Genomic DNA, 121,896 nt, shown 5'->3' on the forward strand with positions numbered 1-121,896 from the left:
AGGTTGACACTAATTTCCACCATCCCCCTTGGGATGTAACATTGTTTTTGTTTTATTATCTCAGCTGAGTTTGGGGAGCAGTTTTAGAAGCCTCTACTTGGGTGTAATTATCCTTATCCCATAGACCAAGAACTCAAAGTGGAGCTTGTGCTAATTATTTAGTATGTTATTCTCAATTATACTGTCAGGGACTGAGGAAAATAACTGCTGGATAGATCTGAAGAAATAATGGACCCATCACAAGCCAGATGTTTTTCAGGACTCAATTAATTACCTGACCCCCATGTGCCCTCACTCTAATAGAAGGACCATAATAGGGCTTCAAGCTTCTGGGTATCGCTGTCAGTTCAGACTGTGTCCAACAGTTCTTGAAATATTGGCTATTCCCCTTTCTGTAACTTATAGTACTGAAGTGACCGGCTCATCCCAACTTGCTCAGGACTTTTCCCAATTAAAAAAAAAAAATGTTCAATGTCCCAAGAACCCCCTGAATTCTGGGAAATCTGTGATTGTTAGCCACTCTAACAGTCACCCAAGTAAACAATTTGGGGGCAATAGTGGGGAAATCATTACTGAGCATATTTTCTGTGCTATTGCAATTTCCTTCCTATCAGGGACTTGGCCCCTTCAGTAGAGGGGATCTGCGTCTGAAAACAACCTCAGATCCAGAAACTTGGCACTAGATTGTAACTTTTAATTAAGGCAATTGCCCTTGGCCTCCTGGTCATCTGTTCTTCATTTCTTATGATACTGCAAGCTGATTAGGATACCTTTGTTGGATTCCCATCTATTTTGCCCCTAGTGACAAAACAGACATTTAATCTGACTAACCATCTCCAACTATTGTATCAGGCCTCCTGGCTGCTACTTTGATGCTACCAGTTATTACGATATTTTTATCCACCTGGATTTTGGCAGTTAAGTGCTACCACCTGGCCTTTATTTGGGTCCAATCATCCCCATTGCTATAAGTGATCCCAATAGTAGGAGCCTATCCTATCATCAGCCTTGGATTATAGAAGAGAACCACCACTGAACTCTTAGTGATTCTAGTGCCCCACACCAACACATTATTTATGGCTTTGGTAAATAATGTATTGCCTTCCCATAGAACATAACCATCTGGTAGGGCTCCTAGACTTACAAAGTATATTCATTCCAGCATGCTGGCTTCCATGGGTTTTTTAATCCCCTATTCTATTGTCTACTATGGCATTCTGGCATATCAACTTCAATTAGCTTTAGCCATTGCTTTTTCTAGGCCTCTAGGAGTCATCTCAGTAGTGAGTATGCACCATCAGCTGGAGTCCTCACCAAACTGTTCAATCCAATATCAGTAGAAAGCTCCTAAGTAAATAAGCTCTCTTGACCAATCTTATTGTCTAGTCCCCTTAATTAAGCACTCTTAGAATTCAGACCCACAGTTTCTCCTCCAGCACCTGGCAATACACAATGGCTAAATTTTTTTTCTTCTTTAGGTTATTAGGTATAATTAACACCAGTGTATCACTGGCTGAGTTATGCTATGACTTAACCCTAATTATATACCCTAACGGCCATAACAGAAGGTAAAGGCAAATCCTGAAAGGCAGGAGGCACATGATATTTCTTGGGGAGAGAACTCTGCTTTGCCTTCAAGCAAGGAGGGGTGGGGCAGGCTAGCCCTCAAGACAAAGGAAGGAAGGGTGGCTCACTTCTGCATTGCAGAGTTCAGAAGAGTCTGGAGGTTCAAAATGTTCAGGATCATCCACCCAGATGTTCTCTTTCCAAATGTCAAGATCCCATTTTATCCCAACCAGGCCCTGATCTTATAACCAACCTGCCTTGATTGGGCATTTAATCTTATCTGAAGCTCTACCACTCCATTAACTCCTGGTCTTCAGCTTCTTCTGCCTTCCTGCTGCAGGAGACTGTTTTTGTAAGCTATCAGGAAGGTTACTGCGTTGACTTTCATGCTTGGTGATCAATTGCCCACACCTTTCCATGATCTTTTTCTAGGGTATCAATGGGCTTAACAATAGCCATTCATTCCCATTATTTTTAAAGTTTGTTTCCCAGTTCTTCTCAGAGGTCTGAATCTTTACACAAGCTAATGCATACTCCCCTCCCCCAGTGGTATACATCATAATTCACCAATGGAGAGAGTTTTAATAACTGGACATCCACCTTATGTCTGGACATGTCTGTGTTCCCCTTACCAATGACAGGGTCCTCATCGCCAGCTGGGCTGAAAGTGATCTTACTCCCAACCCTCATCTTATCTTCTGTTTTCAGACACCTCCCATTACCAACTGGCATAAGTTATTTCTTCCAAAAACAGATGCTTAAATAGAATTTGATGTACAAGCTATTTATTAAGCATTAACACCTGTGGGAAGGAAGCACCTGATTCTGTTTTTATTTAAAACATTGTTGTTTTGTTCATCATCTTTTCTCACCCTAGTCCCTTCCCTGGGGAAAGAAAACCAGATTTGTTGGAGAAAGAAGTAGAACTGTAAAGCCTTGGTCATACTCCTGCCACAATCAATCATGAGATGTTGCCATAGCAGGAAGGGTGTGCTCTTGGCCTAGGTAATGCTCTGCAGCTGAGGCAGGTTCAAGAGATGCTGACAGCTGCAGGCTGTCTTCTAACTGCAATCCCAGCAGCCCAGGCAACAAGTCCTTCCGGGAAGGCCGATTTGTGCGCAGTGCATCTCCTGTTTACTGTAAGTATAGATGAAGAAATTACTGAATTAAAGAAACATTTAGAGGTTGTTGGCAAGGGAAAGGAGGAAAAAGAAGTCTAAAATAATTCTTTTTGTGGTAGATATTACCTATGCTCATCAATATCTGGTTCCTTTCTGGGCCTTTGGGAAATCACACTCCCCAGCCCCATTGTAGTCAGGTAGAGCTCTGGGACTAGCTCAGGACGAATGAAATGTGAGAAAAGCTGAAGTACACCACTGCCAGCCAGAGACAGTGAAAAGTTCCCTCACCATCCAGTCTCTCTTCCCCAGCTACGGTATTTGGGAAGCCACATATTCCAGGTGGTACAGCAACAAAAGAGTGGATCCTCCAGCAGCCTGCGTCCTTGAGGTAAGCACTTAAATGTAAGTTTGGAGCGCAGAAGAGGTCTGGGTTGAGATTTTAAATTTAGGCGTTATAGGCATGTAGACGAAAAGTGTAAATTGTGTGATATCTAGTGTGTCAGGATCAGCTATCAGCTAAGGAGTGAATACAGAGTAAACAGAGGGCATTGGACAGAGCTCTAGAGAGCTCCAACATTTAAAACTCAGGAGAAGGGCTTCCCTGGTGGCGCAGTGGTTGAGAGTCCATCTCCCGATGCAGGTGACGCGGGTTCATGCCCCGGTCTGGGAAGATACCACATGCCGCGGAGCGGCTGGGCCCGTGAGCCACGGCCGCTGAGCCTGTGCGTCCGGAGCCTGTGCTCCGTAACGGGAGAGGCCACAACAGTGAGAGGCCAGCGTACCACAAAAAAAAAAAAAAAGAAGACTGTAGCAAAGGAGGCTGAGAAAGAGTGAGAAATACTCTAATCTGGAATCTAATATAACTATTCTACTATTTTCATAACACTTTTGAAGGCTATATGACATTACTTAATCTCTCCTCCCTTAAAATATAAGGTACTTAGGGGCAAAGGCCTGGTTTTTCTCGCTGTTAACATGCTCAACATACAGTGCTTGACATACATGGATATCCTATAATATTTGAATTGTAAAGAAAAATGGCCAGATAAGAAGTGGAGGGGAAAGTAAAAATATGTGGTATTAGAAAACCAAAGAAAGAAAGTGTAGTCAGCTAGCAGGGACTGGTCAATAAGAACAGCACTGAGGGATGCAGTTTTGCTTTAGCCATTAGGAGGGCATTCCTGATCCTGGCTAGGAGACTTTTAGTGGAGTAGTGGGAGCAAAGTCCAGGCTGGGTTGGGGTGAAGACAGAGTGGCAGGTGTGGACACAGAAACAGGATGTATAGATAACTATCATTATGAATAAAGGGATAAAAGTAACTGGAAGAGGGTGTTTGTTTCAGGGTTTTTTTTAAACCTAAGACTCAAACGTTTGAGTCACTGAAGATACAGCTGGTGATAATTGATACTAACGAGGATCTAGAGCACAGGTGCTGGGGTATCCTATGGTAGGATGCAGGGATGTATCCCCTATAACAGAAGGAAGATGGGGGCAGGGGGAGGGTATTACAGATGTAGGCATGTTTGGATATTTGCTGGCAGGAGGTGGTAAAGCTGTAATCTAGGTCAATAAAGAATGAAGAGGTTCACAGTCATCGAAAAAGATTAAAGAACCTTTTACTTTCCTCAGAGAAATAGAAAGTGAACTGACTACTGACCCATGACAGAAATTCACGCGATTTTAAAGTCCTTTTAAGTTTGTTGCCTATGAATTTATATAGTTACCAATCTGACTTCCTTGGAAGATTTTTAGCTGCCGAAACAATCTTTGTGCAAGCACAGAGAAGTTGAAGAGTTGGAGTCACTCACAGTTGCAGTTTTGGTAGGCAGTTGGAATTAAAGGAAAATGGACAAGAAAGTTTGGGGCCTCAACAAGGGAGTGATTGAAAAGAGACTCAAAATCTAAACTGGATTAGAAGAGAACCCAGAAGAAGGCTGACCCATAGGTAAAATAAACGAGCAAATGAATCAGAGGACAAAGGTTGGTCAAAAAAGAGTGCTTAGGGCTTCCCTGGTGGCGCAGTGGTTGAGAGTCAGCCTGCCGATGCAGGGGACGCGGGTTCGTGTCCCGGTCTGGGAGGATCCCACATGCCGCGGAGTGGCTGGCCCGTGACCCATGGCTGCTGAGCCTGCGCGTCCGGACCCTGTGCTCCGCAACGGGAGAGGCCACAGCAGTGAGAGGCCCGCATAGCGCAAAAAAAAAAAAAAAAAAAAAAAAGAGTGCTTAGGCAGGCAAGCTGCAAAAATAGGAAGTTTGGATCAGAGAAGGTAATGCCTGAAGAAGAGGTTTCAGAGGTGGGGCAGGTTTGAGTGAGGTCCCAGGTGTGGCCATGGGTTGGGGGAGATAACAGAGAGAGGGCTGCAGGGGTGAAAACACAAAGGAAACTGAGCAGCAATGGCGATAACTGGGTCAGCCTCTTGGACATTACATCCTTCTTGATAACAGGAGTTAGGGAGGAAAGAAAGTTTGTAAACACGTTGCCAAAAATCCTCAGTGATGGAATGTCTATAATGTCTACAGATGAGGGGATATAAAGGGAGAGTAAAAAATGGTAAACCCGTCAAAGGAACTGGCTTTTTTCTTTTTTTTTTTTTTTTTTGCGGTACGCGGGCCTCTCACTGTTGTGGCCCCTCCCGTTGCGGAGCACAGGCTCCGGACGCGCAGGCTCAGCGGCCAGGGCTCACGGGCCCAGCCACTCCGCGGCATGTGGGATCTTCCCGGACTGGGGCACGAACCCGTGTCCCCTGCATCGGCAGGCGGACTCTCAACCACTGAGCCACCAGGGGAGCCCGGAACTGGCATTTTTATAAGAATGTCTGGAGCTGTGATCTGAAATAAGAGGAAAGAAGGTGGGACTTGAGAAGTGACGGAGAAATGGGAATTTGAGGCAGAGAGAACAGGTCATTTCAAAGATTATTAAGAGTTTTAGCCCCTGCTGGGTTGTGGCTAGGTGGAGAGATCCACAGGTGGATGTGAGCTTTAGCACTGTATGCTCCTGACCCTCAGTCTGATGGCAGCAAATATGAGGCCCAATCATGTTGCCAAGTGTTACAGCAGAAAAACATATAGAGAGGCAGCAGGAGCCTAAGTGAACAGGAGGCTGGTGGTCAGTGGGGCTGAGCAACGGTAAAAAGGTCCAAGAGGGGATCACAGTAGGAGACTTGGGTGAAAGAAGACTGGAGGCCAGCGGCTGGCTCAGACCCTTTTCTGTGGTCTCCTGATTTCCCTTAGCCTTTCGCCAGTCACAATGTTTAAGAGCTGAAAGAATTTTTGGAAATCCTGTTTTCTTTATGGGGAAAATGAAGTTTAAAGGGCTTTAATATTTTACCCAAGATAAGTAGCCAAAACTATACCCCCAAAATCCACATTTCCTTGCTCCTAGTTTGACGTTCTCTCTCTCAACTTTTTCCTTCTCCCTCTTTCAATCTCTCTCAGCTTTAAATTGAGGGAGTGTTGTATTATCCCATTTTAAACTAATCTTTCTTATTATGGCTAGATAATGTTTTCTGGAGTTTGTAAAGGCAAAATTTTGCTCTTAACAGTGGTGTGTAGTTAACTTTTATAGAGTCAGTTTTATAGTGAATAAATACTTTCATTATCATGATTAGTAACTACATATATATATATACATATATATGCTTGTACATATGGTAATAAATATTTTATTCAAATAAGCCATTATAATGAAATATTCAGTGACATGATTGCAGGAACATTTCAAAAAAGCAATTAGTGGATTCAAAACTGAGGGAAATGCTTTTTTCTAAGTGATGACTACTGTGAAACAAGTTCTTTTAATGTGCTCTTTAAAGAAGATGACCAATTTCTTTTAAGTTAAAATGTCATTATTATTGGGTGAGTGACTGATCTCCCTGGAGTAGAGGAAGCATTTTCAAATTTGAGTAGAAAACACTGATTCATCTAAAAGACAATTTGGCCTACCACAGAGGTTTAAATCACTGAAAAGGCTCTCGTGTTTAAAAGCTGGATTTCAGTTTCTAAATAAATTATACTGTTTTGCGGCCATCTGTTTCATAATTAAAATACATTTCCAAAATGTATGCTTGTTCAAACATTAAAATCCTCAGAATAAGGATTAGAAGATGTAATACTAAGGATGAAATTGTGCTTCAGATACAACTTTAATTTAGTAGTTATGTACTAGTATATTATTCTTATAGTATAAAGGAGCAAGATAAGAAAGAAAATGTCAATTTTTTAAAGTAGTTGCTTTTATTTGAAAAATGTCAACCATGGACTAGAGGTATGTTTCAATGATATTTCAGTAATATCTGAGTAAAACAATCAAAGTATACTAATAAAAATTCCTCTCTCCAAAAAAATACTACTATATGAGTTATAAATTTAGGAGAAACATGTTCAAGCTAGAAATAATAACATATGTTCCTTTTATACCTTATAAAAACACTAGACTATAATAATTTTCCAAAAATTTACATGCCTGTCACTGGTTAATTAAAACAGAAATAATTTGCTTATTAGTTTTTTCTCATTATGAATAATTAATAACTTTAAAATGCTAAAATTCTAAATGTTCATTACAGAAGAAAAATAGAATAAGAATCTAATAGTCAAAGTTTTCAAACACAAAATTTCAAAAATCAGTTATTTTGAACAAAAGATTATTAAAATGACTAGATGCTGCTTATTTCAATTTGTAGTACTAATTATATAATTACTTTAAAATAAAATAATAAAACCATTATAAATATGACACAGATTTTGAAAATAAAATATGGAAGCAGCACTAATTTGTATACTTTTGTTTATAAGAAAACTTTCAAAAAATGTAATTTAAAAAATCCCAGTTCCTGATTTTACTGTACACTGTAGACTGCTAAGGGATTGTGCGTAAAAAAAAACAAAAAAAAAGAATATGATCATGATAATTCTCAAATGTAATATTTTTAACCTTCCATTGATTATTTTGACAATAGGGAGTTTTAAAATGTATTATTTTTTTGAAATATAGTCGATTGATTTACAATATTATATCAGTTTCAGATGTACAACAAAGTGATTCAATATTTTTATAGATTATAAACCTTTTAAAGTTATTATAAAATATTGGCTATGTTCCCTGTGCTATACAATATGTCCTTGTAGCTTATTTATTTTATACATAGTAATTTGTACTTCTTAATCCTCTGCCCTTATCATGCCTGTCCCCCGCTTTCCTCTCCCCACTGGTAACTACTAGTTTATTCTCTATATCTGTGAGTTTTTTTCTGTTTTGTTATATTCATTCGTTTTGTTTTTTAGATTCCACATATAAGTGATAACATACAGTATTTTTTTGGTCTTTCTCTGTCTGACATATTTCACTAAGTGCAATACCCTCCAGGTATTATGTGGACGGCCACATTGTTGCAAATGGCAAAATTTCATTCTTTTTTATGGCTAAGTTGTATTCTATTGTGTACGTGTGTTATGTGCCATGTGGTATGTGTATCTTTATCCATTTATCTGTTGGACACTGAGGTTGTTTCCATATCTTAGCTTGGATATTGTAAATAATACTGCTACGAATATTGAGATGTATGTATCTTTTCAAATTAGCGTTTTCATTTTATTCAGGTGTATATCCAGGAGTGAAATCCAGGAGTGAAACAAAAACAAACCTATTTTTAGGTTTCTGAGGAATATCCGTAATGTTTTCTACACTGGCTGTACCAATTTATATTCCCACCAACAGTGTACTAGGGTTCCCTTTTCTCCACATCCTTGCCAACATTCATTATTTGTGTTCCTCTTGATGATAGCCGTTCTGATAAGTGTGAAGTGATATCTCATTGTGGTTTGATTTGAATTTCTCTGATGGTTAGCAGTGTTGAGCATTTTTCATGTGCCTTTTAGCCATCTATATGTCTTCTTTGGAAAAATGTCTAGTCAGGTCTCCTGCCCATTTTTTGATTGTTTGTTTATTTGATATTGGGTTGTGTGAGTTGTTTATATATCAAGGATATTAACACTATTTAGTTATATCATTTGCAAATCTTTTCTCCCATTCAGTAGGTTATCTTTTCATTTTGTTGATGGTTCCCTTTGCCATGCAGGCTTTTTTCAAAATTTTTATTGAAATATAGTTGATTTACAATGTTATATTAATTTCAAGTGTACAGTAAAGTGATCCAGTTATACAAATATATATTAATATATACTTTTTTACATTCTCTTTCATTATAGTTTGTTACAAGGTATTGAATATAGTTCCCTGTGCTATACAGTAGGTCCTTTGTTGATTATCCATTTTATAGATAGTGTGTATATTTTAATCCCAAACTCCTAATTTAACACCCCATTTTTGTAACCATAAGTTTTCTATGTCTGTGAGTTCTTCACAACTATATGATTTATAATCTATCATTTTATAATCTGACCTTAAACTACTTGTTCTGCCTACATTCCCATCACTCATTTTCTCAATCAGCCTTTATTCCACTCCTGTTTAGCATCTTATTATTTCCAAATATTCGTTGTTCATGTTTTAGCATGTGCTACTCTCCAGGGTTTTCACTGCCCCTTTTGTTTTGTGTGTATATTTTAATCCCAAACTCCTAATTTAACACTTTCTACCTCCCCTTTGGTAACCACAGTTTGTTTCTGTCTGTGAGTCTATTTTTTTTTTTTTGTAAATAAGTTCATTTGTATCCTTTTTTTAGATTCCACATATAAGTGATATCATATGATATTTGTTTTTCTCTGTCTGGCTTACTTCACTTAGTGTGATAATCTCTAGGTCCATCTGTGTTGCTGCAAATGGCATAATTTCATTCCTTTTTATGGCTGAGTAATATTCCACTGTATATATATATACCACATCTCCTTTATCCGTTCATCTGTCAATGAACACTTATGTTGCTTCTGTGTCTTGCCTATTGTAAATAGTGTTGCTATGAACATTGGGGTGCATGTATCTTTTCAAATTATGGTTTCCTCCTGATATATGCCCAGGAGTGGGATTGCTAGATCATATGGTAGCTCTATTTTGACTTTTTTAAGGAACATCCATACGGTGGATGTTCCTTTTTTAAGGAACATCCATAGTGGCTGCACCAATGTACATTCCCACCAAGAGTGTAGGGGGGTTCCTTTTTCTCTGCACCCTCTCCAGCACCTACTGTTTGTAGACTTTTTGATGATGGCCATCCTGTCTGGTGTAAGGTGATACCTCATTATAGTTTTTTGCTTTGTTTTGTTTTAATTTTTACTTATTTTTGTCTGTGTTGGGTCTTCATTGCTGCACGCAGCCTTTCTCTAGTTGCGGCGAGCAAGGGCTACTCTTCATTGCCATGTGCAGGCTTCTCATTGCAGTGGTTTCTCTTGTTGCAGAGCATGGGCTCTAGGCATGCAAGCTTCAGTAGTTGTGGCTCATGGGCTCTAGAGTTCAGGCTCAGTAGTTGTGGCACACAGACCTAGTTGCTCTGCAACATGTGGGGTCTTCCCAGACCAGGGATCGAACCCATGTTCCCTGCCTTGGCAGGCAGATTCCTATCCACTGCGCCACCAGGGAAGCCCCTCATTATAGTTTTGATTTGCGTTTCTCTAATAATTAATGATGATTAGCATATTTTCATGTGCTTTTGGCCATCTGTATGTCTTCTTTGGAGAAATGTCTTTTTAGATCTTCTCCCCAGTTTTTGACTGGGTTGTTTTTTCTTTTTTATATTGAGCTGTATGAGCTGTTTGCATATTTTGGAGATCAATCCCTTGTTAGTTGCATTGTTTGCAAATATTTTCTCCCATTCTGTAGGGTGTCTTTTTGTTTATGGTTCCCTTTACTGTGCAAAAGCTTTTAAGTTTAATTAGATCCCATTTGTTTATTTTTGCTTTTGTTTCCTTTGCCTCAGGATACAGGGCCAAAAAAAAAATTGCTGCAATTTATGTCAAAGAGTGTTCTGCCTATGTTTTCTTCTAGGAGTTTTATGGTTTCCGATCTTATGTTTAGGCTTTTAATCCATTTTGAGTTTATTTTTGTACATGATTGAGCAAATATTCTAACTTCATTCTTTTACATGCAGCTTTCCAGTTTTCCCAGCACCATTTGTTGAAGAGACTGTCTTTGCTCCATTGTATATTCTTGATTCCTTTTTCATAGATTAATTCACCATAGGTACCTGGGGTTATTTCTGAGATGTATTTTCTGTTCCACTGATCTATGTGTCTGTTTTTGTGCCAGTACCATGCTGATTTGATTACTGTAGCTTTGTAGTATAGTCTGAAGTCAGGGAGCATGATACCTCCAGCTTTGTTCTTTTTTCTCAAGATTGCTTTGGCAATTTGGGGTATTTTGTGGTTTCATATAAATTTTAGAATTGTTTGTTCTATTTCTTGTTAAAAATGTCTTGGGTATTTTGATAGGGATTGCATTACATCTGTAGATTGCTTTGGGTAGTATGGACATTTTAGCAATGTTAATTCTTCAAATCCATAAACACAGGATATCTTTTCATTTCTTTGTATCATCTTCAATTTCCTTCACCAGTGTTTTATAGTTTTCAGAATATAAGCCCTTCACCTCCTTGATTAAGTTTATTACCAGATATTTTATTCTTTTTGATGCAATTTTAAACAGGATTGTTTTCTTGTTTTCTCTTTCTGATATTTCATTATTAGTGTATAGAAAAGCAACACATTTCTGTATATTAATTTTGTATCCTGAAACTTTACTGAGTTCATTTATTAATTCTAATAGTTTTGAGGTGGAGACTTCAGAGTTTTCTATATATAGTATCATGTCATCGGCAAATAGTGACAATTTTACTTCTTCCCTTCCAATTTAGATGCCTTTTATTTCTTTTTCTTTCTGATTGCTGTGACTAGGACTTCCGATATTATGTTAAATAGAAGTGGTGAGAGTGGGCATCCTTGCTTTTTCCTGATTTAAGAGGAAAAGCTTTCAGCTTTTTACCATTGAGTATGATGTTAGCTGTGAGTTTGCCATACATGGTCTTTATCATGTTGAGATATGTTCCCTCTATACCCACTTTGATGAGAGTTTTTATCATGAATGGATGTTGAATTTTGTCAACAGCTTTTTCTTCATCTATTGAGGGGATCATGTGATCTTCATCATTCCTTTTGTTAATGCAGTGTATCACATTGATTGATTTAAGTATACTGAACTATCCTTGCATCCCTGAGATAAATCCCGCTTGAATATAGTGTATGATCCTTTTTATATATTGTTGAATTAGGCTTACTAATATTTTGTTGAGGATTTTTTGCATCTAAATTCATCAGAGATATTGGCCTATAATTCTTTTTTGTAGTGTCTTTGTCTAGTTTTGGTAACAGGGTAATTGTGGCCTCATAGAATGAATTTGGGAGTCTTCCCTCCTCTTCAGTTGTTTAGAATAGTATGAGAAGGGTAAGTATAAGCTCTTCTTTATATGTTTTGCAGAATTCACCTGTGAATCCATCCAGTCCAGGCCTTTTGTTTACTGGGAAATTTTTTATTACTAATTCAATTTCACTACTAGTGATTGGTCTGCTCATATTATCTGTTTCTTCCTGATTCATTCTTGAAAGGTTGTATATTCTAGAAACTTCTCCATGTCTTCTAGTCTGTCCAGTTTGTTGGCATATAACTGTTTGTTTTATTCTCTTATGATTCTTTTATCTCTGTGATATAAGTTGTTATTTCTCCTCCTTCATTTCTTATTTTGGGCCTCTCTTTTCTTCTTGATGATCCTGGTTAAAGGCTTGTTTTGTTTATCTTTTCAAAAATCAGCTCTTGGTTTCATTGATCTTTTCTATTGTTGGTTTTTTTTTGGGGGGTACCTATTTTGTTCATTTCCTCTTTAATCTTTATCATTTCCTTCCTTCTGCTGACTTTGGGCTTTGTTTATTCTTTTTCTAATTCCTTTAGATTATATGTTAGGTTGTTTATTTGACGTTTTTCTTGTTTCTTGAGAAAGGCCTGTATCATTGTAAACTTCCCTCTTAGGACTGATTTTTTTCACATACCATAGATTTTGGAAAGTTGTGTTTTTATTTTCATTGTCTCAAGTTATTTTTTGATTTCTTTTTAGTGGCATATTTTTAGTTTTTTAGTGGCATATTGTTTAGTCTCAACATGTTTGTGTTTTTCCCACTTTTTTTCCTGTAATTGATTTCTAGTTTCATACCATTGTGGGTTAAAAAAAACGCTTGATATAATTTCTATCCTCTTAAATTTATTGAGACTTGTTTTGTGGCCTAGCATGTGATCTATCCTGCAGAATGTTCCATGTGCACTTGAAAAGAGTGTGTGTTCTGTTGTTTTGGGGTGGAATGTCATGTAGATATCTTTAAGTCCAACTGGTTTAATGTGTCATTTAAGACTACTGTTTCCTTGAATGTAAATTGATGCAGCCACTATGGAGAACAGTATGGAAGTTCCTTAAAAAAACTAAAAATAGAATTACCATATGATCCAGCAATCCCACTACTGGGCATATATCCAGAGAAAGCCATAATTCAGAAAGACACACGCACTCCAATATTCATTGCAGCACTATTTATAATAGCTAGGTCATGGAAACCATCTAAATGCCCATTGACAGAGGAATGGATAAAGAAGATGTGGTACATATATACAACGGAATATTACTCAGCCATAAAAAGGAACAAAACTGGGTCATTTGTAGAGACGTGGATGGACCTAGAGACTGTCATACAGAGTGAAGTAAGTCAGAAAGAGAAAAATGAATATCATATATTAATGCATATATGTGGAATCTAGAAAAATGGTACAGATGAACTTGTTTGCAAGCCAGAAATAGAGACACAAATGTAGAGAACAAACATATGGACACTAAGGGGGAAAAGCGGGGGGGGGTGTGTGGTGGGATGAATTGGGAGATTGGGATTGACATATATACACTAATAAGTATAAAATAGATAACTAATAAGAACCTGCTGTATAAAAAATTAAATTAAAAAAAAAGACTACTGTTTCCTTGTTGATTTTCTGGCTGGATGATCTGTCCATTGATGTCAGTGGGATGTTAAAGTTTCCTATATTGTTATATTATTGTCAGTTTCTCCCTTTATGTCTGTTAATATTTGCTTTATATATTTAAGTGCTCCTGTATTAGGTGCATATATATTAACGAGTGTTATATCCTTTTCTTGTTTTGATCACTTTATCATTGCAGAGTGCCCTTCTTTGTCTTTTTGTATAGCCTTTGTTTTAAAGTATGTTTTGTCTAATATGAATATTGCTATCCCTGCTTTCTTGTTGTTTTCATTTGCATAAAATATTTTTCCATCCCCTCACTTTCGTGTGTCTTTCTCTCTGAAATGAATCTCTTGTAAGCAGTATATAGGGTCTTGTTTTTTTTGTCTAATCAGCTACCCTATGTCTTTTGATTGAAGCATTTAGTCCATTGACATTTAAGGTAATTACTGATAGCTTTATACTTACTGCCATTTTGTTACTCGTTCTCTTGTTTTTGTAATTCTTCTCTGTTCTTTCCTTCTTCTTTCAGTTTCTTCCCTTGTGGTTTGATTGTTTTCTTTAGTGGTATGCTTCTGTTCCTTTCTCTCTAGTTTTTGTATATCTATTTTAAGTTTTTGATGTGGTTAACGTGGGGTTTATATACTTTGACATAAGACTATATTTGTGGGCTTCCCTGGTGGCGCAGTACTTGAGAGTCCGTCTGCCGATGCAGGGGACACGGGTTCGTGCCCTGGTCCGGGAAGATTCCACATGCGGCGGAGCGGCTGGGCCCGTGAGCCATGGCCGCTGAGCCTGCGCATCCAGAGCCTGTGCTCTGCAACGGGAGAGGCCACGACAGTGAGAGGCCCGCATACTGCAAAAAAAAATTTGTTTTAAACTGGTAGTCATTTAACTTCAAGCATATTCTAAAAGATCTACATGTTTTTACTCCCTTTCCCCACGTTTTGTGGTTTTTATGTCATATTTTACATCTTCATCTTTGTCCCTTCACTGTTTATTGTAGTTATAGTTGATTTTCAATTTTTTTGTCTTTTAATCCTTATTTAAGTAGTTGATCACAGCCTTTGCTGTATATTTGCCTTTTCTAGAGGGATTTTTACCCCTTATATAGATTCTTACTTCTTGTTGTAGCCTTTTCTTTTCCACTTAGATAAAACCCTTTAACCTTTCTTTTAGGGTCTGTTTTCTATTGATGAACTCTTAGTTTTCTCTTGTCTGAGAAGTTTTTTATCTCTCCTTCAATTCTGAATGATAATCTTGCCAGGTGAGTATTCTAGGTTGTAATTTTTTCACTTTAAATATATCATACCACTCCCTTCTGGCCTTCAAAATTTCTGCAGAAAATCAGCCGATACCTTCTTGGGGTTCCCTTGTATGTGACTCATTGTATTTCTCTTGCTGCCTTTACAATTGTCTCTTTAACTTAGCCATTTTAATTATGAAAGGTCTTGGTATGGGTTTCTTTGGGTTCATCTTGTTTGGGTCTCTCTCTGCTTCCTGTACCTGGATATCTGTTTCCTTCTTCAGGTTCAGGAATGTTTCAATCATAATTTTATCATATATATTTTCAACCCCTTTCTCTCTCTCTTCTCCTGGAACTCTTGTAATGCAAGTGTTGGTATGCTTGATATCCCTTGAACTGTTCTCATTTTTTAAAATTTGTTTTACCTTTTGCTATTCTGACTGGGTGATTTCCACTATTCTATCTTCCAGATCACTTATGTGCTTTTTTGTATCACCTAGTCTGCTGTTTATTCCTTCTGGTGTGTTTTTCATTTTGGTCATTGTATTCTTCAGCTCTGACTGATTCTTTTTCATATTTTCTAGTTCCTTATTAAAATTCTCACTGTATTTACCTATTCTTTTCCCTGGTTCAGTTAGCATTCTTATTACTAATGCTTTGAACTCTTTATCTGGTAAATTATCTCTGTTTCATTAGTTGTTTTTCAGGGTTTTTTTTTTCTTTTTCTTTTATTTGAAACAAACTCCTTTGTCTTCTCATTTTGTTCCACCTTCTCTTTCTCCATGAGATTAGGTGAAACAGTTACCTATCCCAGTCTCAAAAGGATGTCCTTGTGTGGGTACATCCCTATACAGTCTGAAAGTGCCCAGTGTCTTTGGTGGGAGAGCTGGATCTGAAGTGAGCAAGAGACATGTCTTCCCCCAGGGTGTGCTAGTGGCTATCACCTTGCTGGGAAGTGGGGCTGGAGATGGAGAGGCTAGAGCTAGAACCAGGTGTGAGTCAGGACTTCTCCTAGGCTTAGTGGCTGACACCATCCTACTGGGGACAAGGTCAGGTCCCAAGGTGCTGAAGCAGAAGCCCTGAGGGTCAGGGGCTGGCTCTGTTCCCTCTGTGTGCTCTCCCCCATCCCAGCATTGGCACCTTTGCCCCAGAAGAGAGCAACATCTGGAGAAAGAGGGGCTGGATTGGGCACCCAGTGCATGCTACTGCACATGCTGGGGTGGTCCCAGCACACCAGTCAGAATTCCAGACTGCTCCTGATCTGCTGCCTCCTAGCATGCCAGCAGTGGCCACCCCTGCCTCCTTCAGATGTACTGCCAGGTCCTAGACAGCACTATCCCTCACAACTGAGCACTCTCATCAGCAGTGACAACCTTCACCCTAGTGGGGAGCTGCATCATGGAGCAGGAGGGGCAAGACTGAGCACTTGACATGGGCAAGAGCATGCGTTGGGCTATCACAGGAAACTGGCCAGAGTCCCAGGCACTCTCAACCTGCTTCCTCCACCTTGTTTTGGGAAAAAGCAACCATGTGTATGCTCTTTATGAATGAAGTTCATGTTGCTCAAGCACCCCTGACAATCCCACTAGTTGTCAAACTAGCCAAGGGGACTAGTTTCCTAGTGTTGAATCCCAGGGCTTGGGTACCCCATATGTGTTTCAAACTGCTCACTCCCCAGGGAGGATATCTGAACCTGTGTAATCCCCCATTTCTGTGTCCCCTCCTAGAGGTGCATATCCCTACATGATCACTTCTCTTCCCTTCCTACCTGACTCCAAGTAGATATTTCTTTACAGCTTTCTTTGTATAAGAGTCTTTCTCCCAGTTTCCAGTTTGCTTTCAGTAAGAATTGCTACATATGTAGATATATTTTTGATGTGGTCATGGGGGAAGGTAAGCTAAGCATCCTCCTATTCTGCCATCTTAATCTCCTCCCCTAAAATATATGTTGTATATATACAACACTGAATAAAAGTGTTGAGTGTTATATGTTGTAACCAGTGTAAATTCACTCATATTACCTCTAGAAAATCAGTATTTTATCTGATGTTTAAAGCATTTTAAAAAATTAAATCTGAAATGCATCATATCTGCATGTATTCTCTAACTATCCAAATGCCTTCAGTATATTTGAAGGATGGTATAAAAATGACAGTACCTGATTTCCTAGAAGCCAGGGAGTCCTGGACTTTAATGAGAGAGTATTACATAATTTAATGGGAAAGAATGTTGTCTAGAGAAAAATATAACCAAAGGAATATGCAAGAACATATCTTTAATATTCTGTATGAGAATTTAGCTATACAATTCCTAGTAGTTCTCCACATAATTCACTAAAGACTAACTTTCTTATTTTTTCAGCTTTATTGAGATATAATTAACAAGTAAAATTGTAAGATATTTAAAGTGTACATCATATGTTTGTCAATGTATATGTATTGACAGATATATATATATTGTGAAAGGATTCCTCCCATCTAGTAATACATACATATATATGTATGTGTACATATATATATACACTTATGTGTATTTACATATACACATACATATATAAACATTTAAGTTCTACTCTCTTAGCAAATTTCAATTATATGCTACAGAGTTATCAACTATAGTCACCATAACATGTTATTTTTGAGGAACCTCCAAACTGTTTCCATAGGGACTGCACCCATTTAATCCGAAAACAGTGCACAAGGGTTCCCTTTCTGCCACAACCTTGCTAACACTTGTTCTCTTTTTGGTGATAGCCATTCTAATAGGTGTGAGGTGATCTCTCATTATGACATTGATTTGCATTTTCCCTGATGATTATTGATGTTGAGTCCCTTTTCATGTACCTATTGCCCATCTGTATGTATTCTTTGGAAAAATGTCTATTCAGATTCTCTGCCCATTTTTTAATCATATATTTTGTTTTGCTCTTGAGTTTTGTGAGTTCTTTATATATGTTGAATATTAACCCCTTATCAGATATATGATTTGCAAATATTTTCTCCCCTTTAATAGGTTGCCTTTTCATTTTATTGCTGGTTTCCTTTGGTGTGCAGAAGCATTTAGTTTGATGTAATCCCACTTGTTTATTTTTGCTTTTGTTGTCTTGTCTTTGGTATCAAATGCAAAAAACTCATTACCAAGATCAATGTCAAGGAGCTTACCACCTATGGTTTCTTCTAGACATTTTATGGATTCAGGTCTTAGATTCAGGACTTTAGTCTATTTTTGAGTTGATTTTTGTGTATGGTGAAATATGGTGTAACATAGTGGTCGAGTTTCATTCTTTTTCCCAACACCACTGATTGGAGACACTGTTATTTCCCCATTGTGTATCCTTGCCTCCTTTGTCATAAATTAATTGACAATATATGAGTAGGTTTATTTCTGGGCTCTCTGTTCTGTTCCACTTATCTATGTGTCTCTTTGTGTGCCAATAACAAACTGTTTTGATTGCTATAGCTTTGTAATATACTTTGAAGTAAGGAAGTGTGATGCTCCATATTTGTTGTTCTTTCTCAATATTGCTTTGGCTCTTCAGGGTTCTTACTGGTTTTATACAAGTTTTACAGTTATTAGTTTTATTTCTGTGGAAAAAAATGCCGTTTAATTTTTATAGGGATTGCATTGATTCTGTAGAATATTTTGGGTAGTATGGACATTTTAACAATATCCTTCCAATCCATTTGCTTTATCTTCAGTTTCTTTCATCAGTGTCTTATAGTTTTCAACATACAGGCCTTTCACCTCCTTGGTTAAATTCATTCCTAGGTATTTTATTCATTTTGATGCAATTGTAAATGGGATTGTTTTCTTAATTTCTTCTGACAGATTGTTATTAGTGTATAGAAATGCAACTGATTTTTGTATATTGATTTTGTATCCTACAACTTTACTCAATTTGGTTATTAGTTCTAACAGTTTTCTGGTGGAGTCCTTAGAGTGTTTATACATAATATCATTTCATTTGCAAACTATGACAGTTTTGTTGCTTCCTTTCTGAGTTTGATGCCTTTTATTTCTTGCTTAATTGCTCTGGCTAGAACTTATAATACTGTACTGAATAAAAGTGTTGAGAGTGGGCATCCTTGTCTTGTTCCTGATCTTGGAGGAAAAACTTTCAGCTTTGCATCAATGAGTACGATGGTAGTTGTGGGCTTGTCACATATGGACTTTATGTTGAGGTATGTTGCCTATGTATCCACTTTGTTGAGAGTTTTAATTGTAAAGAATGTTGAATCTGATCAAAAGGTTTTTCTGTGTCTATTGAGATGATCATATGATTTTTATCCTTCATTTTATTAATGTGATGCATCACATTGATTTTGTGGCTATTGAACCAATCTTGCACCCCTGGAATAAATCCACTTGATTATGGTATATCATCCTTCTAATGTATTGTTGAATTCAGTTTCTTAATATTTGGTTGAGGAATTTGTATGCCTTTTGTCCAGTTTTATTGAGATATAATTGACATACAACACTGTATAAGTTTAAGGTGTACAGCATAATGATTTGACTTACATACATGGTGAAATGATTGCCACAATAAATTTTGATAACATTCATCATCTCAGATACAATAAAGGAAAGAAAAAGAAAAAATATTTTGTGCCTTGTGATGACAACTCAGAATTTACTCTCTTAACATTTTTCATATATACCATACAACAGGGTTAACTTTAGTCATCATGTTGTACATTATATCTCTAGTACTTTTTAATCTTATAACTGGAAATTTGTACCCTTTGACACCTTTCATCCAGTTTCCCCTCCTCTCACCTCTGGTAACCACAAGTCAGATCTCTTTTTATGAGTTTTGTTTTTGTTTTTGTTTGATTATACACATAAGTGAGATGACACAGTATTTGTTTTTCTCTTTTAGACTTGTTTCATTTGGCATAATGCCCTCTATGTCCATCCATGCTGTCACAAATTGCAGGATTTTCTCTTTTATTCATGTTGGATTAATATTCTGTCATATATATATATATATATATATATATATATATATATGTCTCACAATCTCTTCATTCATTTGTCAAAACACTTTGGATGGTTTCATGTCTTGAAAATTGGAAATAATTTTCCTATAAACATGGAGGTGCAGATATCTCTTCAACATAGTGTTTTTCTTTCCTTTCAATATATTTGCAGAAATAGAATTGCTCAATCATCTGGTAGTTCTATTTTTAGTGTTTTAAGTAGCGTCCATGCTGTTTTCTATATTGGCTGGGATTAGCCACTTTACAATCCCTCCAACAGGCATAAGGGTTCCCTTTCTTCCCCATCCCCACCAGCTATGTTATCTCTTGTTTGTTTGATGTTATCCATTCTAGCAGGTATGAGGTGATATCTCACTGTAGTTTTGATTTGCATTTCCCTAATTTTCAGTAATGTTGAGCATCTTTTCATGTACCTGTTGGCCATTCATATATCTTATTTGGAAAAATATCAATTCATGTCCTTTGCCCATTTTAAAATTGGATTATTTGGGGGGGCTTTGCTATTGAGTTATATAAGTTCTTTTTATATTTTGGATATTAAGCCCTTATCAGATATAGGCATACCCCAGAGATATTGCAGATTTGGTTCCAGACCACTGCAATAAGGCAAATGTCACAATAAAGCAAATCACACAATTTTTTTCGTTTCCCAATACATATAAAAGTTATGATTATGATCCAGTAATCCCACTCCTGGGCATATACCTGGAGAAGAACATGGTTCAAAAGGATACATGTCCCCCAATATTCACTGCAGCACTATTTACAATAGCCAAAACATGGAAGCAACCTAAATGTCCATCGACAAAGGAATAAATAAATAAGATGTGGTACATATATACAATGGAATGTTACTCAGCCATAAAAAAGAATGAAATAATGCCATTTGCAGCAGCATGAATGGAATTATCATACTAAGTGAAGTGAGTCAGACAGAAAAAGACAAATATCATATGATATCACTCACATGAGGAATCTAATTTTTTAAAAAATGATACAAATGAACTTATTTACAAAAGAGGAAGCAGACTTACAGATATTGAAAACAAACTTATGGTTACCAAAAGGGAAATGTGTGGGGTAAGTGTGACTCAGGAGCTTAGGATGAACATACTCACACTACTATGTATATGATAGATAACAAACAAGGATCTACTGTACACCACAGGGAACTCTACTCAATATTCTGTGACAACCTATATGAGAAAAGAATCTGAAAAAGAATGGATATATGTATATGTATAATTGAATCACTTTGCTGTACACCTAAAATTAACACAACATTGTAGATCAACTATAGTCCAATAAAATTTTTTTAAGTTATGTTTACACTATATTGTAGTCTATTAAGTGTACAATACCATAATGTCTAAAAAAACTATATACCTTAATTTAAAGATATCTTGCTAAAAAGTACTAATCATCATGTTAGAATACAGGGTTGCCACATACCTTCAACTTGTAAAAAAATCCGTATCTCCTAAGCCTAACAATGTGGAGTGCAATACAATAAGATATGTATGTACATGGGTTGCAAATATTTTCTCGCATTCCATAGGATGTCTTTTTCATTTTGCTGATTGTTTCTTTTGCAGTACAGAGGCTGTTTGATGTATTTCCAGTTCTTCATTTTTTATTTTGTTACTTGTGCTTTATATGTTATGTCTAAATTATCATTGCCAAAACTAATGTCAAGGAGCTTTTCTTCTTTTATTTTTTTCTTTTTCCTTCTTTTCTACATTTTCTTCTAGGACCTTCATGGTTTTTCATCTAACATTTAAGACTATAATCCATTTTGAATTAATTTTTGTAAATGGTGTACAATAGGGGTCTGTTCTATTTCTTACATGTGAATATCCAGATTTCCCAGCACCACCTATTGAAGAGACTTCTACTGAGTATTCTTGGTTCCCCTGTCAAATATTAGTTGACCATATATACATGGTCAACTAATATTGACTAATATTATTTCTGTGCTCTTAATTCTATTTAATTGGTCTATGTATCTGGTTTTGTACCATTACCATATTGTTTTAAAAACTGTTTAAAACTTGTTTAAAAACTATGTTATAAAACTGTAGTTTTATAATATAGTTGGAAATAAGGAAGCATGATGCCTCCAGCTTTGTCTTTTCTTAGTATTGCTTTGGCTATTCAGGGACTTTTGTGATTCCATACAAGTATTAGAATTGTTTGTTCTATTTCTGTGAAAAAAATATTGGAATCTTCACAGGGATTGTGTTGAATATATAGATGGCTTTGTGTAGTATGAACATTTTAACAATATTAATTCTTCCAATCCATGAACATGGGGTAAATTTTCGTTAATTTTTGTCTTCTTTGATTTCTTTCATCAATGTCTTGTAGTTCTCAGTGTAAAGTTTTCACATTCTTGGTTAAATTTATTCCTAAGTATTTTATTATTTTTGATGCTCTTTTAAATGAGATCATTTTCTTTATTTTTTATCAGATTATGTATTATTATTGTATAGAAATGCTAATGGTTTGTTTTGCTAATACTGTATCCAACAACTTTACTGAAATCACTGGGTGGATATAATACTTTTTCTGTGGAGTCCTTAGAATTTTCTCTAATAAAAATCATGTTGTCTGCACATAGACACAATTTTACTTTTTTCTTTCAAATTCTGACCTTTTAAAATTTCTTACCTGATTACTCTGGCAAGGGCTTCTACTACTATGTTGAATAGGGGAGAGTAGGCACCCATGTCTTGTTCCTGATCTTTGCAGAAAGGCTTTCCGACTTTCACCACTAAATATGTTAGCTGTTGGCTTGTCGCATGTGGCTTTTGTTATGTTGAGGTACATTTCTTCTATACATAATTTTTAAGAGTTTTTACATTAACTGATCTTGAATTTTGTCAAATTTTTCTTCTGCATCTATTGAGATGATTATATATTTTTTTCATTCATTTCGTTAATGTGATATCACATTGATTTTGTGAATGTTGAATCATCCTTACATTCCAGGGATAAATCCCACTTGATCATGGTGAATGATCTTTTAAATGTGTTGCTAAATTTGGTTTGCTAGTATTTTATTGACAATTTCGCATCTATATCCATCAGGGATACTGGTCTGTAGTTTTCTTTTCTGGTAGTGTCTTTGTCTACTTTTGGTATCAGCTTGCCTTGTAAAATCAGTTTTGGTGTATTCCTTCCTCTTGGTGTTTTTCTATGTCTATGAGTCTGTTTCTGTTTTGTAATTAGATTCGTTTGTATCATTTGTTTTAGACACCACATATAAGCAATATCATATGATTTTTGTCTTTCTCTATCTGACTTACTTCACTTAGTATGATCATCTCTAGGTCCATCCATATTGCTACAAATGGCATTATTTCATTTTTTTTAATGGCTGAGTAATATTCCATTGCATGTATATGTATGTATGTGTGTGTGTATATATATATGTAAATATATATATATATATATATATATATATACCACATCTTCTTTATCCATTCCTCTGTTAGTGGGCATTTAGGTTGCTCCCATGTCTTGGCTATTATAAATAGTGCTGCAGTGAACATTAAGGTGTATGTTTCCTTTCTTTTTTAAAAAAAAATTTATTTATTTGGCTGTGCTGGGTCTTAGTTGCGGCATGCAGGATCTTTACTTTTGGCATGGAGGATCTTTTCTTGCAGCATGCAGGATCTTTAGTTGTGGTGTGCGGTCTCTTTTAGTTGTGACATGCGGGATCTAGTTCCCTGACCACAGATTGAACCTCGGCCCCCTGCATTGGGAGCACAAAGTCCTAACCAGTGGACCACAAGAGAAGACCCACATGTATCCTTTCAAACCATGTTCTCCTCTGGATATATGTCCAGGAGTGGGATTGCTGGATTATACGATAGCTCTGTTTTTAGTTTCTTAAGGAACACCCATACTGTTCTCCATAGTGGCTGTACTAATTTACATTCCCACCAACAGTGTAGGAGGGTTCCTTTTTCTCCACACCCTCTCCAGCATTTATTATTTGTAGACTTTTTGATGTTGGCCATTCTGACCAGAATGAGGTGATACTTCATTGTAGTTTTGATTTGCATTTCTCTAATAATTAGTGATGTTGAGCATCTTTTTATGTGTCTGTTAGCCATCTGTATGTCTTCTGTAGAGAAATGTCTATTTAGGTCTTCTGCCCATTTTCTGATTGGGTTGTTTGTTTTTTTAATATTGAGCCACAAGAGCTGTTTGTAAATTTTGGAGACTAATCCCTTGTCAGTCACATCATTTGCAAATATTTTCTCCCATTCTGTGGGTTGTCTTTTTGTTTTGTTTGTGCTTTCTTTTGATGTGCAAAAGCTTTTAAGTTTAATTAGGTCCCATTTGTATATTTTTATTTCAATTAATCTAGGAGACGGCTCAGAAAAGATATTGATGTGATTTACGTCAAAGAGTGTTCTGCCTATGTTTTCCTCTAAGAGTTTTATAGTATCCAGTCTTACATCTAGGTCTTTAATCCATTTTGAGTTTATTTTTGTGTATAGTGTTAAAGAATGTTCTATTTGGTTTTTTACATGTAGCTGTCCAGTTTTCCCAACACCATTTATTAAAAGAGGCTATCTTTCCTCCATTGTATAGTCTTGCCTCCTTTGTCATAGATTAATTGACCATAGGTGACTGGGTTTATTTCTGGGCATTCTATCCCGTTCCATTGATCTGTATTTCTGTTTTTGTGCAGTACCATACTGTTTTGATGATTGTAGCTTTGTAGTATAGTCTAAAGTCAGGGAGCCTGATTCCTCCAGCTCTGTCTTTCTTTCTCAAGATTCATTTGGCTATTTGGGGTCTTCTGTGCCTCCATACAAAGTTTAAGATTTTTGTTCTAGTTGTGTGAAAAATGCCATTGGCAATTTGATAGGGACTGCATTGAATCTCTAGATTTCCTTGGGTAGTACAGTCATTTTCACAATATTGATTCTTCCAATACAAGAACATGGTATATCTTTCCATCTGTTTGCAGCATCTTGGATTTCTTTTATCAGCATCCTATAGTTTTCAGAGTACAGGTCTTTTACCTCCTTAGGTAGGTTTATTCCTAGGTATTTTATTCTTTTTTATGTGATGGTAAATAGGATTTTGTTTTCTTTAATTCCTCTTTCTGATCTTTCATTGTTAGTGTGTAGAAATGCAACAGATTTCTGTGTATTAATTTTGTATCATGCAACTTTTCTGAATTCACTGATGAGCTCTAGTAGTTTTCTGGTAGCATCTTTAGGATTTTCTATGTATAGTATCATGTCATCTGCAAACAGTGACAGTTTTACATCTTCCTTTCCAATTTAGATTACTTTTATTTCTTTTTCTTCTCTGATTGCCGTGGCTAGACTTCCAAAACTGTTGAATAAAAGTGGCAAGAGTGGACATCCTTATCTTGTTCCTGATCATAGAGGAAATGCTTTCAGCTTTTCACTGCTGAGTATGATGTTAGCTGTGGATTTATCATATATGGCCTGTATTATGTTGAGATATGTTCCCTCTATGCCCAAATTCTGGAGAATTTTTACCATAAATGGTGTTGAACTTTGTCAGAAGCTTTTTCTGCATCTATTGATCTGATCATATGGTTTTTATTCTTCAATTTGTTGATGTGGTGTGTCACACTGATTGCTTTGCAGATATTGCAAAATCCTTGCATCCCTGAGATAAATCCCACTTGATCATGGAGTATGATCCTTTTAACATATTGTTGGATTTGGATTGCTAGTATTTTGTTGAGGATTTTTATATCTACGTTTATCAGTGATATTGGCCTATAATTTTCTTTTTTTGTGGTATCTTTGTCTGGTTTTTGTATCAAGATGATGGTGGCCTCATAGAATGAGTTTGGGAGTATTCCTTCCTCTGAAATTTTTTGGAATAATTTCAGAAAGAAAGGTGTTAACTCGTCTCTAAATGTTTGATAGAATTTACCTATGAAGCCATCTGGTCCTGGACTTTTGTCTGTTTGGAGTTTTTTATCACAGTTTCATTTTCAGTACTTGTGATTGGTCTGTTCATATTTTCAATTTCTTCCTGGTTCAGCCTTGGAAGGTTATATACCCTTCTAAGAATTTGTCCATTTCTTCCAGATAGTCCATTTTATTGGCATGTAGTTACGTGTAGTATTCTCTCATGATCCTTTGTATTTCTGTGGTGTCAGTTGTAACTTCTTTTTCATTTCCAATCTTATTGATTTGAGCTCTCTTACTTTTTTTCCTTGATGAGTCTGGCTAAAGGTTTATCAATTTTGTTTATCTTTTCAACGAACCAGGTTTTAGTTTCATTGATCTTTGCTACTGTTTTATTTGTCTCTATTTCATTTATTTCTGCTCTGATCTTTATGACTTCTTTCCTTCTATAATACTAACTTTGGGTTTTGTTTGTTCTTCCTCTAGTTGCTTTAGGTGTAAGGTTAGGTTGTTTGTATGTGATTTTTCTTGTTTCCTGAGATAAGATTGTATTCCTAAAAACTTTCCACTTCAAACTGCTTTTGCCATGTCCCATAAGTTTCAGATTGTCATGCTTTCATTTTCATTTGTCTCTAGGTATTTTTTGATTTCCTCTTTGACTTCTTCAGTGATCCATTGGTTTTTTAGTAGCATATTGTTTAGTTTCCACATGTTTGGTTTTTTTAGTTTTTTTCTTATAGCTGATTTCTAATATCGTAGTGTTGTAGCAGGAAAAGATCCTTGATATTTCAGTTTTTTAAAATGTACCGAGGCTTGCTTTGAGGCCTGGCAAGTGCTCAATAGTGGAGAATGTTCCATGTGCACTTGAGAAGAATGTTTTTTTGGATGGAATACTCTATAAATATCAATTAAGTTGATCTGGTCCAATTTGTTATTTAAGGCCTGTGTTTCCTTAGTGATTTTCTACCTGGTTCATCTGTCCATTGATTAAAGTGTGGTGTTAAAGTCCCCCACTATTATTGTGTTACGGTCTATGTCTCCTTTTATGGCTGCTAGTATTTGTCTTATATATTGCGGTGCTCCTATGTTGGGTGCATATATATTTACACTTGTTATATCTTCTTGGATTGATTCCTTGATCATTATGTTGTGTCCTTCTTTGTCTCTTGTAACAGTCTTTATTTTAAAGTCCACTTTGTCTGGTATGAGTATTACTATTCCAGCTTTCTTTTGATTTCCATTTGCATGGGATACCTTTTTCCATCCCCTCACTTTCAGTCTGGATGTGTCCCTAGATCTGAAGTGGGTCTCTTGTAGACAGCGTATATATGGGCCTTGTTTTTGTATCCATTCAGCCAGTCTATGTATTTTGGTTGGAGCATTTAATCCATTTACATTTAAGGTAATTATCGATATGTATGTTCCTATTACCATTTTCTAAATTGTTTTGGATTGTTTTTTGTAGGTCTTTTTTCTTCCCTTCCTCTTTTGTTCTCTTCTCTTGTGACTTGATAACTAACATTAGTGTTGTGTTTGGATTCCTTTTTCTTTTTGTGTGTGAATATTTATTGTAGATTTTCAGTTTGTGGTTACCATGAGGTTTTGATATAGCAGTCTGTATATAAACAAGATTATTTTAAGTTGCTGGTCTTTTAATTTCAAATGAATTTCCAGTATCCTGAATTTGTGCTCTCCTCGCAGTTGCTGGTTTTGATTTATTTTTGTGAAGATGATTTCCTACCTTTACTTTATGTTTGCCTTTACCAGTGAGCTTTTCCATTCATAATTTTCTTGTTTCTAGTTCTGGCCTTTCCTTTTCCACTTGAAGTTGCTTTAGTGTTGTTGCAAAGCTGGTCTGGTGGTGCTCAATTCTCTTAGCTTTTGCTTGTCTGTAATGCTTTTGATTTCTCTGCTGAATCTGAATGAGAGCCTTGCTGAGTAGAGTATTCTTGGTTGTAGGTTCTTCCCTTTCATCACTTTAAATATATTGTGCCACTCCCTTCTGGCCTACAGAGTTTCTGCTGAGAAATCAGCTGATAACATTATGTGAGTTCCCTTGTATGTTACTTGTTGCTTTTCCTTTGTTGCTTTTAATATATTTTCTTTGTCTTTAATTTTTGTCAGTTTGTTTACTATGTGTCTTGCTGTGTTCCTCCATGTGTTATCCTGTATGGGACTCTGCTCTTCCTGGACTTCAGTGACTGTTTCCTTTCCCATGTTAGAGAAGTTTTCAGCTATTATCTCTTCAAATATTTTCTCAGGTCCTTTCTCTCTCTCTTGTCCTTCTGGAACCCCTATAATGTAAATATTGGTGCATTTAATGTTGTCCCAAAAGTCCCTTAGACCAGCAGCCCCTAACCTTTTTGGCACCAGGGGCTGGATTCGTGGAAGACAATTTTTCCATGGACCAGAGCAAGAGGAATGGTTTTGAGATGATTCAAGTGCATTACATTTATTGTGTACTTTATTTCTATTATTACTACATTGTAATATATAATGAAATAATTATACAACTCACAATAATGCAGAATCAGTGGGAGCCCTGAGCTTGTTTTCACTTTCCACTCACTGATAGGGTTTTTATGTGAGTCTGCAAGCAATTGATTTATTATGGTCACTATGCAGTCAAACCTCTCTGCTAATGATAATCTGTATGTGCAGCCACTCCCCAGCACCAGCATCACTGCCTCAGCTCCACCTCAGATCATCAGGCATTAGATTCTCATAAGGAGCATGCAACCTAGATCCCCTGCATGCACTGTTTACAGTAGGGTTTGTGCTTCTATGATAATCTAATGCCACCACTGATCTGACAGGAGGTGGAGCTCAGGCGGTAACACGAGTGACGGGGAGAGGCTGTAAATACAGATGAAACTCACTCACTCACCCGCTGCTCACCTCCTGTTTTGCAGGCTGGTTCCAAACAGGCCATGGACTAGTACTGGTCCGTGGCCCAGGGGTTGGGGACCCCTACCTTAGACTGTCTTCATTTCTTTTCATTCTTTATTCTGTTCCATGACAGTGACTTCCACAATTCTTTCAGCTCATTTATCCATTCTTCTGCCTCAGTTACTCTGCTATTGATTTCTTCTAGTATATTCTTCATTTCAGTTACTGTATTGTTCATCTCTGTTAGTTTTTTCTTTAGTTCTTCTAGGTCTTTTTAAAATATTTCTTGCATCTTCTCAATCTGTGCCTCCATTCTTTTTCCAAGATCTTGCATCATCTTCACTATCATTACTCTGAATTATTTTTCTGATAGATTGCCTATCTCCACTTCATTTAGTTGTTCTTCTCAGGCTTTATCTTGTTTCTTCATCTGGGACCTATTCCTCTGCCATCTCATTTTGTCTTTCTGTGATTGCAGCTTGCATTCAGTAGACTGCAGGATTGTATTCTTCTTGCTTCTGCTGTCTGCCCTCTGGTAGATGAGGCTGTCTAAGAGGCTTGTGTAGGCTTCCTGGTTGAAGACTTCCTCCCCACTGGTGGGTGTGGCTGGGTCTTGTCCCTTTGGTGGGCAGGGCCATGCTCAGGAAGACTTTAAGGAGCCTGTCTGATGATGGGTGGGGCTGTGTTCTCACCCTGTTGGTTGTTTTGCTTGAGGCACCCCAGCACTGGACCCTACAGGCTGTTGGGTGAAGCTAGGTCTTGGGAAGAAAATGGCAGCCTCCGGAGGGCTCATGCCAATGAGTACTCACCAGAACTGCCATTGCCAGTATCTTTGTCCCCACAATGAGCCACAGTCACCCCCCACCTCCACAGAAGACCCTTCAATACTAGGAGGTGGGTCTGGCTCAGTCTCTTATGAGGTCACTGCTTTTTTCCCTGGGTCTTGGTGTGCATGGGACCTTGTGTGCACCCTCCAAGAGTGGAGTTTCTGTTGCCCCCAGTCCTATGGAATTCTTGCAGTCAAACCCAGCTGGCCTTCAAAGCCAGCTTCTCTGGGGTCTCTTACTCCTGTTGCCAGAACCCCAGTCTGGGAAGCCTGATGTGGGGCTTAAGACTTTCACTCCTATGGGAGAACTTCTGTGGTATAAATATTTTCCAGTTTGTGGGTTGCCCACCCAGTGGGTATGGGATTTGATTTTATCATGATTGTGCCCCTCATACCATCTCAATGTGGCTTCTTCTTTGTCTTTGCATGTAGGGTATCTTTTTTGGTAGGTTCCAGCATTTTGTTGTTATTGTTGTTGATGGTTGTTCAGCAGTTAGTTGTGATCTTGGTATTTTTGTAAGAAGGGGTGATCTCACGTCCTTCTACTCCACCATCTTGCTGGTCACTGTAGCACCTCTTCTTTATCCATTATGTGTTGATGTATATTTAGGTTGTTTCCATGTCTTGGCTATTGTAAATAGTGCTTCTATGAACATAAGGGTGCATGTATCTTTTTGAGTTACAGTTTGGTCCAGGTCTATGCCCATGAATGGGATTGCTCTATTTTAGTTTTCTGAGGAATCTCCAAACTGTTTTTCATAGTGGCTGTACCAACTTACGTTCTCCACACCCTCTCCAGCATTTGTTATTTGTAGACGCTTAATGATAGCCATTCTGACCAGTGTGAGGTGGTATCTCATTGTAGTTTTGATTGCATTTCTCTAATAATTAGTGATGTTGAGCATATTTTCATGTACCTACTGGCCCTCTGTATGTCTTCTTTGGGGAAATGTGTCTTTAGGTCCTCTGCCCATTTTTCGATTGGGTTTTGTTTTTTTGTTGTTGAGTTGTATGAGCTGTTTGTATATTTTGGAGATTAATCCTCATTGGCCGCATCATTTGCAAATATTTTCTCCCATCCCATAGGTTTTTGGTTTTTTTAATTGTTTCTTTTGCTGTGCAAAACTTGTAAGTTTTATTAGGTCCCATTTGTTTGTTTTGGTTTTATTTATATTGCTTTGGGAGCAATTCCTAAGAAAACATTCATACAATTTATGTCAGAGAATATTTTCCTATGCTCTCTTCTAGGAGTTTTATGGTGTCATGTTCTACGTTTAAGTCTTTAAACCATTTTGAATTTATTTTTGTGCATGGTGTGAGGGTGTGTTCTAACTTCATTGGTTTACATGCAGCTGTCCAACTTTCCCAGCACCACTTGCTGAAGATAATGTCTTTTTTCCATTTTATATTTTTGCTTCCTTTGTCAAAGATTAATTTACTCTAAGTGTGTGGGTTTATTTCTGGGTTCTCTATTGTGTTTCATTGATCCTATGTCTGTTTTTGTACCAGTACCACACTGTTTTGATTACTGTAGCTTTGCAGTATTGTCTGAAGTCTGGGAGATATATGCCTCCTGCTTTGTTGTTGTTGTTTTCTCTCAGGATTGTTTTGGCAATTCTGGGTCTTTTATGGTTCCATAAGAATTGGGGGATTATTTGTTTTAGTTCTGTGGAAAATGTCATGGGTAATTTGATAGGGATCACATTAACTCTACAGATTGCTTTGGATAATATTGCCATTTTAACAATATTAATTCTTCTAGTCCCAAGAGCGTGGGATATCTTTCCATTTCTTTGCACCTTTTTAAATTTCCTTCATTAATATTTTACAGTTCTCAGCATATAAGTCTTACCTCCTTGGTCAGGTTTATTTCTAGTTTTTTGTGTTGTTTTTGGTGCAGTTTTAAAAGGTGTTGTCTTTTTACATTGCCTTTCTGATATTTCATTGTTAGTGTAAAGAAATGCAACTGATTTCTGAATATTAATCTTCTATCCTGCTACTTTGCTGAATTCATTTATCAGCTCTAGTAGTTTTTGTGTGGAACCCTTAGGCTTTTCTATATATAGTATCATGTCATTGGCATATAATGAAAATTTTACCTCTTCTCTTCCAATTTGGATATCTTTTGTTTCTTTTTCTTGTCTGATTGCTGTGTCTAGGACTTCCAATACTATGTTAAATAGAAATGGTGAGTGTGGGCATCCTTGTCCTGTTCCAGATTTTAGTGGGAAGGCTTTCAGCCTTTCACCATTGAGTATTATATTGGCTGTGGGTTTGTCATAAATGGCTTTTATTATGTTGAGATATGTTCCCTGTATACCCACTATGGTTAAGAGTTTTTACCATAAATGCATGTTGAATGTTGTCACATGTTTTTTCTGCATCTATTGAGGTGATCATGTGGTTTTTGACTTTTCTTTTTTAATGTGGTGTATTACATTGATTGATTTGCTTTTTTTTTTTTTTTTTTGCGGTATGTGGGCCTCTCACTGTTGTGGCCTCTCCCGTTGTGGAGCACAGGCTCCAGATGCGCAGGCTCAGCGGCCATGGCTCACGGGCCCAGCTGCTCCACAGCATGTGGGATTTTCCCGGACCAGGGCACGAACCCGTGTCCCCTGCATTGGCAGGCAGACTCTCAACCACTGCGCCAACAAGGAAGGCCCTGATTTGCATATTTTGAACCATCCTTGTGAACTTAGGATGAATCCCACTTGGTGTATGATCCTTTTTATGTGCTGTTGGATTCAGCTGGCTAATATTTTGTTGAGAATTTTTGCATCTATATTCATAAAAGATAATGGCCTGTAATTTCCTTTTTTAGTGGTATCTTTGTCTGGTTTTTGTATCAGGGTGATACTGGCTTCATAAAATGTCTTTGGGTGTGTTCCCACCTCTTCAGCCTTTTGGAAGAGTTTCAGAAGGATTGGTGTACATTCTTCTTTGTAGGTTTTGTAGAATTAGACTGTGAAGACATCTTGTCCTGGACTTTTGTTTGTAAGGAGTTTTTTTGTTTGTTTATTACAGATTCTGTTTCACTTCTACTGATTGGTGTGTTCAAATTATCTATTTCTTTTTTATTCCGTTTTGGTGGGCCGTATATTACTAGGAAGTTGTCCATTTCTTCCAGGTTGTCAAGTTTGTTGGCGCATAATTGTTCATAGTATTCTCTTATGGTCTTGTATTTCTGTGGTATCAGTTGAGATTTTTCCTTTATTTTTTTAATTTGGATTCTCTCTCTTTTCTTCTTGGTGAGCCTGACCAGAGTTTTGTCAATTTGTTTACCCTTTCAAAGAACCAGCTCTTTGATTTTTTTCTATTTTTTTTACTCTCTATTTTATTTATTTCCTCTCTGATCTTACTTCTTTCCTTCTGCTGAATTTAGGTTTTATTTGTTCTTCTTCTTCTAATTCTTTAAGGCAGTAGGTCAGGTAGTTAATTTGAGATTTTTCTTCTTTTTGAGGAAGGCCTGTATCGCTATTAACTTCCCTGTACAAACTGCTTTTGCTGCATCCCATAGATTATGTACGGTTGTGTTTTCATTGTCATTTGTCTGAAGGTATTATTTAATTTCCTTTTTGATTTCCTCCTTGAACCATTGGTTTCCTTTTTTTTTAAATCTTTATTGGAGTCTAATTACTTCACAATGGTGTGTTAGTTTCTGCTTTATAACAAAGTAAATCAGTTATACATATACATATGTTCCCATATCTCTTCCCTCTTGCATCTCCCTCCCTCCCACCCTCCCTATCCCACCACTCTAGGTGGTCACAAAGCACCGAGCTGATCTACCTGTGCCATGTGGCTGCTTCCCACTAGCTATCTATTTTACGTTTGGTAGTGTATATATGTCCATGCCACTCTCTCACTTTGTCACAGCTTACCCTTCCCCCTCCCCATATCCTCAAGTCCATTCTTTAGTAGGTATGTGTCTTTATTTCCATCTTGCTCCTCGGCTCTTCATGACTTTTTTTTTTCCCCTTAGATTCCTTATATATGAGTTAGCATATGGTACTTATTTTTATCTTTCTGACTTACTTCACTCTGTATGACAAACTCTAGGTCCATCCACCTAACTACAAATAACTCAATTTCGTTTCTTTTTATGGCTGAGTAATATTCCATTGTACATATGTGCCACATATTCTTTATCCATTCATCTGATGATGGACACTTACGTTACTTCCATCTCCTGGCTATTGTAAATAGAGCTGCGATGAACATTTTGGTACATGACTCTTTTTGAATTATGATTTTCTCAGGGTATATGCCCAGTAGTGGGATTGCTGTGTCATATGGTCATTCTATTTATAGTTTTTTAAGGAACCTCCATACTGTTCTCCATAGTGGCTGTATCAATTTACATTCCCACCAACAGTGCAAGAGTGTTCACTTTTCTCCACACCCTGACCAGCATTTATTGTTTCTAGATTTTTTGATGATGGCCATTCTGACCGGTGTGAGATGAAATCTCATTGTACTTTTGATTTGCATTTCTCTAATGATTAATGATGTTGAGAATTCTTTCATGTGTTTGTTGGCATTCTGTATATCTTCTTTGGAGAAATGTCTATTTAGGTCTTTTGCCCATCTTTGGATGGGGTTGTTTGTTTTTTGTTATTGAGCTGCATGAGCTGCTTGAAAATTTTGGAGATTAATCCTTTGTCAGTTCCTTCATTTGCAAATATTTTCTCCCATTCTGAGGGTTGTCTTTTGGTCTTGTTTATGGTTTCCTTTCTTGTGCAAAAGGTTTTAAGTTTCATTAGGTCCCATTTGTTTATTTTTGGTTTTATTTCCATTTCTCTAGGAGGTTGGTCAAAAAGGATCTTGCTGAGATTTATGTCTCAGATTGTTCTACCTATGTTTTCCTCTAAGAGTTTTATAGTTTCTGGCCTTGCATTTAGGTCTTTAATTCATTTTGAGTTTATTTTTGTGTATGGTGTTAGGGAGTGTTCAAATCTCATACGTTTATGTGTACCTGTCCAGTTTTCCAGCACCACTTATTGAAGAGGCTGTCTTTTCTCCACTTATATTCTTGCCTCCTTTATCAAAGATAAGGTGACCATATGTGTGTGGGTTTCTCTCTGGGCTTTCTATCCTGTTCCATTGGTCTACATTTCTGTTTTTGTGCCAGTACCATACTGTCTCAATTACTGTAGCTTTGTAGTATAGTCTGAAGTCAGGGAGCCTGATTCCTCCAGCTCCATTTTTTGTTCTCAAGATTGCTTTGGCTATTCGTGGTCTTTTGTGTTTCCATACAAATTGTGCAATTTTTTGTTCTATTTTTGTGAAAAATGCCAAAGATAGTTTGATAGGGATTGCATTGAATCTGTAGATTGCTTTGGGTAGTAGAGTCATTTTCACAATGTTGATTCTTCCCATCCAAGAACATGGTATATCTCTCCATCTATTTGTGTCATCTTTAATTTCTTTCATCAGTGTCTTATAATTTTCTGCATACAGGTCTTTTGTCTCCTTAGGTAGGTTTTTTCCTAGGTATTTTATTCTTTTTGTTGCAGTGGTAAATGGGAGTGTTTTCTTAATTTCATTTTCAGATTTTTCATCATTAGTTTATAGGAATGCAGGAAATTTCTGTGCATTAATTTTATATCCTGCTACTTTACTAAATTCATTGATTAGCTCTAGTAATTTTCTGGCAGCATCTTTGGGGTTCTCTGTGTATAGTATCATGTCATCTGCAAACAGTGACAGCTTTACTTCTTCTTTTCCAATTTGTATTCCTTTTATTTCTTTTTCTTCTCTGATTGCTGTGGCTAAAACTTCCAAAACTATGTTGAATAAGAGGGGTGAGAGTGGACAGCCTTGTCTTCTTCCTGATCTTAGAGGAAATGGTTTCAATTTTTCACCATTGAGGACGATGTTGGCTGTGGGTTTGTTATATATGGCCTTTATTATGTTGAGGAAACTTCCCTCTATGCCTACTTTCTGGAGAGTTTTTATCATAAATGGGTGTTGAATTCTGTCGAAAGCTTTCTCTAGATCTATTGAGATGATCATATGGTTTTTCTCCTTCAATTTCTTAATATAGTGGATCACATTGATTGATTTCCATATATTGAAGAATCCTTGCATTCCTAGAATAAAACTCACTTGATCATGGTGTGTGATCCTTTTAATGTGCTGTTGGACTCTGTTTGCTGGTATTTTGTTGAGGATTTTTGCATCTATGTTCATCAGTGTTATTGGCCTATAGTTTTCTTTCTTTGTGACATCCTTGTCTGGTTTTGGTATCAGGGTGATGGTGGCCTCGTAGAATGAGTTTGGGAGTGTTCCTCCCTCTGCTATATTTTGGAAGAGTTTTAGAAGGATAGGTGTTAGCTCTTCTCTAAATGTTTGATAGAATTCGCCTGTGAAGCCATCTGGTCCTGGGCTTTTGTTTGTTGGAAGATTTTTAATCAGAATCTCAATTTCAGTGCTTGTGATTGGCCTGTTCATATTTTCTATTTCTTCTTGGTTCAATCTTGGCAGGTAGTGCATTTCTAAGAATTTGTCCATTTCTTCCAGGTTGTCCATTTTATTGGCATAGAGTTGCTTGTAGTAATCTCTCATGACCCTTTGTATTTCTGCAGTGTCAGTAGTTACTTCTCCTTTTTTATTTCTAATTCTATTGATTTGAGTCTTCTCCTTTTGTTTCTTGATGAATCTGGCTAATTGTTTATCAATATTGTTTATCTTCTCAAAGAACCAGGTTTTAGTTTTATTGATCTTTGCTATTGTTTCTTTCATTTCTTTTTCATTTATTTCTGACCTGATCTTTGTGGTTTCTTTCCTTCTGCTAACTTTGGGTTTTTTTTGTTCTTCTTTCTGTACTTGCTTTAGGTGCAAGGTTCAGTTGTTTATTTGAGATGTTTCTTGTTTCTTAAGGTAGGATTGTATTGCTATAAACTTGCCTCTTAGAAGTGCTTTTTCTGCATCCCATAGGTTTTGGGTCGTTGTGTCTCCGTTGTTATTTGTTTCTAGATATTTTTTGATTTCCTCTTTGATTTCTTCAGTGATCACTTCGTTATCAAGTATTGTATTACTTAGCCTCTATGTGTTTGTATTTCTTACAGATCTTTTCCTGTAATTGATATCTACTCGCATAGCATTGTGGTCAGAAAAGATACTTGATACGATTTCAATTTTCTTAAATTTACCAGGGCTTGATTTGTGAACCAAGATATGATCCATCCTGGAGAATGTTCCATGAGCACTTGAGAAAAATGTGTATTCTGTTGTTTTTGGATGGAATGTCCTATAAATACAGTTAAGTCCATCTTGTTTAATGTATCGTTGAAAGCTTGTGTTTCCTTATTTATTTTCATTTTGGATGATCTGTCCTTTGATGAAAGTGGGATGTTAAAGTCCCCTACTATGAATGTGTTACTGTTGATTTCCCCTTTTATGGCTGTTAGTATTTGCCTTATGTATTGAGGAGCTCCTATGTTGGGTGCATAAATATTTACAATTGTTATATCTTCTTCTTGGATCGATCCCTTGATCATTATGTAGTGTCCTTCTTTGTCTCTTGTAATAGTCTTTATTTTAAAGTCTATTTTGTCTGATATGAGAATTGCTACTCCAGCTTTCTTTAGATTTCCATTTGCATGGAATATCTTTTTCCATCCCCTCACTTTCAGTCTGTACGTGTACCTACGTCTGAAGTGGGTCTCTTGTAGACAGCATATATATGCGTCTTGTTTTTGTATCCACTCAGCCAGTCTGTGTCTTTTGGTGGGAGCATTTAATCCATCTACAATTAAGGTAATTATTGATATGTATGTTCCTATTCCCATTTTCTTAATTGTTTTGGGTTTGTTATTGTAGGTCTTTTCCTTCTCTTGTGTTTCTTGCCTAGAGAAGTTCCTTTAGCATTTGTTGTAAAGCTGGTTTGGTGGTGCTGAACTCTCTCAGCTTTTGCTTGTCTGTAAAGGTTTTGATTTCTCCATCAAATGTGAATGAGATCCTTGCTGGGTAGAGTAATCTTGGTTGTAGGTTTTTCTCCTTCATCACTTTAAATATGTCCTGCCAGTCCCTTCTGGCTTGCAGAGTTTCTATTGAAAGATCAGCTGTTAACCTTATGGGGATTCCCTTGTGTGTTATTTGTTGTTTTTCCCTTGCTGCTTTTAATATGTTTTCTTTGTTTTTAAGTTTTGACAGTTTGATTAATATGTGTCTTGGCATGTTCCTCCTTGGATTTATCCTGTATGCGACTCTCTGTGCTTCCTGGACTTGATTAACTATTTCCTTGCCCATATTAGGGAAGTTTTCAACTATAATGTCTTCAAATATTTTCTCAGTCCATTTCTTTTTCTCTTCTTATTCTGGAACCCCTATAATTCGAATGTTGTTGTGTTTCATGTTTTCCCAGAGGTCTCTGAGACTGTCCTCAGTTCTTTTCATTCTTTTTTCTTCATTCTGCTCTGCAGTAGTTATTTCCACTATTTTATCTTCCAGGTCACTTATCCATTCTTCTGCCTCAGTTATTCTGCTATTGATCCCTTCTAGAGTATTTTTAATTTCATATATTGTGTTGTTCATCATTGCTTGTTTCCTCTTTAGTTCTTCTAGGACGTTGTTAAATGTTTCTTGAATTTTCTCTATTCTATTTCCAAGATTTTGGATCATCTTTACTATAATTATTCTGAATTCTTTTTCAGGTAGGCTGCCTATTTCCTCTTCATTTGTTAGGTCTGGTGGGTTTTTATCTTGCTCCTTCATCTGCTGTGTGTTTTTCTGTCTTCTCATTTTGCTTATCTTACTGTGTTTGGGGTGTCCTTTTTGCAGGCTGTAGGTTCGTAGTTCCTGTTGTTTTTGGTGTCTGTACCCAGTGGCTAAAGTTAGTTCAGTTGGTTGTGTAGGCTTCCTGATGGAGGGGACTAGTGCCTGTGTTCTGGTGGATAAGGCTGGATCTTGTCTTTCTGGTGGGCAGGTCCACGTCTGGTGGTGTGTTTTGGGGTGTCTGTGAACTTATGATTTTAGGCAACCTGTCTGCTAATGGGTGGGGTTGTGTTCCTGTCTTGCTAGTTGTTTGGCATAGGGTGTCCAGCACTGTAGCTTGCTGGTCATTGTGTGAAGCTGGGTGTTGGTTTTGAGATGGAGGTCTCAGGGAGATTTTCGCCATTTGGTGGAGCTGGGAGGTCTCTTGTCGACCAGTGTCCTGAAGTTGGCTCTCTCACCTCAGAGGCACAGCACTGACTCCTGGCTGCAGCACCAAGAGCCTTTCATCCACACGGCTCAGAATAAAAGGGAGAAAAAGTAGAAAGAAAGAAAGAGCATAAAATAAAATAAGATAAAATAAAATAAAGATATTAAAATAAAAAATAATTTTAAAAAATTTATTTTAAGTAAAACAAAACAAAAAAAAAAAACGGACAGACAGAACCCTAGGACAAATGGTGAAAGCAAAGCTATACAGACAAAATCTCACACAGAAGCATACACATACGCACTCACATAAAGAGGAAAAGGGGGAAAAATAATATATTTTGCTCTCCTCCTTCTCAGTTTGGGATGGTTCATTGTCTATTCAGGTATTCCACAGATGCAGGGTATATCAAGTTGATTGTGGAGATTTAATCCGCTGCTCCTGAGGCTGCTGGGAGAGATTTCCCTTTCTCTTCTTTGTTCGCACAGCTCCCGGGGTTCAGCTTTGGATTTGGTCCCGCCTCTGCGTGTAGGTCGCCGGAGGGCGTCTGTTCTTCGCTCATACAGGACGGAGTTAAAGGAGCCGCTGATTCGGGGGCTCTGGCTCACTCAGGCCAGGGGAGGGAGGGGCACAGAGTGCAGGGCGAGCCTGCGGCGGCAGAGGCCAGCGTGACGTTGCAGCAGCCTGAGGCACGCCGTGCATTCTCCCAGGGAAGTTGTCCCTGGATCACGGGACCCTGGCAGTGGCGGGCTGCACAAGCTCCCCGGAAGGGAGTTGTGGATAGTGACCTGTGCTCACACACAGGCTTCTTGGTGGCGGCAGCTGCGGCCTTAGCGTCTCATGCCCGTCTCTGGGGTCGGCGCTGTTAGCTGCAGCTCTCACCCATCTCTGGAGCTCCTTTAAGCAGCGATCTTAAACCCCTCTCCTCGCGCACCAGGGAACAAAGAGGGAAGAAGAAGTCTCTTGCCTCTTCGGCAGGTCCAGACTTTTCCCCGGACTCCCTCCCGGCTAGCTGTGGCGCACTAGCCCCCTTCAGGCTGTGTTCACGCCACCAGCCCCAGTCCTCTCCCTGCAATGCGATCGAAGCCCGAGCCTCAGCTCCCAGCCCCGCCCGGCCCGGCGGGTAAGCAGACAAGCCTCTCGGGCTGGTGAGTGCTGGTCGGCACTGATCCTCTGTGCGGCAATCTCTCCTCTTTGCCCTCCCCACCCCTGTTGCTGTGCTGTCCTCCGTGGGTCTGAAACTCCCCCCCTCCGCCACCCGTAGTCTCCCCCTGCGAAGGGGCTTCCTAGTGTGTGGAAACCTTTCCTCCTTCACAGCTCCCTCCCACTGGTGCAGGTCCTGTCCCTATTCTTTTGTCTCTGTTTATTCATTTTTCTTTTGCCCTACCCAGGTACGTGGGGAGTTTCTTGCCTTTTGGGAGGTCTGAGGTCTTCTGCCAGCGTTCAGTGGGTATTTTGTACAAGTTGTTCCACGTGTAGATGTATTTCTGATGTATCTGTGGGGAGGAAGGTGAGCTCTGCATCTTACTCTTCCACCATCTGCTCCCTCTCCCATCCCCATTGGTTTCTTAGTAGCATGTTGTTTAGCCTCCATGTAATCGTTTTTTCTCATTTCTTTTCCTGTGGTTGATTTCTAGTTTCATGCCGTTGTGGTCAGAGAAGTTGTTTAAAATAATTTTATACTCTTAAATGTGTTGAGGTTAGTCTTGTGCCCTAGTATGTGGTCAATCCTAGAGAATGTTCCATGTGCACTTGAAAAGAATGTGTATTCTGTGGTTTGTTTCAATGTAATGTTGTGAAAATATCCATTAAGTATAACTGTTCTATTGTATCATTTAGGATCTCTGTTGCCTTATTGATTTTCCATCTAGAAGATCTTTCCATTGATGTGAGTGGGGTGTTAGTCCCCTACTGTTATTGTATTCCCATCAATTTCTCCCTTTTTGTCTGTTAGTATTTGTTTTATGTATTTGGGTGCTCCTCTATTAGATTCATATATGTTGACAAGTGTAAAATCCTCTTATTGATCCTTTTATCATTATATAGTGTCTTTCTTTATTTTTCTTTATGGCCTTTGTTTTAAAGTCTATTTTGTTTTAAAGTCTATTTTGTCTGTTATGAGTATTGCAACTCCCACTTTATTTTCATATCCATTTGCATGAAATATCTTTCTCCATCCCTCATGTCCAATCTATGTGTGTCCTTTGCCCTAAGATGCGTCTCCTGTGGGCAGCATATTGCAGCCTCTTTTGGCTGTGCCACATGGTTTGTGGGATCTTATTTCACTGACCAGGGAGTGAACCCATGCCCACTGCAGTGGAAGCGCAGTCATAACCACTGGACTGCCATGGAATTCCGCACTCTATGTCTTTTGATTGAAGCATTCAGTCCATTGACATTTAAGGTAATTATTGATACATATTTATTTATTGCCATTTCAAACCTTTTTTTCCAGTAGATTCTATGTTTATTCTTTGTTTCTTTTTCTTTGTTTCTTTTTGTGGTTTGATGATTTCCTTTTATGCTTGTGTTCTCTTATTTTTGGTTTTTGTGAATCTATTGCATGTTTTTGACTTGTGGTTGCCCTGTTTTTCAAGTATGTTAACCCCTTCCTATATCTCCTTGCTTTAGACTGATAGTCATATAGGCTCAAACACATTCTTATAAGTAAGAATCTATATTTTCATACTCTCCTTCCCCACAGTTCATGATTTTGATGTCATTTTTTACTTCTTTATATTAATTCTTTTGCTGTTCCTTGTGATTATCATCGCTTTCACAAATGGTTTTTTTTTTTTTTTTTTTCTGATCTATATACGGGCTTATTCAAGTGATTTACTTTCCAACTGTGATTTCCTCCTTCCTGTATCTTCTTCTTTTCTATTTAAAGAAGACATTTCAATATTTCAACACTAAACCTATTAGGATAGGTTTAGTATTGTATTTTTTTAGTTTTTGCTTGCCAGAGAAATTCTTTATTTCTCCTCCTATTCTATTCTAAATGATAATCTTGCTGGGTAGAGTATTCTAAGCTGAAGATTTTTCCCTTTCAAGACTTAGAATATATTTTGCCATTCCCTTCTGGCCTGCAGAGCTTCCGTAGAGAAATCAGCTGATAACCTTATGGGGGTTCCCTTGTAATTAACTCTTTGTTTTTCTCTTGCTGCCTTTAGAGTCATTTATCCTTAACTTTTGCCTTTTTTTTTTTTTTTTAATTTTATTTATTTATTTATTTATTTATGGCTGTGTTGGGTCTTCATTTCTGTGCGAGGGCTTTCTCTAGTTGTGGCAAGCGGGGGCCACTCTTCATCGCGGTGCGTGGGCCTCTTACTATCGCGGGCTCTCTTGTTGCAGAGCACAGGCTCCAGACGCGCAAGCTCAGTAATTATGGCTCACGGGGCTTAGTTGCTCCGCGGCATGTGGGATCCTCCCAGACCAGGGCTCGAACCCGTGTCCCCTGCATTGGCAGGCAGACTCCCAACCACTGCGCCACCAGGGAAGCCCTGCCATTTTTATTATATGTCTAGGTGTAGGTCTTTTTGGGTTCATCTTGATTGGGACTCTCTGTGCTTCCTGTATCTGGATATCTGTTTCCTTCTTTAAGTTTGGGTAGTTTTCAGCCAAAATTTCATCAAATACATTTAAAATCCCCTTTTCTCTTTCTTCTCCTTCTGGAATCCCTGTTATGCATAGATTGGCATGCTTTATGTTATCCCATAGGTCTCATATTGCTTTCTTTTTTTTTTTTTATTTGGCTTTCTATCTGCTGTTTTGATTGGGTAATTATTCTGTCTTACAGATCACTTATTTCTTCTGCATTATTCATTATGCTATTCATTGCCTTTAGCTCGGCTTTCATCTCAGCAAATGAATTTTCTAATTTTTCGTGGCTCCTCCTTTTAGTTTCTAGTTCCTTTTTACATTTCTGTTGATAGCCTTTCTTAATTTCTTCAGTATTTTCATTACCTCCTTTTTGAAATCAGTGTCTGTTAGATTGAAGAGGTCTGTTTCACCGTTTGTTCCTCCAGGGGAATTTTCTTGGTCTTTCATCTGGGAGTGGTTCCTCTGCTTCTTCATTCTGCTTATATTTCTTTTACTCTGTGAGCTTAGGAGAGACAATTATCTACTATAGTCTTGTGGGGCTATTTATATGTGGGAGCGTCCCCGCCTAGCTTGTGTGGGTTTAATATTTTTTTCACATGAGGGCTGTTTTTGGTTCGGATGCTGGCTGTCTCTTTCCTTAGCATGTGCTGGCCATTATTCCCTTGATAGGGGCTGTGCAGGTGAGTGGCCTGTGCCTGCCCCTGGGAAGGTGGGGGCAGCAAGTGACACCTACTCGCAGGACCCTTGGCAGTGACAGCAGTCTGCACCCACCTCTGGAGTCTGAGATGGCAGCGGTGTCTTGCACGCACCCCTGGAGCTTGTGTAGGCAGTGCCCTCCTGCCTGAGAGTGCACACACACAGAAAAAGAAACTCTTATGGTGGTCCCACCCCTCTCCTTGCACACCCTCCTCTCCTTGCCTCTCTGGCGGGCCCAGGCTTCTTCCCATACACCCTTGGTTGGGGCGCACCATACCCCAGGCCCCTCAGGCTGTCTCCACACAGCCAACCCCAGTCCTTTCCCCAGGTCTGACCTCCACAGCCAGAGCTTCAACACCCAGCCCCCACCCACCACAGTAGATGAGCAAGCATCTCAGGCCCGGGAGTACCAGGCGGTGACACAGACTGTCTCTGCAAGTCTCTCTCCCCTTTGCCTTCTGCAAACTGGTTGTTGCACCCTCCTCTGAAGCTCCAAAGCTCCCCCTCTGTCCTGGCTGACCTCCCCACCAGTGAGGCAACTTCTCAGTGTGCAGAAACCTTTCCTCTTTCACAGCTCCCTTCCAGGGATGCAGGTCCCATCACAATTCCTTTCGTTTTTTTTTTTTCTTTTTTCTTTTGTGCTACCCAGTTTCATGAAGATTTTCTTGCCCTTTTGGAAGTCTGAGGTCTTTTGCCAGCATTCAGTAGATGTTCTGTGAGAATTGTTCCACATGTAGGTGTATTTTTGATGTATTTGTGGGAGAAGGTGAGCTCCATGTCCCACTCCTCTGCCATCTTGATCTGATCCAAAAAAGAAATAATTCTTATTCCCACCTGGTGGCATCACAATGCCATCTCCCACAGTACTTTTCCCCCACTTGCACTAGGACAGGACAGCAATCCAATCATAGAAAGAGATGTCTGTGTCCCCTTATTGTAGATACCCCCAAACTTCACTGGTGGTCCTCTTGTCCCCCCACTGAAACTTCTGGGAGGAGTACCAGTAAAATGCTCCTTTCACCACTACAGGGGGTGAGGTGAGGGGTAGCTCCCTTCAATGACAACCTCTCCCCAGAAAGGGCACTTCTCTGCTTCCCCATCTTCCTCTTGCATTAATGAAATGGGGTGGGGGGTGAAGTTAGCACCAATTCTGCAAAAAAGCTGCTCTCAACAGACACTTTGAAGAGACGGTTGACCTGATAACTGAGGGTTCTCTGGACTGAAAACACACGTGTTTTATTCTTCTTCTATGGACTTCATTCTTCAGGCTACCAGGAAAGCTCCTACTCAATGTTTTGGTCCATTTTTTACAAGTTTTAGAATACATTAAAAATATCAGTGAAGAGATCAAGAAAAAGTTTTCTAGAAACAATCTGTTTCTGAAGGAAACTGTATAATTAAATACTTCTAGTTTGTATAACATATATTTCAGATTAATAAAAATGTAGGAGAAAACTACTAGGGTGAGGATGTTTAGAAATAACTCAGGTTCTTTGATTCATGAATCACTGAATAATGGGTCCATAAAAACCCTCTTTTTTATGCCTCTTTGATGGTTGTTGCTAAATCATTCTAGATAGCTGAGCAGTTATTGAGTTATATGAGACAATATGAAGTATGGGAGGCAGGATATGCATGAGAGCTGTACCCCAATTTATCAAATTCCCTAAATAATTTGAGTGGTTCTCTTCTTTCCCCAATTCCTAATGGTCCTAAGTGAAAAAGCACAATAGTGGCTGTAAGAAGAACTCTGGCATCTGGAGGCTACACTCTGATAATTAGCTATCAGTGATATAGGTGTTAGTGTGCAGTGATAATCAGCTCTTAATTGGAGATAGTCCTATGGGTTAAAAAGGATTGAATCACAAAAGTGACCCCTTGTAATTTGTAAATTCATCAAACGTAGTGCCATAGGTCAATAACTAATATTTGCCAGGTCTGTGCTTTTCCTTTGTACCACGTTCAGTCTTACAATATTACTGTCCTGAACATTGTCAGAGCCACGTAACATGAGGAAACTGAAGTTTACTAGAAATGTGAAGTGTCATGGCTTGAACCCAGATCTCCTAACGTTTGCTCCATTACTTGTAAAATATTTATTGAAAATCTACATTGTGAAAATGCAAGATAGGAAAAAAGAACAAATTTAGTAATGAAGAAATTGACTTATTTGCCACTTATTTTTAAATAAGATTCTACTTACAAAAATTAAAATTATATTCAGCTTGAGATGTAAAGTGAAAGTCGTATCTATGAAATATAAGAGGAGATGCTGAAGTCACTGTCTTTTTTACTTTCAACTTAAATATATACACATCAGTTTGTTTGTAAAACCAATATTCTTAAATAGAATTGATATTTTACTTATATTTTTAAGTTATTTTTTACATAAATAATTTAATGACATCAGTGGGAGTCTTTTCTCACCATACATACTCTTTCTTGACCATCTCACCTTCGCCTGTAGCTTCAAACAACCATCTGAAATTCTCCAAATCTCTACTGCCTGCATATCTAACATCTGATGTGACCCTAATAGCTAACCCAAGATGGATTCAAAGGTGCACAGGAAATCTCTTAGATACCACACTGATCCTTTTAACTTAGAGTATCCAAAAGAAAATGACAGATCTCCTCTCAAGCCTTCCTGCAGTCACCTAGTTACCCAAATAATCAGTAACAAACACCAAATTAAAAAATTAATAATAAGAATATATGTAAAAGTACATGTTAATAATTAAACATTTCTGTATTTAATGGACACAAGTCTTTCAGAAGTTATCTAAGTTAGAACTCAGGGTTTCAAGATAGTATTTATTTCAGAATGCTGGATATTAGAGATAAATTTAAGCTGAATAAATTTACTTTAAAAATATTTTCTACATAAAACAAAAAAAATCTTTATTTTCCAGACTGAAATATGGGGATATATAAAATAAAAATTATTTTGAAAAAATATATATCTACTGCACGTTACTTAATAGCTACAATTCTACTTTTCAGTACAGTATTTAGGAAATGTTCTTAACCAAGGTGTTCAAGTGTAATAAGGCCAGAGACTCCTGGGAATGTAATTATCAGGTTTGTTTTGAATTAGAATGTCTGCAGTTAGCCTAGTGTTTTAATAAGGTCTATAGGGATTAGAACCAGTCAACATATGAATTATGAAACTTCTAGTCAACCTGAAGAATATAAGTAGAAAAAAATAGACTAAATCATTTGGGAAACTGGAGTATCCCTACCGGACTGTGGAATATTATTTACAATTGTAACAAGTGTAGGTTTGAAAATGAGGAAATATAGAGTTCAACCAAGAAAAGTTTTGCCACCAAAGGTTAAAAAAATACCATATGCTTCTTCTCAACACGTGAACTTTCCCAACAGAAACAGGCAGATATTCATCTACTATAGCAAACACAAAGTGGAGAAAAGTTTTACTGCAGTGTTTTGACAAACACCACAGGTAATTTTAAAATGTGATCTTTAATCTTAGCTATCTTAGGAAGAAAGTATTTATCAAGAAAAATAGTTATTTTTCCCTTAAGAAATTTTTCATATATATCTAATGAAAATGTTTCTCCATCATTTGTAATTGAGTTAACTTTTGGTATTTAGTATTATAAATTGTAATTGTCTAGAAATCAATTTTTCTTTTTTTTAAAAAAATTTTATTTATTTTTGGCTGCATTGGGTCTTCATTGCTGCACGTGGGCTTTCTCTAGTTGCAGCAAGCAGGGGCTACTCTTCGTTGCAATGTGGGCTTCTCATTGTGGTGGCTTCTCTTGTTGCAGAGCATGGGCTCTAGGCACATGGGCTTCAGTAGTTGCAGCACACGGGCTCAGTAGTTGTGGCTCATGGGCTTAGTAGTTGTGGCTCGTGGGCTCTAGAGCTCCGCCTCAGTAGTTGTGGTGCACGGGCTTAGTTGCTCCATGGCATGTGGGATCTTCCCGGACCAGGGATGGAACCCGTGTCCCCTGCACTGGCAGGTGGATTCTTAACCACTGTGCCACGAGGGAAGTCCTAGAAATCAATTTTTCTCTAGTCAAACTGAAAATGTTTTTATAACGAAAAAATACTAAGTCAATGGTGAGAAGTGCACAGTCCCAAATTAGAGGCCCAAAATAAAGGAAAAAGATAAGAAAACAAGTCAAAGGAAAAATATTTATTTCTTCATATAAATTTATTTTTGGCTGCGTTGGATCTTCATTGCTGCATGTGGGCTTTCTCTAGTTGCGGCGAGCAGGGGCTACTCTTCGTAGTGGAGCACGGGCTCTAGGCACATGGGCTTCAGTAGTTGTGGCTCGCGGGCTCTAGAGTGCAGGCTCAGTAGTTGTGGCACATGGGCTTAGTTGCTCCGCGGCATGTGGGATCTTCCCGGATCAGGGCTCGAACCTGTGTCCCCTGCATTGGCAGGCGGATTCTTAACTACTGCGCCACCAGGGAAGCCCAAAAATTATCTATTTTGATGGAGAAAACATATCCAAATCTAAGACAATAGGGCTGATTTTGCAAAAGAAATTAACGCAATTTATTTAGAGAGAGCTTACTGTTGGAATTAAGCTATCTCACTGTAGCTTATGATAAAGAAATCCACCTATAAAAAGGCCAAAAGATGATTTTATGAAGTCTAGATAAAGCAACAGTACCATATAGTTTAACATTTTTCCAGCATGTAGTTCAAAGGAAGGGTCCCTGATTAGCTGTCACAATTATCAAGAACTGATGAGTGAAGACTTTTGATAAACTTTTAAAAATACCTACTAACTCCATTCACTTTTTTTCCTGTAGTTCCTACATATCCGTCTTCCCATATTAATTTCCCTTGAGAATGTGATGAACAGTTCATGAACTTCAGTCTTTTTGGAAGCTAAATTTCTGATTGTGGTTTATGAAATCTCTTTTCTGTTACAACCAATTCCATGTGAGGTTGGGTCCTGCATGACTCTTCCGGGGGCTGCATCATTTCTATTAAGACTCCACACTCTCCTAGATGGAGACCAGGCCCTGACAAAGGTGGCCATAGCCTGGCTTGCACCTGGGGATCCAAGCGGAAGTGTCTATTTCAACACCAGTGTTGAGGGTCATAATCTCCACTGTGTTTGTGAGTAGATTCAGAGCCCAATTCCCATTAGAACTGACCACAGGTATTTCTAGTACCATATTTATTTAAGTTGTACAAAATGTCTAAAAACATGAAGTCAGGATAATCATTCTAAAAGATATTCTAAAGCCCCAAAATACAGACTGCATGAACTTGGGCATTGTTCAATTAACTGAGCAGAAGGGGTCTTGAAGGAGATCCAGCTCTCTAAGTGTAAACAGCCTTTGTGTCATCATTTAGTCTTTGGTTTAAAGTCAAAAGAAATTTTTTTGCAGGGGCTGTGGGAGGGTGTATTATAGCATTTCTCCTTTAGAATATAAAACTGCAACTACCTAAATATCTATCAGATTATCTTGAAAAGTATTCTCATTGAATGGAAAAATAATGTCTATACTCAGCTTTAGTAGTAAAAATGTGAACCTTGGAGAACGTGAAATACAAAGAGAAATCAAGTTCATTATATAAACAAAGGGTATTCAAATATGTTTATTTTACTGTAGGGAGTGTAATAAAGAAAAAATAATTGAATATCCACTATATTAAACAACAGTTTAGGGAGGAATGTTTCATAGTTTACCCAAAATAAAACAATGCATCAAGTACATTTTTAGATTTATTTTATTATCTTTACTGAACTATGTTTAACATTTTTCAAATCTTCAGATTGTTAACAGTTTTCAGCAGTAAATATCCTAGTAATGGCACTAAGTACACTGAAATGTGAGATTCCTCTGATGAAAGAATACAAAAGATAGAAACACTTGGAAACAAGAGAGCAAAATGTCAACTCTAGGTCTGAGATGGAAATTAACATAGTCAAATTCTTTACAACTCTAGTACATGGAGAAATGAGTACTTCATTCCCTATAAATGAATATGTAACTTGGAGCTTCACCTTCCTGGGAAGTTTTGAGGGACGAAATTTGACCCACAGACCCCTAAAACTCTATACTATGTATTGATACCAGAGGATTCAAACACATAGAAAGTGATCTGAAAATGACTGCCAAAGCAAAGAAGTGCTTTTATTCCTCAATACTGGTGACCTTCGTGGTATACTGTGTATTATAAAAGGGCATAATCCCTATACAACTGCATAAATGTCATAAAAATGGATTTTATAAATTCAAGATAATATGTATTCAAAAATACATATAGCTGGTGCTTTAGTAAACGAACCCATCAGTTAATTAAGGGATAATTTTGCCTTTAAGATATATCCAAAGTATATATAAAGGATCCACAGATGTTAACAATTTGTGACCAAAATTCTCAAGGTTTTCATTTGCAAAAAACTTAGTTTTCAATTTAAAAATTTTAAGAAAGTTGTGAATATTGCAGGTTTATTATCACTTGGGTTAAGAAAAAGTAGATGGCTTCAGCTTTTTAACAGGAAATTCGTGAACTACTCACAAATGAGAAGTTACACATTTTGTTTGGATCATTAGAAAAGATAAATTGCCTATACTTCCCAATTGAGAACAGAATGTGCAGTGTATAAAAAAATAAGACTTTATTCTGAAACCAAAAAAAGTATTTCTAGAAAAGCCCTTGGGGATACATCTTCTCATTTCCTTTATACAAGAATGAGTAAGTGGCATACCTGAATGGTATACCCTTATATCAATGTGTGTATTCCATTACCAAGATAAGAGATTAAACATTTTTTTTTTTTTTTTTTTTTTGTGGTACTCGGGCCTCTCACTGCTGTGGCCTCTCCCGTTGCGGAGCGCAGGCTCCGGATGCGCAGACTCAGCGGCCATGGCTCACGGGCCCAGCCGCTCCGCAACATGTGGGATCTTCCCGGACCGGGGCACGAACCCGCGTCCCCTGCATCGGCAGGCGGACTCTCAACCACTGCGCCACCAGGGAAGCCCCTAAACATTTTTAACGGTGGGGAAAATATACACTTAAAATATTGAAGTGCAATATATTACTATATAGTTTCTAACTTCATTCCAACATAAACAATGTATCAATATAAACTGGATTCAAACAATAATTAAACACACAAAGAGATGTCACTTGCATGCAAAATTCATTGTTCCAACGTGAAACACGAGGTCTATATTTTTAATTAATAAAACGGCACATCTGTTTAATTTGGCTAACAGAAAGAAAATGCACATTTAAGAAAGATGTTATCATATCCTTCTAATAAAGCAAATCTATATCAAAGGCACTTCAGCAGAGCACTAACTCCTTAACCTTTTCCAAATCGTTTTCATTTATGCCGCTTTTACTACATCTTTCTGTGTAAACCAATAAAAAGCCGCTTCTAATTTTGGACCTTATCACTCCCCCCCCCCCAAAAAAAGTAAATCTAGGTATTATCCAAAACATTTATCTCTTTCATGGATTGGGGTAGAATATAGCAAACTTTTGCCTAGGTCTTAAATTCTTCGGGTTAATACAGAAAGGTAGGAGTGTCATCTGACATGTTAGATGCTTCAGAAGTGGTTGCAGGAAAAAACTGGCTGAAGTCTACTGTCTTGGGGAAAAAGCTGTTGCCTTTTGTTGTATATCTATATAATTTGACTCAAGCTAATGTGGCTAATTTTAGTTCTTTCAACTTGTTTATGTGCCTTGGGTCTCTATGTTGCTTCCAAGTTAATTAGTAGGGCATGAGAAATAAAGCAATTTAGTTTCATTTTTTCCCCAGGGGAAAGGGAAAGCTGCTTCAGACATCTGTCTTTATGGAAATTAAGAAAAAATGGGTGAGCTGATTTTAATTAACAAAGAGCTTCATTTTTAGGACATATGAATGATAATTTGGAGTTGAAAACACATAATTAAAAACAGCTGTTGAATGTGTTCACACTGAATTCTTTGCTATGATGAAAAGAATATGAATATATGACTTCCAAACTTGGAAAAGATGTTATATAACTTAAAGCATTTAAGTGATTTAAGAAAAATCTTTTACTTTTCCCATGAAATTGAAACTGTTTTTCCCAAACATTTTTTATGAATGTCAACTGAAAAAAAAGATCTGGATCTACACCTAGTATCATGAAGGTATTTTTGAGTCTCAGGGAAATGGCGTTTTTTTTTTTCTGCTTGACATTTCAGAAAATATTGAAATATTTACTTCCTTTAGCTCCACATATTTTAATTTTGAGTGTTCATAAGAAACTTTCAATTCATTGATTTTTTAAATCAAGTTTAATAGTGTTTAAGTGACTAAATTTTTTTAAATAGAAGAAATACCTTAAAACTGATTTTAGCCTACATGTATCAGTGAGTCAAACTAAAAACTGGGGAGGGGGAGGAATGTTTGGGTTTCTTTTTTTTTTAGATTGGTAAAAAGTTTTCCTTGACAGCTAAGCTCACTTCACTTTTGGTGATGGGGAAGGGGGTAAGACATTTTTAAATAAAAATTCAGTATCAGGGCATTCATTTCTCAGATTTCTGAATAAACTAACACCTTTTTATTCTGTGACGTTGTATCCAAAAACAACCAAAGAGCTGGCATTTCCCTCTCTAACAACCAAGTAGCTTCTTGCCCATCTTATGTGAGTATGGAATTTACTTTTGGGTTGATAACAATACACATGCTGTTTAAAAAAGAAAGAAAATGAGGTTTGGCCTTTGAACTCTAGAATAACATCAATCCAGAATATTTATCAAGTTATTTTCAAGTATAGGCAGTGGAAAACATGATAGTAACATTTCACAAGAATATGATACCTGAAGAATACAGTTTCATTTCTAAACATTTCACAGGGGTAGTCATCAAAGCAGAAGCAACATTTTTTAGTAGTACACTTTTCACTGTTATTCTTCAGAGTCAGGACTCAACTTGCTGACTGAGCAACATTTCTGGATAACTAACATCTTGAAGCTATTTTACATTTTGAACTCTTGGATACTTCAAATTCATCACCCAAAAATAAATGAAAAGAATAGGCCAGAAAAAGCATTCCTTGGTATCTTTCTTTCTCTCACTACTGAATTACCATTTTACTATTTACTCTGCTTGAGACATGTCCAGGGACCATGAGATTGCTCAGTCTCAACTTCTGCAGAAGTTCATACGGCAGTTTACAACAACAAGCAAGACTAAACAGCACGAGACAGCAGAGACACGACCACTCTTGGTGTTAATTGATGGGAATCAGTGGGCGTTCCTCTCGCTTCTTCCAGATATTAGTCTTGCTATCTTTTTTGACGAGTGGTGGTCTTCCCCTTTTTTTAGTGGGGGATATATTGGCTTCAAAATCTTCAACGGTGCTTTTTCTTCCTGGGGACTCTTCCCCAGGGTGCTCCATGATAGCTCCACTCCCTCCATCTAGGAAGTGCCTTAAAGCTGGGTCCTCAGGGGAGCAGACAGTGGTTCCACTCTCACTACTGCTCAGGTCTAAATCTTCTAAGTAAAGGATCTTAGGCTGATGCATACTTTTGATGAACGTTTTTTCCCTCTCCAGTTTTCTACTTGAGTGGTGCTCATTCATGTCTACCCCAGAGTCCAGACTCGTGTCGTTGCTCTGGGCTCTCTTGCCCTTTTTCAGGTCTATGAAGGAGTGCCTCACTTGTGCGACTGGCTTTCCATCAAGAGACACAAACCAGGCTCTGGGATGGGGGGAGGGCTTTCCTTTGGACAGTTCTAGGAGGGTCTGTTCTGAAATTCCTTGAAGCTCTGATGAAAAGGGAGTCATTACAACAGCTTCATTTAGTGTTCCAGGAACAGAAACAGATTCTAGTAGGCTGTTTGAATACCGGCTCCAATCTGAAGTTTGGGATGGCAAGCTCTGTTGACCTTCGAGTGGGATATTCTCTTCCCTGGCATCTGGAGGCTGTACATGAGAATGCATTGGCATTTTGGGCAATGTCTGTGTAAAGTTCTCTCTATTTACTGGTTCCATCAATTGGCCATAGACTAACTGTCCCTTTCTTGGCAAAGTAGCTGACTTAGCAGTATGTAACTGCTCTGGAGTGGAGAAGAGGTCAGATGTCTGAAGGATGGCAATGGGCTGGCTGTAGATATGCATAAGCTGTTCTGGAATGTGAGAATGCCCATACACATCTTCACTACCTGTGAGATACCTCTTTTCCTCTTGAGCATCACCTAGAGATGAAGATATATTGTTGTTAATATGTTTAGGTTGTTTGGACCCTACACTGGGCTCCAAAGACTGAGCTGGGTTTCTTGAGTAATTATTTTGATTGACTGACAGAAATGAAACATCTTCATTGTAGATTTTTAAACTGTCCCGAGTTTTTACCATGGAAACTCTTTCTTCTGCTTCTACCTTTGATGGTTCCTTTTTCTGAGGGTTGTACGAGGAGCTTTTGGCACTGAATAACTGTGACTTGTCCTCGGTTTTTAATGCAACTTTGACTGAACTGATGTGATTTATGTGAGTTGTTGAAGTTGTCTGGTCTCTCTTGAGGACCTCAAGTTTAGTGATATTTCTTTCTCTTTTCTGTGGAGTACCACACTTATCCCTAGAGTAGAAGAGAAGGCAAAAAAATGTTTAAAACTTATCTAGAAGGTTTCATTTTAAAAAATCATCTCATAATATGTTTATTAATATATGCAATGCTACTCTAGGAATATATCCATTTTTATTTTAATCTACATATTTTAAAGATCAAACCATTGATTTCTACTAACATTGTAATACACAGACATGATACTATAACCTGATAGTCTCTGTGTTCATACACATTAATATTGTTCTTACCTGCAATAACAAAGAAGTACAGCAAAAAATCCAATGACAATGACTATTGTTCCTCCTAATATGGCTGAAAGAAACACTGTGTGGTAGGCAGTTATGTCCTTTGAATCTCCATTTATACCTGACCCTAAATGGTTCAAAATAAACAAAGAGAAAGTATATTATTTTAGGTCAAATTTTCAATGTCCTATCTTGGGCAAGGCAGACTAAATATGTGTATACACAGTTGTATTTATTTGCTCCCCTCCCATGGCAGGCTTCCCTGTGGGTGGACATTACTTTCCCTACCCACTTTGGGCTTAATCAATTGACTTGCTCTGCCCAGTGAAACGTGAGCATCTTAAATGAGGCCGCCTGAATGGCCTGTCCTCTTGCTAAGGTCCTCTACTATGTGAATAGTATATCCCAAAGTTTTGCTATTCCTTCAACCTAGGTTCTGGAACGAGAAAAAAATGTTGAGCTGAACCAAGCCAAGCCCAACAGTCATGAAGTGAAAGCAACAAACAAGTGTTTGCTATCGTTAGCTGCTGAGATAACAGGTTTGTTTGTTACTGATGGCTGAGTATTGCAGAAAGTGGCAGCGAGATGCTGAACTGCTGCTATGACAAAACCTAAAATGTGTGACACTGGCTTCCAAGCCAGGCAGTGAGGAAACTGTTGCAGGAGGCAATAAAAATGGTGGCCCAAGCCATGTGGTAGCAAAATATTTGCTGGCATAAACTGGGAGAAAATATTTCTAATGACAGCTTTGTGCAAAGAGGTTTTGAGATAGAATGTAGTGAGTGTTGACTATGATTAGCTGCATTTGATTGAAAAAGAAATTTTAAAGATAAATTCAAAAAGAATTTGCCAAAGTAAGCAGGGATGAAAAGGACCAAAGAGAATGCAAAAACTGGGGGACCTGAAGAATTAAAAGTTGCAACTTTTAATTGCAGGCTGGACTCCAGAACAAGATGATGCTATGATCCCAGCAAGCTAAGCCCAGCAGCGGCACAGGTGAGCCATTATTCTTCTTCATGAGCACGTATAGACAATGAGCACATGTATACAGTGCTGTTGTAATTAGCTTAACTGCAGTAAAAGCAGACTAAGCACTGGGATGATCAGTGCAGGCTATGAATATTCTGCATGAAAATAAATGCAACTTATCTATCTTGAGGTAATGTTTCAACGTCACTAAGACCTAATTTTGCTCAAAAATGTATGTAACAACAACTCTACTGATCAGTGTCAACTGGATTTTAATATGTATTCAAGGTGATGAGACATCCGATTTTCTGGTCATCTTGACCATGAGAAGATGTCCAGCATGAAGCTTTCAGCTTCACCAAGGACATTGGAAAGACTAAGGATCACGAGGCCTTTAGATCCTTTAACTTTTGCATCATCTAAGTTGATTAAAGTAATAGTAATATTAAAGGATTTGGAGAAGCAGTGTTGTGGTTATGCATTCAGACTTTAGAGCCAGAATGCCTGAACTGGAATCCTGGCCTCACCCTTTCTTCCTGTGAGGTATTGGGCAGGCTTCATTTACTTGTGTCTCAGTCCATAACTGTCATACCTCACCCATGTGGGTTGTTACGAAGATTAAATGGGTCAATATGTATAAATATTTACAACAGCGCTTAGCACATGATAAGCACTCAGTAAGTGTTAGCTATATTATACCACTGTTGTTAAATGAAACATCAAGGTTATAGAACAGGCACTTCAGTATTGGCCATGCTTTCCTATATGGTAATTGATAATAAAATGTTTATCATATTGAATAGGCAACCAAGCACAGCATCGCACAATATGAAATTTCTTCAAACAGAAAAGAGATAAGAGTAACAATTCTACCTACAGATTCTTATTCAGGATCCAGAGCTGCAACAGAGTAAAGTTCGGCTATTAACTGGGTGAAATTCAACTTCTTCTCCAAAAGAATATTGAATATATATTTCCACAATAGAGTAATGCTAACAATTTTCACTCCACAGAATTCCAACAGAACTCACTTTTGGAATTAAGAGGCTGACATTGTTGCATCTGTCCCAAATCTTATAGGTATGACAATAGCAAAAAAGCATACATCTGCATGTGTGTGTGGGCGCACTGGGTGTACATGCGCATGCCCAAAAGGGGTTAGAAAGGTAGAAAATTATAATATATTTTCATTCAAATATACCTGAAAATGCATGTTTAAAAAAAGTAATGGTACTTGTTTAATAAATTCTATACTCAGCCACCTACTTACCTGTAGCAATCTGTGAAAAACCAACTGATTTTAATTTCTTGCACTTAAACAGATTTCTAGAATTCCTTGAAAAAATATTAAGATTTACTTTAAAAACAGATTTAGTATATTATTAACCAAATTATAACTAAAGTAGCTCTAGCACACCAGACACTAACTGGCCCATCATAGGACCAATTTTGAGTTTACTGTAACACTCGCACCCTAAAATGTTTAGGGACATTAGTGATCCTCATATCCAACTTCCGCAATTTAGAAAAAAGAAAACTAATACTCAGATGGGTAAGTACCTATTTCAAGCTTACCCTGTTAATTACTGTCAAAGCCAGAACTACAGTCAAGTTATCAAGTTATCCATATTTCTCGTATGGATTTTTCAACACCATCACTAGAAGGTATCTAATTCAAACTGAACGGGAATCCCACACTTCTATGTTAGTACTCTGATTCACACAAAATCGTTCTTGACATATAAGCTAAAACAAAACTTCCACCTATTTTAGAAAATTATTTCAGCTTTTATAATTCATAGTCATCTTGTATAGATTGGTTGCTTCAGGTATATTTTCAGTGGAAAGCACACTTCTCTATAAAACTCAAGTGCCCCTTAGGTCATTTTTGTTAGAAATGAAAGAACTTGGATTTAGCTGAAGTATTAAATATTGTTCTTTTTCATCTTTTCATCATTTTATAGTTGCAAATCTAGAATGGGATATGGTCAGAGAGCTGGCAAGACTGCATGATATCTTGCACCATGAAAAACAAAAGTAATCACCCTCTGGTTTCTGAATAAATCTCATAAGCACTAAGTTCAAACAAAAACAGAACATCCTCTTGATCGTAATGGTTAATATTAATAGCTCATATTTCTTCTATTGAAATACAAAATTTTAGCTTCAATGAAAAAAAGTCTTGTTACCTTGCATGGTTTAAAATTCAAAGGTTGTCAAATGTAAAATGAAAATATCAAACTATTTTTAAAATTGCAGAAAAAAATCAAAGCCTAGCAAAGTTAGCAGATAAATTGCTAACAAAGTTAGCAGATAAATTGCTACAGAGAAATGTATGTAAAATATCATCCACATCCTGGATCACGGTGTGCACTGGGACTATTCCTGAACAGCATGAAATAGCCAGGTTGCAGCTGCCTTTCAGCTGGGAACCAAGACACTAGATAAACCAAAAGAATTTTCTCTGACACATGATTAAAGATGAAGGAATGACATATGCATTTGCCTTTCACACTTTCCCTAAACTTTACTAAAATGACACTGAAAGCTTTGTTTTTCTTTTTTTATATTATTTTTTTTCATCTTGATTGGAGTACACTTGCTTTACAATGCTGTGTTAGCTTCTGCTGTATAACAAAGTGAATCAGCTATATGTATCCATATATCCCCATATCACCTCCCTCTTGACCCTCCCTCCCACCCTCCCTATCCCACCCCTCTAGGTGGTCACAAAGCACCGAGCTGATCTCCCTGTGCTATGCAGCTGCTTCCCACTAGCTATCTACCTTACGTTTGGTAGTGTATATATGTCCATGCCTCTCTCTCGCTTTGTCACAGCTTACCCTCCCCGCTCCCTGTGTCCTCAAGTCCATTCTCTACGTCTGCATCTTTATTCCTGTCCTGCCCCTAGGTTCTTCAGAAACTTTTTTTTTTTTTAGATTCCATATATGTGTGTTACCATACAGTATTTGTTTTTCTCTTTCTGACTGACTTCACTCTGTATGACAGACTCTAGGTCCATCTGCCTTGCTACAAATAACTCAATTTCATTTCTTTTTATGGCTGAGTAATATTCCATTGTATATATGTGCCACATCTTCTTTATCCATTCATCTGTTGATGGACACTTAGGTTGCTTCCATGTCCTGGCTATTGTAAATAGTGCTGCAATGAACATTGTGGTACATGACTCTTTTTGAATTATGGTTTTCTCAGGGTATATGCCCAGTAGTGGTATTGCTGGGTCGTATGGTAGTTCTATTTTTAGTTTTTTAAGGAACCTCCATACTTTTCTCCATAGTGGCTGTAACAATTTACATTCCCACCAACAGTGCAAGAGGGTTCCCTTTTATCCACACCCTCTCCAGCATTTATTGTTTGTAGACTTTTTGATGATGTTTTGTTTTTATAAATAGACAAAAACCCATAGGTTAAGGCAGACTGAGATAAGAGACAAGAGCAACAAGATGCTGACTGCTGGAAAGTTGACTTAGCAGAGCTGGCAGCAGGGAAAGCCAAGAATTATACCAGTGAACACCCAGATGCCCTAGAAAGTGGTAGCAGGTCCATGATGCAACCAGTCTACACTACAGTAGGTCAGAGTATTTCTTTTAAGATGAATTAATGGATGAAACATGCAACCAGTCTACACTACAGTAGGTTAGAGTATTTCTTTTTTTAAGATGAATTAATGGATGAAACATGCAATGTTTGAGTATTTTGAGATAGAAATCCTACATCTTGAGTTGTGTTTAAGTACAAAGTAAATAGATAATTTGATACCATGTTAAATCTAGGAAAAATGAAATACTTATTTCTCCTAGAATATGAATAGGCCATTCCTAGCAGATAGCTCTTGGTCTTTGTCCACCTTCTGTGCATATGTCAGGCCACTCTCCATTTGAGCTATTTATCTCGGAAACAGTCTGGGGACACTATTATTCAACAGCCCCTCCTCCTCCCCACCGCAGCCCCACCAAGGAGAATGCTCACGACCTAAGTCTGGGCCCATCTAAATTCCACATCTCTAGAAAGATCAGGAACAGTATGAGGAAAGGACTGCAAAGGGTTAGTATCAGCTGTTATGAAGCAGCAGTCTTCCAAAGACAGTCAAGTAGGTCTGCTAACTGGGCCCTCTAGGATTCCTGCCTTTTATAATCTGCTTCTTCAGCTTTCCCTAGGATTCTGCAAACTCCCTATATCCTAACACATTTTTTTAATTATCTAAAATCTATTCCTGTTTTTTGCAACCAAAAACTCTAACTGATCTGGGTAGAATTTATTCATAAAAAGTAAACTAAGGAAATTCTTGATTTGAATACACTTCATACTTCAGATTCATCAGGTATTACAGCTACAAAGGACCTTCGAGTTCATGGAATTTAATCTTTCCTGATACACATGGAAAAAATAAAATAAAGCTGAGATCAAGAGACTAAAAGCTTTTTCCAGTGTCATACAGTAAGTGGCAATGCTCAGAATAAAATAGGAATCTCCTAATATCAATTTCAGCATGACTATTTGGACTTTTTAAAATTTACTCTTTGTTTCATTTTTACCATACCTCTAGCTCCTGGAAGTGGAGCTGCTATCCAGTAGCCCAAATGAGGTGCCTCGTATGTCCAAATTAAATGATTGTTATATTCCTTGACCATTCCCCGGCCATGATTTACCCAAGCACCTACAAAGGAAGGCAAGTAAAAAATACTAATCAATTAGTTTATATATCTTTAATGCTGATAGGAGTTTGCTGATAGTCATGTATAGAATACTTTGCAGGACTTTTTCAAAGATTATGAAAACTGTGGCAATATATTATCATGGGATAATATATATATATTACATCATAATACAGTACATATTATATTAAATAGAATAATCTGATTTGTTAAGACTAAAGGAAATAAAATCAATACTAATAAACTAAGGATATAGATCTATTTAGGGAAATCATGACTCCAAATAGTGTCTACATTGTGCATATTGAGATATGTCTTAATAAGAATGTGAGTAATTAAATCCAAATTTATCAACAGGTGGTTGTTACCTATTCTGGGATTCTGATTAAACACTTATAGTCTATGTTTTATGGCCTTATTATTTATTAAATACTGTTTTGTTCTAGTACTGCTGGCATGGCTCTTTTAGAGCTCACTTTTTAAAAACTTTTTTAAAAATGCTATTCGGATTCAATTAAATGTTATCCACAGAAAAAAGCATTCAGTAAAGCCAGTATCTTTTATGAAGTCCAGCATAACAAAGCTATTTATAAGTTTGGTGTATAGTTGTATTTGGTTTATTGGTTCCTTGTAATGATGTATATCTATAACATGTAAAACAGTGTTTTTAATAAGGTAGACAAACTTGGAATTATCAGAATAAGTCAACCTACTGCTTTTTAAATAGTCACATTAAAACTAAGCATTACGTATGTGACAAATTAATTCAAAAATTTTGCCACTGGAAGGTACATTAGAGACAAAAGCCTTTTTCAGGAGAAACAATCAGAAAGCAGAACTCAAAGAAGATATTCTTCTTTAAAGTGTCTTAAAACAATTCTCTCATTCAACAAATTAGGAAATTGAGGCCGGAATAAATTAAATGATTTGTTCAAAATCACACTGCTGGTAAATGGACCAGAATCCAGGTCTTAGAGCTCTTAATCCAATGTTTAACAGTAGTATACCACTGTGACATTGTGATTTATAATAAGAAATATATATGTGGTCTTAATCCCCAGTCCTGGCACAGAGCTCCTAAAACCTCGGAATTTCCTATGTGATAAGGTCCAAAAAGGTGGAGAGTGTCTTTTGTTGTTCATAACAAGCTGCTTTCAATGACACCTGAGTTTATGTTAATGAGGTGAATTTTGGAAAGTCCCTGTGGATAGGAGGCTGGTTGCCAGAGGAGCCAACCACGTGATCAGAGTTGGACCTTTCATCCCCACCCCTACGCACCCCTGTAGAGGAGGAAGAGGGGCTGGAGTTTGAACTCAATCACCAGTGTTCAACGATTTAATCAAGCATGTTTATATAATAAGGCCTCCATAAAAATCCCTGAACTCCAGGGTTTAGAGAGCAGAGTTGGTGAACACGTGGAGGTGCTGGGAGGGTGGAGCACCCAGAGGAGAGAGCACTGAAGCTCCAGGCCCTTTCTCCCATACCTTGCCCTGTGCATCTCCTCCATCTGGCTATTACCAAGTCGTACCCTTCTATAACAAACTGATAATCTAGTTAGTAAACTGTCTTCCTGTGAGCTGTTCTAGCAAGTTATCAAACTCGAGGAGAGGGTCATGGGAACCTCCAATTTATAGCCAGCTGGGCAGAAGCATGGGTGACAAGCTGGACTTGCAACTGGCCTCTTGAGTTGGGGGCTGCAGGACTGAGCCCTTAACCTGTAGGATCTGACACTAACTCCAGGTAGAGAGTGTCTAAATTGAATGAAATTTTAGGACACTTATTAGCTCGTGTTAAGAGTCCTGCTTGGTACAGAAAAAACACCCTCACATTTGGTGACCAGAAGTGAAGTTTTAGAAGAAGAGTTTGTCCCTTCCAACTACCATTGTTACTTATATAGTTTCCAGTTTTTCTTAAACAATAATATACCCATGTTTTTATCTTCTATAGTGAACATGTGTGTGTTTGTGCCTCACTACCTACCCTTCCAGTTACAGTGAAACCTCATTCCAAATCTCCTTTGAGGATCTACTGCTCCCTATTCTCAGTCCACATGACTACTTTAGGGCTCCAATCCCAGTTCCAACACATGACTTAAGCCTAAATAAATTTGTGCAATCTATTTGCAGACCACAAAGATTGGTTCCAAGATGGGCATGCAAACCCCATTCTACAAATGCAGTGAATCCAAGGGCTTAGGTAATAGCTACTAGGAAAAGAATTTCTCTTTCCGTTGGACTTTAACCTGGGTAGTATATAACCTGGGTAGTATAAAGTGAGAGCACCTACAGCCTTCTTGACACTCAGAAGGGAAATCCTATTCCAGAAAGGTATCAACACAGGAAACAGATGAGAAAGAAATCAAGTCCTGCAAAACTGTCTAGGTTGTGTAACATGACTTAACCCAAGACAGTTCTACCCCTGGACCCAGTTTTGGACTGATCATCTTTTCTTGTTTTTGTTTTTTGGTAAAGATTCCCACCTTATTTACATGGAAACACAAGAAAACCAAGAGAAGCAGAAGGGGAAAAAAGTGCATCCAGCTGCTATTTAGGAGGCTAAACTCAGGGAACAAAATTGGTACGAAAGATTTTTTTTTGGAAAATAATCTCTCTACTCTCTCTCCCTCTATAAATATAATACACATACATATATACACACACACATATAAAAAACAGTGTTATTTTCATGAAATTAGCATATATTTATCAATTGCTTTAGCCAAGCTTTTATATATAATTTCATATTTCCTATCAAAACAAAAATAAACTCATTTGAGCAGAAATAATTTTAAAAATTTTATTTCTGCTCAAAATATAAAAACATGGGAATATGAGTAAATAATGCTATCTTAAAATGTAACAGTGATATCCTTTTCCCACAATTGTATTGTTTTAATCAAAGTAGGGTCACTTTTCGTCATTAACAAAGTGCTTAAAATTATAATATTACTGATTTAGTACTCTACTAAAGATAAAACATTCAAATATAAATATTTTAATGTTTTAAATAATGCATATTAAAATTTAATACTGTATATAAAATATAGAAATTTTATTTGTCAATTATACCTTAATAAAGATGAAAAATTAAATAAAAATATAGAAACATATTTCTAAAATATTCAAATATTCAGAACGTTTTCACCTAGCTCACATACCTGTGTTCATATCAAATGTCCAGGCAGGTATGTGATCCCCTGCAGTTATACCATTTGTACGTAGAAGTGGGAGAGAAATTTGAATAGAGCCATCCACCTTTAATTCTTTTCCTCCAGAATATATTTTCACACATATTGCAGCAAGAGGAGTCAGTTCATTGCCTTCAAAACCTAAAAACAGAAGACAGTTCATTAAAATCATATGTAAAACACAAACTGTAGTTATGTATTAACAACAGACTAATATGGGCCTAAAATATCTAGTTCCTCTATTTCACCGAGGGTTATCCATTTTAATATCAAATAGATACTGGATTCTACTTAAGGATTTTTAAAGTATATAATATATCATAAATAAATGCTATACTTATGTAACATTGACAAATCAGTATGAGCCTAAAGATCAAATTCTCTCTGAGTCCTCTGATTTAAGGTCACTGGAATCTAATTCAATGTTTTTAAAAACCTACAAAACCAACAGGAAGGCTGCCTCTCTGAGGGGGAGACATTTGAGCAGTGGCCAAATGAGAAGGTGCCATCCATGAAGAGACCTCAGAGAAGAGCCTTCCAGGCAGAAGAAACCAGCACAAAGCTCCCAAATCGGAAGTGATCTTGGCATGTGTAAGAAAGAAAGAAGCCTGGAGGTCAGAGAGAGATGGAAATAGCATAGCGCCTTGGAGGCCATCGAAAGGAATCCTTATTATCGCTGCCACCGAATCTGGTATATGTCTTCAGTTACCAGACAGGGCAACCACTGGCTTATTGGAAATCTTCTGTTAAATGTAAGAGAATTAACCTTTGCAAACGTCCTGAAACTCTAACCATAAGGTAAGCAAAATAATGCCATACATATTCTGTAGACTAGTTGCACTGGTCAGTAATGCACTGTAAAAAGTACTATGTAATCTGTAAGTAATTATAATCTCTTTAATCAAACTATTTATAAAGCCAGCTGGCTTTCTTAACTCCACCCCTCAGTTTTATACAGCCGGTGGCTTCACATAGTGAATGCAGCTGAAACTGATGAAATCAGCATCCCACCGTTTGGGATAAGGCCAACTCAAAGAAGAAAGAAAAAAGAGTCTGAAAAACAATGAGGAGGAAACTTTCACAAAGAATTTTCATACTCGTACAGCTCTAGAACCGTACGATCCAGTAGAGTAGCCAGAAGCAGCATGCAGCAATTTAAATTTAAATGAAATGAGCAATACAGTTTCTCAGTGCACTGGTTATGTGTCAAAGCAATACAGTTTCTCAGTGCACTGGTTATGTGTCAAGAGCTCAACAGCCACATGTGGCTCAGCAGCTACCAGACTGGGCAGAGCAGAACACTCCCATTTGGCAGCACAGCTCTAGAACTTTGAAAATGTTAGCAGCATTCTCAGGACAATTGAAATGTTTAATGAATAATCTCAAAAGCAGGTGGTAAAGGAACGCTGAAGGGCAGAGCACATTATGACTCCTTCCCACTGAATCTAATGAGTGTTGTTCATAAAAACCCTCCAATGCACCATGAGCTTCATTTGCAATAGTGTATATATTGGTACCATTCTTGTGATGTTTTTATTTTGAAAGCATCCTGTAACTTACAACTGGAAAACTTTGGCAGGTATCTTAGATTGGCTTCCTCAAGAAGCAAACCCTGAAATAACAATATGGAGGAAGCACCCACCACTGAGGGAATGGAGGAGTAACACAGAAGAAGGAAGCCAACACAGGATGTGTTAATGAACAGGTGTGTATGCGTTATGTGCTCTTTATCTGTCATTGGTTGAGAGCTTGCCCCTTGTGAGGGCCAAGTCTGCATCCTGGACCAGGGAATGCCCTTAGGCAGAGTCACAGATGTGTGCAGTAGGAAACATAGGCTTGTAACAGAAGACAGGGTCATCTGGCTGGGGTATCAACAGCATCAGCTACAGCAAGTTAGGAAAAAAAAGAAAAAAAAAGCCTATCTAACCATAACATCTATATGCTTATTACTCTAATTTCTGACTACTCCCCAAACGACATGGACCAAAAATTTGACTCAGAGGAAACCATAAAAATTACATATTGTCTGAGGTGATTTTAAAAACAAACAGTGGAATAAATAGAAGTTAAAAAAAATAATTGCCAGGGGACATTCAAGATGGCGGAGGAGGAGTTAAGATGTGGAGATCACCTTCCTCCCCACAAATACATCAAAAATACATCTACATGTATGTAACAACTCATACAGAACACCTACTGAATGCTGGCAGAAGACCTCAAACTTCCCAAAGGGCAAGAAACTGCCCACGTACCTGGCCGTGTCGCTAACAGGGTCTTGGTGATCTGTCTGGGTGTCAGGCCTGAGCCTCTCAGGTGGGAGAGCCAAGCTCAGGACATTGGTCCACCAGAGACCTCCTGGCCCAGCCTCATGTAATATCAATCAGCAAGCGCTCTCCCAGAGATCTCCATCTTAACGCTAAGACCCAGCTCCACTCAATGACCAGCAAGCTCCAGTGCTGAACTCCCCATGCCAAACAACTAGCCAGACAGAAACACAACCCCACCCATTAGCAGAGATGCTGCCTAAAAAGTTCACAGACACCCCACAACACACCACCGAACGCAGTCTTGCCCACCAGAAAGACAAGATCCAGCCTCATCCACCAGAACACAGGCACCAGTCCCCTCCACCAGGAAGCCTACACAACCCACTGAACCAACCTTACCCACGGGGGGAAGACACCAAAAACAATGGGAACTACAAACCTGCAGCCTGTGAAAAGGAGACCCCAAACACAGTAAGTTAAGCAAAAGGAGAAGACAGAGAAATACACAGCAGATGAAGGAGCAAGGTAAAAACCCATCAGACCTAACAAATGAAGAGGAAATAGGCAGTCTACGTGAAAAAGAATACAGAGTAATGACAGTAAAGATGATCCAAAATCTTGGAAGTAGAATGGAGAAAATACAAGAAACGTTTAACAAGGACCTAGAAGAACTAAAGAGCAAACAAACAGTGATGAACAACACAATAAATGAAATTAAAAATTCTCTAGAAGGAATCAATAGCAGAATAACTGAGGCAGAAGAATGGATAAGTGACTTGGAAGATAAAATAGTAGAAATAACTACCACAGAGAAGAATAAAGAAAAAAGAATGAAAAGAATTGAGGACAGTCTCAGAGACCTCTGGGACAACAATAAATGCACCAACATTCGAATTATAGGGGTCCCAGAAGAAGAGAAAAAGAAAGGGACTGAGAAAATATTTGGAGAGATTATAGTTGAAAACTTCCATAATATAGGAAAGAAAATAGTCAATCAAGTCCAGGAAGCACAGAGAGTCCCATACAGGATAAATCCAAGGAGAAATGCGCCAAGAGACATATTAATCAAACTATCAAAAAATTAATACACAGAAAAAATATTAAAAGCAGCAAGGGGAAAACAACAAATAACACACAAGGGAATCCCCATAAGGTTAACAGCTGAGCTTTCAGCAGAAACTCTGCAAGCCCGAAGGGAGTGGCAGGACATATTTAAAGTGATGAAGGAGAAAAACCTACAACCAAGATTACTCTACCCAACAAGGATCTCATTCAGATGCAATGGAGAAATTAAAACCTAAGAGAATTCACCACCAACAAACCAGCTTTACAACAAATGCTAGGAACTAGGAACTTCTCTAGGCAGGAAACACAAGAGAGGAAAAGACCTACAATAACAAACCTAAAACAATTAAAATGGTAATAGGAACATACACATCAATAATTACCTTAAATGTAAATGGATTAAATGCTCCAACCAAAAGACACAGACTGGCTGAATGGATACAAAAACAAGACCTGTATGTATGCTGTCTACAAGAGACCCATTTCAGACCTAGGGACACATACAGACTGAAAGTGAGGGGATGGAAAAAGATATTCCATGCAAATGGAAATCAAAAGAAAGCTGGAGTTGCAATTCTCATATCAGACAAAATAGACTTAAAACAAAGACTATTACAAGAGACAAAGAAGGACACTGCATAATGATCAAGGGATCAATCCAGGAAGAAGATATAACAATTGTAAATATTTATGCACCCAACATAGGAGCACCTCAATATATAAGGCAAATACTAACAGCCATGAAAGGGGAAATTGACAGTAACACAATCATAGTAGGGGACTTTAACACCCCACTTTCACCAATGGATAGATCATCCAAATTAAAATAAATAAGAAAACACTAGCTTTAAATGATATATTAAACAAGATGGACTTAATTGATATTTATAGGACATTCCATCCAAAAACAACAGAATACACTTTCTTCTCAAGTGCTCATGGGACATTCTCCAGGGTAGATCATATCTTGGTTCACAAATCAAGCCTTGGTAAATTTAAGAAAACTGAAATTGTATCAAGTATCTTTTCTGACCACAATGCTATGAGACTAGATATCAATTACAGGAAAAAAATCTGTAAAAAATATAAACACATGGAGGCTAAACAATACGTTATTAAATAACCAAGAGATCACGGAAGAAATCAAAGAGGAAATCAAAACATACCTAGAAACAAATGACAATAAAAACATGATGACCGAAAACCTATGGGATGGAGCAAAAGCAGGTCTAAGAGGGAAGTTTATAGCACTACAATCCTACCTCAAGAAACAAGAAACATCTCAAATAAACAACCTAACCTTACACCTAAAGCAAGTACAGAAAGAAGAACAAAAAAAACCCAAAGTTAACAGAAGAAAATCATAAAGATCATATCATAAATAAATGAAAAAGAACTGAAGGAAACGATAGCAAAGATCAATAAAACTAAAAGCTGGTTCTTTGAGAAGATAAACAAAATTGATAAACCATTAGCCAGACTCATCAAGAAACAAAGGGAGAAGACTCAAATCTATAGAATTAGAAATGAAAAGGAGAAGTAACAACTGACACTGCAGAAATACAAAGGATCATGAGAGATTAATGCATGCAACTAATTATATGCCAATAAAATGGACAAACTGGAAGAAATGGACAAATTCTTAGAAAAGCACAACCTTCCGAGACTGAATCAGGAAGAAATAGAAAATATAAACAGACCAATCACAAGCACCGAAATTGAAACTGTGATTAAAAATCTTCCAACAAACAAAAGCCCAGGACCAGATGGCTTCACAGGGGAATTCTATCAAACATCATAGAAGAGTTAACACCTGTCCTTCTCAAACTCTTCCAAAATACAGCAGAGGGAGGAACACTCCCAAACTCATTCTGTGAGGCCACCATCACCCTGATACCAAAACCAGACAAAGATATCACAAAGAAAGAAAACTACAGGCCAATATCACTGATAAACATAGATGCAAAAATCCTCAACATAATACTAGCAAACAGAATACAACAGCACATTAAAAGGATCATACACCATGATCAAGTGGAGTTTATCCCAGGAATGCAAGGATTCTTCAATATATGCAAATCAATCAGTGTGATAAACCATATTAACAAACTGAAGGAGAAAAACCATATGATCATCTCAATAGATGCAGAGAAAGCTTTCAACAAAATTCAACACCGATTTATGATAAAAACCCTTCAGAAAGTAGGCATAGAGGGAACTTACCTCAACATAATAAAAGCCATATATGACAAACCCACAGCCAACACCATTCTCAATGGTGAAAAACTGAAACCATTTCCACTAAGATCAGGAACAAGACAAGGTTGCCCACTCTCACTACTATTATTCAACATAGTTTTGGAAGTTTAAGCCACAGCAATCAGAGAAGAAAAAGAAATGAAAGGAATACAAATCGGAAAGGAAGAAGTAAAATTGTCACTGTTTGCAGATGACATGACACTATACATAGAGAATCCCAAAGATGCTACCAGAAAACTACTAGAGCTAATCAATGATTTGGTAAAGTAGCAGGATACAAAATTAATGCACAGAAATCTCCTGCATTCCTATACACTAATGATGAAAAATCTAAAAGAGAAATTAAGGAAACACTCCCACTTACCACTGCAACAAAATACCTAGGAATAAGCCTACCTAAGTAAACAAAAGACCTGTATGCAGAAAACTATAAGACACTGATGAAAGAAATTAAAGATGATACCAACAAATGGAGAGTTATACCATGTTCTTGGATTGGAAGAATCAACATTGTGAAAATGACTCTACTACCTAAAGCAATCTACAGATTCAATGCAATCCCTATCAAACTATCAATGGCATTTTTCACAACTAGAACAAAAAATTTCACAATTTGTATGGAAACACAAAAGACCCCCAATAGCCAAAGCAATCTTGAGAAAGAGTATCAGAGCTGGAGGATTCAGGCTCCCTGACTTCAGACTATACTACAAAGCTACAGTAATCAGGATAGTATGGTACTGGCACAGAAACAGAAAGATCAATGGAACAGGATAGAAAGCCCAGAGATAAAGCCATGCACATATGGTCACCTTATCTCTGATAAAGGAGGCAAGAATATATACAATGGAGATAGACAACCTCTTCAATAAGTGGTGCTGGGAAAACTGGACAGCTACATGTATAAGAATGAAATTAGAACACTCCCTAACACCACACACAAAAATAAGCTCAAAATGGATTAAAGACCTAAATGTAAGGCCAGACACTATCAAACTCTTAAGAGGAAAACATAGGCAGAACACTCCATGACATAAATCACAGCAAGGTCCTTTTTGACCCACCTCCTAGATAAATGGAAATAAAAACAAAAATAAATGGGACCTAATGTAACTTAAAAGCTTTTGCACAGCAAAGGAAAACATAAACAAGACCAAAAGACAACCCTCAGAATGGGAGAAAATATTTGCAAATGAAGTAACTGACAAAGGATTATTCCCCCAAATTTACAAGCAGCTCATGCAGCTCAATATCAAAAAACAAACAACCTAATCCAAAAATGGGCTGAAGACCTAAATCAACATTTCTCCAAAGAAGATATACAGATTGCCAACAAACACATGAAAGGATGCTCAACATCACTAATCATGAGAGAGATGCAAATCAAAACTACAATGAAGTTTCAGCTCACACCGGTCAGAATGCCCATCATCAAAAAATCTACAAATGATATATGCTGGAGAGGGTGTGGAGAAAAAGTAACCCTCTTGCACTGTTGGTGGGAATGTAAATTGATACAGCCACTGTGGAGAACAGTATGGAGGTTCCTTAAAAAACTAAAATAGAACTACCATACAACCCAGCAATCCCACTACTGGGCATATATCCTGAGAAAACCATAATTCAAAAAGAGTCATGTAGCACAATGTTCACTGCAGCACTATTTACAATAGCCAGGACATGGAAGCAACCTAAGTGTTCACTGACAGATGAATGGATAAAGAAGATGTGGTGCACATATACAATGGAATATTACTCAGCCATAGAAAGAAATGAAATTGAGTTATTTGTAGTGAGGTGGATGGACCTAGAGACTGTCATACAGAGTGAAGTAAGTCAGAAAGAGTAAAACAAATATCGTATGCTAACACATATATATGGAATCTAAAAAAAAAGGTTTTGAAGAACCTAGGGGCAGGACAGGAATAAAGACACAGACGTAGAGAATGGACTGAGGACATGGGGAGGGGGAAGGGCCAAGTGAGAGAGTGGCATGGACATATATACACTACCAAAGGTAAAAGAGATATCTAGTGGGAAGCAGCCGCATAGCACAGGGAGATCAGCTCAGTGCTTTGTGTCCACTTAGAGGGGTGGGATAGGGAGGGTGGGAGGGAGATGCAAGAGGGAGGGGATATGGGGATATATGTATATGTATAGCTGATTCGCTTTGTTGTGCAGCAGAAACTAGCAAACCATTGTGAAGCAATTATACTCCAATAAAGATGTTAAAAGAATAACAAACCTTGTAAAGTTTTAGCAAAATACACTGTATTTTTCAAAGTGAAAATACACTGTACTTTTCAAAGTGAAAAAATAATAATAAAAAAATAAAAACAGTGGAGTTTGTTAATTGCAACAACTGGTAGAAATGGTAGAACGAGTGTGGATGTACAGAGGGAAGATACAGTTTTTACAGGTGTCATTCATAAGTTAATTGTTAAATAAAGTGTAAGATTCCATCATCTTTGTAATGTAGGTCATGACAGCCTTATGTAAGTGTACTAGTGCTGCTGAATATAAAAAGTACTTTTCAGTATTACCGTTTTACTCAGAGTATATCAAATATATTTGAAAAGAAAAGTTTCTAGTTGCTTACTCTAATCTATAAACTTTTTTATATCTAACAATTATTGACACTGCTGATCAATTTGAAAAGAATGAATAGGTCAAATTATAATATATGTGTAAACTTCTTAATCAAATTTCCACTTTCAATATTTTTTAATTTGCACAATTATACAATAATCATTACTATTTTCTATACCTTGATTACCTCCTTTGGATAAAAATATCCTGTAAATTAAACTCTCTATTAATTTGAAATAATGTATGCAGAAGACTGGTATAATCTTTCATTGGATCAAAGGGACTGCCTATAAACACTTTAATAACTATATTTATGTTTCAAAAGTGACATGTCTCCTCCAAAGCTTAAATGAATTTCAGACATCTAAATAAATAGTACTTGATGAGAGATTTATGTACTGTTTTTATAAATAGATTAGATTATAAAAAATTAGAAAATACCTGACTTATTGAGAGTAATTCCAGTCGTATACAGAAAATTATCCACTTTCAAAAACTGTTGTAGGACTGTAAGGTAGCCTGTAACGTTGCTAATGTGATGGCTGTTGGGTAGTCTAATTAAGGCTTTTGAAAACTGAACACTTGGTTGAGATTTGGCATCTGGAAAAAGGAAACCTCATTAGCAAATAGACAAAACAAATGCATATTAAGCACAGCACTATTGGTCAGGACATTTTACTCTAAGTGAACCAGTTATTTCTAAAACATTACTGACATCTCCTAATTATAATTATTATTTTATATTCAGATCTGAATAAATAAGAAATGCCCCTTTCTTTAGATCATACAAGGCATCTTTAGCCTAGAGAGTGCTTGATTTGCTTGCCCAGAATTTCTTCACACCCTTTGAGTTTCACTCTAGGGAACCACACATTGACCCATGTGGTTCACTTGGGGTTTCATTTCTGTAACAAGAGTAGAGGTAATGGTGCATGCCAGAATGGGCTGAAACCAATCAAAAGCAACTCATTATCCTGTTGGCCACAGTGATTTGTTGAACTATGGGACTTGTGACAACCACAGTTAATGAGATGCAATGTGAGTTTTGCTTGGACTTCTAGGGGAAAAGACCTTCTATTCCCCACTAGATTTTATGTGAGCAGATATATGTCTGGGAGTTGCAAAAGCCATCTTGTGACCAAAAATGAGAGCTCCTTTGAAAATGAGACAATATTTAAGGACCGGAGAGTTGAGAAACAAACAGTAAAACTAGTTCTCAATTATTTCAACTGAAGCCCTGATCAAGCCATGTCTAAAGTTGGTCCCATTCCTACACTTATCAATCATTTGAGCAATAAATAAGTGCTTCCTTTGGGCTTAAACTAGTTTCGGGTTGGGTTTTCAGCAACTTGCAACAGAAAGTATCTTTGATGATAAGCCATATACTTAAGTGGGTAGGTTTCTGCATCAGGCAATTAAACATGCATTAAAAGTTTTTCAAATGCCAGGCATTCAATTTATAAATATTATCTCATGTAAATAACTTTGAATTGACTATCCTCTAATTTATCGAGAACCCAGGGAAAATATTGATTTTTTTCTGTATTCAGCAGATCTTTAACAATTCAAGGGTCAACTCATATCATTAAAACTAAAAATTATCAGAAACAATCAGTTAAGTTCTTAGGATGAAAAAAGTATCCATTTTTAAAGTTACATGACGATAAAAAATAAACTATACACTGACTGAGAATTATCTTACGTTGTTTTATTTATCATTTACGTATGAAGCTAGAAAAATGGTACCTGGAAAATAAACAGTTAAGGGATATAAAGGAAAAAAACAACACATCTATATTATCCTTGTTAAATTGCTTTGAGGGAACAATGTAATACCTTTTGATCCCTTACAGGTACTATCTACAACTTACTTTTTTAAAATGTGTGGCTTAATTATGATGAAAATCCAAACTTCTTTACAACTGAAAACATGTACACTAAAGGAAATGTCCAACTGAACTTCTCTAAGGTTTTACACATTCCTGAAGTTCCCAATTTTTGCTGCTCCTTTTACTACAAATATATTTACACACAGGCCTAACACATTTTTCACTACACAAAATGAACAACTTCCTGATAAAATCTTAGAAGGAAAAATATAAACGTTTTTTGGAAGTTAAGAAGTGAGCATGTGTACTTTCCTAAGGAAAGATTTAACATCATCAGAAACATCCATCCTTCCTTGGTTGGCCTCACCAATAGGTCAGCTCTTAGGGAAATGAGGCAGTAAAAGGAATTCCAGAGGGCTCACAGTGTTCTCACAGAGATGGGCACGTGGCATGTGCAGTGCCACCCAGACAGACGAGAGCTCACCACTGCTTCGTACAGTGGCAAAGGAGTGGTACATGAACATGCTCACGCTGACCCTTTTCATATAACCCAGCAGAAATTACAATTTGTGATGGGGTTTGAAGAATCCAGGAAGGAGTAGGATGTGTCAAGATAAAACCAAAACAAACAAATGAAGCAGGACTGTGGAGAACCTGATTTCACTAAGGTCCCAGCCGTGTACAACGTGGCCTCTCTCTGCAAACATGTAGTTCCTATTTACTTTCCACCTTTCATACGCAACGCTACATCCACCCATTCTGCCATGCACCGGCAAACTCAGTGCAAGAGTAAGAGATTCTACTGCCTTGCTCAGTAAATTACTCTAAGATTAATCAAGCCCTAGTTAATTTTTTCCAAATGATAGTGTTAGGCTTTCTTTTTTAATACATTAGGACTAAATAAGATAAGCTTCTGAAGATGAAGAGAACTTCAAAAACAGTTCTTTTTACCATGACTCTTGTATTGGACTTTGAGGTTTTCTGCCTTTACCAGTCATTCTTATTATGCTTTAGTTCTCAACATTAATTTCCCAAAAGAAACAAAAAAGCCAATTATTGTCATTTATAGAGGTTTTACATAATATGCAGTTAAGAGTCACAAAATGCTGGGACTAGTTAAGGGGGTGAGGAGGTGAGGTAAGGATAAAACTATCATCTTCGTGGTTGGTAAAGCAGAGCTGGAGGACACAGCTTGAATCAGACCCCAAATCACGCTTCCCGGATTCCTGCCCTTGGGATATGTGAGTGGGGCAAATCATGTCTGCCAAGCAGATACTTAACCCCCCAGCCTGAGACCCTTCCCACACAGGCAGCAAGATTAATGTCAGAAGCAGGAATGAAGGTGACCTGCAAACTAGAAAGCCCCAGAGATCTGAGTCCTTTTCCCAATTTCACCAACCACTAAAGCTCAGTGAGAGATGTGATTTGGAAGGCAGTTCAGGGACTCTTTCCAGTACTTCTGCAAGTCAGATGTTCTACTGGGGGTGGCTAAAATGGTAAAAGAGAGAATGATTCCCACTACACACACACACACACACACACACACACACACACACACACACACACACGCTACAGTTTGATAGTGAAATAAGAATCAGTTCAGATCAACTTATAGTCAGTACTAATCATCCCTGATCAACTTAGATTTTTCCCACCTTATAATCAACACTGATCCACTGGTGAAGAAGTACAGTTATACAATACAGTCACAATATAGTCTCTTTACTTACTAGCTAAGTAAGAAGTGGTGTACTTACCAGCTAATTTTCCAGTAATTAAAACAGTGTCTTCAAATAGCCATATATTTGCTTGGCTTTGCGGGAACAGTGAAAGTGTAACTGATGAATATACTGTGAAATATAGCATAATTAGGATATTTTATTAGACATGGGGGGGAAAACTGGGACAAATATAGTTCTGCTCTGGCCGGTCCTAAAATTGTGGGGAAAAAGAAATTCTGTGATGAGAAAAGCAATTCAAAACAAAGGAAGAATGCATGTATAATATGATGGAGGAAAAAAAGGAACATAATAAAGTGAGACGATTTGGCATCACTATTTTACTAATTTTTTAAATTTTTGTACAGTAGTTTGTACCAAGGTGACTAATAATGTTCTCTAACTAACCCCAGATATATTTGGTCAAGTTAAATGCTTAAACAACCCTCTGCTATTTTCTCTATATAATCGTTATTTATTTCCTTCTTATACTGAATAATTTTTAAGCCATTTTTTCCTGGCCCCATGATTCAAGGTTCTCTCAGATGAGGAGTACATCCACTCTTCTTTTTTAACTTCCCATACAAAGGTGCAGTGCTCTTCTTCACAGTGTGGTTCGCCAAACAGACTGTGCTTTGCCAAAGGAAGAAACAGTTTAACACATAAAATGATCCAGAGGCAACCTGTAGTAGTAGGGAGGATGGGGCTGGACCCGCCTACAAGAGTAGGCACCTGAAATGCCTGGTGGGATGAGTAAGTGCAGATCCCCTGAAAGATAACTAAATTCTTTCAAGATCAGGAACAAGAGGCAGGGACAGAAGACCATCGTTTTATAAGCAAGACCAAATCAAACAACCTGACCAATCCTGCAAAAGAAAAATAAGTTCTGAGGCATCACCTAGAGTTCAAGTTCTCACTGATCTCTATCCTCCATGCAATGCAAGTAATTATCAACAGAAATGATACAAACCCTAAATCACTTAAGAAAGGATAAAACACACTTGCATGAGAATACTTTTAAAATTTGGAGATATTTCAAAGAGCTGTAAAGGAAATACGGAAAAGACAGGATAAAATATTAAAAGTATACAATGATGTATGGGTGGATGTAAAATAATATACTTTTTTCTTAAGTAGGAATAGAGGACCACCAAATGAAAGTAATTTTAATTCAGAATACACTAACATTTAGATGGATTGTTAGACTTATCAGAGTGGAGAGGAGGTGGTTAGGGTAGTAGCTTGGACCCCGAGATGATTGTATCCCATATTTGGATACTTTCTTAGTCCCAGGTAGGTTAAAAAGGGCTTTTCTATTAAACCTGAGGAGAATCTTTCAGAAAGTCACTTAAACTTGGATTCAGATTTCCTTTGACTTTAAAAACTGTTTCTGATTATAAATGGGATATATATCCACTCTGGAAAAGTTGAGAAATACAGAAAAGGAAAGAAGAAAATGATGGTCATCACAATACCACCACAGAGACAACCACTATTAGTATTTCAGTGTAGCTCTTCCTGGATTTTTCCTGTGATTTTGTTTTTAAAAAGAGGGAGTATGATATTGTATACAGAATATTTTCACCTAAAATAATATTGTAAGCATTTCTGTTCCTCAATAGAAACTTTCACAACATTTTCAAGGTCACATATTTCTTAAAGTATCAAGATTCACTTAACCACTACACTGTACAATACTGTATATTTAGATTGTTTCCATTTTCACTATTACAAAATAATATTTGACTCAACATCCTTGTGCACAGATATCTGTCCACTTTATTTGTATGTTTTTAGGATATATTCCCAGCAGTCAATGATGATGAAGATTTCGAAGACACTGACACACACATTTCAAAGTTGTTATCCAGATAACACTGCCGACTTCTCCCACCAGCAGTGTTTGAGGATGGCCATCTTGCCCCGCTTGTCAATATTGAGTATGTTCACTTTTTAAAAATGTTTCTAAAGTGAAAAAATCTAAGAAATGTGTATTTTGGAGGCGTACTTAGATTATTAGGAAGGTGAAATATTTTATCATATTTACTAATAATTTGTATTTCCTGTTTTGAAAACTCATGATTTTATCCATTTGCCTTATTTAGGCAGGGCCTTGGTTTTTTACTGATGTGTATGAATTCTTAACACATTAAGGATATCATTCCTTATTATTTCATATTTTTTTTACTACTTTTTAAAATTATGGGGAAATCTACCTTTTATGACATCTTTCATTGCTTTTCAGTTTAAAAAGACCATCCTAAAAAAATAAGATAGTTTATTAAATTTAATATAATTTTCCATATTTTAACTTTTTGAGCAATATATTTTGGAATATGGATTCAAATTAATTTACTCCAAATAGTTAGCCAAAGTATCCCAATATTACTTATTGAATATTCAGCTTTTTCCTCAATGATTTATGATTCCTATCATAGATTATATTTTTTATGCCTACTAGTATCTGATTTGTACCACATTACAAATCATAGTACAATATCACTTAATTCTGTAGCTATATATTTTAGTTATCTGGAATGGCAAATTGCCTCTAGTAAATTGTCTTTTAAAACAAGATTTCAGGTATTTTGACACATCTGTTCTTTAAGGGTTATTTTGCCAAGTGTTTTGTTAATGCATTAAATCTATAAATTAATCTGGGAAGAATTCAAATCTTTACAATATTCAAGCTAAGAAAAAATATTTTTCCAGTTTCTGGTGTTTTAGTTGATTTGGTTTTTTTTTTTTTTTTTTTTAGGTCTATCAGTAACATTTGGTAGTTTTATTTTCCCTCCCCACAGTTACTTCACTTTTTTCTGTAGGTTTCCCTGCATATTTTGTTTGTTCTTGTTCTGAGAGGGATTTCTTTTCATTATTTTTCCTAACTGGTTATTACTTCTGGTATATAAGAACATGTATTGATTTGTAGCAATACTAATTTGTAGTTTTCCAGGGATATGATCATAACCAGAAAAAATGGTTTTGATTCTTCCTTCCTAATAGCTATTCCCTTTTTTTATCTGTTAATATCTTTTTGCTCTGATAATAACTTCTACTACAATGTAAAATAATATAGACATCTGTGTTTAGTTTCTTATTTTAGTAGGATCACCTCTAATATTTTACAGTTAAGTATGATTTTGAGATACCTAAGGATATCTTTGTGGTCCTAGTTTTTAAAGAGTGTGTTCTTGGTTAGGCATGAATGGTGAACTTATAAAATGCATTTCAGGCAACATTTCAGACAATTGTTGATATTATCACATATTAGTTCTAATTTGTTCTACTAATATGATACATAAAATTAATGAAGTTTGACATCCTTATAGTTCTGCAAAGAAGAAAAATCCTACTTGCTCTTGACAGTATCCTATATTTTAATAATGGTGAAATTCTTTTCTGTATTGTTTAGGAATTTTACATTTAGAGTTATAAGTATGACTGGTCAATAGAGAGGTGTGTGTATATGAGAGACAGTATGCACACATGAGGGCATTTAATTTTGTATTACCTTTGTTAGGTCTCAGAATCAAGGCTGTACTGATTTGGTAAAATGATCTGGGGCACTTTTCCTTATAGCCTTTGAAGTTATTTTTACCCAGAACATTTTACCCATGGTTATTAATCTACCTCATCTAAGATCAATATACCATTTATATTATCACAAAATTGTTTGTTTTATTGGATTTTTAAGATTATTGCCTAATTTTTTGATAATTTTTATGATTTTTAAAGCTTTTATGTATTTTTATCTTTATTTCTCTCATTTTTGTTTAAATTAGCTAGATGTGTGTATAATTTACTTCAAAGAACTAACACTCTGTCAATTATTTCTTTATATTTTTCTAATATATGCCAATCTACTTCAATCTTTTTATTTCCTTTTTCCCATTTTAGTTGGTTTCTTCTTTCATTATTTTTCTCACTTTTGTTGAATGAATAGTTGTACTTAATTTCTGTCTTTAAAAAAATTTAAAGCATTTGAGACCATGAAGTCACCTCAAATACATCCTTATCTGGATTTTCCAGTCATTTTATTACAATTTTATTCACATGAGTCTTATTAAATTATCTAATTCATTTTTCATTTTCTTTCTCATTCTAAATTTAAATAGTTCAAGAATTCAAATGTTTCCATTATGAAACTAAATAAAATATCTAAAACCTAACAACAAGAACCACCACAATAAAAAATAAAATTTTTAGAAAGATTGACTACCTAATGTATCATCCTTCCAGTCAATCAGACTTGTATTCTGGTACCTTGTATGGCCAATTTTCCCAGTATTCAATTAGTTATAATCACTCCTACCAATTTTTTTCCAGCTTTATTGAGATATAATTGACAGCTAACATCATGTAAGTTTAAGGTGTACAATGTGATGATTTATGTTTTTATATTGTGAAATGATTGCCACAATAATTAATAATTCTTTCTCCAGTATGCCTCTTGTACTCTCACCTCTCCTTTCCATTTCCTTTCTTACATCAGGCTACTGTCCAGCAGCACAACCACAGCTTCATAGCCAGGCTCCCTGAATCCATTTTAGCCCTGCTGTTGCCCTGTTCTTTATACACTGTAAATTCAGTTTCTAAACAACTTACTTCATGTGCTCAAGAATCTACAAGAACTGTTTTATTATTCGTCACGTAAATCTAAACTGTTCATCTTAGCTTTTGAGACTGTCCTTTAATTATCTGGCCCTTTACTTTACTTTGGGCCAGATAATTTACTTTACTTTACTATCCTGCTTCTAACTAATTCTTTGGGCATGCCACACCCCTCTCCGCCACCTGCAGACAAGCTCTGTGCCAGAGCAGAGCTGTAGCTCGGGATTCCTTTAAGCTTCTGTAGAAGGAAAAAGACCTTCATGTTTTCTTCAAACTGGCACGCCTTTCTAACCTCCTTATATTGGCTTCACATAGTCTCATTTTCGGTTTATCAGAACAAGAGAAAAAAATCATTTACATTTAGTGAAAGCAAAACATTGTTTAACTGCTTACTTGGCATTCTTCCAGTCTTCCAAGGCAGAGGTGTCAGCACATAGCCATCTTTGTAAGCAATAATGGTTAGGCTGAGTCCTAACTTGTAGGGTACTCTTATCAACACTGCTCCATTGTTTCTAGTTACTGTGGAATTTGTCTTCGTGTAGTTTACAAACACTTCTACAACTGCTTGACTCAGGTACTGACGACTGATGATGTCATTCACCTGGACTTTCAGCATAAATACAGACACTGGAAGAGAAAAAGAAAATTGCAGCACGTTATATCCTAGAAAGCATATGTCACTATACTTTAAAATGTCATTTAAGACACCTGAACCAACAGTACAAAACTGTTGAAAAATTTAGGAAATACATACACATGGATGGATAGAAAGAGGCGTTAAATATTCCAAAAAATTCATTATTCTCCCTAAAACTGAATAAATTTGAATTTATTATTAATACGGCGCAGTATTATCACTCCATTTTCTCTGCCATTTAGAAGAAGAAGGGAGAACAGTGAATAATGGAAAGAGTTTCTGGCTTTAGGAAAATAATTTTTACTTTATGTTACTAATTTCTAATATTATCAAGTTATATAGATTTAATACTAATTTAAAATACAGTCAAAGGTCTTAGAATAAAATGCCATCTCACCAAACCCATTAGTGCATGGCTAGCTCCTTTATTTTGTTCTGTTGTCTGGAAAGCAGGGGATGTGTTTTAGTTCCAAATTACAAAATATCAAAACAGAATCTCAGATGGACCTAGAGAATATTATGCTTAGTGAAATAAGTCAGAAAGATAAATACTATGATGTCACTTATATGTGGAATCTAAAAAATAACACTAATGTATATGCAAAACAAACACATTCACAGACATAGAAAATAAACTTAAGGTAATCAAAAGGGAGAGGGAAGGGGGAGGGACAAATTAGGGGTATAGGATTAACAGATACAAACTACTATCTATAAAATAGATAAGCAACAAGAAGGTATTGTATAGCATAAGGAATTATAGCCGTTACTTTGTAATAACCTATAATGGAACATAATCTGCAAAAATACTGAATCACTATGCTGTATACCTGAAACTAATATTGTAGATCAACTATACTTAAGTTAAAAAAAACCTTTTTCTAAAATATAAAAAAACATTATCCATTAAATATATAGACACAACATGTGAAAATAATAAAGTCAAGAAAATAAGAATTAAAGCTTTTTCTACTTAAACATCCAGCCTTATAGATCTTGACAATGTGTCCATGCATTTACCAATGATAATGTCTGGCTACAAAAGAACTTTTACCATCATGGAAATGCCTTTGCAAAGCCTGTATCATAACACCTTTGCTAAAGATGCCTTATCTTCTACCATAAATGGGCTCTGCAGCCAGTCAAGGTCCATCTCTGCCATTCCCTAGACATGTGACTTTGGGTGAGTTACTCACCTCTCAGTCCATTTGCTCATCTGTAAAATCAGGAGATAGCAACTATTTTGAGCTAGTAAAATAAAATAATGCAAATAATGTGCTCAGTACAGTGTATGGTTGTCACATCTAATGTTAGTATCGTTATTTATAACAAAAATTATTACTTCACAACTGGAGACCACTTCATAAACATGAGTACTTCAATAAGAAACATCTCATAAGGATTAATTATGCTGTTATGCATTTGTGTAAACAAACCCGTTTTTTAAAAATAATTTTTAGCAAGAACATCACGTCAGGTAAAAAATCCTAGTCAACAATGATTGAGTTGCAATATTGCTACAAAACTGTTGTCACACCTTATCTATATTTTGTTAAGATAAGCTAGACTTTAAATTGCTTTTGACCATACAAAGACATTTTAAATACAAATAGAACCACTGTAACTGCCCAGTCCTAGGAAAGGTACCATTCAGCAAGTTATAAAATAGTCCTTATCCTTTTAAGAATCAAAAAATGAGGTTAAATGTTATCCAAACACAATTCTTTACATATTCAGACACAAACATATTTTTCATATATTTCCTCATACATGATAATAATTAACTCTAATAAGAACTAAAATATGTTGGCGGTTAATGAACCAGGCATTGTGTTAATTTTTAAGTGCATCATTCCATTTTCTCTTCAAAACACCCCCATTAGATAGATACGACTGTCTTCATTTCATATATTGGTAACTGCAGGTTAGCACGGTTTGTAAGTCGGCCATGGAGGAAACCAGACACAAACTTGCCACAGTCTCTCCTCAAAGCTTGTGCTCTTATTGCACTACAATTGCCTGATTATACCCTTAAAAGCTACTCTAGTACCACTTTAGAGCATGGAAATGGGAAGAACTGGGGGAAAAAATGACTCCTGTAGAGTCACACCTTAAAATGAGGTTCCATTAGTATATCTGAAAAATGGTTAATTTCCAAAACAATTTTGTATATATTCAAATGTAAATATGGAGAATAGATTACAAGGGAAAATACAGATAACTGATGTTCATCCACACCTCTACTTTCTCGGCATTTTTAATAATAAAAAGCCTTTGTGGGAGGTTAAATTATTTGTGAGCAGTCATTACTTTTAATAGAAAAATTCAGGAGCATCTGGTACTAAAAGGTCAACTAAGCCTTGGGCCATAACTCCAAGCTTTCCTCAAATTATTTAACTACCTCCCCATCATATAAATTCACACTAAAATAAATCATGTTGCTAACAATTTAAAATCAAAATATGAAAAAGGACTAGGAATAAATACATGTTCCTGTTGCCAAGCCTTGTGTGTATATTATCAAAAAAATCTCAATATACCTTTGTAAAATATATAATATCAAGTCCATTTTACTGATGAAGAAGTGAGATTTCAGACATTCAGGCAGCTATGCAAACTGCCTCAAATCTCACAGTCATTAAGAAGCTGTGTCAATACAGCAGAAACTAACACAATATTGTAAAGCAATTATACTCCAATAAAGATGCTAAAAGAAAAAAAAAAGAAGCTGTGTCAGCCTTCAAGTGTCCCCCCCATGAATGACTCCAAAGCCATCTTTACATCATGTTATAGTGAGTCCTGGGGTCATATTACTCAAGTTAATTCAAGGAATGTATTATTGCAATCATCACTGAGAACTTAAATTCTTATACAACATCAATTAAAAAGAAAAAAAGTAATCATACATACATGCTGATGCCAAACCATGGCTTCAAATTCAAATGGGAAATACAACTCTTAGGCCAAAAATAAAAGGTTGCCATATGTAAATAGGCCATGATGGGTTTCTAAACCAATGTCCTTGAATAGAGCCACCTAGTACAAAACACTAGTTATGTGTAGAGGACAAGAAGCTGCTGCTCAATTCAAAATAATTCCCCCAGTCACTTGCCCCTAATCCCCTAGACAAAATTTATTGAGCCACTGGCATAAAGCATCTAACTAATGCAGGCCAGACAGTCTGTCAGGCCCTCAAAATGTGAATAAAGATACACAGAGGCTAACAGTTGCTGGAGCTGAATCATCTGAGAGAGTCTATGAACTCCTACTCTCTGTGATTTCCAGTGCTTACATGTCCCTCTCCTTCCAGAAACTGGGTTGTACTGTCCCTCTGCTGATCTGTGAGCTATATCAAAATCCCTCCCCCGAATCTTGTAGCCAGAGTTGGGTTCTGTTGCTTGCTTCCAAAGCAAGTACCTTAAATGACATGGGATACAACTGTAAATATATGATATTTTATTTAATAGGCTACCCTATCTTTTATAAGAGAAGGCAAAGGAGGGAAGGCTAATGTACCAAAAATATGAGAAACCACATAAGAGGGAGACTGCACATAACTAGAAGATAAGAGAATTAACATTCCCTATTAAAATTTGGTAATGGGTCTTATTCAAATCAAATGTACCTACAATGGTTCCTTCAACAGCATTTTCAGGAATGGGACTCAACAGGGAATTTTTATTAATTTGTTTGCTCCAAAGATTTTAGAAATTCTCAGAGCCTTTGGATTTATAGACAAAGTCCAATGTGTAGTAAGATCTTAAGCTAAACTCATTAAAAAAAAAAAAAAACTCTGCATATTCCATATGTTTCATCTTTGTAAAAGTACAGTTGCCAAAATAAGACACCCTAAAGCCTCCTGGCATTCTGAAGCTGGGTTTGATTCATAAAATGTTTTCTAATCCAGAATGGATGATTTTTTTCCACATGTGCTAATGTTAATGTAATAAATTTGATGAGAAAATGAGTATCAAATTCAGAAAAAACAATTTGCAAAGGTCAAATCTTGGCTATCAAACTCATAGCCTGTCTGTGGAGATCCCCTATATCTGTACCTTAGATTGCCTAACAGACTTAAGACATACTGTAGGCCTGACCAGCACTGTCCTCTCTAGCTCAAATGGGAAAAACTAGCTATTTGTATAATACACACACATTCACACACACACCCTGCTCCCTCAGGCCCAGTTCTAGAAACTTTACACATGTTGTCCAATTTTATCCTAATACAAACCTGCAAAACTTTCCCCTTTTAAGGCAAGGAAATCGAGGCTAAAGTTGAGCAGCTAATAAATTACAGGCAGGATTAACAGGTTCATTTTACTCCAAGTTCCATGTGTTTTACTCCACATTCTTTCTCATTGAAAAGCCTTAGGAATTTGGTTTCCATCATATTCACTAGCTCACTTATTTCCTCCCAACCAGTGCAGAGAAGGAAGTACTCATTTGCTGATTCTCTGACCTGCTCATTCCCTCTCTCAGCCTGGTTTTTCTGGCCCCGACATAAGCAGCAGCAAAAATAGCATTTAAAAAAAAAACAAAAACCCGAAAAACAAAATCTTGGCTGAAAGCCTGGTTACAGCAATTAAAGAGGCACAAACAACTCTTTTTCCTTCAAATAAAAAGTTATAAAGAATTACCTGCCATTGACTTAAACAGAATGCCTCTGACTTCTGTGATGTCAAATTTGACCAGGCAAACAGCACTGGCAGCCAGAAGTAATATATATCCATAATAATCCCCCTCACTAGCTCTCTTCTCCAACAAAAATACTCTGGCATTTAGACGGGGCAGATTGTGTGATTAAATAAATGATTTTCAACCAGAGGTGCTATTGTCTCCATAATCTACCTACTCTTCTCCATTGTATTTTTCAGCTTTCCATGCCCATATTATTTTCTCTGTCATGTAACTATAATCATTATGTCTTGCCCACGTAATTTTCTTTTCAGTATGTCACCATTGGTTTAAAAATGGTTCAATATCAAATGATTTCAACTGCACCCTAAGAAAACATATAATCCAAATGTTGAGAGAAACAAGGAAAAATAAAATACACACCCATGAGCAAGGTCTGAGGTTGCTGACAAAGATTTAACTACTTAGCACATGATTAGAAGCATTAAGGAATGAGAATCACAAATTCAAAAGACTACTAAATAGGTATAAAGAAATGTTCTTGAAAAAGCATATTAGAATCAACACTGTATTATGGTTTTGCTACAGGATATAGATAGGTAAATCAAAGTCCAAAATAGCTATTTATTTGACGACATCTGGAGTGGGGTGCGCTGAGAAATTACAACCCCACTTCTTTTCAAGAGAATCTGACATCATCTTATTATGTTGTTACTATTATGTAGGTTACAACTATACCCATGGAGAAACTTTTTCAGATTTCTCCAAGTACAAAAACTAGGCTACTTCTTTTCAATTATGTTTCAAGCATCTACAATAATTTAATATACAACCTTTTTCCTCTCTAGGAATATAGTGCTAAAAATATACTAGGTAGATAAAGTTTTTATAAACAGATCACAGATAAAATTTAATAAAATATTTTAACAATGAAAATTTTAAAACTTTGAGGTTTATGCATTCTAAATGAGAGCTATAAAAAAATAAAGAACACAAAAATATAGTGAAATTAAATAATTGGTTGGGAACAATTAGAAATGTTTACCTACATTGATTCATTCAACAAATATTTATTGACTGCCTGACTTTGGCCAGATCCGCACTAGATAGGTAATGGGGCTGCAAACATTAATAGGATGCATTCTTACCCTGAGGAAGATTCTAAGGAAACGTGAAAAAACAGTACTGCAGAATTATCTGATATTACTATAGAGGAAGTTTTAAAAAGGCAATATTGAAACCAAGAACAACTTTCTATAGTACCTAATACAACCTTCTATGAAATTATGTAGAAATTCAGAATCAACATGTGTCACTATTCCTATAAGTATCAGTCTCAAAGAGAGATGCCTGCACTCCCATGTTCACTGCAGCATTATTCCCAATAGCCAAGATATGGAAACAACCTAAACGTCCATCAGCAGATGAACAGATAAAGAAAACTCGTATATACATGCAATGAGATATTATTCAGCCTTTAAAAAAAAGGAAATCCTGCCACTTGCAACAACATGGATGGAGCTGGAGGACATTATGCTAAGTGGAATAAGCCAGACACAGGAAGAAGATAATGTATGATCTCACTTATATGTGGAAACTAAATACTCAAACTCATAGAAGCAGAGATTAGAATGGTAATTGCCAGGGGCTGAGAGGAGGGGGAAATGGGGAGGTGATGGTCAAAGGGTGTGAAGTCTCAGTTACACAAGATAAATAATACTAGAGATTTAGTATACAGCACTGTGCCTATTGCTAACAATACTGTACTATATATTTAACATTTCCTAAGAGAATTGATCTTACTTTAAGTGTTCTTACCACAAAATAATAATAATAATAATAGGGGCGGGAAGAAACTTTGGGAAGTGATGGATATGTCTATGGTTTTGATGGTAGCGATGTTTTCACAGGTGTATAGTTATCCCCAAACTCATTAAGTTACATACATTAAATATCTACAGCCTTTACATGTCAACCATGCCTCAATAAAAGGGTTTTTAAAAAATGTGGATCTCGTATCTATTTTGGAATCAGTTCACATTATCATTTCTTGAACAGGGAAACTGTGGACATTTTGAGCCCAGATCTCCAAAGGGCCTGCCCATTCATTCTCTCCTGTTTTCCATGATCTGACTTTTTGGTCCATTCCAGTGGAGACTTTATGTTATGACTCAAATCAAACTTTACTGGGGGCATTCAGAGGCCTAGAGTTTGTTCTCCACCCACCATTTTCATACAAAATATTCAGAGAAATCTTGGTATAGAGCTAGCTATACAGATATCTTAGGATGTAAATAGAAAACATCTGGTTCCACATTTAAATGTTAAGGTATTTAAAGCCTTTAGTAGAGACATCATCATGGTTTCACTAAAGAGAGTTTCAATTAATTCCCAAGTCTTTAGCCTAGCATTCAAAAGCTGACATCTGGCTACCACCTTCCATTCCAGCCTTATTTCCCACTAACCACTCTTTTATGGGGATTAACAAACTACAGCCTGCAGGCCAACTCTGACCTGCAGCCTGTTTTTGTAAATAAAGTTTTATTGGAACACTGCCAATATACTCATTTATGGATTACCTATGGCTGCTTTTGCTTCAAAAGCACAGGCCATATGGTCTACGAAGAAATTATTTGTCCTCTGGCACTTTACAGAAAAAGTTTGCAGAACTCTGCTTTATATCGTCACACGAATGGGTCACTAGTCACTATCCAAGACCAACCCACTCTCCTGCTATATCATTCCTTTCTTCTATCTGAAAAAAATCTTAATTTTAATCTCTACCCATCAAAAATCCTAAGCTACCCTTCAAAGTTTAGGTCAAATGACACTCTTCAAATAAATGTGGCCTTATCCCAGTTAGATGGGCTCTTTTCTTCTGTACTGATTCGTCTGATAGCACATAGTATATTATGGTGTATGTTTTACTTTCTGTGCATTTGTCTTCTCTGTGAGAACAATCTCCTTGACAGCCAATACTGTTTCAAACTCAGCCTTGTGTTTTGCCAGAGTTTAGCATGTAGATTCTAGATGAATGCAACAGGGGTGGGGAGGAAGGGAGGGAAGATGAGAAGAGCAGGAAAAAGAGAAGAAATGAAGGAAGAGAGGAAGAGATGATCAGAAGTGACCACGAACTGGGGAAAGAATAATTATAGGATTTCTACAGAAGCCACTTGAAATTACAGCCAGCTTTCCGGCCCCAGTATTTGGTGAAATTTTGAGCTTAATCCCACAGTTGCCAATAAGAAACATTATACATTATTACAATAATCACAAAAACAAATATTAAGATTCCTTTTCCTTTTGGAAATTAATATGACTTTTCCTTCTTTCTAAGAATATTTAACTTGGAAATTTTGACTAGAGAACACATAAGTAGCAAAACTTGCTAAATAAATATAATGCAATTGTATTACATCAAAGATTAACTTTACTTTCACTATTACAAAACAATACCAACAAAGTAGTTTTAAAATTCTCTCTCCCGGGTACCAGCACAATTTCCCTATTTAATTGGAAGGAGGGCCGAAAGTTTAGGAAAGAGTGAGGAGAACAAAGGGGCTTGTGAAAGAAAGGAACATATTATTCCACATTCTGTAAAGCAGGGTGGAAAGGGCTTCAACAGTTTAATCTTTACAGCATTTCAAATATGGACACACAGCCTCCTTCTTTTAAAGGAACAAAAGGGAGCTGAATTAAAGAAAAAGTTCAATAAGTTAGAAAAGCCTCCTTTTCATTGCTTAAGCATCAGATTGGATCCAAAATTCTTACTGGCTGTGGAGTTTAAGAGAAAAAAAATCTGTGCCTGTTTGAAGCAAAAACAAATTTATTGTACTAATATTCATTACAGAGAAAATGTCAAATCTAAGAAGAAATTACAGAGATAGAATAAGGACATGATCTCCAAAGGTGAAAAATGTTATAGACCAAGTAAAGTGCACATTTTATCCATTAGGACCAGAATCTTAAATGAGTGTGTTTCACCAAAACTAATGAATGACATAAAAAAGAGTCCTTATAACTTAAGAACAAGCACATTGCAGATGACTGAATAGGGAACAAATGAGAAAGTGAACCATTAGTACTTGGACTCAGTTCCTTCTTGCCTACCCAAAGGGCCCCTTCCCTCAGTAGAAATAAATCAGTTTGATAAATAAACAAATCAAAATCCTAAAACATATTGCCCAAGCTCACTCCACAGGCATTTCTCATCCTAACTTTTATCTTGTCTTCTCAATTTTTCATCCTGCCTCAGAATCACAATTATTCATTCACTCACAAATTTCGCCCAACATGCATTAATTACGTACACTATATACGAAGGTGCTAAGTATGGAGTGACAGAAGAACTGACAGCCCAATGGCATCACAGATGAAAAGACTGAGAGAAAGAGAGACTTCATTTCCTGAGAAAAATCAGCAAAAAAAATTTTAAAGACTGAGGAAAGAACAATGAGGTTAAACAGAATATGTGAAGTCTCCACCAAAGACAAATGATTGAGCTAAGAAAATGTGAGAAGCAGATATTCCTCCTTAGAGGAAAGACGGGAATTTAGTGACTTACCCAGCAAGCATATGCTGACTGACATCATCCCCTTCCCTCAAGAAGGTCCTTGCCTGAGATGACGTGTCCCACTGAGTCTTTGAGCTTAATCCTCGCCACTCCATCCTCACTCCTCTGATCCACATCGGCCCCTTGCACTTCCTTGAGCCAGGCAAGTGCCCACCTATGGGTCTTTGCACAGGCTGTTCCTTCTGCCTAGAGTTCTCTCTCCCACCCCCCGCCCCCTCCCACATATCCAAATGTCTTACTCTCACCTCCTTAAAGTCTGTGTCAAAATTATACTTCTCATGAGTCCTACCCTCCCAGTCCTTCTTGCTCTATGTCTCAGGGGTCCCAAGACCACTTTCACGTTCAGTGATTCGGCAGAAGGCAAAAGGTACCACTTACTGGCAGGTCACACTCACAACTAAGATTTGTAACAGCAAAAGGATAAAGAGTAAAAAACAACATGAAAAATAAATGCATCAGCCATGCCCAGAGAGGTCCACTTAATAACTGCAAGGGAGGATTCAAGTGTGTGATATGAAGTACATACATCTTGCAGTGGAGGGAGGGGCAAGGAGATAATGTGTAAGCAACCATTTCTGTGCAGAGAACATTCATAAGTTACGTACTTTAAGCAGAGTACAGATTCTTTGATTCTTTACCAGTTCTTCTTTCAGTAACTTCTTCAACAGATATGTTCACTCTTGTAATGTTGAGAAAGGACTTTACAAAACAAGATTAGGGCAACCATTGTGGCTTTTCCTTAGAAAAGCAATTAAATGAAGATTAAGTTCTACCAATTATTACCCAATTCTAAATAATTAATTGGAAAAATCTCTGTGGCAGATCATCAAGGAGCCAAAATTGAAGTTGACAATAAAAATGGAAACAAGTAATATGGGTGAAAACAAGAGACTGCTATAAGGGAAAAAAACCCATTTGGGAAAATAATTGAATTTAAAAATATAAAGTTGTTACAAAATCTATTTCACACAGACTCAGGTTTCTTAATAAAACGCTATTTAAAAGGAAAAGTCCATTAGGAATCTGTGAGTGGTAAATGTTTTTCCCTTAGGTATTTCAAATATATTAATGATCGTATATAGGAGAGAAGACCTTTAGAGAACCAACAATCAATGAATGTTCCCTCTCGTGAATGTAACAATGGAAATCGGGTTAGATGTGTTAGCTGGTGTACAATACCCGCTTGGGAATGAATTAAGTATGAACTCTTTGAACTGAACACAGAGTACTCTAGCCTCCTTTGCAACTTAATGACTCAATTTCCTTAAGTATCCCTAATTTAGTAAAATTGATGGATGAAGTCTGGAAAGGACTATGTCATCCAGGCCAATAGGAGAATCAAGCTATTGCTATTTATATAATTAATATCCTGAAAAAGATTTAGCGTACCAAACTAAAAATGCCTCCCTCAAAGTAATATTCCCCACCAAGTTCCCAGAAAGGATGTAATACTCCAAAGAGCAAATAATTGTAAAGTGTGATTATTATTTTGGGCCGCAGGGGACCTGGCGTAAGAGAGAACTCATTCCTGGAGCCCGTGTTATCACGTTTCTCCGGAATGAGCTTTCAGGTAGGGTCACGGTCCATCCCAACTGGAATGGCCAGCACCCTCCACCTCCTGCCAAGAGAACAGTCAAGCACTGCCCAAACACCACCATCTCTAAGCCCAACACAACAGGACAGACAGCCTATTCCTCTCTGTCCTGCAGCAGGGAAGTTTTGTGAGATCGTTCAATTTCAAAAACATGATAGAATCAAAGAATATGATACTATAAAGTACTTATTAGTACAGTGCCTTGAATCCAAGTGCTTTTTTTAAGTATCTATTTTTAGTGGTTCCACATCTTAATGCTATAAAAAAGAAAGACCATGATTAGTCTTCTGTTAGAATGTATGCGTAGGCTTAGCAATTGGATATCTAAAGCAAACAACATAATCAACAAAAACTTAGTAGACAAATCCTCTGTCGTGCCTATAACAGAAAAACATCAGAAGCCCCAGATTTGGGGCCACAAAAACCTAAACTATGCTCGAAGCCACCAAAGGTGACACAACAAACTCAGAGGCGTCAGAAGATATTTGAAATTTTCATGAAAGCAAACTAATTTGAGAGTCCATAATTCAACATTCTATACTCAAATCAATGACATGAGATCTTTGAGAAGTTGAGTGCTCAGTGATTGTTCTGCTAAAAAGTAAACACTGCATGAAAACCAATGTTGAACAGAAATGAGGATGGCAGTGTTCCGTCTCACTCCAGGGTCAGAGAAGTTGTGCAGTGTCTAACAGACAAGTACATCCCATTAAGTTATTAGCAAATATGGATTATTTTTTTCAAATGACTACTAAGTTGTTAGAAGTTGCTGTCCGGCCACAAAAAAAAAATTACTGAGGCACTAAAAGGACTGTGAACCAAGAAAGTTCCAGAGTTTGGGTTTGAGCAGTCATTTTATGCTACACATGCACCTACAATATGCATGATCTGTACTAGTCACTGTGAGAGATACAAAGACATTAGTTGCCTTCAAATATCTACCTGAGAGAATCAAATGAAAAGAGTGATAGTGCCAAAAAAAAGTGCACATAAGATGTTTGAGTTAAGAGAATTGTATGATCAAATTATTCTGGTTAACAATGTTAGGCAAGAAACGAGTCACATGTGAACTCTTAGCATCCATCTTTCTAAAAGTGCCTGTTCACTTTGTCTTAGTAAGAACATTCCAGAAAACAACTGTTCTTTGGAAAAATCACATTTAGAATTGTAAACATGCATGTGTCTACTCAATTATTTTCTGAATGTGTGACTAATTGCTTGAATAAACAAATACATGAAATATTAAATGAAAATCTAACAAAACCTCAAAATTATCAATTTGCATGATGTGTTACTATTGTTACCTTTTCCAGCATGTGCAACTCTCTTGGCCTAGGACAGTGGTTCTCAACCCTGTGTAGATATCAAAATTACCTGGGGAACCTTTAGTATATTCCCAGGCCCCACCCCAGTCCAATTAAGTCAGAATCATTGCAGATGCAGTCCAGGGAATCAAATTTTCATAAGGTCCCAGATGGTTCTAATGTACAGCCAAGGTTGAGAACCACTGACCTAAACAATAAGTATATCCCAAGGGGATAGGGTCATGACCTAAAGCCATCCTCTTCAAGTATTCTGTTTCTTTTACTATAAAAGAATTTAAACTTCTTATCTTTGAAACAGGCATGCACATTTATTCCATGGCTTGCATAAGCACCCCAGGGAATCAGAGATGTGGGATACTGACATGAAAGAAAGCTGACCTTGGTGGCTACGTCTACTAATAGTTATTGTTGGTGGTTTTGGGTATTTTTTAAATCACTGATATCTGCTATTTTTTAATCATTTATCTCTGTGTCCTTCTCACATTCAAAATACCTGGTTAACTCAGGTATGGCTTCACTCTGTTTTTTTTAATGTTCTATATAGGTAATTTGGAAAATACAGAAAAATAAAAAAAATTTCCTAATCCAATTTCTCAGAAATAACTTGGATTCCATCCAAGTTACTTATAGATTTAAAAAGTACTGGATTCCATACAGTACTGGATTCCACCCAGTACTTTTAAAATCTATAAATAGATTTATAAAATTAAAAACATATTGTATATATGTATATAATTGTGTATATGTTTATATAAGCATGAAGTAAGGTGTGAAGGAAACTGACCAAATTGTTAACACTATTATTATTATTATTATTTTTTTTTTTGCGATACGCGGGCCTCTCACTGCTGTGGCCTCTCACGTTGCGGAGCACAGGCTCCGGACGCGCAGGCTCAGCGGCCATGGCTCACGGGTCCAGCCGCTCTACGGCATGTGGGATCCTCCCGGATCGGGGCACGCACCCGTGCCCCCTAGATCGGCAGGCGGACCCTCAACCACTGTACCACCAGGGAAGCCCAACACTGACTCTTATTAATTGGGTCATGGGGTGATACTATCTGACTTACTACATACAACATGTGATGTGACTTACTACAGTGAGAATGCATTATAGTAAGAAGAAAAAAGAAAATAGATAAAGAATGTTATATGCTGTGTTTTTCAGTTAAGATTGTGTTGTGAACATGTATCCATGTTATTAAATATTTTTCAAAATTACCATATTCATTAGTGAAGAATATTCTATGGGTTGTTATTCATTTACCTATTCTCCCATTAGTGTATGTTTAGTCATTTATAATTTTTCGCATTTGCAAACAATGCTTTAATTAAAATCCATGTACATATATCTCCATCTGAATTTTCAATTATTTCCTTGGGAGGAAAAATAATAGGCCAAAATGTATAAACTGTTTAAAGCTTCTTGATATGTATTATTAAACTGCTTTCCAGAATATGATACCAATTATAGTGTAAACAGAAGAGTATTCATATTTTATTTTGCTGTAGTCAATATATCAATATGACTGCTCCTGTCTCCCCAGGGAGTTACCATGAAAAATATTCAGTAAAGTTTTGAAATCATTTATTCTATTTTCCTTCTACTTTAAATTTCATTCCTAACACTGTTAGTTGTTGTTTTTTTCCCTCACACCCTCTTGATAGGTTGAGAGAGCTTTCTTATGAACAAAACTAAATAGACAAACAATAGCCTGAGAAAGAGCCCAACATATACTACGTATTTTGTTGTTCTGGGATGGCATTGGTGAATTTATAGACTTTATTCACGGTAAAATAAAGTGGAAAGGACTTAATAAAACATCCATTTTCCCTTTTTCAGAAGACATTCTCCTTGTTCTCTCCTTGTTCTTTCTACATGCAAAATATGTCTAAATCGGTACAGAGAAAATGGAACTTATTTAGAACCTGCCAGATACATGCTTCAGCATGGCTTTTTTAAAAGGGTTTTAAACTCACTGTCAGCATTTCGTTTAAGCAGATGAGACCCACCCTGTGGGGACAGTGGTTAGATTTAAACAGAATGAGTACCAGAATTTTCTCCAATGCTCCTCTGACAACTTAGTAAAATGTAGCAATTTCCCTTTAATTAGACATCTGAAAGGAATACTGACCAGTAAACAGAAATTCAGGTGTTTGAAGAACGAGTGCCTAAAGCATGACCATAGCATGACTACTACAGCCTGAATGGGATGCAGTTTACAGTATTAGCAGAGAGGCAATATACTGGCCTGGAAATTTCAAGCAAAACAAATCATTAATTTCTTTTTTCAGTGAAAATAATAACATGAAATCAAAAGATCTTAAAAGGTAAAGCAGTATGCATTTTGTATGAAAGAAAGGTCCATAGGTAGCATCACAATATTTTCAAAACTCCAGATGAAATTCACTTGAGTAACCAGTTATTGAATATTGACCAGGCATCAGGTTAAATGCCAGATCCAGTGGAGCACATATCATAACTTTTATTTATTCAACACCATCTTTGTATCAGAAACTATGCTCTGCTAAATTTTTATGTTATTCTATTTAATAGTACCTAGTTTCAGGTCTGAAACAGTTCAAAACCTAGCAGGAAAGGCATACAAAAATGATATGAACAAAGTATTATAGGTATGCAGAAAAGGGAAATATGAATTCTAAGTGAGAATGTGAGGTATTTTCAAGTAGGAATTAACTGAGGCTAAACTCGAAAGAGTAGCTAAATTTTAAAATGCAGACTTGACTCAAGGTCACATCAGGAAGAAGGACTAGCATGAGAAAGGGCACCAAAGTTAGGGGCCTTCAGTTTCACAGAATTGGTCTGCAACTCCTTTAACCAATCAAACATTGACAAGTTGCCTCAGTGAACGCCCCTCTGTAAGGCAACCACTCAGTGACCAACACTCCTGAGCATCAGCCAATTGGGAGCAGACTCACTCCAGCGACTGTGCCTCTGCCCTGCCACCCAAACAGCAAAAGCCTCACCGGAGAAGCCAGATTCCTCTGCCAACGTCATCCCACAACACCTCTGAAAGCCCGCCAATCCCAGAACTCAACACTTCCTCAAAAACCTCCATGTAAGGTCAGTTTCCTGCTCTACTGAGAAAAACTGTGCCCGACCAACATAGCTCTCCCTATCAAGCATGCAACAAATTCAGCATTTTGCTTTTGTCTCAGATACCGAATGGTCGTCTCATCCTTCGACACAAAGCATGCTGTGTCAGGCCTAAGCAAACATCGAAAGTAATATTTACCACATTAAAAAGTAATTTTGCTAACACCCTTCCAAGCCTAAGACCGCATCCTTCACACCAATACTAGGTATGACATGAATCGTTTTCCTTATGAATTGCTTTCATTTTGAATGCTTTGAAAGCAGTATTACTTCATAAAGAGAACAGAATACATATTTAAATAATTATTATGCACCAAATACAAATAACTGTACATATTGAATAAAAAGTATAGGTGCTTTTTAAATTTTCTCATATTTCTTGAAGCTTATTGAAAACTGAAAAAACACTAGATAAAATCTAACTGCCCATCAGTGTGGCTTTTTTATACAATGGAATATTATGGAGCAATTAAGCTGAATTAATGAGATGTTAATGTATCAACAATGAACATGATATTGAGTAAAAAAAAATCAAACTGCTAAAGGATATGTATAATATGTATGCACATCTGTTCCAGTTTTTGAAACAGATTAACACCAGTTTCAGGATAGTGATGAATTCTGGATAATGAGGGAAAGGGGATGAAAGTGGGGCTTGATTTGACCTTTAATTTTTATTTCCTAAAAAAAGACGGAGAGAGAAATCTGAAACAAATAGAGCAAAAGGCTAATATTTGATTAATTTCAGTGATGAAACTATATAGACTATATTTCTATGTTTGAAATCTTTTATAATTAAGATGAAATCGTAAAAAATAAAAACAGAATAGAAGTGGGAAAATGTATTCCTACAGTGAATAGGTGAGTAAATATAAAAACACAAACAAAAATCTTAGTTTCTATTTCCTCCTTCTACCATCTGGCCTTCTACTGAGAGACAATCAGCACAAAAAACATTCTCCTTCTTGCTTTCGAGCCACCCCCTGTAATGTAGGCTCTAAAACTGTGGTGACGAAAAAGCAGGTAATTAAACCATAAGCAGTTGGGAAATCAGTCCCTTAATGATTGAAAGTTTGTCTCTCCTTCCCTTAGGTTCCCACAGCACTTTGAAACTCTTAATGGGGCATATTATGGCAACTTATGTTAAATTATATTTACATATGTTTATGCCCTCTCCATCAATTAAATGTTAAGTATCTTGAGAGCAAAAACCTTACTTTTCAAAGTTCCTTCAAAAAGTCAAAGAGACTTTGCATAATAAATGTTCACCTGCAGTTGCTATATTGATGTTGAGTGTTTAGACTATACGCCCATCTCTCTGACTGAATAATTTTCCATCTTAGAACTTCAGTATATCATTTAATTTTTAACTGTTGGACTTAATAGATTAAGAAACTACCGCTTCTAAACTAAGTGCTTCTAATTCTTTCTCATGACAATGCCTGAGAAGATAGCAAAAGCTGCTTTAGGTTAAGAACTGAGCAGTAGAGATCAAATCTTATATTTAGCCAGCCATCACTTTAGACACAGCTGCCTTATTAGCCTTTGCCACACCGGTCAATCAATTCCACCTAACCCATCAGGAAGCATACATTTATCCACTGATCCAACCATTCAGTAAGCTATTACTGTGAACCCAACACAAGTCCAGGGTTGATAATGCCTTCCTGCCACTTGCCAGGCTCTGAAAGTACAGAGGAAAAAAAAAAAAATCAGTCTGACATAGCTGAATCCTTTGTTTCCATGTACGTTCAAAGTGGACTAAAAATAATTCCTAAACTACTTGCTCTGATTTATTTTTGTCCTACGAACTTTGTAAACCTTCACCTGGTTTACTACTTAAATTTGAACACAACTGTATCATCATGACTAGGAATTTTCAGTAAACTCCTGATGAATCCTATTTGGCCTTTACAATTCATGACTGTCTCCTGCTTCCTACTTATAGCGAGAAGAATGGCAAATAATTTCAGAATCCTTTTCTCTTAATGTGTAGTTTATAATAATTCTGTTTCATTCTTTCATCCCATCTTTTAATGAAAACTCCTTAAAATGTTGTTTTACTTGTGAATGTTGTTAACATTAGAAAATTTTAAACTGGTTAGATGCAACTGCCATACCAATCAAGAATTCAATCAGCCTTGAATTTTACAGAACACAATCTTCCAGATCTAATCAATAACGTTAATCAATCAGCTGGCTCCACTAGGATGTCAATGCCCTTCTCTGCTGTGGGGTAGTAACCGCAATACTACAAAGAAACATAGTTTACTACTCCTCTGAGACACGTATTCAAAAATAAATTAAGATTTCGTCTGCTTTGCAGAATTCTTTTCTAAAGAGAATGTTTCAAGACACACCATTTTAATGGACAGATCTGACTCCCCAGCACAATGCCAAGGCTAGCAAAAAGAGAAAGGAGGCGAGCTGCAAAACATTCCTGTTAGTTCCATAAAGAAGAAACACTCTTTTCCATACAAAGTTTTCCAAAGGACCACAGCCAGTATCCATTGGCTTATTTGTATGCTGAGAATATTCCAGCTCATGTTAAGATTTTCTAGACAGAAAAAAGAATAATAAAAACTACTGTTTGAATTCAGCCTTTCTTAAGAGCCAATTTGTCTTCTCAGCAAAACAAAAGGAATCAATATAGTAGTGAAAACATGAAGCTCACAGATGAATACCCTCCCTCTGATTTTTGGCTTTCAAATATATTTTGCTTGCTTGCTTGAGGTAACGTTCCAAAGACAATGTTGTTTCTAGGTTGCTTTAAAGGAAAAACAGAAATTTTATTCCACGATATGTTTTAATACGTCTTACTATATAAACATATTCTCTTTAGAGTCAATTTATAGGAAACGCAATAAAGCAATGAAAAGAAATCCAGCCTCATTTACTAGAAAGTGGTAAAACTGACACGTTACCTTTTCTGTCTACTTATTCAATCCTTACCACCATAGGATATAAATCAAGACAGAATATTCATATCTCTGAAGTATTTAATTTACTAAAAATCATCTCTAATACTAGCAGTAATTGATAGGTATCTGTTAAGTTCTAGGTATTTCACATACATCACCTCTAATACTTAACAATGCTGCAAGGTAAGTATCATTATCTCTGTCTCAGAGAAAGTTTAATTAGTTTGCCCAAGAGCATACCTAAGAAGAGGCAGAGCAGATTTTGAACTCCAGTTGCTCAAACTCCAAAGGCCATGGTCTAGCCACCAAACCACGCACCCTAGAAGGATTCCTCTTCTGGTAAAGACATCAACCACAGAAGCAAGTAGGAGTGCACGGAAGCCAATGTGCTGCCATAACCAACCATACCTGAGCCCTGCATCCCTTTACCACCCCATCCCCCCACCCTCTCATCTCACTCTCCCCAGGGCAGCCACACAGGCCTTCTTCCACAGCTCAAACTCACCAAGGCCTTTCCTCTCCAAAATTACAATCATGAACCGCAATTCAGCTAGTCGCCCAGTTTTTTTTTTTTTTTTTTTTTGCGGTACACAGGCCTCTCACTGTTGTGGCCTCTCCCACTTACGGAGCACAGGCTCCGGACGCGCAGGCTCAGCGGCCATGGCTCACGGGCCCAGCCGCTCCGCGGCACGTGGGATCCTCCCAGACCGGGGCACAAACCCGAGTCCCCTGCATCGGCAGGCGGACTCTCAACCACTGCGCCACCAGGGAAGCCCCGCCCAGTTTTTTAAAGTGCCAAAAAATAATCTTTAACGACTACCCTCATTTATTATGCTTTTTGTGACACAGAACTTTTATTTGATAATTATTGAGGACTAGATTAATTAAATGTACGTGTTTGCAATGTAGATTTAGAAATTTGCTTCTGTGAGTCAGAGGCCTGAGGGCAATATTCGGAGAAAATAAGATCCCTTTATGGAAACCTAAGGACATCTAAATTAGTACTGTGAAGTGAGGGGGAAATGTAAGTGAGAAAAAATGGGAAGCGGGAGTGAGAGGCATGATGTTTTTTCATCACGGACCAGAAAGTGACAAAACTAAGTGCTAATGAGAGATAAAAAATAAAGGTAGGAGTAAAAGGAAACAAAAATATAGAAAAGGGAAAGAAAATGGCTCTGACAAAGTACTCTGGGTTTAAGAACTGTACATGGTTGACTGACAGTTCACAATCTTAAAGCATCATAAAGTATTATTCAAATCATCATCCTCAAATTCATTTTAATATCATCAGCATTTACCCCAAACTCATAAATCTAAGAACAAATATTTTTTCATTAACATGAATTCTAAAGCACCTACCCTGTGTCTAGCACCGTGATAGGCATGAGGAGTAAATGAATAATATGAATAACAAAAGATCCTTGGTTCTTAGATAGTTCTCTTAATATATACTATCATAGCATGTTACGAATCAACATGCCATGCTTTTATTGAGCACTTACTGAGTGTTAGGTATTCTGGAATGTAAAAACGAATGAAGGAATATATCTATGCTCTAAAGGAATTCAGAAGCGCAAGAAAGACAAAATAAACACACCAGAAACAATTAGGGACTAATTCTAAACACCATATTATCAAGTACTGAATCACCAAATAGAGACTGACTGATGTAGTAAGAGAAAATAATTGTGGACCGAAAAAGCTTCATGAGAAAAGTACAGCTGGGCTTCCCTGGTGGCGCAGTGGTTGAGAGTTCGCCTGCCGATGCAGGGGACACGGGTTCGTGCCCCGGTCCGGCCCACATGCCGCAAAGCGGCTGGGCCCGTGAGCCATGGCCACTCAGCCTGTGCGTCCAGGCCTGTGCTCCGCAACAGGAGAGTCCACAACAGTGAGAGGGCCACGTACTGAAAAAAAAAAAAAAAAAAAAAAAAAAACAGTAGAGCTAAGTTGGTTTCTGGTGGAGTTAGAGATAAAAAAGAGGTAGGGCAGTGCCAACGGGGAGGGAAAAGAGTCAAAGGATTTAAAATTTCCTTGGAGCTAGGACTTAGCTTGGGAAATAACATATTAAGCTATTAAGCTAGTTATGACTTTTTCGACTAAAGTTATAGAAATCCAACCAGAGTTTCCTGAGGCAAAACGGAAATTTATCAACTGATGGATACAAGAAAGGGTTGTACAAGAAAACCACAGGGATGGCAACTATCCAGCTGATCTGGAGAATGACTGGGACCAGGAACTCCATCTCTGAATACTGGCTTCATCATTTCCATTCATAGGCTTTCTCCACATGGTGGGCAGCATGGCTGATGACAACTCTCAGGTTTTACATCTTACCATTTCCAACATCAAATGTGGATGGATAAGGGCGGCATAAGCAGAAGAAAGGGGAAGATAGGTACCAGACAGACAGTTCTATATACATCCACCATAAAAGTTACAAGTAAAAATTTGATTAATGGGAATTGATCCTAGATTGGTGGGAAATGACCAAAAAACAAAGTAACTTGAAAGCCTGGCAGAACCTCCCATTTTGTAGCATAATGTAGCTAAATTGCTACCTTTATACAAAACTCAGTCTTATCACAACCTGGTGGATGTGTAATGTGTTATTTGCACAAATATAACAAGCCAAAGTGAAACCTTCTTAAAAATTCTATATACAATCTATAAGATTCATTTACTCATTCATTCTTTACTTGAAGCTCTATACCTTTTCTTCATTGATGTTTATACAGTTCAATTAAAAGTTTTTAATAATTGTTTTACCATTTCAAAAAAAGTGTTACTTGCCCACTGAATGTTCCCCAGATCTTAAGAGAAGCATGCTAAAGCTTTTAGGGATGAGAAGTCAGGATGTATAAATTTAAGTTTCAATTGGTTCTGCAATACCGTGTGTGTGTGTGTGTGTGTGTGTGTGTGTGTGTGTAAAGACAATAATAGAGATAAAGCAAAAATGACAAATGTTAACAACTATTGCATCTTGGAGGATATATGGATACCCATTACACTAATTGAATTTTTCAGTATACAATATTTCAAAGTATTCATTCTAAAAATTCGGAGGGAAGTAGAAGCCTGACAGAAGACTTCAAATTTTAAATGACAATATAATGAAAGCATAAAAAATGAAAGTAGTATTTCAGGAAGATACATGTAGAAAGGGTATGGTTTGAATTAGAAGTAGTAAAAAATAAGAGACCTAAGAGATTACTGTATAAGTCCAAACAGATGGGGCGCAGGGCAGCAACGGGCTGGACTGAGAAGGTGGCTGTGAAAATGAAACAGAAGGAATGGATACTAAAGACTGTGATGAATACTTAAAAGAACCCAGTGAGTGACAGGTGAGTGTGGGAGAGAGAGAAGACAGAATCAATGATGATCTCTGGTTCCCCAAGTCAAATGATTAGGGAAGGGATAGAAATAGATAAGGTCTAAAGCAGGGAACAGATTTGTCGGGTTAAGACAATGTCTTTCATTAAATACGTTAATATATTGCCTCTTCCATGTAAATATAGTTCATATGCTGACTATGTGGTATAATCTCCTCCTATAGTCCGTGAAAACCCAAAGACAACGTACCACACAAGCACCCTAAGAACGAGAGGCAGACACACTGGGCTAGAGCCTGGGGGAAAACAGCCAGAGTCAGCCCATATGCTCCCCCTGTTAAGCCACCTGTTTCAGTGTCTCAGTTCCCCTAGCCTGGAAGATTTACAGAATTTCAGGGATTTTTTAAAAATGCAGAAACTGCATAATAGGGTGCCTTAAAGTGGTAAGAGCAAACTTCGATTATATCCACAAAAATACCTCAATGTATATAGCTGCAAGTAAATGTGAGAACTTTTCTCATGCATTGGTAATTTCAGCTAAATGGCCTCTTGCTATGAGTACACCTCTAGATTAACCTTAATGGAGAAAAAGTTCATGAATATATAAAATTCCTATCTATTATTTTTCATATTCTTTCTGATTAAGCAGAAAACCAGGCAACTGCTATGTGCAATTACATTTTTTTAAAGTCTCAATTAGGATGGTGCAAACACAATCATTAACAAAATAAATCTTAAATCACTCACTGCCTTGTGGTGGGGTGTGGAAATGAAATTTGGGGTCACCAAGGAGGAAAGAAGAGAAGCCAAGTTGTTCCCATGATAGGGTGGGGAAATGGCCAACAGGCTGGCCCAGATGGGAGAGAGAGGTTACAGGAGACGTCAAGACACAGCTTTCTGTGCTGTGTTCATGTCGAGAACTGAGATGTTAAGAAAACAGCACAATTTGGTCAAGGTGGTGATACCCCACTGTTAAAGGCAGGGGAGAGTTATTTCTGCTATATATCAATGTAAAGGCAAGACACAGTCACTGCTAATTCACAGCAGACCTAAATTGATAGAAATGGGGCTTATGTTTAAATCCTGAATTCAATCCCTTTGTTTAGAAAGGAGAGGGCACATCTGGTGTCTTCAAGAAATGAGGAAACGGTGGAAGAACTATGTTATTATTTTCTAACAGCATGGAATGATGATAAAAGGAACAGAATTATTATACTGTTAATCACAAAAGAAATGGAAAAAATAGACCTAAATCAAAAATAATAAATTATTTCCTTTTGCTTTTCTATATCACTTTGGGACACACTTTAAATGTGCATTCTTCCAGGAAACAGGCCAAATTATTTCCCCTCAAACCTGTGTTCCCACAGTCTCCTATATACTCCTCAAATAAAGCACTTATCACACTCTTATCATTTGTGGTCTCTCTATGTCCCCACCAAGTGTTCTCTGCAATTAGTGAGATTTGTTTAAAAAAAAAAAAAAAAGAAGAAAAAAATGAATGAAATCATTTACTGTAGGAATCTTTATGTTATCTCTAGCTCCATATATAAACCAACATATGATGTGTTAAATCCAAATAAATACCAGTTCCTCTTTCAGTATATTTTTTTCAAATCATGGAATTGCTCTTTATATAAAACCTGCATACTTTGGCCACTTCATTCTGCATGTCTTACAGTCTTTTCCCTATACAATATTCTTTTCATATATATACTCTCTAGAGAAGCCCGCTCAAGCTTAGGGATGAAAGAAGATAATCAACTGCACAATTATCTATCTATATTCAGTCATTCATTTATTCACTCAACAACTATTTATACAGGAATACAGTCCCAACCAAAACAGTTATTGCGCCTGGCTTCATCTTGCTTCCAATCTCGAGGTGAAGACAAATATGGAATTATGGAATAGATGCCTAGCTACAGATCAACTACAGACCATGAGCGATTAGGAGGTGCTTACAAGAGCACATTAACAAAGGAACCTAGCTCAGACTGGAAAGCCAAAGAAAATCTGTTTAAATGAAGTGGCACTTAAGCTAATACCTGAAGTTTAAATGAATTTAGCCAGGGCAGAGAGAGAGAGTACGTGTGTGTGTGTGTGTGTGTGTGTGTGTGTGTTGGATGGATCAGGGAAGTACTGCAAGCAGAAATACAGAGGAACAACCTGTACAAGGGCCCTGAGGTACAAAACCTGTCACACTCAACTGGAGCTGAGACTGGGGTTGGAAAAGCATGCAGGCCCTTATAGGTCACTGGTTTTCAATGTCATGGGAAGCCTGATAAAATTTGTTCTTAAAAATAAACACTATTTGTAGGGTGTTGGGGGAGGATTCCCATAACTGGAGTATGGATTTTTAGAGCACCAAGAATGGAACAAGGAGGCCAGTTAATATGCTAACCTGAACTAGAGTGTTAAGAGTGACCTGGGCTACAGCCGGGGCAGTGAAGATGAAGAGAAGTTAACAGATGAGGAATATTTAGGAGATAGACTTGGTGGGTTTGGTGATGGACTAGGAGAGGAAGGTAGAGGAAGCGGCAAGGACAGCACCCTCAACTCTCCTTATTGGCCAGAGGGGCACTTTAATAACAGTGGGGTTTTTAGTAACAAAAGGAAGGATGAATGGTGAAGGTGGTCGAAAGCTGAAAACTGCCAGTTGTAAGTTCTGGAAGGTAATGTACAGCATGATGACCCTAGTTTAAAAAAAATAAGAAGGGGACTTTTTTTTATCCTGGAAGGTCTGGTGAGAAATGAAGAGTCCAGACTTAGACATGCTTAAACTGAAATACCTGTGATCTATCCACATAAAGATGTCAAAATAATTGGTGGGTATATTCAGGAGTGCACTCTGGGAAGTCTTAGCATATAGGTGGTATTTAAAGCAACTGGAGTGGATGAGATCACCTTGTGAGAGAGGAGAATGAGAAGAGAGAATGTTAAATTAAATGGAAAAAATTTTTTTCTACTTTTAGAATATAAAGATATTTTAATTACCTACATATTACAGTATCAAATATTTTATGCCTATAATACTTAAGTATAATTTTACAATATAATGTAATTATTGCATAGCAAATTATTTAAGAGTTACAGACTTGAGACTGTATTACTGACAAAGGATATTGATAGGGAAGAAACGGGAGTAAATTGGGTCACCATATTTTCATCTTCCTTTGTCAGATCTATCTCTAAGCTGCTGGATCCATGAAGGGCCCCATATACAGTCCCTGCATACAGTTCCAGTCTGTGAGCCAGTCCTTACATACAGGAAACACAAAGGCCACAGTAAGATGGATTTGTCAGGGGAAGCTTATGTCTTTTTTTACGTCCCTGTCTGTGCCCCCATGCCATTCTCTGAAGCTGTAGCTTTCCAAGTCTCAGCACATGCTATTATTTATCTTTGGAACATCAGAATGTGTTGAAATACAAATTTTTCCATTTGGACTTTCAAATGAAAGAAATATTTTGCAATATAAATCCATTCCTCAAAACAAGGAATCGCTCTGCTATTCACTCTTCCTAGCTTCTAGCTTTCCCAATGTAGTCAGTTATTAGTGAAACCAGGAGAGGTGTGAATCAAAAAAAGTAAATAAGGAAAACATAAGTTTCAATGAGTTTAGCGATGATATTAATTCTGAAAGTTGAGAAGAGCACTGGTGATGAAAAGAGCAAGTTCAATCACAGATGTAAATCACAGTAGCCTGAAATTACTATTTTGACCCCCAAACTGTTAAAAAACCAAAGATTAGTACTTGTTTCAGCAGGTGGGAAATGGCTTAGGTTTTTATAAATGCCTTCTCTGAAGGCTAATAACAACCAGGGCAGGCCCTCATCTGCTAAAATGCATTGAAGTTTATAATCAGGCCTGAGGGGCTGGATGAATCACAAAGTAATCAGAGCCCTTATTAAGATTATTAACTTAGTCTTAGTGACCCTATCCTTCAGTGCAAGAGCCAAGAGCCAAGATGCAGAGAGTTTCTGGGTTGACTGCCAAAAAATTCTGAACAGAGGGTTTTTTCAGGTATAAGATATCCCTCTAGGTTATTATATAATGAAACCTGGATATAAAACAATTCAGAGTCATGTGGTTTATCAAAAGATAATTATTGCATTTTAGTAGACATTATACAAACAGAATGGAAAAGCCAAAGGTTGAAAGAAAAGCCGGGGCTTCCCTGGTGGCGCAGTGGTTGAGAGTCCGCCTGCGGAAGCGGGGGACACGGGTTCGTGCCCCGGTCCGGGAGGATCCCACATGCCGCGGAGCGGCTGGGCCCGTGAGCCATGGCCGCTGAGCCTGCGCGTCCGGAGCCTGTGCTCCGCAACGGGAGAGGCCACAGCAGTGAGAGGCCCGCGTACCGCAAAAAAAAAAAAAAAAAAAAAAAAAAAGAAAGAAAAGCCAAAGGTTGAAAGAACTGACCAAGGTACGTGCATCCCACACAATCAGTTTCTTCAAGGGTTAAGGCCTTCTGGCAGGACGGGTTATGTTGCTGTCACGCTTACTAATTTTACCCATCACATGTACACAATAACAGAAACCTCACATGTTAAGAAAACACAAAAATGTTATTTGAGTCTGAACGTTACCTTTGTTCTTTTCTTATTGAGTCCACTTACAAAGGTCTAATCAACCATGGCAGGTTTTCTTAACCTTTTGGGGGTGGTCAAGGATTCCTTTGAAAATCTTACAGATGATCTCAACACTAGATAACTGAGATTGTATAATTAATTTCAGGGTGTTCATAAATCCTCTACACCCTTCCACTGGTTCCCTAGAACCTCTGCCATATAGGGTATAAGGGACAGTGAGTCCCTTACACAAACAGGGGAGAAGAAGATTCACCATCTGTGAGTACTTTCTCTCCCTATGAACTTACTTGACCTCCCCTCAAACTTGTCACAGCGAATTATATTACCTCTCTCTTTTCTTATGAGCCTCCAAAATCTTCACCTTTTCCATCTTGACACCCTATATTTACCAAGCTTTACGGATTCACAAGACTTCTTTCCTATTTGAAATACTATGGCACAGAAGCAATTTTAAAAGGCACATTCTTTTGACTATTCTGATTCACAAAATTGAATCCATTGGTAGGGAAAAACTATTAAAAAGCTCACTTATCTTAGTTATATTTGCTATGAAGAAAATCATCAAGTTATCCTTAAGTAACAGTTTTATCAGAATCTGTAACTGCCAGGTGGTACCACAATTTCTTTTAAGATGTGAATGTGGCACCTAGAGATTATCATACTAATTGAAGTAAGTCAGAGAGACAAATATCGTATATCACTTATACGTGAAATCTAAAAAAATGATACAATGAACTTATTTACAGAACAGAAACAGACTCACAGACATAGAAAACAAACATGGTTACGAAAGGAGAAAAGCGGGGGGAGGGATAAATTAGAAATTTGGGAATAACATATAGAAATTTAGGAGTAGCGCATAAACAACAAGGACCTACTGCATAGCACTGGAACTATATTCAATATCTTGTTAAGAAACTAGAATGGAAAAAAATCTGAAAAAATATATATATTATTCAGTATATGTGTATGTATAAATGAATCACTTTGCTGTACACGAGAAACTAACACAACATCGTAAAGCAACTATACTTCAATAAAAATTTTTAAATAAAAATAAAACAAATAGTACTTCAGATATAGAGAACAAACTAGTGTTTACAGGGATGGGGGAAGACAGGGGTAGGGGATTAAGAGGTACAAACTACTATGTATGAGATAAATAAGCTACAAGGATATATTGTACAGCACAGAGAAGATAGCCAATATTTAATAATTATTATAAATGGTGTATAATAACCTTTAAGAATTGTGAATCATTATGTTGTATACCTGAAATATAACATTGTAAATCAGTGACACTTCAATAAAAAATAAAATAACTGTCTTTAAAAAAAAGAAAATTTACAAATTACCAGATTAAAAACAAAAAGAAAAGACGTGGATGTGTTCCAGCTTATGTTATATACTTTTAAAACACTGCCAGAGCAAAGCACTTAGGAGGTCATTTCTACCTCATCCCAGTTCCAAGAGCCTATGATTCCAAGTCTTATTTTAATCTATGAAGTGAAAACTTTTATTTTTTTTAAATTACTGCATATTTTAATTGATATTAGACATTATTTCGTTATAAATAGCATTAGAAGATCAGATTAGTTGTTTCATACATTAGTACAGAGATACTTTTCTTGCATATGATTATGAATGAGACTTAAATTCTGATTACTTTAAAGAAACACTGGAATTTGGGGAATTATTAAATCCTAGCTTTTCTGCTAAAAGTCCAGAATCTAACAGCATAAAAATATTGTAAAATATATTTTGCAAAGTACTTATTTTATGAGGAGAAGTAATTTGTTTTTAAATGCAAATATTTGTAATACACCAATTCATTTAAAAGTAAGTGACCAGATAGATTTTTTTTTAACTTCAGGCACACAAACTGAATTAATCATAATCTGAGCTTCATGACACACTTATTGATCATTTTACTGGTTTACATGGTTCATTTTACTTAGTAAAATAATTAAATAAGTCATACTATACCCATTATCCTTGGTGACATTTTTCCCCTTACGCAAAAAGTGTGGCCTCCCTCTACTTCATTTTTACAGTAAATGGATATTCTTTTGGTAATCCTGTCTCAGTCACCCAGACATTTATAAACAAATCCTACTCATACAAATATGAAAACATTAGCAGCATGTTTAAAGTTTTGAAGAAACATAATCCATTTAACTATATAGAGCCATATTTTGACAGCTTAATTTCTATCATTTTCAAAAACACTGGCAGTTGGGGGCAGGGGTGGGAAACAGGCAAGGGTGGAATGGGTCACAAAATCCAGGACCTTTGCAGCTTCTATTCAACTCCTGGTTATAGTTAACCCATTAGAAAAAACAAATAATCCATCTAACCATCCTGTTTCTGTTTGTGTTACATTCCTATTACAAAAAAGTGGCGGAACAGGTAGGTGTGAATAAAACCACGGACACTGGTCTTATTTTATTTTAGAAAGGACAATGAATACGGAATTCTACAACATCCCTGGAGCACTTACCCCCGAGGTAAGCCAAAGGCCTTACAGCATGAGCCCCAGGTGAGGCTGGACATTTCTTAGAGTTTCCAACTGATCAAGTGGTCACTGAAAGCCCAACTAGTATTTAGGTCCACAGATATGAACTGCTAATGGCTTAGCTATATATGTGTTCTAAATTTTAGCAGAGCTAACAAGTGAACTAAAACTATATAGTTTCTAAGTGCTGTTTCTCTAGTGAATAGGAACAAAACTAAACTAAGTACAATAACTGATAATACTGGCAAATGTTTAATTTTAAATTAGACCCTCGTGTCATGATATAGAAACCTACTTGAGAAAAAAAACCACATTAAATAACAATTGAAATCTCTGTCACATATAAATAAAATTAATTTTAAATCTTGGTTTTTGTGCAAGACACAGAAACTTAACATGGAGAAATTAACAGGCATTATCAACTCAAGGCTTCAGAGAAGCCCAAGACGTTGCTGAGACATTTTACAGTCTAGGTTCACTAGGTCACAGATTTGACACGTTATTAACATGGAAAGCAATTGCCATTTCCTTGACACCCTCTACCCTACATGAAAGGGCACCCAGAAACCATTCCTCATTTCAGGCCCAAGTGAACTGGCCTAATTATACTCCGAGACATTATCAACAAGTAGTTAAGAATACTGCCTAGTCCTCATAACATAGACAGTCATAAAAAAAAATTTAAGGGCTTCCCTGGTGGCGCAGTGGTTGAAAGTCCGCCTGCCGATGCAGGGGACACGGGTTCGTGCCCCCGTCCGGGAGGATCCCACATGCTGCGGAGCGGCTGGGCCCGTGAGCCATGGCCGCTGAGCCTGCGCGTCCGGACCCTGTGCTCCGCAACGGGAGAGACCACAACACAGAGAGGCCCACGTACCGAAAAAAAAAAAAAAAAAAAAAAAAAATTTAAGAGGCACAGAATCTGATATGTCTTGGACATATGGGTTGTGCTTATACAAAAGGGCAATTAAAGAGACATCTCCAAACAGAATCTTCAAAGCAAACAGAAGCTGTTTTCTTAAGCCTATGATGTATTTCACTACAATGCATAGCTTTCATAGTTTTAGAATTTTCCAGGTAACTATTCCAAAGCATACTTTTTATCAATAGCAGATGGAAAATATTATGTCCATTTCCTAGCTAAGGCAACTTGGAGGAAAGGAAATTAAGACACATTACACTAAGCCAAGTCAATGAATGACAACAATACTGCAGCTAGTACCTAGTCAGAACGCTGAAAGAGAATTAAGTTCAATATTTATATACTTAGGGGGAAGAGTTCTGTTTCAGAAAAATATTTGGTTGTTTCTGTTCAGGCACATTAAGAACACTGAAAAACCACCACTAAAACAAACTGGACTGAAATTCAACACAATGGCATGTGTTTTTCAACCTGTAATCAACACCAAGAAATAGCTCCCTTTGGTTATTAAAATCTGGAAAGAAATCATAATTACCCCATCTGGGAATACGGCCTTCAAAGCACGAGTACTTTAGATAAAACAGCCAATGTCTAGTCCCACTCTATTGATTTTCAAATTCCTTGAACGGAAAAAAAACAAAACAAATGCTTTCATGGATAGGAGATTTTCAATCAGGTTTGCTTAAATCAAAGTTTAAATCAAGTTATTTGAATTTAATAAAAAGTATACAGTAATACTCTATACTGAATTTCAGTATTTTTAAATTTTGTTACGTAGGTCCCAGCTACATAGAATATGAAAAAAATCTTTAACTTTAAAAGTACAAGAATGTAGCAGCTTCATTTACAATAGCTAAAACTGGAAATAATCCAAATATCCATCAGAAGTGATAAACCAAACTGCAGTAATTGATACAATGGAATACTGCTCAGCAGTAAAAAGGAATAAACTACTGAACATCCATGCAACAACATGGATGAAACCTATGGAAATTAGACTGAGCTGAAGAAGCTAGACACAAAAAAGTACATGCTATATGGTTCTATTTTATGAAGTTCTAGAAAACACAAAATTAATCAGTGACGAAAACAATCAGAACAGTTGTCAATGGGTCAGGAGCAAAGACTGCCTGGGGGCATGAGGGAATTTTCTAAGGTGATATAAATGTTCTATATCTTGATATGGTAATGGTTACAAAGGTATATCCATTTGTCATGAGAATACAGTTTATGTTAATACCAGAATCTGAAGTATGGACATCCATTAAGTAGCTTTTACAGCTTTTTTTCATTTTATGACTTTTGATATTTTTAAACCAATACTTACAAAATGTATATAATCATAAGCTCACTTGAAAATTACTTTTGAATATTTTTGTAAGGCAAACATAGAGTGATAATAAAATTTTAACATCAATTAAAAGATATATATTTTGGGCTTCCCTGGTGGCGCAGTGGTTGAGAGTCCGCCTGCCGATGCAGGGGACATGGGTTCGTGCCCCGGTCCGGGAAGATCCCACATGCCACGGAGCGGCTGGGCCCGTGAGCCATGGCCACTGAGCCTGCGCATCCGGACGGCAACGGGAGAGGCCACAACAGTGAGAGGCCCGCGTACCGCAAAAAAAATATATATATATATATTTTTTTAATATTTAAAAATATATATATATAATGTGGCAACTCTGTAAATCAAACACCACTTTCCCCACCCAATAAACTATAGTTTATTGTTAAAAAAAAAAGGAGTACAGTTTAGGTATGTACATTTTAATGTATGTACATTTTACCTCCCCGCTCCCCCCAAAAATCCCACATAATGGAAATGGATGGAGGTGTGAGTGAAACAGTCACAGCAGAATTTGATCATTGTTAAAGCTGAGTAATGGGTATGGGCTGTTTTTAATACTATCCTGTTTACTTTCTATATATTTGACGTTTTCCAAGGTAAAAGGTTTAAAAATATAGATCAGTGAAACGTACAATCAAAAATGTTTATACTGTGAAAATATATCCCTCAAGAGGCTTTCTCTGTATTCAGAAGACTTTTATAAAAATCCACGGAGATCCCCAGTGTCTGTGCTTCGCATGGAGAATTTGAAATGGAGCTTGTTATTTTCTCCAGCTCCCCTTGCCCCCATCCCCAGCATGCCTCCCATCTAATGGGCCATCAGACTGAATATGATATGGTTGTCTCAGCTACCACCAACCCCCAAATTAATTCTTCCCTCATCCCTCGAATATTTATTTCTAACAAATACTGGTGCAGATGGAGAAATCAGAGCTGCTGCAGACACCGGAGAAAACAGATCTCAACCTTAGTCTTTATTCTCATTACTCTCTGAGGATGGTGTTTTAGAAGTTAATGAGAAAATGAAAATTTACTTTTTTTACATCCTGATTTTTTAAAATCTCATATTCAACTTCTTTTAACCTCATTTTCTTATATGAAGAGACATAAATTTTCAAAATAATAAAATCCAGAGTAACCAGAGTCAGCAGTCAGTTTCTCTACTATGGACTTATGAGGCTCAATCATGTATCAGTCACTAAACAAGTCTTATTAGTTTTCTAAATATTGCCTGAGAAAAGTCCTATAGCTTTTCACAAAACATGTCCAAAGAATCAGAAGCACCACACAGAGGCAAAGAATGAATTAAAGCTCAGTCAGAGCTATTTAAAGGTATGTTAATACCCTCCTAGAGCTATTTAAAGGTATGTTAATACCCATAAGAGGATTATAAGTGCACCTGGGTAAAGAATCTCCTTGACAGAACCTAAAAAGTGGACTTAAGTATTGTATCTAGCAGTTCTCTGTAGTGAACATAAGATAAACACTGAAATAAGCTAAAATTAAAAGTCTAAAATATATATACTTTCTAACCTCCACTTACAAATATTTCTACCTAACATTTCTTTGTTTATATGACCCTGCTAAATTCCAATGAATTTCACAAGATGTGCAATAACAAATACTCATAAAGTAAAGGAGATCCTTGATGCCAGCATTTTTGTTCATTCATTCATTCAAAAATATGTGTTCCTATGAGTAGCAAGTGCTCTTCTAGGTGCTAGAAATATATGTAATAATTCAATGTAATAATGAACAAAGCAAAGTTCATGCCCTCAGAGAGTTTACATTCTAGTAAGGGGAGATAGGCTTACAAGAAGGGCTGAGGATAGTAAGTGCCATGGAGGAGAATCAGTAGGAAAGGGCATGCAGATGGCTATTTAATACAGCTGTCAGGAAAGGCTTCTGTTAGCGTGATTGGAGCAAACCTGAAGAATCGAAGGTCCAGAATTCCAGGCAGAGAAAATGACAAGTGCAAAGGCCCCACACCACAACCCACTTGCAAACTGAAGAAACAAAGAGCCAGTGTGGCCCCAGCGCTGAATTAGTGTCAGAGCTGAGGGAGACGGGAGTGAGAGGGCCACAGAGGATCTCAGCCTTTGTGGGCCATTTTCAGGGTCTGGGCATCTAGTGTGAGGGAGATGGGAAGCCATTGGAGGGCTGTGAGCAGAAATGATCCTATTTAATGTTTTTAGAAAGATCACTAGGAAAAAAAAAAAAATCACTAGGGCTTCCCTGGTGGCGCAGTGGTTGAGAGTCAGCCTGCCGATGCAGGGGACACGGGTTCGTGCCCCGGTCCGGGAAGATCCCACATGCCACGAAGCTGCTGGGCCCGTGAGCCATGGCCGCCTAGCCTGTGCGTCCGGAGCTTGTGCTCGGCAACGGGAGAGGCCACAACAGTGAGAGGCCCGCGTACCGCAAAAAAAAAAAAAAAATCACTAACTGTGTGAGGAGAACAGACAGAGGAACAAAGGTTGAAGCAGGAAGACCAGTTCAACCTAGAGATCACAATGTGCTCAGAGGAACATTTTAAGTTCATTTGTTTATAGGTTATGTTTCATTATACAAACCAAATACTCCTGTAACTAAAACAGCAGTCAATTGAATTGCTCTCTTGTTTGCCACTGGCTTGGAGGGTTAGAGTTTTTGAGGGAAATGCAAGAGTCATCTTATGTTACTTTTCAGGCTGTAGTTTGATCTGTTGGCTAATGGTTCCTTTATCTCCATTAATCTAATAGGTAAATAAGACAAAAACTGCTAGTTTCCCCTAAAATAACCCTTTTCAAAAATATTACATCACAAATATCAGAAAACAAGTATTTTCACACATACGCTGGATACAGAAGTTTCTCATATTATTTCCGTTATTTGTAACCTTCATCACAACCTATCTATATGGTAGTAACCAAAACCCATTTAACTAATATTCCAGAAAGACGATAAATCGAAATAAAAATATACTGCAAATCATAAAATCCATCACCACTCTGACTTCTGTTTCATCATTTATGAAATTCCTCTCATAATGAAGACAGGCTCTCGATCACTCTCCTATCTCTCATTTCCTTAAGTTTACCCAACAGCATATCTAATCGCTGCCTCGCCTGTACCCTGTGGTTAGCACTTTCAGTTATAAAAAGCCAGGTAGGAAAACCACCACACACAGCACATCTTTCAGGAGTTTCAGCCACGCTCAAGTGTTATTAAATGGTTTGAGAGGGTGTCAGAAACACATGCTTTCCGGCACACTTTGGTGATTTCATCCTACGCTCAGAGCACTCTGATAAATTAAATCATTCTGGCTGTGTCAGGAATCGCAGCTGGTGTACCTGAGTATTGCTCTTTGATGATGAGCAAGCAGTACAAAATAAGATACCGAACCCTACTCTTTAAAATCTCATTTTTGGCATCTCGTATAACGTTACTAGGCAGGATTTTAAAGCGAAAACAAATGTTATAATTCAGTTTGGTTTTGCAGAAACCTAAGCCCACTTGCCAAAAAAAACTGATGGCTTTTTTTCTTTCCAAAGAGCAGGCAGCTTCTACAGTTGGGAAGGGGACTGGGGTTGGGGGGTAGGGAGAAGCTATTAATATGGATAATCCAGCTTTTTGCTTACCGGTGTAGCTTTAATGGAGGGGAAACAGGCAGGAACTGAGGGACTGTTACAGCCACGTATACCAAAAGGGCTTTCCTCACCCTCAGCTGAATAGTGTGGAGAATCTGCCTCATTACCTTCTACTAACAAGTAAGGAGATTCCCCTCTCTGGGGGCAGGCTTTGCTGTACTAACATCCGCTACAGACTTCACCTCATCCAGCCCCCTCTCCTCTTCCCTTTCCTTCAGCCACAAGCTCCTATTTCTTTTTTGGTTTGTTTCATCTTATTATACTGAAGGCATTCTTGCAAACTGCCTTCAACCATTCCTGGGATAAGAAGAGACAGAAATAAATAATAAAATAAATTAAGATTTCTTTTCTCCAGAGCTAAATTTAAATATATAGGCGGAGCGAGATGGTGAAAAGGGGTGTGTGGGTGTCTACTGCAAGATTTTTCAGTCTCTAGGAGAGAAAAGGATAAAGAACAGAAGGCTAAAAGGATTTGAGAAGTGTGTGTGTGTGTGTGTGTGTGTGTGTGTGTGTGTGTGTACAATCATTCCCAGGGCGGAGGGAAAAATTCAGGAAGGGAGGGAGAAGAAAAAGATCAATCCAGGCAGTCACTCACTCCCATCCCTCCCGACCCCTCCCCACCTCACTGCAGTGCTCTGCGCTTCCCAGAAAGCTCACCACCCAAAGGGCAGATTCCCAAAACCAAAGCAGAGCCCGAATCCGGGTCACGCAGGCAGGCGTTTGGGGGGGTTGGGGTGGGGGGGGTAGAGGCAGGCGATGGGAAACCATCTGGCTAGGGAAGCGGCGAGGAGGCCAGCAAGACCAGAGGAGGAACGGCAGGGCCGGGCTGCCGGGACCTACCGGGAGCAGTGATGGTAGAGGATGCCCCGGGCACCTCTGGCCTCTCCTCCTCAGCTTCCTCCCGCTGCCGTTGCTGCTGCTGCTGCTGCTGCTGCTGGATGAGGCTGAGGTCGGAGCGGCTGAGCTCAGCTCTGGCGGCCGCAGGGACCAGCCTCGCCTTCAGCAGCACCGCGGCCAGGCCGAGGAGCAGGGTGCAAGGGACGCGCCGGCTGAGCCTCGCCATGGCCGAGAGCCGGAGGGCCGCGGCGGCATATTGCGGCGGAGGTCCGGGCGGCGGCGGCGGGCGCCAGGGCTGCGGGCTCTGGCAGCGCCCGCCCGCTCAGTCCCCCTCGCTCGGTCTGCCTCGCACACCCTCACCAGGAGGAGGAGGCTGGGGCGGCGGAGACGCCGGGGGAGGAGGAGGAGGGGGAAGTTAGCATCCTCGCGCACGTGACGCGCGGGGCGGGGTGGGGCGAGCCCCACGCCCGGCGCCGCGTCTACGCTCTCACCCCGGGCTCAGCTGCTCCGGACGCGCGCGCTCGGCGGGGTGCTGGGGCGCTGTGCTGGTGGTGGCTTCCTAGGGTAAACGAAAAAGGAGAGCCTTTCTGGGGTCTGGTAGACCTTCAGATCCTCTAGCCCCTACCGAGACACCGGGAAATTTTGCAGAAAGTGGAATAAAATTCCCTCCACCTGACCGCAAAGTAGAAGAGAAGGTGGTGTATTGATTACGCTCCCACAACACTTAACGCAGCACCAGCAGATCAAAAAGCCAGGATCTCTTAACCATGTGGGCTTTGGGGCATCACAGCCATCACTGGTTAGCTAGAAATTAAACTGCGGCTCTCCAGATTTTGATTAAATTCCTCTATCTGCCCAAATTGGAATTTCTTTCTATATTGTAAAATATTCTTAATTACGTTTTGCCTAATTATAGTCTATACTTTTCATTTGCTCAAAAAATATTTTTCTAAATGCCTGCTAGGTGCTTACCACGTGCCAGTATTTAGTCAGGTGCTTGGAATAAGCAACATACAATCCCTGCGTTCTAGGAGCTCATTACCTGTTAGGACAGAGGAACATATAAACATTATAATCCAGGGTGGTGCCTGCCACTGGAGAAACACTACAGCATGCAGAGATTGCACTGAATTGGAAGAAATTAACAATGTGGTATATGGATGGGGGCTATGAAACACTAGGAAAGCTGGGGTTTAAAGAAGAATAAGAGTTCCACACATAGGTGGGTGTAACCAGGTCATCTAAAAAGTGTAGCTGTGTGTGTATGTGTGTGTGTATGCCCGTGCACACGTGCCCAGAGGTGTGCAACAGCACAGTGTGCTTGGAAAATTGTCAGCAATGATTGTGACAGAGTGACAGTGTTTTAGATTGAAAAGGAGAGTGGAGATCAGGTCATTAAAAAAATAATAGCAGGGACTTTCCTGGTGCCGCAGTGGTTAAGAATCTCCCTGCCAATGCAGGGGACACGGGTTCGGGCCCTGGTCCGGGAAGATCCCATATGCCGCGGAGCAAATAAGCGCGTGTGCCACAACTACTGAGCCAGCAGGCCACAACTACTAAAGCCTGCGCACCTGGAGCCGGTGCTCCGCAACAAGAGAAGCCACCCAATGAGAAGCCCGCGCACCGCAACGAAGAGTAGCCCCCACTCTCTGCAACTAGAGAAAGCCCGTGCACGGCAACGAAGACCCAACGCAGCCAAAAATAAATAAAATTTTTTAAAAAATAAATAACGGCAAACACTTCTATAGTACTTACTGTGTCCAGGCACTGTTCAAGCACTTTATATACATTAACTCCTGTAATAACCTTGGATGCTATATAAGGAAACTGAAATTTACATTGCAAGTGATTATGAAATAGTGAAAGAAATTAATCAGGGAAGGGACTTGCTACCAGTCTGCGTTTTCACTTTGCTATCGGTGTGGAAGAGGAAGAGGGATAGATTGGCGGAGAGGAGGCCAGTTTAGTGGTGTTTGCAAAAGCCAGTGAGGAGATACCTTGTGAGACCAGAAAGGAGAAAAAAGGAGTGGGAGATTCAGTATGTAGGGCTAGAATCAGCAAAAATGGTTGATTGTTTGGGTGAGGAAGAGAAAAGGAGAAAGATGGGTACGTCTAGTATGACACTTAAATTGCCAGATTGAGATCTTGGGTGGCTGCTTATGACATTATCAAGATTAGCTGGTACTACTGACTACAGAATAAGTGATAAGCCATGGCTTGTTCAGTTGTAGTCTCTTTGTATTTGGAATGTCTGTGGGACATCTCATAATATATGTAAAATGTGATCTGTGACATCACATCCTTTACCATCATAGTTGATTCAGATGATTTGGCTGATTGGACAGTCCCTTTCCACACTCACCACTCTTTTGTGTGTTCGTCCCAATGTTTCCAACATGCTGGAAAAGAACAAATTTCTCACTAGTGGAAAGTTATTCTTTGGTCAAGGATGTGAAACTAGTGCCTATATAACCATAACTATATAGTTATATAGTTATAACTATAGTTATATAGTTATAACTATAACTAATAATAATAGGCATTTTACATACATTATCTCGTATCCTCAAAGCAGTCCTACAAATTAGCTCTCATTATTCTGTTTAGCAAATGGAAACACTGAAGATCAGAGAGGCAACTGTCTTGCCCAAGGCTACACTAATAAGAAGTGACTTTACCTTTCAGCACTGTTTGAAACTTTCGCCATGAGCTTGCATTGCTTTTTAGATGAAAATAAACTACATAATGTGGGCTACATAATTTTTTGAAGAGAGATGCCAAAGTGAGGTCCCTCACACAAAACACCACTATTCCATCATGGCTTTGCCTCGCCTGTGTGAGCAGGAATTATGGGGGGGGGGGAGGCTGAATGCAGAGAGTCTTCATTAGTTTCATCAAGCTGTTTTTGTTGCATTTTCCTCCAATTTACCTCTGCTCCTGGAGAGAAGAAAGGAGAAAATGGAAATGGCTCCAGAATCCTGACTGGCAGATCAGAAGGAAAGGAATGCTGCCAGGATTTCTGTCATCCTGCCTTACGGTGGCCAAGTCATCTTTAATATATTAGAAGCTGACCTTCCAGAGGCAAAGTTGCTGATTTCACAGCCCTCAGTGGAGGGTAGATGTGAAATCCTTCAATACTACAGACTGTTTAAAAGAAATAAGCTTTGCTAATCAAGATGGGTTTTAGATGGTTTTTAAATGCTCCATTACTCATATAGTTTATGCTTAATTTCTGTGCAATATACAAAAGCCGTATTATTGGATGCAATCAGGGCTAGTAGTTGGTGAATCAAAAAAGCAGGTCAAGAGACAAAAAAAAAAAAAATCAATATATTTAAAATATATTTTATGTTGCTTATTTTATCTTAAAATAGGCAAATATATATTCATTTACCAATCTTTTGATGTAGGGCCAATAATTTTTTTTAAATCTAACCACATCCTAGGGTTTGAAGTAGTAAACCACAATTACAATGCATCCCTATTATTAATTGCAGTTTTCGATTAAGTGGAAGGAGTTCTTAAAAACTCCTGACAAACAATTCGAATGCCAAATCCTTCTATTTTCAATTTTTCCCCAATTTTACCATTTTCTCACCCACTTAGTATTAAACTTAGTTTTCATAGAAAAATACACTTCATTTAAATTTATATTTCATCCATACCTTATAACACATAGAACTGCCAAAAACAACTGTGTAAACAAACATAACTGACTTTCGGCACAGACACAGACCAACCGGTGGGGGCAAAACCAAGCAGATGTTCAGGAAAGGGTATCCTGCTAATTTCATGTACTTTACATGTCAGCCAGTGTGTTTTACAAAGGAATGGAAGATGCTGGTTGATCTAGGAAGTTATTTTCAGGTTCCTAATCCATGATACTGTTCATGCTTAATACAATGTAATCATTAATGTTAGAATGTCTTCATTTTTATAAATATACTGCAAGAGCCATCGGAAAATAGATTGTAATACCATACATATATAATTCTTCCCTGCTTAAGATCTACTGGTACCTCCTCGTTGCTCTTAGCATAACGTCCAGAATCCCCAACAGGTTTACAAAGTCCTTCACAATATATCCTCTGACTATGCAGGCTCATCTTTTAATATATCCTACATAAACACAGAGATGGGGGTTGGTGGGGGGAGGGAAGGGAAGGGAAACGAAGGATTTCTTTTATTCCCTTGAACTAGACTTATTTAGGTTGCACATACTGATTTCCTCGCCTGGAACTCTACTCCCTCATCTCTAACTGACAGGCTCCCACAGAGCCTCAAGGTTAGCTTAGGTATTACTTCCTCTAGGGTACTTTCCCTGACACCCTTGGCTTTGATTAGGAGCCCTTGCTATGAACTTTCATGACCCTTGTATTTCCCCGTAGGACTCTGTTACTTAAAGTGGATATTTTCTTGCCTGTATCCTCACCAGTGTAGGCTCCACAAGGGTCAGGGCCATCACGTTCACAGCTGTATCTCCAGCTCCTGCCACAACGCCCAACAGTGGTTGTCTGATTACTTGGTTGATTAAATCAACAAATCGATTTTAAAGCGGCAGAACTGTTAGTTAATGGAGAAGAGCCCAGAGTCAGCCGGCTCTGGTATCCACCCCTCACAGCTATGTGATTTACAGAAGATTCTTGGCCTCAGTTTTCTCAACTGTATAGGGGGAGAAAAAACAGAGCCTAAAGGAGATAACAAAATAACGTATAAATACTTAGAGCTTCTTGCTATAGGAACTGTTCAGTAAATGTCAGCCATTACTTCTTTTATTAATGTTATGTAGTATTGTTCTGTTTCATTTGTATATTTTTATAATGTATATAAAATTTTGTATGTAATCAATTCATATTTTTCTTGTTATATTTTATATAGTCACTGCAAACACTCAATTAGCAAATACTGAACCATTGTTCCTAGAGGAACAGAGTTAGATTTAATAACATATTAAACATATTAGATATATATTTATGTAAGGGTTAAGAACGTTTACCTTTTTGGAAATATGATTTGCAAGGTTTAGTAACTGTTTCCTTAAATTATGACTCTTCCTCCAACACTGCTGCCTTCATTTGATAGTGAGCCATTTAATTTGAGTTTGAAAACCAAAGGACTAACTGTTAAAGAGGGTTGAACAAAGTTCAAATTTGTATTTCTTTGACTAAGAACCATTTATCCGGGTAGGGTTATCCATACAGATAGGGACAGTTTGGGATTATTAACCAAAGTGGGTCATATGGTTCAAATAGTCACTAAACTCTGGGTTTAGCGGTCCTTCTCAGGTACAGGCATGTAAATCATTAAGACTCTCTGGGGTCAGCATGCATGGATTACCCGCTGTGCAATTTTATCCATGGCATTTCAGGTACTTTCCACCCTCACCCCCAACAAGTTTGCTCCAAATATGGTGGCTCGGTAGAAGAGTTCATTAGGCACTACAGCTAGGATGGCCCAATGTGTAGTGGGAAGTGATGGAGCCAGCTCAAACTAGATTAAAAGGCTCAAGCCAGAGTTTACTTCAAGACCAGATCTAGATTTTCAGAAGTTTGGATTGTTTCAGGGACAAGACTGTTGAGGGCCTATGTGCCAAGCCCTCTGACCCCACTCTTGTGTGTCTTGACCTTAACTATCTAAATTCATTAAATAGATATGAATCTTTAAAAGAGAGAACCCAGGAAGCCAGGACTTTATGATTTGGGAAATTTTTAACACATCCAGATTGCAGAAGATGCTAAAATTAAGAGATTTATATATTTAAAGAGTTTGCTCTAGAAAGAACACAGAGACTGTACAAACATTTGCTAATATCTCAGAAATTTTTCTTTGAAGAGATTAAGTGTGTGACTCATAGATTCTCCTCACACAACCCAACAGAAGCCAAAAATAGAGATGAGATTATTTAGGAAAGCTCTGTGGAGTAGCCTCTAGTCTAATGGAGTGAAATATCCTTGACATACACAGGCGATCCGTAAGGTTCCTGTGAATTTTATATCAGCAGAAACACTGCCAGCTTAGTCTAAAGGGATAGTGTACAAAATGAAAAAGCATACTGAACCCACACAGTCTTATCAGCAGGAAGAAAATGATAACAATACTCAGCTGTAAACATTTGCTACATTTCATGGGGGGAGAAACGATGACTCATAAGGTGAAGCCATGAGCCACAGAGTTTGAGAACCACATAGTTTGAAACCACAGAAATTCATAGACTTTGAAACCAAATATAGATTGCTCAGCTGGATTTTGGAATTGCTTGGGACCAGTGACTTCTTTTTATTTTCCTTCTATTTCTTCCCTTTTTTAAACCAGAATGTCTATAATTGTTATCATATGCTTGTCTTACTGTGATATGTTGGGAGCAGAAAACTTGTTTCTTTAGTTTCACATGTTCACATACAGAGACGAATTGTACCCCTGGATGGATCATACCCAAGCCTTGCCCATAATTTAGATGATGAGATTTGGGACATTTGAGCTGCTGAGATTAAGAAGTCGTTTTGGACTTTGAGTTGATGTTGCAGTGGTTTGACTTTGGGGGACTTTAGGAATGGGTTCAATGTATTTTGCTTGTGAGATGGATGTGAATCTTTGAGGGCCAGACCATGGACTGTGGTAGACATAATAATGCCCTCCAAAAGATGTTCATGATCTAATGCCAGATTCTGTGACTATGTTACCTATCATGGCAAAGAGACTGCAATAATTTAAAACTAATTCACTATCCAAGGCATGAGGTCACCAGCCTCATGCAATGACCAAGCCTGCGTGGATCTAGGAAAGGATATGGAGTAGATAATGTTAAGAACTGGATTTGGAGAATTAGAGGTGAGAAGAGGGAACTATTTCTGTACAGTATGTAAACCAGATTCTCAGCTCTGTTATTAAATCACTCCTATACTGCCGCTGTTTTAGGGTTCCCTTGAGAGGCTAGGACTGTTCAGTGGGAATATGGTAAAATTAGTTTCTGTTCTGTCATCTCTATTACTTGGTAATC

General features: G+C 37.5%; 1 protein-coding gene across 2 annotated transcripts; it reads right to left on the reverse strand.

Moving 5' to 3' along the window:
* Positions 1-48,581: 48,581 nt before the first annotated feature.
* FAM171B (family with sequence similarity 171 member B) lies at positions 48,582-115,333 on the reverse strand. Of its 2 annotated transcripts, XM_032638412.1 has the most exons (9): positions 114,903-115,333; positions 79,326-79,559; positions 74,361-74,453; positions 71,216-71,374; positions 62,565-62,735; positions 59,293-59,409; positions 53,763-53,886; positions 53,301-53,523; positions 48,582-53,143 (listed from the first exon to the last, which is right to left on the reverse strand). In XM_032638412.1, the coding sequence occupies exons 1-9, from the start codon at positions 115,123-115,125 to the stop codon at positions 52,955-52,957; spliced, it is 1,533 nt and encodes a 510-aa protein (XP_032494303.1). In that variant the 5' UTR covers positions 115,126-115,333; the 3' UTR covers positions 48,582-52,954. The 2 variants fall into 2 exon arrangements, with proteins under 2 accessions (XP_032494303.1, XP_032494302.1); XM_032638411.1 differs by having other exon boundaries at positions 48,582-53,523.
* Between the last annotated feature and the right edge of the window lie 6,563 nt (positions 115,334-121,896).

Source organism: Phocoena sinus, chromosome 7 (genome assembly GCF_008692025.1).
Source record: "Phocoena sinus isolate mPhoSin1 chromosome 7, mPhoSin1.pri, whole genome shotgun sequence".
Classification (NCBI taxonomy): domain Eukaryota; kingdom Metazoa; phylum Chordata; class Mammalia; order Artiodactyla; family Phocoenidae; genus Phocoena; species Phocoena sinus.

What these genes read in the sequence shown, in the direction of transcription:
- FAM171B (XM_032638411.1), bottom strand. Translation starts at nt 115,125, where the DNA reads ATGGCGAGGCTCAGCCGGCGCGTCCCTTGCACCCTGCTCCTCGGCCTG. An exon ending in CTCTACCATCACTGCTCCCG is followed by an intron (nt 79,560 to 114,902) that starts GTAGGTCCCGGC and finishes TTTCTCTTCCAG; the next exon opens with TGTCTGTATTTATGCTGAAA. An exon ending in GAAGACTGGAAGAATGCCAA is followed by an intron (nt 74,454 to 79,325) that starts GTAAGCAGTTAA and finishes TATATTTCACAG; the next exon opens with TATATTCATCAGTTACACTT.